This window comes from Mesoplodon bidens (assembly GCF_964165515.1).
Source record: "Mesoplodon bidens genome assembly, chromosome: 1".
In the NCBI taxonomy this organism is placed as follows: domain Eukaryota; kingdom Metazoa; phylum Chordata; class Mammalia; order Artiodactyla; family Ziphiidae; genus Mesoplodon; species Mesoplodon bidens.
This window is the reverse complement of record NC_138176.1, coordinates 35508617-35652795: the sequence shown is the minus strand read 5'-3', so window position 1 is coordinate 35652795 and position 144179 is coordinate 35508617. Positions and strand designations below refer to the sequence as shown.

Below are 144179 nucleotides of genomic sequence, written 5' to 3'. Positions count from 1 at the left end.
AGCCTCCATTTCTCCACTGTGAGAAAATAAATTTCTGTTGCTTAAGCCAAAAAAAACCCCACAAAACTTTGTGCTTCAAAGAACACCATTAAGACAACCTACAGAATAGGAGAAAATACTTGCAGATCATATATCTGATAAGAGACATATCTAGAATATATAAGGAACACTTACAACTCAATAACAAGACAACCCAATTGAAAAAAATAGGCAAAGGATCTGAATAGACATTTCTCCAAAGAAGATATATAATACAAATGGATAATAAGCACATGAAAAAGATACTCAACATCATTAGCCAGCAGGGAAATGCAAATCAAAACTGCCGTGAAATACCATCACATGCAGCAGGACGGCTATAACAAAACACATATATAATAACAAGTGTTAGCAAGGATGTGAAGAAATTGGAACTCTAGTACAGTGTTGGTAAGAATGTAAAGTGGTACAACTGCTTTAAAAAAGTCTGGCAGTCCCTGAAAAGGTTAAACACCGTTTCCATATGACCTAGCATTTCCATTCCTAGGTACACACCAAGAGAAATGAGAACGTATATCTACACAGAACTTGTACCTGAATGTTCATAGCTGTCTTATTCATAATATTTCAAGATTGTAAACAACCCAGATGTCCATCAACTGATTAATGGATAAAATGTGGCATATCCATATAATGGAATATTAATCAGCAATAAAAAGGAATGAAGCACTGACACATGCTACAACATGGATAAACTTTGAAAACATGCTAAGTGAAAGAAGCCAAACACAAAAGACCACATATTGCATGATTCCATTTATATGAAATATTCAGAATAGGCAAATCCTTAGAGACAGAAAGCAAGTTAATTGTTGCCAGGGGCTAGAGGAAGAGGGAAATGAGAAGTCAATGCTAAAGGGTAAGGGATTTCTTTTTGAGTGGATAAAGATGTTTAAAATTGACTGTGGGGCTTCCCTGGTGGCGCAGTGGTTGAGAGTCCGCCTGCCGATGCAGGGGACACGGGTTCGTGCCCCGGTCTGGGAAGATCCCACATGCCGCGCAGCAGCTGGGCCCGTGAGCCATGGCTGTTGAGCCTGTGCGTCCGGAGCCTGTGCTCCGCAACGGGAGAGGCCACAACAGTGAGAGGCCCATGTAACGCAAAAAAAAAAAAAAAAAAAAAAAAAAAAAAAAAAAAAATTGACTGTGGTCATGGCTGCAAAACTCTGTGAATATACTAAAAGCCACTTAATGGTATACTTTAAATGAGTGAATTGTATGGTATCAATAAAGCTATTATAAATATATACAGCATTTATATTATTACAACCCCTAATTTGTCCATTACTCTGATATTTGTGGAAAGATATTTTGTGTTTTGCTGAGTCATGATAACATTAGTACCAGTTTGGCTGGTCGATTTATAAGTTTAAGTACAAACAAAGACCCATTTTACCTTAGGAAAAAAAAAGTCTATTGTTTTAACCATGTATCCAACTGACCAGACAGCCTTGTCTACTCAGCTTCTAGGAATGGTATCTTCCCAGTGTCAGCGTGCACACCTGCCTTATTCAACTGACCTGATCTACCAGAGACCCTAATGTAGTCATCTTGTTTCTCTTGGCCTTCCCCACTCTGTTACATTATACTTATCATCTTCTTGACATTCTGTACACTGTATTTTTCACTTTTCCCCCTCTCTTCTTGTTGGGCATCTCTGGAGATGCCTCACAGATTGGGAGAAGAGACTTGCTACTCCTTTTATGTTTGCCCATCTAGCCCAGGTTGACGGCTCTACCTACTTTCCTAGAAACAAGCTTAATGCTCTTCTACACCCACCCACTCTCACTCCTTCAGCCTTGCCCAGGTTCTAGACTCTAAGGTGAATTCAGAGGCAGCAGAGCTACCTGAGTTAAATTCAACTTCTTAAGAGATGTGGGATTCTTTTATTTCTCTGTCAACTATATTCAGTTGCCATAAGGATCAAATAACATGATGTGACAATTCTTTGTAAACCATAAACAAAGCAGGGGGTAGTCCTGATTACACAATCATTTCTGTAGCTTCAGAGCAATTTATATGTGTATTTTGCTTCTTTTTTACTATTACCAAAAACTATGACTAAAAACTAGTAAGACTTCTAACCACTTCATAGCAAGGCTCATGAATCTACATGCTTACAAGGCCAAAGAGGTAACATAAATGAGCAAATTGTGGTGAGAAGGAATACATGTCCCATATGAAAGGGAAGTAAATCTCAGCCCAGGCCAACTGCTGCCAGAGAGTAATGTGGGCCCAGTATCACACATCATGCCACTTTCCCTAAAGGGACTGAACTCTTGGGATTTTTAAGTGTTTATACACATTTAAAAAATAACAACTGCAGAGACTTCCCTGGTGGCACAGTGGTTAAGAATCCGCCTGTCAATGCAGGGGACACAGGTTCAATCCCTGGTCCAGGCAGATCCCACATGCTGCAGAGCAGCTAAGCCTGTGTGCCACAGCTATTGAGACTGCACTCTAGAGCCCACGAGCAACAACTACTTAGCTCGTGTGCCACAACTACTGAAGCCCAAGTGCCTAGAACCCATGCTCCTCAACAAGAGAAGCCAGTTTAATGAGAAGCCCACGCACCACAAGAGAGACCCAACGCAGTCTAAAATAAATTCAAATAAATAAATAATCAAATAGAAAATAACAACTGCAAAACACATTTGCATGCCCCATCCCAGCCTACTGGTCCACAGCCACATACTTTATAGTTGGCCAGAATAACTCTCTAAGGTAAAAACAACACGAAGTGAGGAGACAGCAACGTTTTAGCACAAGAAAACAAAAGGGACTATACATCAGTAGAAGCCAATGCTGTTCAGAAATCAAAACTTATTGGACTCAGGGATTTTGAAGCTACTTAGTCCAATGCTTAGTAAAAAAAAAAAAAAGGCCCATGCAAAGTAACCCGTTCAAGATAACAAAACCAACCCACGCCAAAGAGGGCTTTAACTCAGGTCCGATTACTAGACAGTGACTTTTCCACTGCATCACACTGGCTCCCAAGGGAAGACACTTATAGAGAGAATAAGACATTTCATCACGGGATGGCAGTTTGGAGTACAAACTCAGAACCAGGAGTCCAGTTCACTGATATCTTCCTGGGACAGACTCTGAGCTCAAGAATATTTTACCCTAAATTAAATGGTGCCCGATACCTAGCCCCTTCAGATAGTGGCTAATGACGTGTACATGGTGACTTGTATTAGCCATCAGCAGAGCACACAAAAACCACCGAGTAGCCCTAGGGAAGAAGGGAAGGTGGGAAAACTTTCACCAACCAAATAAAGAAGGAAAAAAGAAAGCTAATGTTTGTTTTCATTTCTTCTTGTTTGAAAAGCAAAATCTCAAATGCTACTTGCTCCATAAAAACAAATCTTTTAAGTTCAATTAAAAACAAAGGAGGGACTGCCCTGGTGGTCCAGTGGTTAAGACTCCACGCTCCCAAGGCAGGGGCCCCGGGTTCGATCCCTGGTCAGGGAACTAGATCCCGCATGCCACAACTAAGACCCGGCAGAGCCAAATAAATAAATATTTGGGCTTCCCTGGTGGCGCAGTGGTTGAGAGTCCGCCTGCCGATGCAGGGGACGCGGGTTCGTGCCCCGGTCTGGGAGGATCCCACATGCCACGGAGCGGCTAGGCCCATGGGCCATGGCCGCTGAGCCTGTGTGTCCGGAGCCTGTGCTCCGCGGCGGGAGAGGCCACAGCGGTGAGAGGCCCGCGTACCGCAAAAAAACAACAACAAAGGATTTCATTCTGTTTTATGGCTGAGTAATACTACATTTTTTGTGTGTGTGTGTGTGTGTGTGTGTGTGTGTACACTACATCTTTATCCACTTATCTACTAATGGGCACTTAGGTTACTTCCACATCTTGGCTATTGTAAATAATGCTGCAATGATCACAGGACTCCATATATCTTTTTTTTTTTTTTTTTTTTTTTGCGGTATGTGGGCCTCTCACTGATGTGGCCTCTCCCGTTGCGGAGCACAGGCTCCGGATGCACAGGCCCAGCGGCCATGGCTCACGGGCCCAGCCGCTCCGTGGCATGTGGGATCTTCCCAGACCGGGGCACGAACCCGTTTCCCCTGCATCGGCAGGCGGACTCTCAACCACTGCGCCACCAGGGAAGCCCTCCATATATCTTTTTGAATTAATGTTTTCATTTTCTTCAGATACATACCCAGGAGTGGAATTGCTGGATCATATGATAGTTCTATTTTCAATATTTTGAGGAACCTCCATACTGTTTTCCACAGTGGCTGCACCAGTGTACATCCCCACCAACAGTGCACAAGGGTTCTCTTTTCTCCACATCCTCTCTAACACTTCTTCTTTGTCGTCTTTTTGATAATAGCCATCCTGACAGATGTGAGGTGAGATCTCATTGTGGTTTTGATTTATTTCCCTGATGATTAGTGATGACCATCTTTTCATGTGCCTGTTGGCCATCTTTATGTCTTCTTTGGAAAAATATCTATTAGATTCTCTGCCCATTTTTTGTCTTTTAGATTTTTTTTTTTGATGTGGACCATTTTTAAACTCTTTATTGAATTTGTTACAATATTGCTTCTCTTTTATGTTTTGGTTTTTTGGCCCCGAGGCATGTGGGATCTTAGCTCCCCAACCAGGGATCGAACCCACACCCCCTGCACTGGACGGTGAAGTCTTAACCACTGGACTGCCAGGGAAGTCCCTCTCTGCCCATTTTTTGATTGGGTTGTTTATTTTGATGTTGAGTTGTATGAGTTCTTTGTATATTTTGGATATTAACCCCTTATTGGATATATCATTTCATTGTAGCATGATTTACAATAGCGAAGTTATAAAATAATCCAAGTGCACATCAATAGATGAATAAAGATGTGAGAGATACATGTGTGTATGTGTGTGTATGTGTGTGTATATATATATATGTATATATATATATATCTCAAACAATGGAATATTACTCAACCATAAAAAGGAATGGAATCTTGTCATTTGCAACAACATGGATGGACCTAGAGGGTATTATGTTAAGTGAAATAAGTCAGAGAGACAAATACTGTATGATTTCACTTGTATGTGGAATCTAAAAAACAGAACAAATGAACAAACAAACAAATAGAATCACAGATACAGAGAACAAACAGGTGGTTGTCAGATGGGAGGGGGCTAGGGGAGGAGAGAAATAGGTGAGGGAGATTAATAAGTACAAACTCCCAGTTACCAAATAAATGAGTGATGGGTATAAAATGTACATTGTGAGGAATATATTCAATAATTATGTAATATCTTTGTATGATGAGAGATGGTAACTAAACTTATCATGGTGATCATTTTGAAATGTACAGAAATATCAAATTGTTATATTGTGTATCAGGAACTAACATAGTGTTATAGGTCAATTATACTTCCAGAACAAACAGGGACTTCCCTGGTGGTCCAGTGGTTAGGACTCCTCACTCCCAACACAGGGGCCCCAGGTTCAATCCCTGGTTAGGGAACTAGATCCCACATGCCACAACCAAAGATTCCACATACTGCAACTAAAGATCCCGCATGCAGCAACGAAGACCCCGCATGCTGCAACTAAAGACCCAGTGCAGCCAAATAAATAAATAAAATGTTAAAAAAAAAAAAAAGAAAAGAAACTCCTAGAAAAAGAGGTCAGATTTGTGGTTACCAGAGGTGGAGGGATAGGGGAAGGGGGAATTGGATGAAGGCAGTCAAAAGGTACAAACTTCCAGTTATGAGATAAGTAAGTACCGGGAATGTAACGTACAACATGATAAATATAATTAACACTGTTCTATGCTATATATGAAAGCTGTTAAGAGAGTAAATCCAAGAGTTCACATCACGAGGAAAAATATTTTTTTCTATTTCTTTAATTTTTTATCTATATAGATGATGGATGTTCAGTAAACTTACTGTAGTAATCATTTCAGGATGTATGTAAGTCAAATCATTATGAGGTACAGCTAAGACTTACACCATGCTGTATGCCAATTAGATCTCAATAAAACTGCAAGAAAAAAATAAATAAAATGGAAATATGCAAAGAACAATCAAAAGAAAGGGGAGAAAAAGAAAAGTTATATGTCTTTTTTTTGTCAAAGTTCTGCAAAGGGTCTCTTCAAAAGTTTGTTGCTTTAACCATTTGCTAAAATAATCTGTAAAATCATTTAATTCTCAAGTATTTAGAATCCTACAACTCTAGAGCTGGATGGAAGAGTGGAAGCCATTAAGATCATCTTTCTCAATTTTGTAGATTTATTCTACAAATATGTAGATTCATACAAAAATCCAAATCTACACTTTTCTGTTTAGGAAATCATTAGAAGATCTTTAAAAAGTTATCTCCCATGTGCTCTTTCTCAAGAAGTTACTGGAATACATGTTTCAAATATACCACGTATCTTTTGAATGAAGGAGCAAACCAAGATAGAACAAAATATGAGATTCAGGAAATTCATTATAGGAGAGAAAAAAAGGGAAATTCCAGGCAACCACTTTACAGCAGGCCTGGAGCAAAACTAGTTCAGACTGCAGCTCAGGGTAAAGTGTCTGGAGGGAAAGTCTCCAAGGAAAAAATATGGAATCAATAGATCATTTAATAAGTTTGGTCATGTGAGAAATTGTACTAAATGGCTGTGGAAGCAACTGGGAAGAAGCAGAAATAAGTAAACAGAAAATGACAAAAGGCAAAAACAAAAATATGAACAAGAAAAAGAATGTAATCAGATTATACTACTTAGCCTGGCAGTGAATAATATTTGCAAAGGCATAATAATATAAATACTGAAGACTGCTATATCCAAAATCTGTGATATAACTAGTTTGGTAAGATGGAGCAAAAAGGAAGGATAAGGGAAGAGAATTAAATCTTTATCTACCGTAAAAACAAATCAACAGATAATGCCTAAAATTAAGAAATCAAGGAATAACAGTATTAGCATATTATTTGGAAATATTAAAATAAATTTCAAAATAAATAGCTTAAAACGTTGAATGTGGGGACTTCCCTGGCGGTCCAGTGGTTAAGACTCTGCCCTTCCACTGAAGGAGACGCAGGTTCCATCCCCGGTTGGGGAACTAAGATCCCTGCATACAGCGCAGTGCAGCCCCCCCAAAAAAAAGTTGGATGTGGTTGCCTCTGGAAGCAGGGAACTGCTGTTTTTGCTGTAAACCTTTTAGTACTATTTAACTCTTAAAACTCTGCCTGTATTACTTTGGTAAATATAAAAATTAATTTTTAAAATCAGCCATGTATTAAATAGATTCATTTAAGTTTTCCCTTAAAAGGCAGAATGTTTGATTTTTAGCATATATGTAGTAGGTCATGTGTTCTTCAGAAAAAAAATCACCAGTGCAAGTACTGAATTCAGAATCTCATTCCTTAAGAAAGTCAATTACACATTAGGTTTGCCCTACAAGCCATTTTTTTTTTTGTATTTAATAGACAGAAGAAAACAAAAACAAAAACAAATGAGTTGCAGGGCCCATTATGCTAGTCTCTGAATTGTTGGATATTTTTTATCCAGTTACTATTGCAAGTAAACTTGGATCCTTTGTGACAAAAAGCTCCATAATAAGCAGTATTATCTTCCTCATAAACTGATCTTGAGTGAGACTTTGTTGCTATACTACAAAGGCAACTATACAGCTATTTAAAAAATTAAAACTATTAAGAGCACCGATTACAAACACTGATATGTATCAGATGAACTGCCAAAGGAATATTCTTTATTATATATCACTTCATAAAACAATTATACAATCTCTACTGCCAGCAACTCAATTATACTAGCATCATGACTCCAACTGATTATGAGAAACTGCCTATTCTCAGAGCCTAAGTACAGCTAGAGAGCAAGGCAAAAATCCCTTCTGAGGTTCTAACAGAGATTAGAGCTTTTAAAAATATAAGGTCTCAGATTCATGGAGTTGGGAGGAACTTGAAAGATGATCTGGTCCAGCACCCACAACCACACGGCCAAGCTCATGGCAGACCAAGACCAGAATCCAGTTGAACTGAGTCTTTGTACAATATGTAGAGCCCTTTTCCACCACACTGTCCTGTCCCTTATGTCCTATCCCTTTTCAAACCAACGTAGTTCCTACGAATAACTCAGACCTGCAAGAAATCTTGGAAATACACTACCACCTCTAATTTCTTTATAAGAGACACACACACAAATACTAAGTACTGGCTACACTGACAGGAGAATGGAAATGGCAAACTGTAAGCAAAAACTGAATTATGTTTATGATTAGGGCTTCCTACTTCCAGGAGCCCGTGTCCCTGTCAAATTCATCCAACAAATAATGGACTCCTACTATGTGCCAGACACTGTGCTAGGTGCCAGGGATACCATTACATGGACCCTTGCTCCTTCAGAGCTCCTGGCCCCAAAGATAACTCTACACGTCCTAAAATAAAATAGCCTGTAACACTGGGCAAAGGATCATGATGATTTTTTAAAAAATAAATTTATTTATTTTATTTTATTTATTTTTGGCTACGTTGGGTCTTCGAAAGCTGCGCAAGGGCTTTCTCTAGTCATGGCAAGCGGGGGCTACTCTTCGTTTCAGTGCACGGGCTTCTCATTGCGGTGGCTTCTCTTGTTGCAGAGCATGGGCTCTAGGCATGCAGGCTTCAGTAGTTGTGGCACGTGGGCTCAGTACTTGTGGCTTGCAGGCCCTAGAGCGCAGGCTCAGTAGTTGTGGCACACGGGCTTAGCTGCTCTGCGGGATGTGGGATCTTCCCGGACCAGGACTCAAACCCGTGTCCCCTGCATTGGCAGGCGGATTCTTAACCACTGCGCCACCGGGAAGTCCCATCATGATTTTTTAATTGAACTCTTCCCTGAGCTACCAATCCACAAACTGGATCATCATTTTGGTTCTCTTTCTGGATGTTTAAGAACTGCTCAGTCTGGTCCACTGTCCTGAGGGGCCTCGAGTCATCCAACTTCCCAATACAGCCAGCTCTTGAAGTGCCAACCTGACTGCATTGCTGTGCTCTACCACTGCACCTGACCAACCTGTTCTCTTGGTATGCGTTTAGAACACCAGCCACCCACCAGGCAGCACCGACATCTCACCTGCCTGGACTTCTTCCCACTGCCTGCAGCTGAATCTCCCCACAAGAGCCTTCTCTACCCTGGTGGTCCCTCCTAGCTAATTTCAAAGTCACGCAGGCCCAAGTCCTTAGGCCTCTTTGATTCTTCCATCTCCCCCCATACCCAGTCAAAGCTGCTAAATCTTCTTTCACACATATCTTCTGCAGACACTCTCCTTTCCTTGTTATTTGCACTACTACTTTATCCTCTGTCGAAGTCTGACTGCATTTCAACTGTGCTTCCAAAAATAGCCAGATTAATCGTCCACAATCACAGCTTACGTGTCACTACTACTCAAAAGGTATCTGAGGCTCTCTATTTCCTTTACGATAAAATCTCACTGTGCCTTGATTATACTGTGAATTGAACAATATACACATCTAAGCCTTTGCTAATACCATTCCTTCTATCTAAAATATTCTTTCTCTTCCCCTTCTCTGTTGATCCAAATTTTATAGTCCCTTCAAAGGCATTTGCCTACCATATTCTCTGTGAAGCCCTCCCTGATCTCCCTGCTGGAAGAGCATTCTGAGCAGCGGGACAACAGTGCAAATAATCTGAGCAAGAGTGAATCAAGCAAGACCAGTGCAACTGGATGAGGTGAGAGCATTTTGGAAACAAAATCAGAGAAGGTAATGCAAGGCCAGACGCCACAGGGCCTTCTTAACCGTTATAAGGACTTTAAGTCTGAACAAAATGGGGATCAACTGCAAGGTTTTCTATATTCCCTACAAAGATGTATGACTTGGATTTCAAAAAGATCATGCTGCCAGTGGTGACCAGAGCAGGTTATATGTAGAGTGGCAAGTGCAGAAGCGAGGAAACTGGTTAAGAGGCTATTATAGTAATCTGGGTAAAAGGGTGATTAGAACCAGGGTGGTGGCAGTGAGAAGAGTCTGAACCTGGATGTATATGCTGACTGGATGAGGGCTGTGAGAACAATAAAGGAGTTACGGATGATTCCAAGTTGTTAGCCTAAACAAGTGGAAGAGCAGAGGTGTCATTACCTGAGATAAGGGAGAAGACGGTGGCAGGAGCAGGTTTTGAGTTAGAAGATTTGGTGACAGGTTTTGGACATGATCAGTTTAAGATGTATATCAGGGGCTTCCCTGGTGGCGCAGTGGTTCAGAATCCACCTGCCGATGAAGGGAACAGGGGTTCGAACCCTGGTGCAGGAAGATCCCACATGCCGCGGAGCAACTAAGCCCGTGTGCCACACTACTAAAGCCCGTGTGCCACAACTATTGAAGCCTGCACACCTAGAGCCTGTGCTCCGCAACGAAGGGGAGCCTCCACTTGCCGCTAAAGAAAGCTCGTGCCCAGCAACGAAGACCCAAAAAAAGGCACACAAAAAAAGGATGTATATCAGACATACAAAGGAAAATGTTGAGTAGGAAGTTTATTACCTAAATCTGAAATTCAGGGGAGAGGTTCTGGCTAGCGATACACATTTGGGAATTGCCCGAATACAGATCAAGCCAGTTTTATAAAACTTCTGTGATGATGGATATATTCTATATCTGCACTGCCCCATTTGGCAGCCACAAGCCACATATGACTTGAAATGTGGACAGGGTGACTGAGGAACTGAATTGTTAATTTTAGTTAATTTACATTTAAATAAGCACATATGGTAAGTGGCTGCAAACTGGACAAAACACACGTATGTGATTGGATGAGAACCCTGGTGAGTGTAGGTAGAGAAGATTGGGTACTGGGGCAAGCCTACCACATGGATTATTTGTGATAGGAAAAAACAAAACAAAACAAAACAACTCAAGTCTCCATCAACAACAGAATAAAAAAATAATTAGTGACATTTTCACATAAGATTGTCTTTCAACAGTGAACACATACATCTATGTGAATGAATCTCAAAAACACTGCTAATTGAAAAAAAGTAACTCAGAGAAGAAAATTTTCCATAAAGGTCAACAGCAGACAAAACTAAACAATGTACTGTTTAGGAATATATTAAGATTGATAAAGCAATAAAGAAAAATCAAGGGAATTAATATCCAGATTCAGGATAACATCATCTCTCCAGGGGAGGTGAGCACAAAGGGCTTCAAAGTTACCAGGAATTTCCTAAACTAGATGGTGGGTACACAGGTGTTCATTTTGTTATTCTTCTTTGTCCTATACACTCTGGCATGTATAATATTAAATAATTAAAAGAGTAAAAAATTATGAGGCAGTATATGGTTAAATGTAAAATGGGTATTTCAAAATATCTTAAAATCATTAAGTTCAGAAAAAGGAAAGATAACTGTGTGGCCTGTGTAAGGTCTAAAAAGGACAGGTTGAGTCATATAAAGAAAAGAGGAAAGGGCATTCTAGAATGGGAATCAACAGGTCATGTACAAGAATCAGTAAATTAGTGAGTCTGACCAGAGAAGAATGAAGTTAGGTTGAAAAGTTGGGCTAAGACCAGCTTATCAGATGCTTAAATGCTGGGTCAAGAAGTTTGGACTTGATCTTGAAATAGTGCATAACCACTGGTGGTGTCTAAACAAGACAACGGCAATGATAAGCATCAACTAATAGGAAAATAGGAGGCTAGAAAAATCAGTTATAAAACTTGAAGATGTGAGATGTCAGGGAAGATTTATTATGGCCTGAACTAGGATCCTGATGGATAATCAAGCTTACTCCAAGAAACTTTAAGATGAAAGATTGAAGAGAGTTTGGTCTTGGGAACAGGCAGTGAAGGGAAAAGAGAGATTCATAGATTACTCCAATTTTCAAGTTAAATTGAGAAAATGATAACACCAACATATGCAAAACTAGGAAATTCAACAGAGAAAACCAGTGTTGAAGGAAGACCATTAACTTATTCATGGGATAAATATGTCAAGCAGTGTGATATCTTCCCCTCAGGGAACAGCCTGTGAGTCCTACTTTTTTCTTTCTTTCTTTTTTTTTTTTAGTTACATACTTTTAATAGGCAAAGAGAAAGTATACAGTTCTTTGGGAAAAATAAAAGCTTTTATAGTTTTTAACTCTAAGAATTTTATAAGTACCGTTTTATTTATTTATTTTAAAATTTAATTATTTATTTATTTTTGGCTGCGTTGGGTCTTCATTGCTGTGTGTGGGCTTTCTCTAATTGCAGTGAGTGGGGGCTACTCTTTTTTTTTTTTTTTTTTCCGGTACGCAGGCCTCTCACTGTTGTGGCCTCTCCCGTTGCGGAGCACAGGCTCCGGACGCACAGGCTCAGCGGCCATGGCTCACAGGCCCAGCCGCTCCGCGGTATGTGGGATCTTCCCGGACTGGGGCACGAACCCATGTCCCCTGCATCGGCAGGTGGACTCTCAACCACTGCGCCACCAGGGAAGCCCAGGGCTACTCTTCATGGCGGTGTGCAGGCTTCTCACTGTGTTGGCTTCTCTTGTCACGGAGCACGGGCTCTAGGCACGCAGGCTTCATTAGTTGTGGCACGCGGGCTCAGTAGTTGTGGCTCACGGGCTCTAGAGCTCAGGCTCACTAGTTGTGGTGCATGGGCTTAGTTGCTCCGTGGCATGTGGGATCTTCCCGGACCAGGGCTCGAACTCGTGTCCATTGCATTAGCAGGTGGATTCTTAACCACTGCGCCACCAGGGAGGCCCAGTACCATTTTAAAAGAAGAGTACTGTGGGGACTTCCCTGGTGGTCCAGTGGCCAAGACTCCACAGTCCCAATGCAGGGGGCCTGGGTTCCATCCCTGGTCAGGGAACTAGATCCCACAGGCGTACCGCAACTAAAGACCCCGCGTGCCTCAATGAAGACCTGGCACAGCCAAATAAATAAATAAATAAATATTTTTAAAAAAAGAAAACAGGAAAACATGATCTACTAATTTTTAAAAAAAGGGTACTGTGATAATAATACTGAGTTGCTTTTCAAAATAAATTCAAAGAAGGAACAGAACACAAAAATGGAGATGTTCAGTGAAAGGTCAGAGGTGAAGGAATGGACGAGTCACTACATGACTGAACGCTCCTTGAGGACAGAATTTATAACTGACTGTCTTTGCATCCCCCACAGCAATGAGCACAGTGAGTGATCACTACAGAACAGACATTCAAGTAAGGCTGAATGAAGAGACAGAAGAGTGAGGGCAGACTGAAGACAAGCCAGTTAGGAAGACTCTACCCAAGCCTTCAGAACCCACCATACCTTAGAGGATCTAACCCTATGGAAAGAGAGTTTAGCCTTATCACCCTGGCTGAAAGGTAGGCTGAGCCTCTGGTACCTGTTTAGGAGATCTAAAATACCAACAGGAAAACGGAAAGGAAACCCATTCTCAAGGAAACATATACTGAACTTCTGCTCCCCACATTACTCTCTAATGAGACCGTGCCCAACCCTAACCTTTAAGGCAGATAGGCAGAATGTAACTTTTTATGTGTGTGGCTAATGCTAAAGATATTCAAGGGCATCCGGTCCTTTCAAATTGTTAAAAGACATTGTTCTGGTTAAAAGTGGTTTAAAAGCCTGAATCTTAATAGGTAGCCCCACCTGGCAAACCACTGTTTCTTAAGCTTTTAGAACAGAGAAATGCAAAGTAGAGCTACCCGCAAAGTGAGATGACTGATGCTCAGGTGTTTCAAGGGGTTGCCAGGAACTGAGCTATTACCTCCAGGTTCCCCTAGGTTCAGATGATTCTGCGGAGCTCCCGTTTATCCAATATGGCTGAACAGAGAACAATGAGGCTGCTTTTTAAATGAATTGATCTTATACAAATGCTGTAAGACCACTCCTTTCTCAAGAGGTTAGAACAGGAAACGAATGCCCAAACACTGGCAAAGGCAGTATAAAATAACAGTTAAGAGCTCAGGCTCTGGCACCAGACAGACACAGGTTAAATCCCAGCTCTTCCAGTAAATAGCTACGTAACCATCTCAGTTAACGCATTCTTCCTACTATGTAGAGTAGGATTGAGTACCTTCCTTAAGATCGGAGTATATGGTAACTTCCGGTGTTAGTATGTTCCTTCCTAAAACTACACCCTGATCCCTTTGATTGGACCTGCATATTCCTTACTAGCCTCAGCCACTAATTTTTAGTGTAGAGCTTTCTAAATGGTTGATCTAATTTATTACGCTTTGAGTCTCGAATTTCCCTCTCTGAGAACCACCATATTTTGAAGCTCTGGTTTTTCAACCCACGCCCTGGACTTCATCAATGAAAGTGAAGAACAGTGGCAGAAAACGATAGAGAAAAGTGAATTGTAAGTAGAACATATGAAACTTTTAGTTGTATAAAACTTAAAGTTGATGCTTTCTTTAAAATCACAAATTCTGTACACTGGAGATAAGGTGGAGCGAAACACAGCCCATTAGCAACAATTTTAAAAAGTGTTATGACATGAAGGAGGCCCAGGGAGGTACCCCGCCTATGCTCAGCACCTCCACTTCCCTTTCTAAACTCAGGGATCTTTTTGCATGTTGTAGTGGATTCTGGGGTGTAGTAGGAAACAGAAGAGGGAAAAGAAGTTCCACAGATTCTTCATTTGCATTTGGCCTCCTTTAGTACCATTACTACTATCCTAGTTCAGGCAGTAAAGACTAAGGCCCAACCAGTTTCTCTGCCTCAGGCCTCTCCACTCTTACAATCCTGCACACAGCTACCAAACTAATTTCCTAAACAACCAGTTTCATTAGATCACTTCCCACCTCAAAAACTCCTAATGGCTCCCTACCTATTATTCACCAGAAAAAGCCCAACTAAAATCCAAAGGTCAAGCTAGCATTATCCTACTTTTATAACACAGGACTTGTTTCCTCCTAATTCCCCCAAGGAAATTCTCTAAGGCTCCGACTAATCTGCTCACTGTCCACCCAACACAGACAGGCTAACCTGCACACCTAGGTAGGATTACACCCACCTTCTGCCTTTCCTTCAAAGGCCAGCCCAAACCCCCTCCTCTATCTTTGTCCCGCACCATTCTCCTAAAACACACCCTGCCCAGCTTCTGACCCTCTCAGATGGCTATGCTCTCGTGGCATCTCAATCCGCTCCAGCATTTATGAAGGCAGACCATATTACACAGAGGGTCATCACTGTACCCTGCACTTATTAGGTCCCAGATATTTGTTAAACCAGACGAAGAGTTCAAATAATGTACCTAAGTAGGGCAAGACAATACTGCCCATCTTTGCCAATTCCTCTTTATTCACAGTAAAGGGTATTCAGCGTTCGCTACAACGCTGAAAATTTCTAGTACACACAGAACAGCCAAGTGGAGAGAGCACGCCACCGGATGGCAAAAACCTGCGTCCCATTCCTGGTTTCTGCCACAATCTCTCCTGGGCCTCGGTTGTCTCAGGTGTAAAACAAGGGAGCTGCGGTGAAGGATCCCAGGGTATCTTTCGGCTCCCAAATTCCCTCCCACAGTAAAGCCAACATTCGGCTACTCGCTAAGGCGGAGGCAGGCAAACTTTTACACTTCCCGAGGCTGGCATTTCCACAGAGGAGTGGAAACTCAGTCCGCAGAGGAAAAAGCGGAGCTGAGAGGAAGGTGAGAAGCGGTCTCCCTGGACTCGGATCCTTTACCCCATAGCAAGGGACAGTCCGCCTCGGCTTCCCAGTCCCTCACAGGAAGACTCTCCCCAGAGTGGCGCGGCACAGGAAGACTCTCCCCAGAGTGGCGCGGCCCTGCGAGGCTCCCGAGAGCGGGCCGGGGTGACTGTCCGCGCCCGCGCCCCCCGCACTTGCGACACACGCCCGCTGACCCCGGGTCACAGCCTCCGTCCGCCCTCACCGCCCGAGGGACACCCTCCTCTCCGGGCAAGGGCCTAGCTCCCGCCCCGCGAGCAGCCCTTCCGGGCCCCGGGCGGCCTCAGTGCGGCCGTCCGGGCCCCAGGCCGGCGGGACAGGCGGCGTAAGGGGCGGGGGCGGCGGCGGCGGCTTTAAGTGCTGAATCACCACTTTGCAACCCGAGCTCCAAACCACCGTGACCCAAGGGCCCCGAGGGCCCAGGCGCTCCGCTCGGCTTACCCACAGAGGCGCTCCGGAGGGGGCAGGCGGGCGCCGAGGACCGAGCGGAAGGTGCTGGACAGCGCGGGGTGCAGCAGCCACGTTAGCCGGTACCACATACCCCAGCGCAGCCGCCGGGACCACAGCAAACGCTTCCTTCTTGCGCCGGAGCCGGCCTTGCTCACTGCGCATGCTCAGTCCGCCGCGCCGCGCCGCCTCCCGGGAGCCTCCGAGCGGCCGCCTCCCCGGGTTTTGCCTGGAGCCCGACAGGGCGGGGACGGAGGGCGGCCAGGACCGGAGCTAGCGGGCGGGACGGAGTCTGGCCGGGGAGCTGTGGGAACCCAGCCATCAGGCTTCCCGGGGCGGGGAGGGGCCCGGCCGGCTCACGCCAGGCGCACGCGTGAGGGCGGCGATGTGTATCTGGCTCTGTGTTAGCAGGGGTCAGGGGGCTCATGAATACTGTGAGGACACAAGGGACCACGTTTGCGGAGGCGCCCTCATTGGCTGTCGGCCCCGGCAGTGCAGGTGTTGGAACAAGGTCAGCGGATTAGGCGGCCTCGCGCAAAACCAGTCGGCGGGCTCCCTCTAGAGCGCGGTGGGGACGTGGACCGCGGGGTACCTGGGAGGAGTTTCCATCCTGGGAAACCAGCAGCCCTTCAAAGAGCAAGGTGGAGATGGGACAGGCCACAGCAAAACAAGGCTTTCGGGGGTTTACAAATCTAGAATAGAAACTACCGCTCTGTACTACTACTATATTTTTTTAAAAAACATTTATATGTAGTACTACTACTATTGTCAGTGTACTTCAGTCACTATTTGTAAGAGAAGACTTTTTTCCTCCCGATGGCTTTCTGCTGTTTTGCATCCGAAAATAATTTAATAGTTGTTATGAATCTGACTTTCCGTTACGTTATTTTACAGGGGTCTTTAAAGAAAAGCGAAATTAGGGTCAGCAACTCTCTAGCTTAAGTGCTTTTAGGTTCTTGACGTGGCATACCGGAGACTACAGCCGAAGACAGTGCTGTGAATCCTATTATAGCTTCAAATGGGAATTCAGGAGGATTCCTTAATCAAGTGGTTGCTTCATCAAAGAGGTACTCGGGCATCTTTTTTACCAGTTTCTGCTAAAGGCAAACCTTGGATGGATGAAAACAGATAGCACAGAGAAGGAAGCACTCCTAGTGCAGTGTAAGGTAAAATTTCACAATGTTACTTTCTAGTTCCAGCCCATCTGTATTAGTTTCCTGTGGCCGTCATAACAAATTACCACAAATTTAGTGGCTTAAAACAACAGAAATGTATTCTCTCACAGCCTGGATGCCAGAAGTCCAAATCAAGATGTTGGCAGGGCTGCACTCCTTGCAGAAGGTCTTAGGGGAGAATCCGTTCTTTGCCTCTTTCAGCTTCCGTGGCTTGAGGCCATATCACTCCAATGTCTGCCTCCATCTTTACATTGCCTTCTCTTCTGTCTTTCTTCTTTTGTCTCTTATTAGGACATTTGTCATTGGATTTAGGGCACAATCAGGTAATCCAGGATGATCTCATCTCATCCTTAACTTAATTACATCTGCAAAGACACTTTTTCCAAATAATATAACACTTACAGGCTACTGGGTTTAGGACGTAGACATATCTTTTGGGGGGCCGTTACTCACCCCACCTTTCTAGCCTCTACACCTGCCATCCACCAACTCCAATTCACACAGCTGTCACAGCTAATTGATGCTTACAACAATACTAACTTGTCAGTGCTCTTTCAAGCCCTGTTGAAAAGGCATTGCCTTTACAAAACTTTCCTTCAATTCCATTCCTCACATACCCCATTGGAAGTAACACTCTCTGATCTGAGCCGCCACTCTCTAAAGGCATTTATTTGACTCTTAACCTTCCATATGGGTAAGAAGCAGTAGATTAGGAATGATGTCTTTATCATTTTTGTATATCATCTGTCAGCAAACACAATGCTTAGGCAATGCTTGTCAAGTGCACGTTTGCTGAATCTTATTAAGCCTTTAGGTGTAACTACAATTTATAGGAAATACAGGGAACAAATGTGTTAACTTACACCGTAAGGATACAATCAGCAAAGTTTAGAGTGTTTGGAACATTACACAACAAATGACTCTATTACTTTGACAAATAAATTGCAAAATAAAAAAGAGGAGGGAGAAGCCTATGGATTAAAAGGGACTTAGAATTGTCAAGCTATGATAGGCTGTTATAAAATTTGAATGAAAATGCAAAGGGCCAGGAAGACCCAAGCCAATCTTGAAGCAGAATCTGAAACACTTACGCTACCAAATTTTTTTCTTTTTTCTTCTTTCTTTTTTGCCACATCATGAGGCTTGTGGGATCTTAGTTCCCTGACCAGGGACTGAACCCGTGCCCTCGGCAGTGAGAGCACAGAGTCCTAACCACTGGACTGCCAGTAAATTCCCACCACGAAATATTAAAAGTTACTGTTAAGCTATAGTAATTGAGGTAATATGTTAATGGCATGAGGGCAGACAAATAGGCCATGTAAAACTATTTAGTAGTATCTACTAAAGCTGCACACATGCGTATGTTATGACCCAGCAATTCCACCTTTAGCTGTATACTCAGAAATGTGAACACACATCCACAAAAATACATGCACTAGAATGTTCATAGCAGCATAATTATTAATAGTCCCAAACTGGAAACAGTTCAAATGCCATCAAGAGTAAAATGCACAGGAAAAGTAAACTGGGGAATAGTCACACAATGGAATACTATACAGTGATAAAAATGAACATACAAAAATTACACTGGACAATATGAATGAATCTCACAAACGTGATGAAAGAAGCCAGACCCAAAAGAGTATATATTATATGAGTCCATGCTCTTTCAAGCCCTATTGAAACCAGACCAAACTAATCTATAGTATTAGAAGTCAGGTTAATGAGTACTCTGGGGTCTGCAGTGACTGAAAGAGAATTCAGGAGCTTGTTTTACATGGGTGTGTTCAGTTTTTGAAAATTGAGCTTATGATTTATATATTTTTTGCAATACTTCAATAAAATCTTCAAAAACAGATTGTCTTCAAAAATGCAAAGCAAGAAAGGAGACATTAACCAAATGAAATGCTTGATTCTTGTTTAAATCCTGATTTGAACAAACCATTGTGGAAAAGAAATGTTTATGAGACAATTAGAAAAGTAAGAACACTGACTAGAATTTTAATATTAAATAATCAGTTTTGGGGTTATGTTAGTGGCTGTTCACAGCAGCTTTTTTTTTTATAGAGTCCTTTGAAATAATATGATGCCTAGGATTTGGTTCAGAATAATTCCATCTTCAGTGGAAGATGAGGGGAGAGGGGGAATATTGGTCATGAACTGATAATTACTGAAACTGGATAATGGATGTCTGGGGGATTTATAATACTATTCCCTTTGATTTTGTATATGTTTGAAATTTTCCATGATAAAAAGTTTTATAATGTATATTAGTTTTAAGTACAGTACTATGGTAATAAAATACCTAAAAGCAACTTTAATTTTTTAAAATGTTTATAGATAAGTGACTTATTAATTATAAATTTGTTAAAAGTTTACCTAAATGACTCCTACTTGCTAGTCCTTAATGGTAAATTTGAATTACTTTATGGGCAGTTCTTGAAATATTAATGTAAAAATTTATAATTCATATTTTCCACAGTTAAGACTACTCTTGATTTATCCATTCAACAAATATGGGCCCAGGCCTTGCTTTAGATGTTGAGGATACCTCAGAGAAAAGAGCAACCAGGTTTCTATTCTTGTGGGGTTGATACTATAGTGAGAGAGAGTAACAAATAAATTAATACGTTTATAAAGTAATTATATAATATGATTAAAATAATGTTAGAGGGGACTTCCCTGGTGGCACAGTGGTTAAGAATCTGCCTGCCAATGCAGGGGATATGGGTTCGAGCCCTGGTCCAGGAAGATCCCACATGCTGCGGAGCAGCTAAGCCCGTGCACCACAACTACTGAGCCTGCGCTCTAGGGGCCTCGAGCACAACTACTGAAGCCCACATGCTTAGAGCCCGTGCTCCGCAACAAGAGAAGCCGCCGCAGTGAGAAACCCTCACACCGCAACGAAGAGTAACTCCTGCTTGCTGCAGCTAGAGAAAGCCCGCACGCAGCAACAAAGACCCAAAACAGCCATAAATAAATAAATACATACATACATACATACATACATACATACGTAAGTAAGTAAGTAAATAAATAAATAAAATTAGAGTAACCGTGGTGGATTTTCCTGCTGTCAGCATCACCCAAGTAACAGTTCTAGGACTTCCCCTCCATCAACACTACTGCCCCTTTGGGTAGAGGAAGGTGGCAAAGATCTCACCATCTATGCTGAGGGGGCTTATGCATGTCCTGAGCTGTTGACAACAGGAGTGTGCACATGGGACAGTTTAGGTGGATGCACAGCAAAAGTTCAGAGCATAGGGTTCAGGGTTTGGGCTGCATAGGCAGCTGCCAATGGAGAGCCAGCTTCCACGGCCCTTCTCATTTGCTAACTCTCCACCAGTTCCTCTCCTGGGATTTATATGTGTGTGTGTGTGTGTGTGTGTGTGTGTTTTAACAGCCCCTGACCTCCATTAGCTTCTTCCTCCTACATCCCTTTCTCTCCATCTGATGTACCCAGGAGTTTCTCAACTAGAATTTGAAAGTTGTTGAGGGCAGTCATCTGCTTCTCTCTCTGTCACTGCCTTGCTCAGGGTTCTTCTCAGGGCCTTCCCTTAAGAGCCTAGTTTGAAAACTACACACATTGAATATTGTTTTTTCTCTTTGCACTCCTGCTATAAGAACACTAATTCTCCTGGACACCCTCCGTCTCTAGAGAAAAAGTCCTGAGGTACGGCAGATACAGGAAAACAGAGAAGGTAAAATTTCAACATCTTCTTTTGCTATGTGGAGAAAGAAGGAAATGGGGTTTCATGAGAAAGACTGGGGGTCTCCTTTAGACAGAGTAGTTGGGGAAGGACTCTCCGAGGAAGTGACAATTAAGTTGTGACTTGAAAGGTAAGAGGGAACCAATTACAAGAACAGGTGAGGGAAAGACTAGACAGCAGAAACATCAATCACAAAGGTTAAGGACAAGAGAGAGTGGCATGTTCTGGTACTTGACAGAAGTTCAGAGTACTGGAAACCTTATTTCCCTTTCTCTCCCAATGAATCTTTGCTACTGAGATGCTACTATTAGAACACTATAAATAGTAATGAAAATTTGGATTTGGGAAAACTCAATATTTAAGCATTTCAGGATTTTTTTTTTACAGTTATGTACAGTTCATGAACTGTGATTTTTCCTTGGTTTATAAGCACAAGCAGACATGCTTACTATTTTTTCTCTTTGGCATTCATATCCATAGACATACAATAATTAAACCTAACATGATTCTGGCAACTATGGAAAATGATAGCTAAAGTCAATTACTCCTTGACTAGTCACTAAAGAATTGCATAGATGTTGCTCAAGAGCCTTGAAAGGTCATACAGGGGCTTCCCTGGTGGCGCAGTGGTTGAGAGTCCGCCTGCCGATACAGGGGACACGGGTTCGTGCCCCGGTCCGGGAGGATCCCACATGCCGCGGAGCGGCTGGGCCCATGAGCCATGGCCTCTGAGCCTGTGCATCCGGAGCCTGTGTGCCACAACAGGAGAGGCCGCAACAGGAGATGCCACAGCAGTGACAGGCCCGCATACTGCAGAAAAAAAAAAAGGTCATACAAGTAAAAATATTCATGAACACTTTTTTAGTGCTTGGAAGAATGTTTAAGTTATATTAAATAAAAATTCAGGTTCTGAAACTACATATTTAACTATGATTTCAATTATTAAAAATATAGACATTGGAAAGAAATACATCAAAATATTAATAGTAATCACTAGGTAGTGGCAATCTATTTTATATATATATATATAGGAGTTTAAGAAAGAACAGAAAAAAAAAGGAAACCAGTAGAAATATTCAATGGATACTTCAAAATTATTTTCCAGAACTGAAGGAAATGAGTTGCCAGAGTGAAATGATTCACCAAATGTCAGCTCAGTGGGTGAAAATAGATGCACACCAAGTCAGATTATTGCAGAGTTTCAGCATGTTGAAGGGAGAGAGAAGATTATTCAAGGTTCCAGAGAGAGAGAGAGAGAGAAAATAATAAAGAGGCCACAAACAAATGACTGGGAGTCAGAATGGCTATGGACTTCTCAGCAAGAGCAGAACCTAGAAAACACTGTCTTCAAAGTTCTGGGGCAGCAATGCCCTTGTCCTAATGGTGGCACAAAAGCAGCAGAGTTCCCACACTTCAGGGGCTATATGCAGTTGCACAATAGGCATATCAGAAGTAACTCATATAAATCAAAGCCTGGAGGGCTCTTCCCACGTGTTTTTCTCTGTGTGAAACCCCTGGACCTTTGCACATCCCAGAGTGTGAGTTGTGGGGGGGATCTGCAATAGTAATCAAGGTTGAAGTTTCCAGGTGGAAGAGGAACTCAGGGTCACCTTTAATATCATTTAAATAAAATAAAGTAATGTGATTTTTCTTACACCACCCAAGATCATGGTTGCAAAATCATATCTGCTATAATAGTTATTAGGGTAAAATTTAAGGACATAAAAATTATAGTAATAATCATAGGTATAAACTAATTACTATGGAAAATCAAATGTTGGTGAGTTGGTGGTTTATAGAAAACACTAAGTTCTCCAGACTACTAATAACTTCCAACAGGTTTCACATAGAAGGTCCAAGATAGTAGCAAACGCCTGCCATCCTTAAATTATTCTTCGAAAAGACCTAGCTTCCTGCTTGAAAGGAAATACAGTGAGAACAAAACACAGATTTATATTTCAATAAAATATAATTCTGCACTAGGATAGTAGGATGCCTATTTAAAATGATTTCCTTTATTGTGAAGGTAAAAATAAAGATCTGTGAAATGAACAGAAGCACTTTTTTTTTCAAGGTTTTAAAGACTATTTTTTTAAAGACCAGTTTTAGGTTCACAGGAAAAGCGAGAGAAAGTTTCCGAGATAGCCCATACACTCCCCGACCCCGCACTTGCATAGCCTGCCCTACTATCAACATCCTCCACAAGAAAGGTACATTTCCTACAATTGATGAACCCACATTGAAACATCACTACTACCCAAAGTGCATAGTTTACATTAGAGTTCACTCTTGATGTATATTCTACAGGTTTGGAAAAATATATAATGACATGTATCCAGCATTGTAGTATAATACATAGTATTTTCACTGCCCTAAGAATCTTCTGTGCTCTGCCTATTCATCCCTACTTCCCCTCTAACTCCTGGCAACCACTGCTCTTTTTACTGTCTCCATAGTTTTGCCTTTTCCAGAATGTCATATAGTTGGAATTATTCAGTATGTAGCTTTTTTTTTTTTTTTTTTTTTTGCAGTATGTGGGCCTCTCACTGCTGTGGCCTCTCCCATTGTGGAGCACAGGCTCCGGACGCGCAGGCTCACGGGCCCAGCCACTCCGCGGCATGTGGGATCCTCCCAGACCAGGGCACGAACCTGTGTCCCCTGCATCGGCAGGCGGACTCTCAACCACTGCGCCACCAGGGAAGCCCCCAGTATGTAGCTTTTTCAGATTGGCTTCTTTCTTTTAGTAATACACATTTAAGTTTCCTCCATGTGTTTTCATGGCTTGATAGCTCACTGCTTTTCATGGCTGAACAATATTCAATTCTTTGGATATATCACTTACTAAAAGGATATCTTGGCAGCTTTTAAGTTTTGGCAATTATGAATAAAGCTGCTATAAACATCCACAGGCAGGTTTTTGTGCGGACATAAGTTTTCACTCTCTTTGGGTATATGCAGGGGTCCGTCGGTACCCACAGGCATTGGTTCCAGGACTCTTGTGGATACCAAAATCTGCAGATGCTCAAGTCCCTTATATAACTTGGTATAGTGTAGGTGGTCCTCCATATTAGCAGGTTCCACATCCTTGGATTCAACCAACCACAGATCAAAAATCGATCTACAGGGCTTCCCTGGTGGCACAGTGGTGAAGAGTCCGCCTGCCAATGACGGGGACACGGGTTCAAGCCTTGGTCTGGGAAGATCCCACGTGCTGCCGAGCAACTAAGCCGTGCACCTCAACTACTGAGACTGCACTCTAGAGCCCGTGAGCCACAACTACTGAAGCCCGGGCGCCTAGAGCCCGTGCTCCGCAACAAGAGAAGCCACTGCAATGAGAGGCCTGCGCACCACAACGAAGAGTAGCCCCCACTCACTGCAACTAGAGAAAAACCTGCGTGCAGAAACAAAGACCCAACGCAGCCAAACATTAAAAAAAATTTTTTTTAAGATTAAAAATAAAAATTGATCTACAGGGAATTCCCTGGCAGGCCAGTGGTTAAGACTCCCACTTTCACTGCCACAGGCCCAGGTTCGATCCCTGGTTGGGGAACTAGGATTCCATGGGCTGCATGGTGTGGCCAAAAAAACAAAAAATGAAACAAAAACAAACAAACAAAAATCGATCTACATCTGTGATCCACTACGAGTTAATTTTTGTGAAGGGTGTAAGGTCTGTGTCTAGAGTCATGTTTTTTGCCAGAAACACTTTCTGTGTTTAAAAATTAATCACTGCAGAGAGAAGATGCAGAAGTACTTCTATTTCAAATACCAAAAATCAAACTGAAGAATTTTTTTACTGAGATATAATTCACTTACCATAACATTTGCCATTTAAAAGTGTACAATTTAATGGTTTCTAGTATATTAACAAGGTTGTGCAACCATCACCACTAATTTCAGAATATTTTAATCACCCCGAAAAGAAACACAATCACCATCACCCCAATGCCCCCCTCCCCCAGACCCTGGTAACCACTAATCTAATTTCTGTCTTTACGGATTTTCTTATTTTGAACATTTTATTTTTTTAATTAAAATTATTTATTTATTTGGCCATGTCAGGTCTTAGCTGCAGCATGCGGGGTCTAATTCCCTGACCAGGGATTAAACCCAAGCCCCCTGCACTGGGAACGCGGATCCTTAGCCACTAGACCACCAGGGAAGTCCTCTGAACATTTTATACAAATGGAATCATACAGTATGTGGTCTTTTGTGTCTGGCTTCTTTCACTTAGCATAATCTTTTCAAGGTTTATCCACGTTGTAGCATGTATCAATACTTTATTCCTTTTTATTGTAGAATAGTAAGTAGTTCATTGCTTAGATGTACCACATTTTTAAAACATCCATTCATCAGTTGATGGTCATGTGGGTTGTTTCCACTTTTTTTCCTATTATGAATAATGCTGCAATTGAATATTTGTGTACAGTTTTTATGTGGACATTTGTTTTCATTTCTACTGAGTGTATACCTAGAAGTGGATTTCCTGGGTCATGTGGTAACTCTCTGTTTAAACTTTTGAGGAACTGCGAGACTGTTTTGCAAAGTGGCTGCACCATTTTGCATTCCCACCAGCAATGTGTGTGGATTCCAATTTCTCCACATCCTTACACTTGTTATTATCCATTTCTAAAAAAATATAGCCATCCTAGTGTATGTGAGGTGGTATCTCCACACTGAGACTTTAAAAGTATTTGTGGAACAATTACTGATTGTAGACTAAATACTGATTGTAGAACAAATATTGATTATTTTAATCAGTGAGTTTTTCAAAGCCCAAAGTTCAGTTATTTCTGAAGTGATTAATGAGAGTGTAATTAATGAATAGTCACTATCTCCTACTCTAGCCATGTTTTATGACTTCACACAAGTATCTATATCACGTTACACAACCCAGACAATTATACAAATATTGGATGATTGTGTTTGTGATGGATATAAACGGGCTATACAATAAAACCACTGGCAGCTAGAGGGTCCCGTATAACAGCTCACAGAAAGCGAAATCTACTTTTGATAGAGAACACAGTATAGCTACATTAAAATTTTTTTTTTTTTTGGCTGCACGGCACGGCATGCGGGATCTTAGTTCCCTGACCACGGATCAAACCGGTGAAAGTGGAAGTGCAGAGTCTTAACCACTGGACTGCCAGGGTAGTCCCTTGCTATATTTAATCTTTTTTTAATACATTTATTTATTTATGGCTGTGTTGGGTCTTCATTGCTGCTCGCGGGCTTCTCTAGTTGCGGTGAGTGGGGGCTACTCTTCGTTGCAGTGCATGGGTTTCTCATTGTGGTGGCTTCTCTTGTTGCGGAGCACCAGCTCTAGGCACAAGGGCTTCAGTAGTTGCAGCGCGTGGGCTCAGTAGTTGTGGCTTGCAGGCTCTAGAGCGCAGGCTCAGTAGTTGTGGCACACGGGCTTAGTTGCTCCGCAGCATGTGGGATCTTCCCGGACCAGGGCTCAAACCCGTGTCCCCTACACTGGCAGGCAGATTCTTAACCACTGTGCCACCAGGGAAATCTGCTACATTTAATCTTATTTGGGATATTTGTATTGGCTTGTTTAATCAGCTAACCAAAGCTCTTAAAAAAAATCCATTAGAGTATAAATTCAGGTTCCTTATCAGCATTAAGGCATTTAACAGAACAGCATCAAAATAAATAAGGTATTTTTTTTTTTTTTTTAGACATGTTTATTAATTAATTTATTTATTTTTGCTGTGTTGGGTCTTTGTTTCTGTGCGAGTGCTTTCCCTAGTTGCGGCAAGCGGGGGCCACTCCTCATCGCAGTGCACGGGCCTCTCACCTTCGCGGCCTCTCTTGTTGCGGAGCACAGACTCCAGACGCGCAGGCTCAGCAGTTGTGGCTCACGGGCCCAGCCGCTCCACGGCACGTGGGATCCTCCCGGACCAGGGCTCGAACCTGTGTCCCCTGCATTAGCAGGCAGACTCTCAACCACTGTGCCACCAGGGAAGCCCTTTAAATAAGGTATTTTTATGATATCCTTCCTGTGGTAGGCTGAATAACAGTCCCCCCAAAGATATTTATATCCTAATCCTTTTGAATGTTACCTTATGAAACAAAAAAGGACTTTGCAGATGTGATTAAATTAAGGATCTTGAGATGGAGGGAGTATTCTGGATGACCCAGGTAGGCCCTAAATGTAATCACATGTATCCTTATAAGAGAGAAACAGAGGAGATTTGACACAGAAGTGAAAGCATGGAGGTAGACTGGAGTGATGTGCCACAAGCAAAGGAATGCTAGCAGCCACCAGAAGGCTGGAAGGCACATGGAACCGATTCTCCCCTAGAGCCTCCAGAGGGAGCCTGGCCCCTTGATTTTTTTTTTTTAAGGATGTTCTTTTTTAAAAAATTAATTAATTTATTTATTTTTGGCTGTGTTGGGTCTTTGTTGCTGCCCGTGGGCTTTCTCTGGTTGTGGCGAGAGGAGGCTACTCTTCGTTGTGGTGCGCAGGCTTCTCATTGCAGTGGCTTCTCTTGTTGCAGAGCACGGGCTCTAGGCATGCTGGGGCTTCAGTAGTTGTGGCCCACGGGCTCTAGAGGGCAGGTTCAGTCGTTGTGGCACACAGGCTTAGTTGCTCCACATCATGTGGGATCTTCCCAGACCAGGGCTCGAATCTGTGTCCCCTGTATTGGCAGGAGGATTCTTAACCACTGCCCCACCAGGGAGGTCCCTGACACCTTGATTTTGATCCAGTGAAATCGATTTCAGACTTCTAGCCTCCAGAACTGTGAAAGAATAAATTTCTTCTGTTCTAAACCACCAAGTTTGCTGTGATTTGTTACAGCAGTCATAGGAAACTGATACACCTCTCAAAAAAAAATCTGAAGTAAAAATACTCAGAATCTGGACTCTGTGTATAACCTACCTAGCAATCAAGAGTCAGAGTAGAATAAAAACATTTTCAGAGAAGCAAGTTCTCAAGAAATTTATTTCCTCTGCACTGTTTCTCAGGAAGCTACATGAGTAAATAAGGGAGTAAAGCAAGAAAGAGTACACAAATGAGATCCAGAAAACATGATCTCCAACCCAGGAAACTGGCAAAGGGAATTCCAAGATCCTGCATGCCATACAGCATGGCTAATAAATAAATAAATAGGAAAAAACCAAAAACAAGCCAAGGGAAACCCTAGGATGGCAGCTGGTACAGGCCTAGAGAGTAAGCAGTTCAATTACAGACAACTTGAAACTGATAGATGTCTGTTGTGATTGAATTGGTGGAAAGTTTTACTGAGGGGCTGAAGGAAGAATTAGGAAAATAAGGAAAACTAATCAAACAAACCTGGGCAGTTATTAACTTTAGAATAGTCAAAAAGTAAAGGAAACATAATCTCACTAGATTGAAATGCTCAGCTATGAGTAGGCATATAACCTAAACACAGGTCTTTGATTTAACAAAAATTGTAATATTGGGGGTATGGGGAAGGGAAAGCAGAGGGGATAGTAAAGTTTGAGAACTAAATCCTCATCTTCCATAAGAGGAAGTCAATAAATGAAGTCTAAAATTGATTAATCAAAAGGTAACAGTACATACAAATTCTTTACAAAAATGAAAATGTGTAAATGCTAGAAAAGTAGCTAAGTTGAATGTAGTTGTTTCTGGTCTGGAGGGATTGGGGTGAGATAAAGCAGGGAAATAGCTTTTTTTTTTATAAGCCCTTTAGAAACTACTTAACTTTCAAAATGATGTCCACATTTTAATTTAAGAAAAATAAAATTCAATTAAAAATAATTTATACAAGAAATATACATACTCTTGAAAGAGAGAATGCCAGGTCAAACACATGGCCAATGATATCACACTGGTAGAATTTAGGTTAACTATTCCTAGAGTATTAAAAATAATTTCTAAACATGGGTGAACTTTCAAGAGAGAAGTGTTGACTCACTTGAGTAGTTTAAGCTCCACAGAGACAGTGTAAAATAACATATCAATGACAGCCACCTGCCTAGTGGAACAAAACTCTTACAAATTTCCATAAGACCCTGGCCTTCTCCGTTACATTTAGTCTAGTCTTGAGGGCAGGAACGATAATTCAGCCTATTTCTACAATGCCTGGCTTGTAATAAGCAACTCAATAAGGGTATGATGAAAATGGGATGCAGGTGCACTGACCACATGAAAAAATTAGGTGAATTAGGTGAGGGAGATAGCAGTTAACAATCTGGGATTTGGGATCAGAAAGAATTCTGAGTTCCTTCTCTGTTATTTATTAGCTGTACACTACAGACCATATACTTAGTTGGCCTGTTTATTCATAAAAGAGTGAGAAATACTAGTTTCTGTTTCAAAGTGTTGTTCTGAAGATTAAATAAGATGGTGCACACAAAGTCTTTCATAAAGTCTGACACATGGTAGCCCTAGATAAATGGCAGCTATAACTATTAACAAATGGAAACTTGAATTTCTTGCATCAACCCAAATGACAGCTAATGTAAATATTGTTTTTTGTTTTTTTATTTTTTTGTCCGTGCCACGCGTCTTGTGGAACCTTAGTTCCTGGACAGGCATCTAACCTGGGCCTCAGCAGTGAAAGTGCTTAGTCCTAACCACTAGACTGCCAGGGAATTCCCTAAATATAGTTTAGATATTTACTAATGAGAAAGAAAAGGAGAAGAAATTAACATTTCTTGACCTATTATGTGCCAGGTACTTTACACATGTTATTATTTTAATTCTTACAATAATAGTAATAATTATTATCTCCATTTTACAGATAGGGAAACCAAGGTTGAGAAAGGTTAAGTAATTTCCTACAGGTACTCATATATTTTTTTAGTGACTACTTTGTGTAAGGCTCCATTCAAGACACTGGGAGGGACCTCCCTGGTGGTTAAGACTCCGCGATTCCATTGCAGGGGGCACAGGTTCCATCCCTGGTCGGGGAATATTGAGCAAAACAATCACAGTCCCTGAAGAAACTTTCATTCTAGCAAGGTAGATAGACAATACAGTGACAATGTAATTATAGATTATAGTAAGTGTTATGAAGGAAATAATCAGCATCTTGAGACAGAAAATTAAAGGAGGAATATGTTTTAGATAGAATGGTCAAGAACGGCATTTTTTTTTTTTTTTTTTGCGGTATGCGGGCCTCTCATTGTTGTGGCCTCTCCCGTTGCGGAGCACAGGCTCCGGACGCGCAAGCTCAGCGGCCGTGGCTCACGGGCCCAGCCGCTCCGCGGCATGTGGGATCTTCCCGGACTGGGGAATGAACCCGTGTCCCCTGCATCGGCAGCCGGACGCTCAACCACTGCGCCACGAGGGAAGCCCAAGAACAGCATTTTTAAAGAGAAAGTTGAGTTGAGATCTGAAGGATGAGAATGGGTAAGCCATGCAAGGAGCCAAACTAGAGAGTTGTAGGGAGAGAGCAAATACAAAGGTCTGGCTGCAGAAAAGAGCTTAGGAGTTCTGGAGCATGGTAGTAAGCTGTGTGGATAGAGGCTGGAGTTGTTTGTATAGGCCCAGGCCAGATCATGAGGGTGTTGGAGCCCATGATAGGCTGCCCCAAAAATGTACCTCAGTGGCATATTGGTGATTTGGAAATAAAGTTACTTAAGAAAGGGTCACTGCCACAGGGGCACTTTGACCCTTCTGTCTCCCTGCGAGCAGGAAATAAACCTCTTATGTGAAAGGTGCACTCCCTGCATCTAGAGGTAAAAGGACACCCTTATCGCCAGAGACAAGGAATTCAGGCAAGAAGCCTATATAAACAGATCTTGTGACTTCTTTAATTTGCTACCCCAAGCCTAAACTCTGTTTAGATTATTTGCTAATTGAGCACCCCAAACTAAGTTTTCTGTCCTGTCAATTTCTCATAAATTTATTGTTTGTCTAAAAATTACAAGCTGCCTGCTTTGGCCACTTCCTAGGTCCCATTTCTATGAGACCTCCTTGTGCTCCAATTAAAATTAGTTTTTTCTGCCTGTTAATCTGTCTTGTGTCAATTTCATTATTAGTCCAGCAACAAGAATTCAGCATGGGTAAAGGGAGAAATTTTTCCCTTCCTGACAAGGGCCTTACAGAACATGGTAAAGAGTTTGGATTTTATCCTAGGTATACAATGAGAAGCTAATGTAAGGTTATAAAGTACATGAAGGGCATAATCTGTTCGTTTTTAAAAATAGCCTTCCCTTTGCTGAGTGAATGCAGTGGGAATGGAAAAGAGCAGAAGCAGCGAGACCTGTTAAGGAGGTTGTTAAGGACAGTTATTCAGGGAAGAGATAAAAGAGACTTGGAATAGACCAGAGGGCAGAGGTGATAAAAGCAACAGGACTGCACTGGACAGGGAGAAGAAAGGAATCAAAGGTCTGGTTAGCACCACGCGTCTAAATGAGAAAGATTAGGGTGGCGGTAAGGGGGGTAAAGAGTTCTGTTTTGGACAGGTCCATTGTGAGATGCTGGTGAGGCATCTAAGAGGAGGTATCAGTAGACACCTGGCTATGCAGGATGGAGAGGACCATCCATCTAAGCTGTAGATGTAGATGTTTCCTTGGGGGAATGTAGGAGGTTAATAAGCAGAGGAACACTTAAAGGGGCCTGAGAGCTTTCCACCCCACCTGGCTGTCACTTAAGAAACTACAACGTATCTTGGGACTTACCTGGTGGTACAGTAGTTAAGAATCCGCCTGCCAATGCAGGGGACACGGGTTCCAGCCCTGGTCTGGGAAGATCCCACATGCCACAGAGCAACTAAGCCCATGCGCCACAACGACTGAGCCTGCGCTCTAGAGCCCATGAGCCACAACTACTGAGCCCGCACGCCACAACTACTGAAGCCCACGCACCTAGACCCCGTGCTCCGCAACGAGAAGCCACTGCGATGAGAAGCCCGTGCACCACAACGAATAGTAGCCCCCGCTCAACGCAACTAGATGAAACCCGCACGCAGCAACGAAAACCCAACGCAGGCAAAAATAAAATTAATTAAAAAAAAAAGAAACTACGATATCTAGGTTCCCGTGACCTAAGTGTGGCCCAGAAGCGCAGTTCCCAGAGCCGACTTTGGCACAGGCCCATTATTCATTATTTCCTGGGTCCAGAACCCACATCTAAGCTGGTCGAGTCACCCCAAGCACTGCCAAAACGCCCAGAGTACCCTTACGGAAGCCAGCGGTCACTGCGTGCGAGCCGGACCAGGGTGCGCGGGCTGCCGGGATTTGTAGGCTGACTGGGGCGGGCGTTTGCGGAACCTCCTTGAGACCCTGCCCGACGCTGCGCCACGTAGACAGGGGGAAGCGCGCCCTGAGCCTGCAGCAGTTACTGCAGGATGGCTGTCGGAAAGCGCAAAACTGACTTGTTTTCTTTCTTGGAATCATTTGGGGAGGACGATTTCTCATCAGTTAAAGGATAAATTCCTAGTCCTAAAGTAACATTCAGTGTCCTTTTCATCACGATTTCGTACCCGTGGTAGCCTTAACACTTCCTAATTATTCTTCAAGACTAGTCTGGACGTTTCCTCCGAGAAAGGGGCTTGCTTTGGACCTCTCTCTTCTGTGCTTCCACAGCACTCTCTTACAATTCTCTAATAACAATTACAATCACGGCCAGCCTTCCTGAGCGCTTCCATGTTCTAGTCTAAGCTATTTACCCGCACCACCTCATTAACTCTCACACAGCTCTCTGAGACGGTTGCTATTATTCCCATTTTGAAGATGAGAAAATTTTGGTTTAGAGACGCGATGTAATTGACCAAATTGAGCAAGTTGAAGTGTGACATTACTAAGTCCGCCGTCTCTCCCACGAGACTACGAGTTCCAGGAGGGCATGGTCGGATCTGCTATTTACTTTCCCGCGGGCCACGCCCCGGGAGCGGAATCTGGCGATGACACCGCATCCCATGGTGCCTTGCGCGCCTGCGCTGCAATTGGCCCGGAGGCTCGGCTCCTTTTTCAAATTGAGGCGCCGAGTCGTTGCTTGGTTTCCTGGGCTTCGGGCGGATACTGGGTTGGCGATTCGAAGGCTCGGGCGGGTGGAGGACAGAGGCAGGGGCCAGTCACAGTCCCTGGTGGAGAGCGATTTCCCCGGCCACGCCAGTACCCGACAGGGGAGGAGGGCACCCGGGTCCTCGCCGGCCGCCGAGCCGCTCCACGCCCCACGGCGCCCGAGTCCGCGACCAGGCCTTGATTTTTCGGCGGGGACCGTCATGGCGTCTCAGCCGAATTCATCTGCGAAGAAGAAAGATGAGAAGGGGAAGAACATCCAAGTGGTGGTGAGATGCAGGTAGGCCGAGCTTGGCAGGATTCCGAGCCCCGGGCTTTGCTGCAGGGCTCCTTCCTGCGCGGTCCGAGGAGAGGGCTTTTGTTTGCAATTTCTGAAGGGACCAGACCTTCCTGTTTCATAGTTATCTGCGTTCTGTTTGATAAAATGACACCAGGTTGCTGTGAGGAGTAAATTAGTATTTTTTCTTTTTTTTCCAGAAGAAAGGAATTTATATCTGAGTTTATAGTTTAAACTGCTATTGAGAAGGAGAATTTGGTCGCCGTTCTTTAGTGAAATGTGTTCTTTTCTATAAAAACTACTGTCGACAAAGATTTAGGTGTCACTCCTTGCAGTTGGTCCGTTTGGAGATGACTGCACACCTACTTTACAGATGTTTTAACACTTACGTTGGGATTACCATCCTCTCCATCACCTCTAAAAACGTAATCAGTCCCCTCTTCTCTTTATTCTAGATGCAGTATTTCCTTAATCCCTACTAAACAAGTAAACATCACTGTATTTAATTTTTAAAAATTAAGTTGTAGAGTGAGTTTATGTTTTTAAGATCAAGGAGAAAACTTAAGTTCTGCTACATTTCCCAGTGGTTTCCATATCACTTCCCAATTTTAAAATGAGCTAGGAGAGGAAGGACATACTTGAACATACTTGAGGCCCTCCACAGTTTACTGGTATTTGTGTGTTTTGTATGTCTGTTTTTGCTGCTGTTGTTTTAAAAACTACCAACTATCAGAAACTTTTCTGTAAATCCAAACGTATTCTAAAATTAAAAGGTTATTTAAAAAGTGTATTAACAAACTTTCTTAGGTTATTGCCTACACAGCTTTGGTGACTTGAGTTGTAGATATCAAAGGTAATAGCTAACTTTCTAAATAGGCACCAGAGAAGACATTTGGTGGTAACCTTAAGTCTAGCCAATTACATTCTAGTTGCACTCTAGGGCTTCTGCTAATAGTTACTTGTTTTGAAGACTAGAAAAACAGCCTATATTCAAATGCAAATTTTTAGATGATTTTGATCGTTTAGTAAAGTCAAGTGGTATTACCTTTTCGGTGTGGCTTTATTTTCTTTGATTTCATTTTTATTGTTAGTTACAGAATATGTCAGACCTATAAAAAGTTAATAGAGAACAATGAAACAGACATCTGCGTATCCATCACCCAGATTAGAAACAACAATCATTACATCTAGAGTCCCAGCGTATCCCTCCGCATCCCTTTTCTCTACCTCAAGAGTTAAACATTATCCTGAACTTCATGTTTATTATCTCCATACATTTTTTTTTTTTTTTTTTTTTTGCGGTACGCGGGCCTCTCACTGTTGTGGCCTCTCCCATTGCGGAGCACAGTCTCCGGACGCGCAGGCTCAGCGGCCATGGCTCACGGGCCCAGCCGCTCCGCGGCATGCGGGATCCTCCCGGACCGGGGCACGAACCCGTGTCCCCTGCATCGGCAGGCAGACTCTCAACCACTGCGCCAGCAGGGAAGCCCTATTATCTCCATACATTTCAAGGCTTAACTTAAAAGAGATTTCTTTTACTTTATCACTAATGAAAAGTGCTTAGGTTGTGTCTAATGTTTACAATAACTTTAGTATAAAGAGATGTTTTTCTTTTCAAGTTAGCCTTTTCTTTTTCAAATAGCCTTCCTAATGCAAATATGTCCTTAAACTTTACTAAATAAACAACTTATGAGGCCCTCGGAGGTTGTCAAATCTTTTCTGTAAAGGGCCCAGATAGTAAATATTTTAGGCTTTGCAGGCCATATGTGGTTTCTGTCACATACTCTTCTCTGATTTTTTCCCCCGTTTTTTTTTTTTTTTTTTAATTTATTAAATTTATTTATTTTTGGCTGTGTTGGGTCTTCGCTGCTGAGCCCACAGGTTTTCTCTAGTTGCAGTGAGCGGGGGCTACACTTCATTGCGGTGTGCGGGCTTCTCATTGTGGTGGCTTCTCTTGTTGTGGAGCACGGACTGTAGGTGCGCAGGCTTCAGTAGTTGTGGCTCACGGGCTCAGTAGTTGTGGCTCACGGGCTCCAGAGTGCAGGCTCAGTAGTTGTGGTGCACGGGCTTAGTTGCTCCGTGTCATGTGGGATCTTCCTGGACCAGGGTTCGAACCTGTGTCTCTTGCATTGGGAGGCAGATTCTTAACCACTGCGCCACCAGGGAAGCCTTTTTCCCCCAGTTTTAAACTTTTAATTGGCACAGTTTATTGTAGCCTAAGAGATCAGCAAAATTTGAAGAGAGATGACTTCATTACTTGATTACAATGAATACAATCTTTACGATGTTCTTTACTTGTACAACAACTATATGAATATTTATGGGATGAATGAATGGATTTAGCAATTCATTCAAAAAGTCCGCTGGACACGACTTTTTTTTTTTTTAAATCCTCAGTCTTTCTTTACCATTTTGGTTGTTTGAATTTTAATATACTGTATCGAGGCCAACTAAAATTGATGGGTTTGCTAATGTCATCAGCAGAAACCTTGCAATATCTAATTAAAGAAGTCTGGATAGGAAAATAGTTGCTTAGCAACACTCTTTATTGCAGTGCAAACAGTCCCTTAAGCTGCTCTCTGGGAGCTTTGATAACTCTTAGGAATGTGTGATTTGTGTGAACTTCTACTACTCTGCCCTGACAGCTTGAATGGTATTCATTTGGTAACTTAATCACACATCCAGGCAAGAGGTTAGACCAATTGGAAAAGCTTTAACCACATGAGAGGAATTCATTCCACTTGATACTTTTGTCCTACCTCAGTACAAGTTGGTTTTGACTTAATTTTTTTGAAATTTTTTTGAACTTTTAATAATACTGCATACTGTGACTTATGTGCATTGTGTAGGTTTCAGTACACTTGACAAATGACAGCATGACCAGATATTACTTGGAAGTTACTGAGTTAAATTTCCCAGGATCACAAATTTGGTCTTCTGACCAGTCAAACATGCTAGGTGGTGGGGCATGCCAGAGGACACTGAGGTATCCTTCTTAAAGTAAATAGCAACTAGGTTCGTCTAGTAATGAGGGGAAAGATAATTTCCTATTTGGTGTTTCCTGTCACAGTATGTGATAATGAATGGGAAAAATGAACTCAGGTCAAGAGTACACCTTTCCCTTTGGCCCAGATGTGCGTTAAGTATATCAATATCTTATGGATGCTATTCTGTGGACTATGGTTCTTTTTAGCTTTCCCATCATTCCCCTTAGGATGACATTTATTAAGCAGTGTAGTATAACAGATATTTGAGTGCCTACTGTGTGCTAAGCATAGTAGTAGACACTGGGGAAACAATAAATTAAACAGGATTTCTTTCCCTACACTGTGAGGTTGGTACTATTACCAACCTTAATTTTCAAATGAGGAGACAGGCACAAGGGGCTACATTGCCCAAGCAGACTGGATGGAGAGTCCTCACTTTACTGAAATGCCTAAGGAAGCATTTATTATCTTAGATTACTTCACAGGGAGTCTTTCCCGTCACCCATGCCTCTCCCCTATCACACCCTGTCCCAATTAAGGCCACATTAAACTTTTGCTGTATGTTCCTACCTTTTACGTACTCTTTCTAAACATCACCTCTCTTATAATCACTTGTTTTATGTCACTGTTCCCCACTAGACCTCACAGAGCTGTGAGGACAAACAGTTAATACATGTGAAGCACTTGGAACAGTGAGTACCTGGCACCTAGTAAGCACTCAACGTATTAGTCATTATTTTAATCTGTTTTTTATTTTGTGCCATTTATCCACTGGCAGGTTGATATTTTGAACGCAAATCTGTTATGTTATTTCTACTACATCATAACCTAACTTGACTGGATTCTAAGAACATTGGAAATAGAATTCTAAAAAATAAGTTTGGCATTTTTTACAAGTTAATTCTGTTAGCATCTATTCCAAGAAACTGTCAAAATTGTACATGTCTTTCAAAACTTTTTAAAAAACTAATTTTATTTCTGGGAATTGAAACCCTTAAAATTCTGCTGTCTGCCTTAGCAGTGTCATTTACTCCTCATTTAATCTCTATCACCAACAGTGTAGTTAAAACTTCACATTGTTCTTGCCTGAGGTATTAACAAAAATGTCATCAGTAACCAGATAACTAAGAGTTCTTGAATAACCTTGTGTGTTTCTTTTTACAGACCATTTAATTTGGCAGAGCGGAAAGCTAATGCCCATTCTGTAGTAGAATGTGATCACATACGGAAAGAAGTTAGTGTACGAACTGCAGGATTGGCCGACAAAAGCTCAAGGAAAACATATACTTTTGATATGGTACTTACTTCCTAAAATGCTTCTACTTCTTTATTATTCACTAATGTAAAGTTATTAGTACACATATTTTCTGTAGGTTCTAGTGTACAGTTACAAATTTCAGTTAATCCTTTAAGTTGTCAAATGGTTTCTAGTGGGCTGAATAAGTTAATATATTAAAAACAAAATTATTAAAGTAATTCTGAATTTTTTTTTTAAGAAATGCCTTTTTTTTTTTGGATAGGTTTTTGGAGCATCTACTAAACAAATTGACGTTTATCGAAGTGTCGTTTGTCCAATTCTAGATGAAGTTATTATGGGCTATAACTGCACTATTTTTGCGTGAGTGAAACACTATTTTTCAAATTGATGAAAAGGTTTAGATGCGTGTATTCGTTTTTTTGTTTAACACTTTTGTTAATTTTGACAGATATGGCCAAACTGGCACTGGAAAAACCTTTACAATGGAAGGTGAAAGGTCCCCTAATGAAGAATATACTTGGGAGGAGGTATTTATTGTTTATAACAGACTTCTGTCTCTAAAGTGGCTGAATTATAGCCAAATAAAACTTGGTTGAAGGCCTGTCTTGAAATAGAAAAGATCAGAGTACCCATGTCAAACATGAATTTAGGCTAAACTACTACTACAGTAAAATTAAAGTATATGGTATGGCTTTTGTTTAAGAAACATACATTCTTATTGGGAGAGAGAGGAGCAATACATATGGCACAGTTAAGTGATAAGAGAAGGGTCTGTTTCGGAGAGAACAGTTGGAGCAGACTATTGTGGGAAAGTGGAATGTGAGTAGGGCTTGAAGGGGAAAACCTTGCAGTGCGGGAGTTAGTATCATAAAGTTAGCGTATGGGGGAAGCGGTATGGTACTTTATTAATGATGGCTTTGAGTGTTCAAGAAATTAAGATAGCTGTATTATTGGATATTATAGAAAGCACATAGTACATTTCACAAAGATTTCTATCAAATGTGTTTAAATGAGTTTAATGACTAAGTTAATTTTCCATATTATCAACATTTAGGTAGATCCTTTTTTCTAGTGGTTACATACCTGAGGTATTAACTTACTTTATGCATGGATAATAAAGTTATGGAACTGTAATCATAGGAGATATGGAACAGGATTAAAGCACAGTTTCAGAGAGTCATAACAGTTTTATTAAGGATACTTAGACATTTGAGAAACAACTTTGTTTTATGTCAGAATTAGAGAATATACTGTTAGATGAACCACTTCTGATTAAAATGATGGTGTTATGTTCTCATGAGAAAACTTGGAAAGGATTATTGAAATTGGCTTTATAAGTAGCTTGGTTCAATTGGTTTCTGTGTAATGCTCAGGCATAAAGTGGCTGACAGGAATGACAGATTTGTGGAAGGTGTAAGGAAGAATAATTACTATTAAACAGACTGTTGTAAATGGCTTGGCTTCTCCAACAGGTTAGTTTTTGTTTTGTTTTTAAACCTGTTTTGACATACTTATATTTAAATATACTATAAAGGAGGCCCTTGTTATATGTGTTTTAACTATTGCAGTAAATGGCATTCTTTAAAGTCTTTAATGTTACAATTTCAGGATCCTTTGGCTGGTATAATTCCACGTACTCTTCATCAAATTTTTGAGAAACTTACTGATAATGGTACTGAATTTTCAGTCAAAGTGTCACTGTTGGAAATCTATAATGAAGAGCTTTTTGATCTCCTTAATCCATCTTCTGATGTTTCTGAGAGACTACAGATGTTTGATGATCCCCGTAACAAGGTAACTTCAGTCTTTGAGAATGAAATGTCTCCAAATGTTAATGTGTGGTACTTTGGGAAGTCTCTCTCTCTCTCTCTGTGTATGTATACATATATATATATATATATATATATATATATATATATATATATATATATATTTAAACCAATCTAATGGATGCTTTTTTGATATTTTGTCAGAGGGGAGTGATAATCAAAGGTTTAGAAGAAATTACAGTACACAACAAGGATGAAGTCTATCAAATTTTGGAGAAGGGGGCAGCAAAAAGGACAACTGCAGCAACTTTGATGAATGCCTACTCTAGGTGAGAAAGCCATTGTTTCCCCCACCGCTCCATTTCCTTTTTAAGAAGAACTATGAACTTGGGGAATCAAAGTGGGGTGAGTTAAGGTATGTGAGTCACACGTCTAGATTGTATGCTAGATTGTATGCCTTAGTAATTGGCTTGAGATTTATAGGGAGAGCACCAATGTTGGGAGAATGTTGAAAGAAGAACAAAGACAAATTGAACTTGAGCAGAAGTATTAAGTCTTTTAAAGGAGAAGATTTCTTTTCCCAAATGAAATTATACATGGAAGCCCAGATTAAAATGTGGCTGCTGTAGTTGATTTGGCAGTCGGATGCTCAGAGGCTAACCTCCTCAGCCTTAGGAAGTTTTGCCCTGAGCACTTTTCTGGAGCCTCTCAGTATACTGAGAACACAGTTTGAAAACCCCTGATTTGAGTAAGGATTAGAGGAAAATCAAATGACTTTATATTTTTCCAGCTTTATTGAGGTATAAATGACAAAAATTTTATATATTTAGGTTGTGCAACGTGATTTTTTTTTTTTCCAAATGGCTTCATTTTAATGTAGGAAGACAAATGGTCACTAACACTGGCTTTTAAGAGGAGAAAGGGACATATTTGGTAGTACCCCTTATAGGATGCATCCCAAACTCTCCAAATGCAGTTCACCAAGTCAGAGGTGATTTTTTTTCTGCTAGTCTTTGAAGGAAACATCAGAATGTAATTGAAAGAGCTATGGATTAGGAATTAGATATTTGTGTTTAGTTCCAGTTCTGCAGTTAACTAAATATGTTACTTCAGGTAGTTAAACTTATCTGAATATCATTTTCCCTGAGCTACAAAATGACTTTTAGGGCTAACTCTCATTTCTTTGCTCTCTTATAGTTGGACATTTCTATAATATGCTATAACGATTATAATTGCAACTCTGTAAAAATATGTATGCATTTAAAGAAAGAAGAAAAATAGCATAAGATGAAAGTAATTAAGATCATGGAATTATGGGTGCTTTTACAATTTTAATTAAATTTTCCTATAATAGCTTTCCATTTAAAAACTTAAGTTATAAACCAATCATAGAATGAAATTTCCATTTTCATTAAATGATTGGTTTATAACTTTATTTAGAATTTGGAGGAATGAACTTAAGAAAATTTCTTTTCTCTAAATACTTTTCTCTGAAATATAAAATTCCTATTCTATAAATTTGAATAATTAAGGATTCCCTTTTTTGTACATAGACTGGAATAAAGATCTCTTCTTATGAATGTATGTGATAAAGAGAAGGAAAATGTAATTCACTTTTCCAAAATCAGAGTTGACTTTTGTGTTTAATTGCATTAATTCCATAATCTTCAGTTAGGAATGGGTAAATTATGGTAGGAAAACATGAGATGCATATTATAATTCAAATCTATAGTTTATATTTTTCCATGTGCCCTTCCTCTTTTCTGTTATATAAAATAATTCAAATAATTTTGTAAAAATGATACTTACTGTAAAATTTTCCAAGTAACGTGAAAAGTACAAATGAGGAAATTAAAAATTACCATATGCCAACCATCAATGACATTAACAAACATAATGTCATTTATCAAATGTCATTGATGCAGAAAGGAATGATGTCTTTGTTTGTCTATATGATTTTGATATCTCTCAGATAAAAGTTGAATGTCAATATACAGCATAAGACAGACTTTGGAAAACTTTATAGTCTAGCAGTGATTATCTTGTAGTGTTTTTTTTTTTTTTTTTTTTTCTTTTTGTGGTATGCGGGCCTCTCACTGCCGTGGCCTCTCCCGTTGCGGAGCACAGGCTCCGGACGCGCAGGCCCAGCGGCCACGGCTCACGGGCCCAGCCATTCCGCGGCATATGGGATCCTCCCAGACCGGGGCACGAACCCGTATCCCCTGCATCGGCAGGCGGACTCTCAACCACTGGGCCACCAGGGAGGCCCTCTTGTAGTGTTTTGGTAAACACTGCTGTTTACTAATTTCTGCTGTTCAGTGGAAGGAGCTACCCATCTCTGATGACATTCTCAAAGCAGAGCAATGTACTTTTAGAACAATTGACTTTGAAGGGGAGTAATCAGATGGCTTGCCTGGTGCTGTTTGAATTTATGGTAATGACATATTTCAAGTGGTTCTTTTTTTTTAATTTTTTAATTTTTGGCTGCGTTGGGTCTTAATTGCTGTGCGCAGGCTTTTCTCTAGTTGCGAGGGGGGAGCTACTCTTCGTTGAGGTGCGCGGGCTTCTCATTGCAGCAGCTTCTCTTGTTGCGGAGCACGGGCTCTAGGCGCGCGGGCTCAGTAGTTGTGGCTCTAGGGCTCTAGAGCACAGGCTCAGTAGTTGTGGTGCACAGGCTTAGTTGCTCCGCAGCATGTGGGGTTTTCCTGGACCAGGGCTCAAACCCGTATCCCCTGCATTGGCAGGTGGATTCTTAACCACTGCGCCACCATGGAAGCCCCTCAAGTGGTTCTTATAAATAGAAAGATCGATTGCAAGCCTTCCCTTTTGGGATCTCCCCTGTGGGGGGCAGGTACAAGAAAACAAAAACCTAGCATTCTATTCATCCACTGTCTTCCAAAATCTTATTGGTATCTTCTCTGATACTATCTTTTTCTACCCTGGTGGATTTAGATCTTTCTTTTCTGTTTTCAATGTTTTATAGAAAGCAAATAATGTTTTGTATTATAATGACTGGGCAACTTGGTCTTGTTTTCTAGTCGTTCCCACTCAGTTTTCTCTGTTACCATACATATGAAAGAAACTACAATTGATGGAGAGGAGCTTGTTAAAATTGGAAAGTTGAACTTGGTAAGCATCAACCTTAATACCACTGTTTCATTCTTTCTTTTTTTTCTAGTTTTATTGAGGCATAATTGCCAAATAAAATTAAGTATTTAAAATGTACAGCATGGCAGGATATCCTTTCTCATGGCTGAATAATATTCAAGTGTGTATGTGTGTATCACATCACATCTTCTTTATCTGTTCATTCATCAATGGGTACTTAGGCTGTTTCATACCTTGGTTATTGTGAATAATGCAATGAATGTGGGAGTGCAGATATTTCTTTGAGATAGTGATTTCATTTCCTTTGGATACATACCCAGAAGTGGGATTGCTAGGTCAGATGGTAGTTCTATTCCAATGTTTCATTCTTTATCACCTCATAAAGCAGCTTGAAGGTTTGTATTTATAGACAATATTTTTGTAGTCACTGGGTTATTAGGTTTGTAATGGATTGTTAATTATAGAAAAATTACTGGCTATTTAATATATTTATGTACAATACAAGAATGAAAGTCTTCTATTCCAAATCCAATAGACTGAGAACTTACTTTTATTTTTAAAATTTAAGGTTGATCTTGCAGGAAGTGAAAACATTGGACGTTCTGGAGCAGTTGACAAGAGAGCTCGGGAAGCTGGAAATATCAATCAATCCCTGCTGACTTTGGGAAGGGTTATTACTGCTCTTGTAGAAAGAACACCTCATGTTCCTTATCGAGAATCTAAACTAACTAGAATCCTCCAGGACTCTCTTGGGGGACGTACAAGAACATCTATAATTGCAACAATTTCTCCTGCATCTCTCAATCTTGAGGTAAGCTCTTTGAAAGGTATCCGGAAGTACAGTAGCTATAATTCTTATTTAATATCACATATTTTTTAAGTTCATCAATTGGCTTCATTCATTCTATACTACAGTAAGAAGAATCTGGACATTGCGTGTGGACATGTCGAGGAGGACAACACTGGAAAAATTGTCTTTCTCCTTTCTGGCAGTTTTTAATCTTAAAAAACTACTTACTGGGACTTCCTGGGCATGGTGGTTAAGAATCCGCCTGCCAATGCAGGGGACATGGGTTTGAGCCCTGGTCTGGGAAGATCCCACATGTCACGGAGCAACTAAGCCTATGCGCCACAACTACTGAGCCTGTGCTCTACAGCCTGTGAGCCACAACTACTGAGCCTGCGTGCCACAACTAACGAAGCCTGCGCACCTAGAGCCCGTGCCCTGCAACAAGGGAAGCCACCGCAACGAGAAGCTCACACACTGCAACGAAGAGTGACCTCCGCTCGCTGCAACTAGAGAAAGCCCGCATGTGGCAACAAAGACCCAATGCAGCCAAAAATTAAAAATAAATAAGTAAATAAATAGTTACTTAAGGGGGGTGGTGGGATGAATTGGGAGATTGGGATCGGCATATATACACTACTGTGTATAAAATAGATAACTAATGAGAACCTACTGTATAGCACAGGGAACTCCACTCAGTGCTCTCTGGTGACCTAAATGGGAAGGAAATCCAAAAAAGAGGGGATATATGTATACATATAGCTGATTCACTTTGCTATACAGCAGAAACTAATACAACTTTGTAAAGCAGTTATACCCCAATTAAAAAAAAAAAAACTAGTTACTTAATTGCATTTTTCCACACAGTCTTCAAAGAAAATTGCTGTGGTCATTAGCAGTGGATGGTCTAATTGAGGACTTAGAAGTGGGTTAAGTGAATGCTACTGTTTTAGAGGCTGCTTAGAGAGCACTGAAGATGGGGTTGGATGTGTGGGAACAGGTAGGAAAACCAAGAGAAACAACAAAGATGGTAAAATCTTTTATTGGGTTATGTGCTTTAAATGGAATTAGGAAAAGCTTTTATAAGGTCTTTAACTCCCCTTTCATTTAAAAAAATATCTTTATTGGGATATAATTCACATACCATAAAATTCACCCATTAAAAGTATATAATTCAGTGATTTTACTATATTCACAGAGCTGTGCAACTATCACAAAAATTTAAGTCTAAACATTTTTTTTAATTCATTAATTAATTTTATTTATTTAGTTTTGGCTGCGTTGGGTCTTCGTTGCTGCATGCAGGCTTTCTCTAGTTGCGGTGAGCCGGGACTCCTCTTTGTTGTGGTGCGTGGGCTTCTCACTGCGGTGGCTTCTCTTGTTGAAAATTAGTATTTTCAGTAATTGGCCTTTTCTTTTCATCACAGGAAACTCTGAGTACATTGGAATATGCTCACAGAGCAAAGAACATACTCAATAAGCCTGAAGTTAACCAGAAACTCACCAAAAAAGCTCTGATTAAGGTATTTGTGAATTTTTGTGGAGTAATGTAATCTTGTTTGACAAATGTGGAAATGAGGAGCTGAAATAGATAATTGTTAAAAAAAATTTATTAAATTGCCTGTGGTAAGGCTTTTCATCTAATGATTTGAACTAAATACCCTATGTGTTAAAATGTTTTTTCTAATGCTAATATGTTGACTTTACCAGCTCTATCAAGTCAGCAAAATTTAAGTATATAATGGTGCTTCAAGGAAGTTTTAATTAGCAGTTCCCTAATGAATAATGATATTGAGCATCTTTTCACATGTTTATTATCCATCTGTATATCTTTTATGTGAAATGTCTACTAAATACTTTGCCCAATTTTTAATTGGGTTGTCTTTTTATTAAGTTGTAAAGAGTTGTTCATATCTTCTTGGTACAAGCCCTTTACGAGATTATTTGTAAATATTTCCTCGCAGCCTGGCTTGTCTTTTCCTTTTCTTGGTAATGGTTTTCTTTTTTTTTTAATTGAAGATTTTATTGAGGTAACTGTAGATTCACATGCAGTTGAAAGAAATAATACAGAGAGAGCCTTTGTACATTTTATCAAACAATATAGTAAAAAATCACCACAGGGATATTGACATTAATAACAACTCACTGATCTTATTCCCCAATTTTCCTTGTATTCACGTGTGTGTGTTTAGTTAATGCTATACAGTTTTGTCACATGTGTAGGTTCATGGAGCCACCACCAGTCAAGATACTGAACAGTTCCATCACAATAAGGATTCTTCATTGCCCTTTTATAATCTTTTCCTTCCCACTTTCACTTCCCCTCCCTAATCTCTGCTATCTACTATCTGTACTCTATTTCTAAACCTTTGCCATTTCAAAAGTGTTATTGAATGGAATCATATAGTATGCAAACTTTTGGGATTGCCTTTTTTTCACTCAGCATAATTCCCTGGAGGTTCACCTGACTTGTGCATATCAATAGATTTTCCTTTTTAGTGCTGAGGAATATTCCATGGTATGTGTATACCATACATACGGTTTGTTGTCAGATTCACCTGTTGAAAGACATATGGGCTGATTTCAATTTTTCACAATTATAAATAAAACTGCGTTGATCATTTGTTTACAGTAATTTGTGTGCACATAAATTTTCATTTTTCTGGGATGATTGCCCAAGGGTATAATTGTTGTGTTCTATGGTAATTGAATAATAAGTTTTTAAGGAACTGCCAAGCTGTTTTTCCAGAGCGGCTATACCATTTTACATTCCCACTAGCAATGTATGAGTCATCTAGTTTCTCCACATCCTTACCAGCATTTGGTGTTGTAACTATTTTTTATTTTAATCATTCTGATGAGTATGATAGGTAATAAATAATATCTCACTGTGGTTTTAACTTATATTTCTGTACTGGCTAATGATGTTGAACGTCTTTTCATGTCCTTATTTGCTGTTTGTTACCCTCTTTGGTGAAATGTCTGTTCATGTTTTTAGGCCCATTTTCTAATTGGATTATTTGTTGTTGTGGTGGTGGTTTGAAAGTTTTTAATGTATTCTACATACTAGTCCTTTGTCACAAACATGGTTTGCAATTATTATCCCCCAGGCTGTATTTGTCTTCTCATCCTCTTCTTATGGGCTTTTGCAGAGCAAGTGTTTATAATTTCGATGTGGTCTAATTTGTCAATTTTTTTCTTTTATGCATTGTGTTTTTGGTGTCATTTGCAAGAACTCTTTGCCTACCTCTAGATCCTGAAGATTTTTTCCTTTTTCTTTTTTTTAAATGAAGGTTTTGTATTTCTACATCTCACACTTAATTTCATGATCCATTTTGAGTTGATTTTTGTATAAGGCGTAAGACTTAGATCAAGGTACATTTTTTTCACCTATGGGGTGTCTGGATGGCTTTAGCATTCTTTGTTGAAAAAGCTATGTTTTCTCCATTAAACTGATTTTGCACCATTGTGAAAAATCAGTTGGGTATATTTGTGTGGACATATGTCTGGGCTTTCTCTTCTGTTCCATTGATTTATGTCTGTCCCTCCACTAATATACAGTTTTAATTACTGTAGCTTTTAAAAAAAAATTTTTATTGGAGTATAGTTGATTTACAATGTTGTGTTAATTTCAGTTGTACAGCAGTGTAATACCTCTTGGAATCAGGTAGACAGTTTAAAGGAAGTTTATTTGAGAAAACCTCTTTTTTCATAAAGAGCCTCAAAATTGTCAGGACCTGAGAAAAACTACAGGGATTTTATATTCATTGTTTTAAAAATGCCAGGCTCTTTTATAAGCATTAATTTTATTTAGACACTTGAATTTTTGAACCCTAATGTTATTATTAAATCTAGAATATTTAACAGTAATTCTTTAAGACAATAAAATATTTGGTCATTTTAAAAATTTCAATTGTTTCAGTGTATATTTTTAATAGTTTGTTTTAGGATCCAATTAAGGTTTACCCTTTGCAACTTTCGGATCTATCTTTAGGTTTCAATACATTGGTTCTTCTTCCATCTACTTTCCCTCATATAATGTATTTGTGGAAGTATCTGTATTATTGTCCTGTAGAAGTTTCCTGTACTATCTTGACATGTTCTAATCTTCATATTTTCTATAAATTGGTAGTTGGATTTTGAGGCTTGATAGATTCAGGTTTTATTTATTTATATATTTTTGGCCACACTAGTTCATAGGTGGTGGTATGTTCTCCCACTAGGAAGCACAGAATGTGGTTCTTTCTCTTTTTGAGGGGAATTGATTATATTCAAGTGACTTGATCCCTTAGTTCTTTAACGATCGCAAAATGATAATTTTCTAATTCAATTATTCTTTCTTAGTTGATTGCTGGACTACCTCTATAAAGAGGAACTTTTCCTCAGCTACCCAAGGGTATAATTCTTATAGGAAAGGCAGGACAAATGCTTGATTCATTTCCTTTGACAGTTTTGAGAGTAACGAGTTGGTTTCCCAGCTTTCTCAATATCATTATAAACTCATGGACTTAAAATATTTGTGCTTACCAATTGTAGTTAATATCCTCACTGATGTTCAAACTGTCCCGTCTTTGGTCAGTGGGTACCTCTTAAGTGGGTTCTTGAGTCCTTTTCACTAGCCTAGGCTTCTTTGGCTTTCTTCCTATTTTGTTTGACAAGATGTTGTAGGTTCATCCTGAATGTTTTTTGCCCCAGTCCTAGAGTCAGACACTTCTCTAAGAAATCCTGGTTCCTTTTAATGTGAGATGCTATTTAGAGACCAACCTGGGTACTGGAGGTTGTGTTTTTTCTTCAGGAGCCTGTATTTTTATAATGAGTGCATTTAAAGGAGTTTTGGAAGCTGTTGAAACACTTTATTCTAAACAGATTAATATTGAATGAAAAGTATGGTTATGACTTTTTATCATACATGTTTATGCTTTAAAAAACATAGGAGGGCTAACTTTGTTTTATTTATTGCATATCCTCCCCAAACTGAAGTGCTAAATTGACATGACATTCTTCTTACATAGGAGTATACAGAAGAGATAGAGCGTCTGAAACGAGATCTTGCTGCAGCCCGTGAAAAAAATGGAGTGTACATTTCTGAAGAAAATTTCAGGTAAGCCCTTGGCTATGGGAATTAATTTCTAAGAGTAAGCACTTTCTGGTAATAGGCTGTTTGAAGTGCCTCCTATAGATGCTGCTTTTCATTTTGACATTAACAAGTAGTTATGAAACAGTTTAAAACTCTTTTTATGTAACTTTATTTGTAGATAATGATAGATTCATATGAAGTTGTAAGAAGAGTACAGAGGTCCCATGTATTTTTCACCCAGTTTCCCACATCTTAAGTAACTGTACAGTATCAAAACTGGGAAATTGACACTAGTACAATGTGTGTGTATAATTCTACCTCATTTTATCACATTTGTAGATTTGCTATAGTTCTACAGTTAAGATGCAGATTTATCCTATCATTACAAACATCTTGCTCTTGCTACCCCTCTATAGTCATATTCATTAACCCTTCTTCCCCAATGATTCCTAACCCCTGGCAACCACTGATCTGTTCACTTTTTTTTTTTTTTAATTAATTATTTATTTATTTGGCTGCGTCGGGTCTTCGTTGCGGCACGCAGGATCTTAGTTGCAGCACATGGGCTTCTCTCTAGTTGTGGCATGCAGGCTTAGTAGTTGTGGCATGCAGGCTTAGTTGCCCTGCAGCATGTGGGATCTTAGTTCCCCAACCAGGGCTCGAACCCGTGTCCCCTGCATTGGAAGGCAGATTCTTAACCACTGGACCTCTGTTCACTTTTTAACCCTGGAGTAGTTTGTTTCAAGGAAAGCTTCTACTGAAGCTTTATGTAGAAACAACAATAATAACAGAGGCAGAAGACAAGTGGGATGCTAAGGATTATAACTTGAAAATTCCTGAATGCGTTTATCCTTGAAGATACTAAGGAGGGTGACTTTCACAGGGCATTTTTGATAGTAACCAAAAGCATTTTAATATAACCTTTTACTCTTTTATAGATGTTACATTACATGATCATTCTAATGGTATATAAATCATTTAATAAACTAATTTTTTCCATTTATTTTCAATTACCATAATGTGCTATATCCTCCTGATTGTTGTTCATATGTTAGTTTTAGAAATGCTCAAATTTATATTGTGTATTGTAGGGTATTAAACAATAATTCTCCCTTTATTCTTCCTATGTGACTTTAGTTTTGTTTGTTCCTTTCATGGCCCATACTCAGTTGGCAAAAACATTTTTACAAAAATCTTTTGTAAGTTTGCACTTAATTCTTAAACTTGATATTTTAAAATGTTTTCTTTTTTCTGTTTCTCTGGTTTTCAGATATACTCCTCTACCATACACACTAGTGCTGCATTATTTTTTTTCAAGTGTTCACTTTACAGGTGCCCCTATTTCTATCATTTTAATATTTTTTATATGTTATATCTTATTCAATAAAAACATTTTATATTTTAAGTTTGGTATCAGAATGCTAGAAAACCCAACTTAAACTGACTTAAAACGGCAAGGATATTTAGTCCAGTAACTCAAGGATCCTGTTTCCTGTCCTGAGTGGTAACTTTCTTCTAGGGCTAGCTGTTTTCAGGGAAGATGGTCAGCAGCAGAACAGCTACCTTCTGTCGTTCATGTCTCATGTGGATGAGAGGCTGCCAGTCCTTTAACCATCAAAACTGGCCAGGGGAACATCACTTGTTGATTAGTTTAGTCCTCAGTTATGTCCTTGTATGAACCAATACAAAGGCAAAGGAGTTGAATTTCCCTGATTGTCTTGAGCCAGTCAGGCTTATTCCCTGGATTTAGGGATGGATTTAGCGCCCCCCCACCCCCACCCCGCCATACAGGTTGGCTGCTGTACAGTCAGGGAAGAGTAATTTCCCAGAGGAAATCTGGGTGCTGGAAATAGGTGCTTAGTAGGCAACCATTGGATATCTACAAGTGCTTTTGTCTCTTGATTTGCTAATATGGTATCTTCTGCTGTTAATAGTTAAACATTGGACACTGCAGACTAATTTTCTTATCTTCTGTTCATCTCTTTGATGTAGTTTAGATTAAGAAATAACTTTAGTTTGTTCATCACATTATTTTAAGGACAGTGTTTACTCATAATAGGCATGAGGCATGATCTGAAATAAAGTTAATTCTGAAAAAGCTCTTAGAATTATTATACCTTAAGTCAGAGAAGGATCACAAAAGCTGCAGCCAACGTTTAAACATTTATCCCAAGTTTAATAGACCTTTTAAAACTATATCAAAATTATATCATTCCCTCCAGCCTCTGCCTACTCCAGCTGGCCTGCCATAGCCAGCCAGCACATGCTGTCTGCACAGGGGATGTGTCTATACAAGGCCATCCATGCCTTTAAGCCTGGGAGAGGTAGTATACTAATTTGAAAAGATATATGTTCCCATATGTTCATTGCAGCACCATTTATAATAGTTAAGATGTGGAACCAACCTAAGTGTCCATTGGCAGATGAATAAAGAAGATGTGATACATAAATAATGAAATACTACACAGCCATGAAAAAGAATGAAATCTTGCCATTAATGACACCATGGATAGATCTAGAGGGTATTATGCTAAGTGAAATGAGTCAGATAAAAACAAATTTATGATTTCACTTATATGTCGAATCTAAAAAACCAAACAAATGAACAAACATAATAAAACAGAAACAGACTCATAGATACAGAGGACAAATTGGTGGTTCCCAGTGAGGAGGGTGGTGAGGGAGTGGGCAAAAGAGGCGAAGGGGATTAAGGGGTACAAAATTCCAGTTATATAAGTCAGTCACAGGGATGTAATGTAAAGCATAGGGAATATAGTCAACAATATTGTAATAACTTTATATGATGACAGATGGTAACTAGACTTATTGTGGTGACCATTTTGTGATGTATAAAAATATCAAATCACTATGTTGTACACCTGAAACTAATATAATATTGTAAGTCAATTATACTTCAATTAAAAATTATTTATCAAAACTATATCATTCATTAAATAACAATGTTGCATCCCTCTTGTATATTCAGTATAGGAAAAGCATTTCAAATATCCCATTCTACTTTAAAGAGCTATTTCCAATAAAGAACTAATATAGTTATCAAAAGACTGTTAGAATGAACTCTCTTCTTATATTTCAGTTCTGTCTTTTCCTTTAATTAACAATATCTCTAGCTAATAATTTGAGGAAATCTACATTCTTAAAATTCTTTGCCATTTAAGCACAGTGTGGAATAGAAAACGATTGGTAGTTATGAGGGAACTAGAAGAAGGCAAAAGACAGCACTGACTTCTGAAACTTGCTAATGCTCAAAAAATCAGAGAGCCCCATTAAAGCAGACCAGATCTGGTCCAAAATGTCAGTAGTGCTAAGGCTGAGGAACTGTGCTTTAGAGAATAATCGTTTATCTCATGAGGACTTTTGCGGTGGTGTGACAGTGATATGTGTGTGGGGGTGTGTATTGGGGTACGGGTGCTGGGGGCAGGGGAGTGTAATTGCTCTATATACATACTTTAGTTTCCCAGGTTTTCGCCCCTTATCTCACCCCTTCCTCCTGTGACACCTGATGCCTTCACATCACAAACCTCTCCTGGATTCTCTGTGTCTTGTTTATACTTCATATTCCTGATTCCTGATAGACACCTAGCTGTATGTCCCACCTCTACTGTTTTTATGTGGGTTATAATCTTCTGTCATCCTTGTAGCTTCTCAAATTATATGTACACACATGATTTTTCCCCCTCATAGGTAGGGATTCTCAGTTTCAAAATGGAGAAAACAAGAAAAAGCCTATTTATAAACCAAGGACAAAGAATACATTTGTTTTCTGCACTTAGTATCTATCGCTTGACACTTAGGCATCATTGTCATGATAGTGATAAATGGTAGAGATTATATGTAGCTGCCTCAATTGTGTTAGAAGAAATTTTATAAGAATTAGGAAAAAATATTAACTGTCAAACTCCTTTTAAATTTTATTTTAGAGCCATGAGTGGAAAACTAACTGTTCAAGAAGAACAAATTGTAGAATTGCTTGAAAAAATTGCTGCTGTTGAGGAAGAACTAAGTAGGGTAAGCATTCAAAACTGTATTGAATGTCATGCAAAAAGCAAGTATTAAAAGACAATTTCAGAAGGTGAGGGACCTGATATTTTTTCTTTAAGATTTTTGTTTCTTGCTGACCTTTAAACTAAAAGTAAGTTGTATCACAATTTTTTTACTATCATCAATGATAATGAAGAAGCTGACTATTTTGACACTTATATTAATGCAACATTTTAAGAAATTAACTGAATTGTACAATTTAATGTTAAAGCTAAATAGTGAATGCTGAGACATTTTCATCAACATGTTTATCACCTGAGGAAATGCAGATGTTGGGAGAAACCAGATGTTAAATAACTAAGGTAGAAAGACCTGACCCTTCAGTGCCACCCTCACACTGGCAGTGTTTGGAAGGAATCTGAAGAATTAACACCACTCCATTATACCTATTACGTGTTTTTTGTCTGTTTGTTTGTTGCATGGCTTGTGCGATCTTAGTTCCCTAACCAGGGATCAAACCTGTGCCCCCTGCACTGGAAGCGCAGAGTCCTAACCCTGGACTGCCAGGGAACTACCCTGTTACTTGTTTTTAATGAATTTATAGGAAGAAACCAGATGCGATATAAAATGTTCTAACCTACCTGGTAACTTGTTACAACTTTTACATGGAAATAATTTGTTTGGTTCTTCTAATATTATATTGTGAACTAGCCAGGTATCTCAAAAACCAGTTCAGCATTTTTTAATTCTTAAAAAAAAATGTTTAATGTGTTATATATAGGTTACAGAATTGTTTATGGATAACAAAAATGAACTTGACCAGTATAAATGTGACCTGCAAAATAAGACACAGGAACTTGAAACCACTCAAAGACATTTACAAGAAACTAAATTACAGCTTGTTGAAGAAGAATATTTCACGTCAGCTTTGGAAAATACTGAGGAGAAACTTCATGATACTGCCAGCAGGGTTTGTCCTTTGTTTTAATTTGTACTTGCATTAAAGAAAGTAAAGAATGGGTAGAAGTAACTCTTAGCTGAAACGTTAATTGTGAAATTCTATTTATTCACCCCAAATGATATTCCATCCATTTAAGAAACATTATTTTACTCTTTCGTCTAAATTTTCTTCACTAGAGATGTTAATTTAAGAAAAAACTATTCCTAAAGTTTTGAAAATAGAACATGACTTTAATATACTTTTTGGATGTTTAGAATAATGGTGTTGTAATGCTTTACCTGTGGTCATGGTTGAGATTAATCAGTCTTCAAGAATTTAGTATCTTCTAATGAGTATTCAATTTTTTATTAGGTGTACTTTTCTAGGAATTAGTAACACATAATGGGGAAAAAAAATTTGTAAGGGAGCATAATTACTAAAATAAATTGGCAAAATCAGTTTTCCTTGTCTAGATGGCTAGGGGAGGGGAAATAAACATTCCTGGATAAATTAGCATAATTTAAAATTTTCTTCTGATACAATATATAAAATTTACTAGTTCTTATCAGGAGAAATCCTTATGAAGCACAGATATTTTCATTAGACTGCTTTTGTCATATCCATCTTATCAACACTTATTTTTAAAAATCATATATAGTTGCTTAACACAGTTGAAGAAGCTACAAAAGATGTATCTGGTCTCCATTCTAAACTGGATCGTAAGAAGGCAGTTGATCAGCACAATGCAGAAGCTCAGGATATTTTTGGCAAAAACCTGAATAGTCTGTTTAATAGTATGGAAGAATTAATTAAGGATGGCAGCACAAAACAAAAGGCCATGCTAGAAGTTCATAAAACCTTGTTTGGTAAGTTCAGGCATTTCTAATTCTAATCTTTGTGTGTTTAGTGTGAGACTAATTTCAAAACTGATAATTAAATAACATAAAGACTCAGGTGACAGTGTCGGTAGTCCCCTCCAATGCACACACTATCTATTCAGACTAGGGATTAATGCCTTTGAATTAAAACAAATGTTAGTTGAGTTTTTTCTATAAAACTCATATTACATACCTTGTTACAGATCTTGGGTTTCCTTATTGAAATTTTCTGCGCATAAACATTCTCTAACTTTTTTTTCTTTTGAGAATGTGTATTTTGAACGTTTGCTATATTGTCAGAATATGTGGGTATTATTTTTAACCATAACCATTGTTGTTATCTTCATTTAGGAAAGTAAGTATCCATTCGTTTATTATTATTATTATTTTAAATTTATGTATGTATGTATGTATGTATATATGGCTGTGTTGGGTCTTCATTGCTGCGTGCGGGCTTTCTCTAGTTGTGGCGAGCCGGGGCTACTCTTCATTGCCATGTGCGGGCTTCTCGTTGCGGTGGCTTTTCTTATTGCGGAGCGTGGGCTCTAGGCTCCTGGGCTTCAGTAGTTGTGGCACACGGGCTCAGTAGTTGTGGCTCACGGGCTCTAGAGCACAGGCTTAGTAGTTGTGGTGCACAGGCTGAGTTGCTCCCTGGCATGTGGGATCTTCCTGGACAAGGGCTCGAACCTGTGTCCCCTGCGTTGGCAGGCGGATTCTTAACCACTGCGCCACCAGGGAAGTCCCCCATTTGTTTATTATTAAAGTATTGTCTTCACTATAGAAAAGTTGGAAGATGCAGAAATGTAAAAAATTGTAAAAATCACCTAGAGTCTAGTCACTCTAAGCTAACCACTAAAAATTTTGTTTATTGATTTCTAGTTTCTCTTCTTTAACCTCTTTTATCTACAGTAATACTGTGTATTACCTTCAGTTAGAGATTAGTTTTTAGAATATTCTAACTCTTGATTTACACTGAGTTACAGTTTTGGGTCTGATACATCTACAGATGTGCCAAGTGCTTACTGAGTACTGCAGGGACATATTTAATTTATATTTACAATAATTCCATGCTTATGTAGTGATCCAATTATTTTAAGCTTATTTGTTATTACAAATTTCCACAACAAGGATAGAATTTTGCCAACCTCTTTGAAGGTTGTATTTGTATTTAAATATATTTATTGCCAAGTTTAAATCTTCTTTTTCTTTTTCTTTTTGGTATAGGTAACCTGCTGTCTTCCAGTGTCTCTGCATTAGACACGATTACTACAACAGCACTTGGATCTCTCACATCTATTCCAGAAAATGTGTCTACACTTGTTTCTCAGACTTCTAATGTGATATTAAAAGAACAATCATTAGCAGCAGAAAGTAAAACTGTACTTCAGAAATTGATTGTTAGTAAATCTCTTATTTTTAAAGGGTTACACTTGATAAGTCTTCAAAAACAATGTTAACTGCTATTCTTTCATCTTAAGCTTTATTAGACACAATGGTAAACATATCACTTTTAGAAAGTAGGTTTATATTTTTAAAGGCAAATCTCTTCACTGTTCTTTCTCCCAGAAAGATTAATTTCCAAACACATATATACAACTTTTGAAACTTTTTTCACTTACATCCTATAACATAAAGAGTAGGAGTTAGTAAGCCTTTTAATAACTAGAAAGAGTAGGTTTAGCTCCACATGAATTCAAGGGACCCATGTCTTGTTAGCTGGCTCAGAAATTGGTCATTCTTCTTTTCCTCAAGGGTCCTGGAATAGTCATGCTAATGTTACACTGACCCAACCAGGAGATATTAGGTAGTTAATTTTAAAACTACAGAAATACAGAAAAATTTGCAAGAAAAATGACTTACAGAATTTGGAGAACGTATATAATAATTTGTGGGGTCAGATATGTGTGATAAAGCCCTTCTGGCCTTTAACTGTGAGGCTGTTTTTCATAATTCTATAGAAGCCAGCCATCTAATTACACACTGTTGTTTACCTTTTCCATACTTGATTTGTATATACCCTTTATTTTGTAATTGTATCATTTGTCTAGGAAGTTCTTGGTCATCTCACTTTTTTTTCTTTGTACAGGATCTCTGCCTCCCTTTTTGAGTTTAACAATATTTGTTGAACATTTTCCAAGTGAATACTGCAAATGTTCACTGACACTGCCTAAATTCAGTGCTGTATGACATTATTTGGTAGATTTCTTCAGTCACCCAAATTTAACAAAGTTAAAAGATACTCTGTTGGTACTAACTTTTTGGAAATTGATTCATTTGCTAAATGGTAGTCTGTATTTATTGATGTCTTCCTATCAAGCTATAAGGCAAGCTTGAGTCTGAAGAGATGATTGCTGCTCCCTCAGAATGAGTTGAAATTAGTATGCTCACTCTTCTTTCAAAAGAAAACCAGTACCCTTTTAAGTATTTACTAATTATTTCTGTTATAGTTCCTCATTCTTGCCCTAGTAAAAGGAGCTTGGTTCAGAATTTTTTCTTCTTTTTATAAAAATTCCCAATCTACAGTACTTTCTCAACTTTTCTATGTAACTTGACAAGAACAAGAACCTTGACAAGTTCTTCTGATACAATAGGATATAAGTCGCCAGGTCTTCAAATTTAAATACCTCCAGCCCAAAGCCTACTTTTGAAGACTATTTGGTTTCAGCCTTTTTGACTTAGTAATCTAAACTTGTTTGAAATTTATTTCATTAAAATATAGTTGTAGGTGTTTTTTTTCTTCCTTTGTTTGCAATGCTGAAATCTTATCAAATGACTGTCATTTTCCCCTCATCTGAATTCTTCTGACTTCTGTTGCAGTAGACTGTTTAAAAATCTATTGTACATCAAGCGACCATTTTCATAATTACTGTATGCAGGATTAAGTGATTTATGATGAATATAAACTCTAGTAATAAATAGGCTCTGTAGGGTATACAGAATAGAGAATGGATACTTAGGATTTTAATATGCATGTGTTTAGTTAACACAGTATTTAAGATATTATCATTTAACCAGCCAGATTTATGGAAGTGAAAATATTCTTTTTAAAGAGTTGTTTGTTTATTTTCAAAACCAGAATGTACTTAAGAGTGACCTCCTCAGTTCACTGGAAACAGTTTTATCCCCCACTGTGGTATCTATACTGGAAATCAATAGTCAACTAAAGCATATTTTCAAGACTTCATTGATACTGGCTAATAAGGTAACAAATATTCTTATTATCTCAAATTGTTGTTTAAGAAAGAAACTCTATCTGTGGCCACATCTAGAGAGATGTCTACATGTAAAACCCATGGGTTGTGAGAAGGAATCTGGAAGAGGGAGGAGATAGGATGCTCTGCCATTGATGTGGTCAGCAGAATCATGGTGAAGAAAAATGAGAGGGAATGATCTTCAAGATAAATATTTAACTTCACATAGTAACATATATAGCGGACTATCATATGGTGGGTGAGGAAGAAATACATATGAACGTATACCCATATATTTTTTGTTCTAGTTCTGTGAAAAATGCCAGTGGTAGTTTAATAGGGATTGCATTGAATCTGTAGATTGCTTTCGGTAGTAGAGTCATTTTCTCAATGTTGATCTTCCAATCCAAGAACATGGTATATCTCTCCATCTATTTGTATCATCTTTAATTTCTTTCATCAGTGTCTTATAGTTTTCTGAGTACATGTCTTTTGTCTCCTTAGGGTTTATTCCTAGGTATTTTATTCTTTTTGCTGCAGTGGTAAATGGGAGTGTTTCCTTAATTTCTCTTTCAGATTTTTCATCATTAGTGTATAGGAATGCAAGAGATTTCTGTGCATTAATTTTGTATCCTGCAACTTTACCAGGTTCATTGATTAGCTCTAGTAGTTTTCTGGTAGCATCTTTAGGATTCTTTATAGTGTCATGTCTCTGCAAACAGTGACAGCTTTGCTTCTTCTCTTCCGATTTGTATTCCTTTTATTTCTTTTTCTTCTCTGATTGTTGTGGCTAAAACTTCCAAAACTAGGTTGAATAAGAGTGGTGAGAGTGGACAGCCTTGTCATGTTCCTGATCTTAGAGGAAGTGGTTTCAGTTTTTCAGCACTGAGAACGATGTTGGCTGTGGGTTTGTCATATATAGCCTTTAGTATGTTGAGGTAATTCCCTCTAGGCCTACCTTCTGGAGGGTTTTTATCATAAATGGGTGTTGAATTTTGTCAAAAGCTTTTTCTACATCTATTGAGATTATCATATGGTCTTTCTCCTTCAATTTGTTCATATGGTTTATCACATTGATTGATTTGCGTATACTGAAGAATCCCTGCATTACTGGGATAAACCCCACTTGATCATGGTGTATGATCCTTTTAATGTGCTGCTGGAATCTGTTTGCTAGTATTTTGCTAAGGATTTTTGTATCTATGTTCATCAGTGATATTGGCCTGTGGTTTTCTTTCTTTGTGACATCTTTGTCTGGTTTTGGTATCAGGGTGATGGTGGCCTCATAGAATGAGTTTGGGAGTGTTCCTCCCTCTGCTGTATTTTGGAAGAGTTTGAGAAGGATAGATGTTAGCTCTTCTCTAAATGTTTGATAGAATTCACCTGTGAAGCCATCTTGCCCTGGGCTTTCTTTGTTGGAAGATTTTTTTTTTTAATATCTTTATTGGCGTGTTGGAAGATTTTTAATCACAGTTTCAATTTCATTACTTATGGTTTGTCTGTTCATATTTTCTATTTCTTCCTGGTTCAGTCTTGGAAGCTTATACCTTTCTAAGAATTTGTCCATTTCTTCCAGGTTGTCCATTTTATTGGCATAGAGTTGCTTGTAGTAATCTCTCATGATCTTTTATATTTCCGCAGTGTCAGTTGTTACTTCTCCTTTCTCATTTCTAATTCTATTGATTTGAGTCTTCTCCCTTTTTTTCTTGATGAGTCTGGCTAATGGTTTATCAATTTTGTTTATCTTCTCAAAGAACCAGCTTTTAGTTTTATTGATCTTTGTTACTGTTTCCTTTATTTCATTTATTTCTGATCTGATCTTTATGATTTCTTTCCTTTTGCTAACTTTGGGGTTTTTTGGTTCTTCTTTCTTTAATTGCTTTAGGTGTAAGGTTAGGTTGTTTATTTGAGATGTTTCTTGTTTCTTGAGGTAGGCTTGTATTGCTATAAACTTCCCTCTTAGAACTGGTTTTGCTGCATCCCATTGGTTTTGGTCATCGTGTTTTCATTGTCATTTGTTTCTAGGTATTTTTTGATTTCCTCTTTGATTTCTTCAGTGATCTCTTGGTTATTTAGTAGTGTATTGTTTAGCCTCCACATGTTTGTATTTTTTACAGATTTTTTTCCTGTAATTGATATCTAGTCTCATAGTGTTGTGGTCAGAAAAGATACGTGATACGATTTCGATTTTCTTAAAGTTACCAAGGCTTGATTTGTGACCCGAGATATGATCTATCCTGGAGAATGTTCCATGAGCACTTGAGAAGGAAGTGTATTCTGTTGTTTTGGATGGAATGTCCTATAAATATCAATTAAGTCCATCTTGTTTAATGTATCATTTAAAGCTTGTGTTTCCTTATTTATTTTCATTTTGGATGATCTGTCCATTGGTGAAAGTGGGGTGTTAAAGTCCCCTACTAGATCGTGTCACTGTCGATTGCCGTTTTATGGCTGTTAGTATTTGCCTTATGTATTGAGGTGCTCCTATGCTGGGTGCCTAACTATTTACAATTGTTATATCTTCTTCTTGGATTGATCCCTTGATCATTATGTAGTGTCCTTCTATGTCTCTTGTAATAGTCTTTATTTTAAAGTCTATTTTGTCTGATATGAGAATTGCTACTCTAGCTTTCATTTGATTTTCATTTGCATGGTATATCGTTTTTCCATCCCCTCACTTTCAGTCTGTATGTGTCCCTAGGTCTGAAATGGGTCTCTTGTAGACAGCATATATACAGGTCTTGTTTCTGTATCCATTCAGCCAGTCTGTGCCTTTTGGTTGGAGCATTTAATCCATTTATATTTAAGGTAGTTATGGATATGTATGTTCCTATTATCATTTTCTTAATTGTCCTGGGTTTGTTATTGTAGGTCTTTTCCTTCTTTTGTGTTTCCTGCCTAGGGAAGTTCCTTTAGCATTTGTTGTAAAGCTGGTTTGGTGGTGCTGAATTCTCTTAGCTTTTGCTTGTCTGAAAAAGTTTTAATTTTTCCGTTGAATCTGAATGAGATCCTTGCTGGGTAGAGTATTCTTGGTTGTAGGTTTTTCCCTTCATCACTTTAAATATGTCCTGCCACTCCCTTCTGGCTTGCAGAGTTTCTGCTGAAAGATCAGCTGTTAACTTTATGGAGATTCCCTTGTATGTTATTTGTCGTTTTTCCCTTGCTGCTTTTAATATTTTTTCTTTGCATTTAAGTTTTGATCATTTGATTAATATGTGTCTTGGCATGTTTCTCCTTGGATTTATTCTGTATGGGACCCTCTGTGCTTCCTGGACTTGATTGACTATTTCCTTCCCATATTAGGGACGTTTTCAACTATAATCTCTTCAAATATTTTCTCCGTCCCTTTCTTTTTCTCTTCTTTTTCTGGGACCCCTGTGATTCAAATGTTGGTGTGTTTAGTGTTGTCCCAGATGTCTCTGAGACTGTCTTCGATTCTTTTCATCCTTTTTTCTTTATTCTGCTCCGTAGTAGTTATTTCCACTGTTTTATCTTCCAGGTCCCTTATCTGTTCTTCTGCCTCAGTTATTCTGCTACTGATTCCTTCTAGAGAATTTTAAATTTCATTAATTGTGAAATTTCATTTATTGTGTTGTTCATCATTGTTTGTTTGCTTTTTAGTTCTTCTAGGTCCTTGTTAAACGTTTCTTGTATTTTCTCCATTCTATTTCCAAGATTTTGGATCTTCTTTACTATCATTACTCTGAATTCTTTTTCAGGTATACTGGCTACTTCCTCTTCATTTGTTTGGTCTGGTGGGTTTTTACCTTGCTCCTTCATCTGCTGTGTGTTTCTCATTTTGCTTAACTTACTGTGTTTGGGGTCTGCTTTACACAGGCTGCAAGTTCGTAGTTCCCGTTGTTTTTGGTGTCTGCCCCCAGTGGCTAAGATTGGTTCAGTGGGTTGTGTAGGCTTCCTCGTGGAGGGGACTGGTGCCTGTGTTCTGGTGGATGAGGCTGGATCTTGTCTTCCTGGTGGCTAGGACCACGTCTGGTGGTGTGTTTTGGGGTGTCTGTGAGCTTATTATGATTTTAGGCAGCCTCTCTGCTAATGGGTGGGGTTGTGTTCCTGTCTTGCTAGTTGTTTGGCATAGGGAATCCAGCACTGTAGCTTGCTGGTCATTGAGTGGACCTGGGTCTTAGCTTCGAGTTGGAGATCTCTGGGAGAGCTTTCGCTGTTTGGTATTACGTGGAGCCGGGAGGTCTCTGGTGGTCCAGTGTCCTGAACTCGGCTCTCCCACCTCAGAGGCACAGGCCTGACACCTGGCCGGAGCACCAAGACCCTGTCAGCCACACGGCTTTTGGGAAGTCTGAGGTCTTGTGCCAGCGTTCAGTAGGTGTTCTGTAGGAGTTGTTCCACATGTAGATGTATTTCTGATGTATTTGTTGGGAGGAAGGTGATCTCCATATCTTACTCCTCTGCCATCTGGAAGGTCTCCTCGAAATTAATTTTTTTTTTCTTCAAAGATAGAAGATCAGAAGAAGGAAATGGATGGCTTTCTCAGTACACTGCGTAACAATCTACACGAACTAAAAGAAGATACAATTTCTTCCTTGGCTGAAACACAGAAGCTATGTGAAAACTTAACTGAAGACCTGAAGACAATAAAGAAAATCCATTCACAGGTATCTTGTTTAGGTGATTTAAGGAGTGTAAAAAGAAAGTATTATGATCTTTAACTTGATAATCCCTGTTACAGACTGAAAGCTATATAACTAAATTAGAATCCTGAAAATACCGTAGCCACTTTTGCTTATAACAGTAATTAATGTGAAATAATTGAGAGTACTTCTCTTGATTAGTTAATATTTGATGATTTGCTACATGTAGAGCCCTATTCTAAAGCACAATAAGACATACAATTCTTTTTTTTTTTTTTTTTTTTTTTTTTTTGCTGTACGCGGGCCTCTCACTGCCGTGGCCTCTCCCGTTGCGGAGCACAGGCTCCGGACACACAGGCTCCGCGGCCATGGCTCGCGGGCCCAGCCGCTCCGCGGCATGTGGGATCTTCCGGGATAGGGGCACGAACCCGTGTCCCCTGCATCGGCAGGCGGACTCTCAACCACTGCGCCACCAGGGAAGCCCAAGACATACAATTCTTTCCTCACATTGAGAAGAAAGATGAACTACAGAAATATACCATCAGGAGTACAATTAGAAGAAAATGGTCATAGCATTTAAAATGAACATGTATCTACATTTTAACTTGATAATTTTTGTTGTTTTTGTGTTTAATGTAACATGGATAGTTACTCTCTTTCACAAACTATTCCCTGCTTTCTTTTAATATTTTTGTCTCATCAGTATCAGGCATTTAAATTGTAGTACAATGATACAATTCTTAATTTTTATTGATAAATGTAATTTATGACTTGCTTCATGTAAACTCTTCCTCAGTATATGACGCTTTAAATCAAAACGAAACCTTCAAGCCAGGCAAGTCATAATCTATAAATATCAGATATATGGAAAATAATTTCTGGTATTCTTAAGCCTTTAGTAATGAATTCTGAAGTTCTGTTAAATGAGGCTATTACTACATGACGGAACTCTTTGGTCAGTGAAACTGTTGACATGGTTTAGTAAAGAATTTAGTAAAGACCAGTAAAGAATTCTTTGTTTTGGAAAGTGAGGGAAAGGGAATTCATATCCATGTCACCTGAAATGAGAAGGGAAACACATCTAAGGTTTTTAGATAAGAATTAAAGCAACTTTAGCTTTCTGCCCATGGACGCCACTGAGCAAGCATTGTTAAAGTCTCCCCCCTCCAGGGCCTTCATGTCTAAGTCAGAGTCACCCGAAGAGCCCGAACAGCTGCGGAAGCTCTTCATCGGAGGTTTGAGCTTTGAAACAACCGATGAGAGCCTGAGGAGCCATTGTGAGCAGTCAGGAGCGCGCACAGACTGTGTGGTAACAAGGGATCCAAGCACCAGGCACTCAGAGGCTTCTGGGTTGTCACGTATGCCACTGTGGAGGAGGTGGATGCAGCCATGAAGGCAAGGCCACACGAGGTGGATGGAAGAGTTGGGGAACCAAAGAGGGCCGTCTCAAGAGAAGATTCTCAAACACCTGGTGCCCACTTAACTGTGAAAAAGATTTTTGTTAGTGGCATTAAAGAAGACATTGAAGAACATCACCTAAGAGATTATTTTGAACAGTATGGAAGTGATTGAAATCACGACTGACCAAGGCAGTGGCAAAAAGAGAGGCTTTGCTTTCGTAACCTTTGATGACCATGACTCCGTAGACAGGATTGTCATTCAGAAATACCACACTGTGAATGGCCACAACTGTGAAGTAAGGAAAGCCCTATCTCAGCAAGAGATGGCTAGTGCCTCATCCAGCCAAAGAGGTCGAAGTGGTTCTGGAAGCTTTGGTGGTGGTCGTGGAGGGGGTTTTGGTGGGAATGACAGCTTTGGTCGTGAAGGAAACTTCAGTGGTCGAGCTGGCTTTGGTGACATTCATGGTGGTGATGGCTATGGTGGCATTGGGGATGGCTCTAATGGCTTTGGTAATGATGGGAGCACTTTTGGAGGTGGTGAAGGCTACAATGATTTTGGCATTTACAACAATCAATCTTCAAATTTTGAACCCATAAAAGGAGGAAACTTTGGAGGCAGAAGTGCTGGCCCCTATTGTGGTGGAAGTCAGTACTTTGCCAAACCATGAAACCAAGGTGGCTATGGCTGTTCCAGCAGCAGCAGGAGCTATGGCAGTGGCAGGAGGTTGTAATTACTGCCAGGAAAAAAAGCTTAGCAGGAGAGGAGAGCCAGGGAAGTGACAGGGAAGCTACAGGGTCAACAGATTTGTGAACTCAGCAAAGCACAGTGGTGGCAGGGCCTAACTGCTACAAAGAAGACATGTTTTAGACAATACTCGTATATGGGCAAAAAAACCTCAAGGACTGCATTTGTGACTAATTGTATAACAGGCTCTTTTAGTTTCTGTTCTGTGGAAAGTGTAAAGCATTCCAACAGAGTGTTGTTTTTTTTTTTTTTGATTAAAGTTTTTATTTATTTATTTATTTATTTATTTTTAAATTTTTTGCTTTATAACAAATTTAATCAGTTATACATATACATATGTTTCCATATCCCTTCCCTTTTGCGTCTCCCTCCCACCCTCCCTATCCCACCCCTCCAGGCGGTCACAAAGCACCGAGCTGATCTCCCTGTGCTATGCGGCTGCTTCCCACTAGCTATCTACCTTACGTTTGGTAGTGTATATATGTCCATGCCGCTCTTTCACTTTGTCACAGCTTACCCTTCCCCCTCCCCATATCCTCAAGTCCATTCTCTAGTAGGTCTGTGTCTTTATTCCTGTCTTACCCCTATGTTCTTCATGACATTTTTTTTCCTTAAATTCCATATATATGTGTCAGCATACAGTATTTGTCTTTCTCTTTCTGACTTACTTCACTCTGTATGACAGACTCTAGGTCTATCCACCTCATTACAAATAGCTCAATTTCATTTCTTTTTATGGCTGAGTAATATTCCATTGTATATATGTGCCACATCTTCTTTATCCATTCATCCGATGATGGACACTTAGGTTGTTTCCATCTCCGGGCTATTGTAAATAGGGCTGCTATGAACATTTTGCTACATGTCTCTTTTTGAATTATGGTTTTCTCAGGGTATATGCCCAGTAGTGGGATTGCTGGGTCATATGGTAGTTCTATTTGTAGTTTTTTAAGGAACCTCCATACCGTTCTCCATAGCGGCTGTACCAATTCACATTCCCACCAGCAGTGCAAGAGGGTTCCCTTTTTTCCACACCCTCTCCAGCATTTATTGTTTCTAGATTTTTTGATGATGGCCATTCTGACTGGTGTGAGATGATATCTCATTGTAGTTTTGATTTGCATTTCTCTAATGAGTAAAGATGTTGAGCATCCTTTCATGTGTTTGTTGGCAGTCTGTATATCTTCTGTGGAGAAATGTCTATTTAGGTCTTCTGCCCATTTTTGGATTGGGTTGTTTGTTTTTTTGTTATTGAGCTGCATGAGCTGCTTATAAATTTTGGAGATTAATCCTTTGTCAGTTGCTTCATTTGCAAATATTTTCTCCCATTCTGAGGGTTGTCTTTTGGTCTTGTTTATGGTTTCCTTTGCTGTGCAAAAGCTTTTAAGTCTCATTAGGTCCCATGTCTTTATTTTTGTCTTTATTTCCATTTCTCTAGGAGGTGGGTCAAAAAGGATCTTGCTGTGATTTATGTCATATAGAGTGTTCTGCCTATGTTTTCCTCTAAGAGTTTGATAGTGTCTGGCCTTACATTTAGGTCTTTAATCCATTTTGAGCTTATTTTTGTGTATGGTGTTAGGGAGTGATCTAATCTCATACTTTTACATGTCCCTATCCAGTTTTCCCAGCACCACTTATTGAAGAGACTGTCCTTTCTCCACTGTACATTCCTGCCTCCTTTATCAAAGATAAGGTGACCATATGTCCGTGGGTTTAACTCTGGGCTTTCTATCCTGTTCCATTGATCTATCTTTCTGTTTTTGTGCCAGTACCATACTGTCTTGATTACTGTAGCTTTGTAGTATAGTCTGAAGTCAGGGAGCCTGATTCCTCCAGCTCCGTTTTTCGTTCTCAAGATTGCTTTGGCTATTCGTGGTCTTTTGTGTTTCCATACAAATTGTGAAATTTTTTGTTCTAGTTCTGTGAAAAATGCCAGTGGTAGTTTGATAGGGATTGCATTGAATCTGTAGATTGCTTTGGGTAGTAGAGTCATTTTCACAATGTTGATTCTTCCAATCCAAGAACATGGTACATCTCTCCATCTATTTGTATCATCTTTAATTTCTTTCATCAGTGTCTTATAATTTTCTGCATACAGGTCTTTTGTCTCCTTAGGGAGGTTTATTCCTAGATATTTTATTCTTTTTGTTGCAATGGTAAATGGGAGTGTTTCCTTGATTTCACTTTCAGATTTTTCATCATTAGTATATAGGAATGCCAGAGATTTCTGTGCATTAATTTTGTATCCTGCAACTTTACCAAATTCATTGATTAGCTCTAGTAGTTTTCTGGTAGCATCTTTAGGATTCTCTATGTATAGTATCATGTCATCTGCAAACAGTGACAGCTTTACTTCTTCTTTTCCGATTTGGATTCCTTTTATTTCCTTTTCTTCTCTGATTGCTGTGGCTAAAACTTCCAAAACTAGGTTGAATAAGAGTGGTGAGAGTGGGCAACCTTGTCTTGTTCCTGATCTTAGTGGAAATGGTTTCAGTTTTTCACCATTGAGGATGATGCTGGCTGTGGGTTTGTCATATATGGCCTTTATTATGTTGAGGAAAGTTCCCTCTATGCCTACTTTCTGCAGGGTTTTTATCATAAATGGGTGTTGAATTTTGTCGAAAACTTTCTCTGCATCTATTGAGATGATCATATGGTTTTTCTCCTTCAGTTTGTTAATATGGTGTATCACGTTGATTGATTTGCGTATATTGAAGAATCCTTGCATTCCTGGAATAAACCCCACTTGATCATGGTGTATGATCCTTTTAATGTGCTGTTGGATTCTGTTTGCTAGTATTTTGTTGAGGATTTTTGCATCTATGTTCATCAGTGATATTGGCCTGTAGTTTTCTTTCTTTGTGACATCCTTGCCTGGTTTTGGTATCAAGGTGATGGTGGCCTCGTAGAATGAGTTTGGGAGTGTTCCTCCCTCTGCTATATTTTGGAAGAGTTTCAGAAGGATAGGTGTTAGCTCTTCTCTAAATGCTTGATAGAATTCGCCTGTGAAGCCATCTGGTCCTGGGCTTTTGTTTGTTGGAAGATTTTTTATCACAGTTTCAATTTCAGTGCTTGTGATTGGTCTGTTCATATTTTCTATTTCTTCCTGATTCAGTCTTGGCAGGTTGTGCATTTCTAAGAATTTGTCCATTTCTTCCAGGTTGTCCATTTTATTGGCATAGAGTTGCTTATAGTAATCTCTCATGATCTTTTGTATTTCTGCAGTGTCAGTTGTTACTTCTCCTTTTTCATTTCTAATTCTATTGATTTGAGTCTTCTCCCTTTTTTTCTTGATGAGTCTGGCTAATGGTTTATCAATTTTGTTTATCTTCTCAAAGAACCAGCTTTTAGTTTTATTGATCTTTGCTATCGTTTCCTTCATTTCTTTTTCATTTATTTCTGATCTGATTTTTATGATTTCTTTCCTTCTGCTAACTTTGGGATGTTTTTGTTCTTCTTTCTCTAATTGCTTTAGGTGCAAGGTTAAGTTGTTTATTCGAGATGTTTCCTGTTTCTTAAGGTGGGATTGTATTGCTATAAACTTCCCTCTTAGAACTGCTTTTGCTGCATCCCATAGGTTTTGGGTCGTCGTGTCTCCATTGTCATTTGTTTCTAGGTATTTTTTAATTTCCTCTTTGATTTCTTCAGTGATCACTTCGTTATTAAGTAGTGTATTGTTTAGCCTCCATGTGTTTGTATTTTTTACAGCTCTTTTCCTGTAATTGATATCTAGTCTCATAGCATTGTGGTCGGAAAAGATACTTGATACAATTTCAATTTTCTTAAATTTACCAAGGCTTGATTTGTGACCCAAGATATGATCTATCCTGGAGAATGTTCCATGAGCACTTGAGAAAAATGTGTATTCTGTTGTTTTTGGATGGAATGTCCTATGAATATCAATTAAGTCCATCTTGTTTAATGTATCATTTAAAGCTTGTGTTTCCTTATTTATTTTTATTTTGGATGATCTGTCCATTGGTGAAAGTGGGGTGTTAAAGTCCCCTACTATGATTGTGTTACTGTCGATTTCTCCTTTTATGGCTGTTAGTATTTGCCTTATGTATTGAGGTGCTCCTATGTTTGGTGCATAAATATTTATAATTGTTATATCTTCTTCTTGGATCGATCCCTTGATCATTAGGTAGTGTCCTTCTTTGTCTCTTCTAGTAGTCTTTATTTTAAAGTCTATTTTGTCTGATATGAGAATTGCTACTCCAGCTTTCTTTTGGTTTCCATTTGCATGGAATATCTTTTTCCATCCCCTTACTTTCAGTCTGTATGTGTCTCTAGGTCTGACGTGGGTCTCTTGTAGACAGCATATATATGGGTCTTGTTTTTGTATCCATTCAGCCAATCTGTATCTTTTGGTGGGAGCATTTAGTCCATTTACATTTAAGGTAATTATCGATGTGTATGTTCCTGTTCCCATTTTCTTAATTGTTTTGTGTTCGTTATTGTAGGTCTTTTACTTCTGTTGTGTTTCTTGCCTAGAGAAGTTCCTTTAGCATTTGTTGTAAAGCTGGTTTGGTGGTGCTGAACTCTCTCAGCTTTTGCTTGTCTGTAAACGTTTTAATTTCTCCATCAAATCTGAATGAGATCCTTGCTGGGTAGAGTAATCTTGGTTGCAGGTTTTTCTCCTTCATCACTTTAATTATGTCCTGCCACTCCCTTCTGGCTTGTAGAGTTTCTGCTGAGAGATCAGCTGTTATCCTGATGGGGATTCCCTTGTGTGTTATTTGTTGTTTTTGCCTTGCTGCTTTTAATATGATTTCTTTGTGTTTAATTTTTGACAGTTTGATTAATATGTGTCTTGGCGTATTTCTCCTTGGATTTATTCTGTATGGGACTCTCTGTGCCTCCTGGACTTGATTAACTATTTCCTTTCCCATATTAGGGAAGTTTTCAACTATAATCTCTTCAAATATTTTCTCAGTCCCTTTCTTTTTCTCTTCTTCTTCTGGAACCCCTATAATTCGAATGTTGGTGCGTTTAATGTTGTCCCAGAGGTCTCTGAGACTGTCCTCTGTTCTTTTCATTCTTTTTTCTTTATTTTGCTCTGCAGCAGTTATTTCCACTATTTTATCTTCCACCTCACTTATCCGTTCTTCTGCCTCAGTTATTCTGCTATTGATCCCATCTAGAGTATTTTTTATTTCATGTATTGTGTTTTTAATCGATGCTTGATTCATCTTTAGTTCTTCTAGGTCCTTGTTAACTGTTTCTTGCATTTTGTCTATTCTATTTCCAAGATTTTGGATCTGGGAAATAGAATCTTGGATCATCTTTACCATCATTATTCTGAATTCTTTTTCAGGTAGACTGCCTATTACCTCTTCATTTGTTAGGTCTGGTGGGTTTTTATCTTGCTCCTTCTCCTGCTGTGTGTTTTTCTGTCTTCTCATTTTGCTTATGTTACTGTGTTTGGGGTCTCCTTTTTGCAGGCTGCAGGTTCGTAGTTCCCGTTGTTTTTGGTGTCTGTCCCCAGTGGCTAAGGTTGGTTTAGTGGGTTGTGTAAGCTTCCTGGTGGAGGGGACTAGTGCCTGTGTTCTGGTGGATGAGGCTGGATCTTGTCTTTCTGGTGGGCAGGTTCACGTCTGGTGGTGTGTTTTGGGGTGTCTGCAGACTTTTTATGATTTTAGGCCACCTCTCTGCTAATGGGTGGCGTTGTGTTCCTGTCTTGCTAGTTGTTTGGCTTAGGGTGTCCAGCACTGTAGCTTGCTGGTCGTTGAGTGAAGCTGGGTGCTGGTGTTGAGATGGAGATCTCTGGAAGATTTTCGCCGTTTGATATTATGTGGAGCTGGGAGGTCTCTTGTGGACCAGTGTCCTGAAGTTGGCTCTCCCACCTCAGAGGCACAGCACTGACTCGGGGCTCCTCAATTTGGGATGATGTGTTGTCTATTCATGTATTCCACAGATGCAGGGTACATCAAGTTGATTGTGGAGCTTTAATCCGCTGCTTCTGAGGCTGCTGGGAGAGGTTTCCCTTTCTCTTCTTTGTTCTCACAGCTCCTGGGTCTCAGCTTTGGATTTGGCCCCGCCTCTGCGTGTAGGTCGCCGGAGGGCGTCTGTTCTTCGCTCAGACAGGACAGGGTTAAAGGAGCAGCCTCTTCGGGGACTCTGGCTCACTTAGGCCGGGCGGGAGGAAGGGGCACGGAGTGCGGGGCGAGCCTGCAGCGGCAGAGGTCGGCGTGACGTTGCACCAGCCCGAGGCGCACCGTGCGTTCTCCCAGGGAAGCCGCCCCTGGATCCCGGGACCCCGGCAGTGGTGGGCTGCACAGGCTCCCGGAATGGCGGTGTGGGCAGTGACCTGCGCTCGCACACAGGCTTCTTGGCGGCGGCAGCAGCAGCCCCAGCGTCCCACGCCCGTCACTGGGCTCCGCGCTTTCAGTCGCGACTCGCGCCCGTCTGTGGAGCCCCTTTAAGCAGCGCTCTTAATCCCCTCTCCTCGCGCACCAGGAAACCAAGAGGGAAGAAAAAGTCTCTTGCCTCTTCGGCAGCTCCAGAGTTTTCCCGGACTCCCTCCCGGCTAGCTGTGGCACATTAGCCCCCTTCAGGCTGAGTTCTCGCCGCCAGCCCCAGTCCTCTCCCTGCACTCTGACCGAAGCCCGAGCCTCAGCTTCCAGTGCTGCGCGCCCCGGCAGGCGAGCAGACAAGCCTCTCGGGCTGGTGAGTGCCGCTCGGCACCGATCCTCTGTGTGGGGATCTCTCCGCTTTGCACTACCCAGGTATGTGGGGGGTTTCTTGCCTTTTGGGAGGTCTGGGGTCTTCTGCCAGCGTTCAGTAGGTGTTCTGTAGGAGTTGTTCCACGTGTAGCTGTATTTCTGGTGTATCCGTGGGGAGGAAGGTGATCTCCGCGTCTTACTCTTGCACCATCTTACCCGGAAGTCTCCCAACAGAGTGTTTTAATGTAGGTTTTTTTTTTTTTGCACCTGTGCTGTTGGTTGCTAAATGTAATAGTCTGATCATGACACTGAATATACATGTCTTTTTTAAAATGTGCTGTGTGAAGTTAGTCTACTCTGAAGCCATCTTGGTAAACTACACCAACAGTGTGAAGTTAGAATTTCTTCATGGTGATGGCAGGTTCCAAATTTATTTACAACCTGCTTGGGTGGAGAAGACATTGTCTTCAGAAACCTTAGTGTAGTCGAACTGACAGTTACTGTGTTGTGACCTGGAGTTCACAGTTAAAAGGGTCACCCAGGGCTTCCCTGGTGGTGCAGTGGTTGAGAGTCTGCCTGCCTATGCAGGGGACACGGATTCGTGCCCCAGTCCGGGAAGATCCGACATGTCGCAGAGCTGCTAGGCCCGTGAGCCATGGCTGCTGAGCCTGCGCTCCGCAATGGGAGAGGCCACAACAGTGAGAGGCCCGCGTACGGAAAAAAAAAAAAAAAGGGTCACCCAAGCAAAGTAATGGAGTTTTTTGGTTATTAATATGATTGTTGGCACGTCCTATGCAATATATCTAAATTGACTTATGGTACCAGATGAAGTTCTAGATGGGAATGAAGCTTGTATATCATCCATTATCATGTGTAATCAATAAATGATTTAATACCCTCTTGAGGGAATTCCCTGGCATTCCAGTGGTTAGGACTTGGTGCTTTCACTGCCATGGCCCAGTTCCATCCCTGGTGGGGAAACTAAGGTTCTGCAAGCTGCACAGCACGGCTGAAAAAACAACAAAACAAAACCCTCTTGAATGGAATGAGAAAGAAAAAAAAGAAAGCAACTTTAAGATTATTTGTTTCCCTAATTGATAAGCATGAACCTTTTCAGACAAAAGGTTAATATTGGAAATCAGTACAAATGATAGTTAACATTTATTGAGCAACTCCTATGTGTTTATTCCTCCCACCCACCAATACAGATACAGGTTCTATTACTAGCCTAGTTTTCTAATGAGGGAACTGAGGCCTCAAGGGCATCTTACAATAGTTAGATCCCCTTATAGCCGTAGTGGTGATTATACTGCCTGAAAGGCATCCATTTTTGAGGGGCTCTTCTATATGTTTCTAGCACATATTCTTGCTGTTTGAAATTGCAACAAGTTTACCTTAAACCTGCCTAGATCTTTTTAGGTATGTAGATCAGCTTTTTATTAATTAGCTGTTTTGAAATGTTTAAAATTGGCAAGCAACTGTTTAAAAACAAACAAAACAGGACTTCCCTGGTGGTCCAGTGGTAAAGAATCCACCTTACAATGCGGGGGACGTGGATTCAATCCCTGGTCAGGGACCTGGGATCCTGCATGCTGTGGGGCAACTAAGCCCGTGCGCCACAACTACTGAGCCCATGCACCTTAACTAGGGAGCCTGCGTGCCACAAACTACAGAGACCACATGGTCTGGAACTGTCGCACCACAACTAGAGAGAAGCCTGCATGCTGCAAGGAAGAGTCCACACGCCGCAATGAAAGATCCTGCATACCTCAATGAAGATTCTACATGCCGCAACTAAGACCTGACACAGCCAAAAAAAAAAAAAAAAGCTCTTAAAAACATCCTAATATTTAAAAAAAAAATCCACCTGTGCCGTGAAAAGTATTTTAGCATGAGTGGTTTGACTTCCCTGGCTTAAAGAAAGCAAGTTTACTAACTGAGCTATTTCTGAGATATTCTAGAACTTGAGGTTAGTGCTAACAAACCAGTGATGTAAACTCTGAACACCTGGTTACATGTAGATAAATCTGAAAATACCTGCATTTCCCTCTACTTTGAGATTAGTAAAAATACTGACACTCTATTCATAATCAAAATGTTAGATGTATATTGTCAGCTGATGTGTTATTCAGAAATGTGTTTAAAGATCCCAAGTATGAGAAAAGGTTAAGCTCTATTTATTTATTTATTTGGCCACACCTCGAGGCTTGCGGGATCTTAGTTCCCCAACCAGGGATTGAACCCGCACCCTTGGCAGTGAAAGCACAGTGTCCCAACCACTGAACTGTCAGGGAATTCCCTCTATTTACATCTTATTAATATGATCCAACTAAGTTCTGTAAAATGTTTCAGCTCTATTAACTGATAATATTTTTGGACTTCTTGACCCATTAGATTTTCAGCATTACTTTGTCTTCTAGTAGTGTTATCAGTTAAGAAGCAACTATGTATATCTGTCAAAATGGTTCTCAAACACAATGTGACATTTTGGTGTATTTGGTTAGTTTTGAGGTACTCGGAAAGTAACTTGTTACTTATAGTTAAAAGAAGAATGTTTGCTAATTATTTACTTTTTTAGAAATGCCTGTAATATTATTATCCATTTAATATCACTTCTAGAAATCTCCTGTATGTGAGAGAGATGGTGTTAAAGATCTGTTGTCAGGAATTTTTATAATTCTCACCTATGGGAAAATACTTTATATCAGTATAGAAAAAAAGTTGAACTGTTATAATTTCAGTCTTTTCCTTCCCCACACCTTTCTTACAGGAACTTTGCCAGTTAATCAATCTTTGGAAGGAGAGATTCTGTGCTTTGGAGGAAAAGTGTGAAAACATGTGGAAACCACTTAGCAGTGTTCAAGAAAATACAGAGCAGTAAGATGTTTTAAAATTCTTTTTAATATATCTTTTCTGAATAAGTTACAGTCTTTATAATCTCCACTTTCCCCCAAATACTTCAGTGTGTATCCTAAAAATATAAGCTACTATCTTATATAATAATTATTTTCTTTAAAAAAATTTAAAAAAAATTTTTTTGGAGTATAGTTGATTTACAATGTTGTGTTAGCTTCAGGTGTACAGCAAAGTGAATCACTTATACATATGCATGTATCTGTTCTTTTTTAGATTCTTTTCCCATGCAGGTTATTACAGAATATTGAGTAGAGTTCCCTGTACTATATAGTAGGTCTTTATTAATTATCTATTATAATAGTTATTTTAAATTAGAAAATTAATATTGAGAACTACTATTATCTAATATACAGACCTATTTCAAATTTTGCCAATTCTCTCACTAATGTTCTTTATAAGAAAAGAAAAAGATTTTCCTCCTGGTCCAGGATTTAATTCAGGATCACACATTGCATTTAATTGTCATATCTCTTTTTTGTTTGTTTGTTTTGTTTTTTGTTTTGCGGTACACGGGCCTCTCACTGTTGTGGCCTCTCCCATTGCGGAGCACAGGCTCCGGACGCGCAGGCTCAGCAGCCAAGGCTCACGGGCCTAGCTGCTCTGCGGCATGTGGGATCTTCCCAGACCGGGGCACGAACCCGTGTCCCCTGCATCGGCAGGCGGACTCTCAACCACTGCGCCACCAGGGAAGCCCTAATTGTCATGTCTCTTGAGTCTTCTTTAATATGGAGCAGTTCCTTAGTTTTTGTCTTTTATAGCTTTTTTTCAAAGAGCATAGAATATTTATTTAGTACAATGTCCCTCAGTTGGGGTTGGCTTTCATGATTAGTTGCAGTTATCAAGAAGACCACAAAGGTGGTATGTTCTTAGTGCATCTCAGATATCAAGAGGTTTAACTTTGATAATTTGGTTGTAATGTTGTCCTCTAGATTTCCTTTGCAATTAATAAAGAACATAAGGGGAGATACTTTGAAACTATATAAGTATCCTGTTCCTCTTAGAATCTATTGATATGTATTTCTTTTTTGGGGGGGTGGTACGTGGGCCTCTCACTGCTGCGGCCTCTCCCGTTGTGGAGCACAGGCTCTGGACGCGCAGGCCCAGCGGCCATGGCTCACGGGCCCAGCCGCTCCGTGGCATGTGGAATCCTCCTGGACCGGGGCACGAACCCGTGTCCCCTGCATCGGCAGGCGGACTCCTAACCACTGCGCCACCAGGGGAGCCCTTGATATGTATTTCTGATCCCATCATTCCTTCAACATTTGTTAGTTGGCATTCTACTGAGAGGAAGAATTTTCCCTTTGTCCTGCCATTTCTTCTTTTTTTTTTTAAATTTATTTATTTTTAACTGTGTTGGGTCTTTGTTGCTGCATGCAGGCTTTCTCTAGTTGCAGCAAGCGGGGGCTACTCTTCCTTGCAGTGCATGGGCTTTTCATTGCAGTGGCTTCTCTTGTTGCGGAGCACAGGCTCTAGGTGCGCTCACTTCAGAAGTTGTGGCACACGGGCTCAGTAGCTACAGCTCACGGGCTCTAGAGCGCAGGCTCAGTAGCTGTGGCGCACGGGCTTAGTTGCTCCACGGCATGTGGGATCCTCCCAGACCAGGGCTCAAACCTGTGTTCCCTGCATTGGCAGGTGGATTCTCAACCACTGCACCACCAGGGGAGCCCCTTGCCATTTATTCTTATTCATTTATTTATGTTAGCAAGTACTCATGCATTCTTTTATCCTCTGGGTATAGTCCACTATTATTTATTCTGATTTTCAAATTATCCCAGTTTTGGCTAGTGAGAGCCTCTTCAACTTATCTCCTGTGTCCTTTTGATATGACCTGTCCTTTTTGAGCATTTTCTTACTTTCTGATATAGCAAGATATTCCAGGTATCTTGTACTTTCTCAGCCCCAGCTCTAAAATCATATTAATATAAACCAAGATCTGGGCACTAGGTGTTCTTATTGCTACTGTGGTGTCATTTCTTCTAAGGCTCCCTAGGTGGACATAGCTAGAAATACATGTGTGAATGTGTATATATACGTGCACTTAAATATCTTTCTTTTCTGTATTTGTGCTCCCTTTTCAGACAGAAACCTGGCTCTCATCCACAATATATCTACCTATTTGCTCAATTTTAGAATACACATTAAGTAATTTCACAATTTCTAACCCATATCCATGATGAAATATATACTTACTAATTAGAGTAGGGTTTGGCAAACTATGGCTGCTGGGCCGGATGCCTGCTACTTCAAGTAATTTTATTGGACACGGTCATGTTGGTTTACTCAATCTGCCTGTTTGTTTATGTGTTGCCTTTAGCTATCTTTGACTGCCTTTGCACTGCAAAGGTTACATCAAAGACTATATACCTGTAAACCTAAAATATTTGCTATCTGGATTTCTAAGAAAAAGTTTTTAAGAAAAGCTGATTCCTGCACTAGTGTTTAGTGTTGCTTTATAGCCTCATTGCTTGCCAGTCTCACATCCTTATCATATATTCTGATCAGCCTTATGATTTCTTTTAGAAGAAAGATTTAAAGACATGATCTATTTTTAATTTTTTGTATGAGGTATGGAGTTTCTCAAGATTCATCTATAGATTCATCTATAGAATATCTATAGATATTCTAAACTCATGAGGATAAGGGTATTCTGATATTTACCCCTATTTTTGCCCATTAAATTGTTCCTTTCTGAAGTTCCAAACAGGTCTGCTGGTCACAAATGCTATTTTCCTTTGTCTGAGAATATCTTGACTTTCCTTTCATTCCTGAAAAATAATTTCACTGGCTATAGAATTCTGGGTTGACAGGTCTTTTCTTTCAGCACCTGGAATATGTTGTTTCATTTCCTTTTGGTCTCCATGAGATGAGAAATCCAATCATTTGAATCCATGTCATTCAAATGATTGTTCACCTATAGGTAGTTTCTCTGTAGCTGGTTTCAACATTTTTTGTTTGTCCTTAGTTTTTAGAAGTTTGATTATATTGTGTCTTCTTTTTGGCGGTACACAGGCCACTGTTGTGGCCTCTCCCATTGCGGACCACAGGCTCCAGACGTGAAGGCTCAGTGGCCATGGTTCATGGGCCCAGCCGCTCCGCGGCATGTGGGATCTTCCCAGACTGGGGCAGGAACCCATGTCCCCTGCATCGGCAGGCGGACTGTCAACCACTGCGCCACCAGGGAAGCCCCTATATTGTGTCTCCTTATGTATTTCTTTGAGTTAATCCAATTTGGGTTTGCTCAGCTTCTTGAATCTGTAGACTTATGCCTTTCACCAAACTTGTAAATTTTCATCCATTCTTTCTTTTCATTTTTTTTTTTTAAACCAAGAATTGTCTGTCTGTTTGTTTGTTTTTTGGTGACACTGCTTGGCTTGTGGGATCTTAGTTCCCTAACCGGGGATTTAACCTGGGCCACAGCAGTGAAAGCACTGAGTCCTAACCACTGGACCACCAGGGAACTCCCTTCATTATTTCTTTGAACATTTTATCAGCCCTATATTTTTCTCCTCTGCTTCTAGAACTATGATGACACAAATGTTAGATCTTTTATTATGGTCCCATAGGTCTCTGAGGCTATAGATACTAGTCTATTTTCTCTTCGTTGATTGATTGAGTATATCCTGTAATCTGTCTTTGTCTTTATGTCCACTGACCCTTCCTTTGTCATCTCTAACCTAATATTGAACGCATTCAGTAAGGTGTTTTATTTCAGTTACCGCTTTTTTCAGTTTATAATTTTCATTTGCTTCTTTTTTCTTAAATCTCTTCTATTTCTTGTTAAGATTCTCTCTTTTTTTTTTTTTACATGTGTTTTCTTTTTTTTTTTTTTGGCCGCACCTCGCAGCCTGTGGGATCTTAGTTCCCCAACCATGGATTGAACCCAGGCCCTTGGCAGTGAGAGCATGGAGTCTTAACCACTGGACCTCCAGGGAATTTCCTTTAGATGTGGGGTGTTTTTTTTGGATTTTTATTTTATTTATTTTTTCATAGAGCAGGTTCTTATTAGTCATCAATTTTATACACATCAGTGTATACATATCAATGCCAATCGCCCAATTCATCACACCACCATCCCCATCCCCCCACGGCTTTCCCTCCTTGGTGTCCATACATTTGTTCTCTACATCTGTGTCTCAACTTCTGCCCAGCAAACCGGTTCATCTGTACCATTTTTCTAGGTTCCACATACATGTGTTAATATACGATATTTGTTTTTCTCTTTCTGACTTACTTCACTCTGTATGACAGTCTCTAGATCCATCCATGTCTCAATAAATGACCCAATTTCGTTCCTTTCAATGGCTGAGTAATATTCCATTGTATATATGTACCACATCTTCTTTATCCATTCATCTGTCGATGGGCATTTAGGTTGCTTCCATGACCTGGCTATTGTACGTAGTGCTGCAATGAACATTGGGGTGCATACGTCTTTTTGAATTATGGTTTTCTCTGGATATGTTCCCAGTAGCGGGATTGCTGGGTCATATGGTAATACTATTTTTAGTTTTTTAAGGAACCTCCATACTGTTCTCCATAGTGGCTGTATCAATTTATATTACCACCAACAGTGCAAGAAGCTTCCCTTTTCTCCACACCCTCTCCAGCATTTGTTGTTTGTAGATTTTCTGATGATGCCCATTCTAACTGGGGTGAGGTGATACCTCATTGTAGTTTTGATTTGCATTTCTCTAATAATTAGTGATGTGGAGCAGCTTTTCATTTGCTTCTTTGCCATCTGTATGTCTTCTTTGGAGAAATGTCTATTTAGGTCTTCTGCCCATATTTGGATTGGGTTGTTTGTTTCTTTAATATTGAGCTGCATGAGCTGTTTATATATTTTGCAGATTAATCCTTTGTCCATTGATTCGTTTGCAAATATTTTCTCCCATTCTGAGTGTTATCTTTTCGTCTTGTTTATGGTTTCCTCTGCTGTGCAAAAGCTTTTAAGTTTCATTAGGTCCCATTTGTTTATTTTTGTTCTTATTTCCATTACTCTAGGAGGTGGGTCAAAAAACATCTTGCTGTGATTTATGTCAAAGGGGGCTCTTCCTATGTTTTCCTCTAAGAGTTTTATAGCATCTGGTCTTACATTTAGGTCTCGAGTCCATTTTGAGTTTATTTTTGTGTATGGTGTTAGGGAGTGTTCTAATTTCATTCCTTTACATGTAGCTGTCCAGTTTTCCCAGCACCACTTACTGAAGAGACTGCCTTTTCTCCATTGTATATCCTTGCCTCCTTTGTCATAGAATAATTGACCATAGGTGCGTGGGTTTATCTCTGGGCTTTCTATGTTGTTCCATTGATCTTTGTTTCTGTTTTGTGCCAGTACTGTATTGTCTTGATTACTGTAGCTTTGTAGTATAGTCTGAAGTCAGGGAGTCTGATGCCTCCTGGCTCATTTTTTTCCCTCAAGACTGCTTTGGCTATTCAGGGTCTTTTGTGTCTTCATACAAATTTTAAGACTTTTTGTTCTGGTTCCGTAAAAAATGCCATTGGTAATTTGTTTGGGATTGCATTGAATCTGTAGATTGCTTTGGGTAGTATAGTCATTTCCACAATATTGATTCTTCCAATCCAAGAACATGATATATCTCTCCATCTGTTGGTATCATCTTTAATTTCTTTCATCAGTGTCTTATAGTTTTCTGCATACAGGTGTTTTGTCTCCCCAGGTAGTTTTATTCCTAGGTATTTTATTCTTTTTGTTGCAATGGTAAATGGGAGTGTTATCTTAATTTCTCTTTCAGATTTTTCATCATTAGTGTATAGGAATGCCAGAGATTTCTGTGCATTAATTTTGTATCCTGCTACTTTACCAAATTCATTGATTAGCTCTAGTAGTTTTCTGGTGGCATTTTTAGGATTCTCTATGTATAGTATCATGTCATGTGCAAACAGTGACAATGTTACTTCTTCTTTTACAATTTGTATTCCTTTTCTTCTCTGATTGCCATGGCTAGGATTTGCAAAACTATGTTGAATAATAGTGGTGAGAGTGGACTTCCTTGTCTTGTTCCTGATCTTAGAGGAAATGCTTTCAGTTTTTCGCCATTGAGAATGGTGTTTGCTGTGGTATTGTCATATATGGCCTTTATTATGTTGAGGTAGATTCTCTCTATGCCCACTTTCTGGAGAGTTTTTATCATAAATGGGTGTTGAATTTTGTCAAAAACTTTTTCTGCATCTATTGCGATGACCATATGGTTTTTATTCTTCAGTTTGTTAATATTGTGTATCACATTGATTGGTTTGTGTATATTGAAGAATCTTTGCATCCGTGGGATAAACCCCACTTGATCATGGTGTATGATCCTTTTAATGTGTTGTTGGATTCTGTTTGCTAGTATTTTGTTGAGGATTTTTGCATCTATATTCATCAGTGATATTGGTCTGTAATTTTCTTTTTTTGTAGTATCTTTGTCTGGTTTTGGTATCAGGGTGATGCTGGCCTCCTAGAATAAGTTTGGGAATGTTTCTTCTTCTGCAATTTTTTGAAGAGTTTGAGAAGGATGGGTGTTAGCTCTTCTCTAAATGTTTGATAGAATTCACCTCTGAAGCCATCTGGTCTTGGACTTTTGTTTGTTGGAAGATTTTTAATCACAGTTTCAATTTCATTACTTATGGTTTGTCTGTTCATATTTTCTATTTCTTCCTGGTTCAGTCTTGGAAGCTTATACCTTTCTAAGAATTTGTCCATTTCTTCCAGGTTGTCCATTTTATTGGCATAGAGTTGCTTGTAGTAATCTCTCATGATCTTTTATATTTCCGCAGTGTCAGTTGTTACTTCTCCTTTCTCATTTCTAATTCTATTGATTTGAGTCTTCTCCCTTTTTTTCTTGATGAGTCTGGCTAATGGTTTATCAATTTTGTTTATCTTCTCAAAGAACCAGCTTTTAGTTTTATTGATCTTTGCTATCGTTTCCTTCATTTCTTTTTCATTTATTTCTGCTCTGATCTTTATGATTTCTTTCCTTCTGCTAACTTTGGGTATTGTTTGTTCTTCTTTCTCTAGTTCCTTTACGTGTAAGGTAGATTGTCTATTTGAGAATTTTCTTGTTTCTTGAGGTAGGCTTCTATACCTATAAACTTCCCTCTTAGAACTGCTTTTGCTGCATCCTATAGGTTTTGGGTCATTGTGTTTTCATTGTCATTTGTCTCTAGGTATTTTTTGATTTCCTCTTTGATTTCTTCAGTGATCTCTTGGTTATTTAGTAACATATTGTTTAGCCTCCATGTGTTTGTGTTTTTTACTTTTTTTTTCCCCTGTAATTCATTTGTAATTTCATAGTGTTGCAGTCAGAAAGGATGCTTGATATCATTTCAATTTTCTTAAATTTACTGAGGCTTGATTTGTGACCCAAGATGTGATCTATCCTGGAGAATGTCATGCACACTTGAGAAGAAAGTGTAATCTGCTGTTTTTGGATGGAATGTCCTATAAATATCAATTAAATCTATCTGGTCTATTGTGTCATTTAAAGCTTGTTTCCTTATTTATTTTCATTTTGGATGATCTGTTCATTGGTGTAAGTGAGGTGTTAAAGTCCCCCACTATTATTGTGTTACTGTCGGTTTCCTCTTTTATAGCTGTTAGCAGTTGCCTTATTTATTGAGGTGCTCCTATGTTGGGTACCTATATAATTATAATTGTTATATCTTCTTCTTGGATTGATACCTTCATCATTATGTAGTGTCCTTCCTTGTCTCCTGTAACTTTCTTTTTCTTTCTTTCTTCCTTTCTTCCTTTCTTCCTTTCTTTCTTTCCTTTTCTTTTCATTCTTTTCTTTCTTTCTTAATTTTTGCGGTACACGGGCCTCTCACTGTTGTGGCCTCTCCCATTGCAGAGCACAGGCTCCGGACACGCAGGCCCAGCAGCCATGGCTCACGGGCCCAGCTGCTCGGCGGCATGTGGGATCCTCCCGGACTGGGGTATGAACCCGTGTCCCCTGCATCGGCAGGCAGACTCTCAACCACTGGGCCACCAGGGAAGCCCAACATTCTTTATTTTAAATGATATGATTATTTTATCTGATATGAGTATTGCTACTCCAGCTTTCTTTTGGTTTCCATTTGCATGGAATATCTTTTTCCATCCCCTCACTTTCAGTCTGTATGTGTCCCTAGGTCTGAAGTGGGTCTCTTGTAGACAGTATATATATGGGTCTTGTTTTTGTATCCATTCAGCCAATCTGTGTCTTTTGGTGGGAGCATTTACTCCATTTACATTTAGGGTAATTATTGATATGTATGTTCCTATTGCCATTTTCTTAATTGTTTTGGGGTTTTTTTTGTAGGTCCTTTTCTTCTCTTGTGTTTCCCACTTAGAGAAGTTCCTTTAGCATTTGTTGTAGAGCTGGTTTGGTGGTGCTGAATTCTCTTAGCTTTTGCTTGTCTGTAAAGCTTTTGATTTCTCCATTGAATCTGAATGAGATCCTTGCCGGGTAGAGTAATGTTGGTTGTAGTTTCTTCCCTTTCATCACTTTAAGTATATCATGCCACTCCCTTCTGGCTTGTAGAGTTTCTGCTGAGAAATCAGCTGTTAACCTTATAGGAGTTCCCTTGTATGTTATTTGTCGTTTTTCCCTTGCTGCTTTCAATAATTTTTCTTTGTCTTTAATTTTTGCCAATTTGATTACCATGTGTCTCGGCGTGTTTCTCCTTGTGTTTATCTTTCCTGGGACTCTCTGCACTTCCTGGACTTGGATGGTTATTTCCTTTCCCAAAATATTTTCTCGGGTCCTTTCTCTCTCTCTTCTTCTGGGACCCTTATAATGCGAATGTTGTTGCATTTAATGTTGTCCCAGAGGTCTCTTAGGCTGTCTTCATTTCTTTTCATTCGTTTTTCTTTATTCTGTTCTGCAGCAGCGAATTCCACCATTCTGTCTTCCAGGTCACTTATCTGTTCTTCTGCCTCAGTTATTGTGCTATTGATTCTTTCTAGTGTATTTTTCATTTCATTTATTATATTGTTCATCTCTGTTTGTTTGTTCTTTAATTCTTCTAGGTTTTTGTTAAACATTTCTTGCATCTTCTCGATCTTTGCCTCCATTCTTTTTCCGAGGTCCTGGATCATCTTCATTGTCATTATTCTGAATTCTTTTTCTGGAAGGTTGCCTATCTCCATTTCATTTAGTTGTTTTTCTGGGGTTTTATCTTGTTCCTTCATCTGGTACATAGCCCTCTGCCTTTTCTTCTTGTCTATGTTTCTGTGAGTGCGGTTTTTGTTCCACAGGCTGCAGGATTGTAGTTCTTCTTGCTTCTGCTGTCTGCCCTCTGGTGGATGAGGCTATCTAAGAGGCTTGTGCAAGTTTCCTGATGGGAGGGACTGGTGGTGGGTAGAGCTGACTGTTGCTCTGGTGGGCAGAGCTCAGTAAAACTTTAATCTGCTTGTTTGCTGATGGGTGGGACTGGGTTCCCTCCCTGTTGGTTGTTTCACCTGAGGCAACCCAACACTGGAGCCTACCTGGGCTCTTTGGTGGGGCTAATGACAGACTCTGGGAGGGCTCACGCCAAGGAATGCTTCCCAGAACTTGTACTGCTAGTGTCCTTGTCCCCACGGTGAGCCAAAGCCACCCCCGCCTCTGCAGGAGACCCTCCAACACTAGCAGGTAGGTCTGGTTCAGTCTCCGCTGGAGTCACTGCTCCTTCCCCTGGGTCCCGATGTGAACACTACTTTGTGTGTGCCCTCCAAGAGTGGAGTCTCTGTTTCCCCCAGTCCTGTCGAAGTCCTGCAGTCAAATCCCACTAGCCTTCAAAGTCTGATTCTCTAGGAATTCCTCCTCCCGTTGCTGGATTCCCCAGGTTGGGAAGCCTGATGTGGGGCTCACAACCTTCATTCCAGTGGGTGGACTTCTGTGGTATAAGTGTTCTCCAGTCTGTGAGTCACCCACCCAGCATTTATGGGATTTTATTTTACTGTGATTGCACCCCTCCTACCATCTCATTTTGGCTTCTTCTTTGTGTTTGGATGTGGGGTATCTTTTTTGGTGAGTTCCAGTGTCTTCCTGTTGATGATTGTCCAGCAGCTAACTGTGATTCTGGTGTTCTCACAAGAGGGAGTGAGAGCACATCCTTCTACTCTGCCATCTTGGTTCCTCCCCTTTAGATGTGTTTTAGTTGCTCATTGAAACATTTTTATGATGGCTACTTAAAATCCTTGCCAAATTGTTCCAACATTTGAATTATCTCAGTGTTGGTACCTGTTATCTTTATTCATTTAAGTTGTGATTTTCCAGAATGTTTTTTAATTGTATCTTGAACATTTTGACTATTATGTTAGGAGGTTCAGAATCCTGTTTAAGTCTTGTTTTTTAAGTAGGCAGGTCCTGGGCCACTTTTTTGGGCTGTGGTTCCAATAACAATTTAATTTCCAGAACATTAGCAGTTTTATTCTGGCATGCTTCGTTCCTATGCTACGCATATGTGAAAAATATGTATTCTGCTTTTGTTGGATGAAGTGTTCTAAACACATGAGTTAGGTCAAGTTAATTGGTAGTGCTGTTCAGGTCACCTATATCCTTACTGAGTTTCTGTTTACTTATTCTATCAGTTACTTATAGAGGGGTGTTGAGATCTCCCGCTATAATTGTAGATTTCTCTATTTCTCTTCTGAATTCTGTCCATTTTTGCCTCATAAGTGATGCTCTGTTGTTAGATGTATACACATGAGGGTCGATACATCTCTGATAATTGACCCTTTTATCATTATGTAATGTCCCTTTTTATCCTTGATAATTTTCCTTATTCCGAAGTCTACTTTGTCTGAAATTAATACAAAAACTTCAGTTTTCCCTTGATTGCTATTTGCATAATATAGCTTTCTCCATTCCTTTACTTTTGGCATAAGTCTTTTTTAAAATTTTTGGCTGTGTTGCATCTTTGTTGCTGCACACAGGCTTTCTCTAGTTGTGGTGAGCAGGGGCTTCTCATTGCAGTGGCTTCTCTTGTTGCAGAGCAGGGGCTCTAGGTGCAAGGGCTTCGGTAGTTTTGGCTCGTGGGCTCTAGAGCACAGGCTCAGTAGTTGTGGTGCATGGGCTTAGTTGCTCTGCGGCATGTGGGATCTTCCCAGACCAGGGCTCAAACCCATTTCTCCTGCATTGGCAGGTGGATTCTTAACCACTGTGCCACCAGGGAAGTCCCTTGGCGTAAGTCTTTATATTTAAAGTGGATTTGTGTTGATAGCCTCCAAGCTTACCACTTAATTTTCTTTTCCTTTTTCAATTATTTTCACTTAATTTGTAGTTGATTTTTTCAGCATATTTGCTTCCTCATATGATTTGCTCACATGGTGGACCATCTAGTGGTAGTAGAGGGTAACCTTCATTCCCCAAATGCTGCTGTGAGATGACTTTGAATGCTATTACAGGGAACTTTACTGAGAGAAGGAAGCCATCAATGATTTTTTTTTTTTTTTTGCGGTACACGTGCCTCTCTCTGTTGTGGCCTCTCCCATTGTGGAGCACAGGCTCCAGATGCACAGGTTCAGCGGCCATGGCTCACGGGCCCAGCCGCTCCGCGGCATGTGGGATCCTCTCGGACTGGGGCACGAACCCATATCCCCTGCATCGGCAGGCGGACTCTCAACCACTCTGCCACCAGGGAAGCCCCATCAGTGAATTTTAAATGTATATTTTGATATTAGTTTTGTATCAGGGTTATGTTACATTGTACTATGTGTGCTATATGTAGTTTGTCTCACCCCAATATAATTTTCTTTTAATTATTAGATAGCTTTATAGTTGACTTTGTTTTATAATATTTATAATATTTATGATTTATTTTGTATCATAGGCAAGGCAAAACTGCGTAAGAACAGAATAACTAACTGATTATGGACAGTTTAGGGACTAGTTAAACTAGAGGCTAGAGGCTGTAGGAGGTGTCCTTAAGTAACATAATCTAGTAGGAGGAGTAAAACACATGGGCAGAGTTCATTTTAATAACCATATAGTTACTATTCTAAGAGGTACAAAGTAAAGTGTCATATCTGGAAAAGGTTTTATAAGAAAAGAGATATTTTCAAAGGTCATTTAGTTGTAGATGTGATGTCAGTCTGCTGTGAAATGACAATGAAGGGCTTGGGCTCTGGAATTAGACTGCTTAGGTTTGAATGCCATTTTTGAGCTGTGTGATCTTGGGCAAGTTATATATCCTTTGAATCTTAGTTTTTCAAGTTAACAGTGTTATTCTCTTTTCCTATAGGAAATCTAAAGATATAATCAGCAAAACAACTTCTCACAGTGAAAAATTTGGTGCTGATTTTGATGACTTGTCAGCGGAACTCAGACATTTTAACCAGGAAGGTACAAAACTGGTTGAAGAGTCTGAGAAACACTGTGATAAACTCAGTAGCAACCTTGAAATAATATCTCAAGAGACTGAACAGAGATGTGAGGCTCTGAACACAAGCACACTTTATTTTTCTGAACAGTGGGTATCTTGCTTAAATAAAAGGGAAGAGGAACTTCAGAATTTATTGAAGGTAATAACTTTATAACTGGAATATAATGCTATATATAATAGAATAGAATATAGAATAGAATATAACACTATATTCTCTCCTTTGGGGAGAATAGTGATAATCAGAATATTAAATATTCTTGGCTAAGAATTGGTTTCAAAACACATGATATTTTAAAGTATAAGTTTTTTTTTTTTTTTTTGGCTGCATTGAGTCTTCAATGCTGCGTGCAGGCTTTCTCTAGTTGCGGCAAGTGGGGGCTACTCTTTGTTGCGGTGCGCAGGCTTCTCATTGTGGTGGCGTCTCTTGTTGCAGAGCGCGGGCTTCAGTAGTTGTGGCTCGCGGGCTCTAGAGTGCAGGCTCAGTAGTTGTGGCGCAAGGGCTTAGTTGCTCCACGACATGTGGGATCTTCCTGGCCCAGGGCTCAAACCCGTGTCCCCTGCATTGGCAGGCGGATTCTTAACCACTGCGCCACCAGGGAAGCCCTTAAAATATAATTAATGACTTAAAATTTTAAGTGTAACAGTTGGTATGCTTATATGTGATCTTGTTTAACATATGTTTCCTAGATCTTCAAATTATTTAACATTTATCTGATCTGTCCTATATCTATCTGTGGTTTTTGACTCGTTAGTTCTTTCAGTTAAGAGCACCCCATCTTTTGATATATAATACTTTTTACTTATGTATGCTTTTTACTTTTCTCCGGGTACATTCAAACCTGTTATTGCTTTAATTATTTAGGATATTGTTCTGGTTACTCAGAAGATATCTGATAGATTTGTGGGTTTGCTTGAACTTAACATTTGCATGAGCCCTTTGTGGCTTGGTTTTTCTTCTATGCAATAAAAGGATTTTACTAATATTCTCAGGAATTAGGAAAAAGAACTTAAGTATTTTAAGCTATATAAGCTATTTTCACTAAAAGGAACCATGACTAGTGGAGAAATAGGTAGTTTCAGGTTTGGAGCAGGAAGTGTACCAGATGAGCCTACAGATCTTGTCATATCAGAAAGTAAGGAAGCTGTTAAAGAGTAGTGGGGCTGTGTCAAAAAGACTTAGGAGCCAACTTGATGACACTCCCCTGTTTAAAGGTGGTACAATTTGAGCATCAAAAAGAGTAATTGCTACAATAGATTAAGATACGTCAAATATGTTAAAATTGATGAATTCATAAAAATTTCATTAGTCTACTTTGGATCATGCTAGGGAAGCAAGAAATGATTCTGAGAAGTGGTAAATAAAGGGAAACAATTGAGCATCCATCTGTCTTTCCTGAAAGAACTCTATCTTGGTTCAGCAGGGTAATGGATGAAGAAAACTGTTTCAAAGAAGAATCCCAGCTAATAAAATGCAGAAGAAATGACAGAATTGGGATATCACAGTTTTGCAACCCTTAGTGAAATAATCCCTGTGGACATTAATGACTGCTTACACCATTTGATCAAAAGCTGAAGGAGATGTTTATAATTAAGAGGGTGACCACACTCTAACACATGGATTAGTCTTCTTTTTTGGCTGTGCCACGTGGCTTGTGGGATTTTAGTTCCCCGACCCAGGGCCTCGGTAGTGAAAGCGTGGAGTCCTATAACCACTGGACCACCAGGGAGTTCCCCACACTGATTAATCCTAATGTGAGAGACACGACCAGGCATTATGTGCTTTGAGTACTACCTATGAAATATTCTTGCCCAAAAGTTAAAACCTTATTTAGATCAAGCCTTTAGATCTAAATAATTTGTAGAAAATACAGAGGACAGATGAACATGTGAAAATAACAGCTTAGAGGTGCAATCGACAAAATCCAGAAATTGAGATATTCAGTAGAGCACAAAGACCTGGTTTCTTCAATGAAAATTTTTTTCAAGGAGAAAAGTATGAGGAAGGATAACGTTTATCAAGAGAGAGTTAAGACTAGAGGGCCTTAAGCCTCGGTTTTCCTGGGATAGTCCTTGTTTATATCTATTGCACTGGGGTTATTACTATTAATGGCCCTTTTTACTCTGAGAATATCTCAGTTTGGATGATAAATTATATAGTCAATTAAGACATATCAACCAAATATAATGATGAATTCTGATTCAAACAAAACAAGTCTGAAAAACAGACAATTGGTAAAATTTGAACACTGACTAGACATTTGATATAAAGAAATCAATGTTAAATTTTGTAGAAGTGAGAGTGGTCTTAAGAAGCTCTTAACTCTTAGAGAAGTATGCTGAAGTAAATGGATGAAATGATGTAGGATTTGCTTCAAAATAATCCTGGTGGAGAGCAGGAGTAAGTGGCCAATCTTGTTTGATCTATATATCCCATGTAGTAATAAATGTTGAGGCTGGGGAGTGAATATAAGGGGGTTATTATTATTATTTCTACTTTTGCAATTTCTAAAACTTTTATCATGGAAAATTTCAAGGTAAGGAGAAGTTAAATATTGCATAAAGCACTGACAACTTTGATTTTAATAATGAAGTCTTATTTGCATCATTTACAGGTTGTACAACAAGGTTGTGAGGCTTCAAGTTCAGAGATTACTGAAAAATTAATTGGACATAAAGCAGCTAATGAGAACCAGCATAACATTCTTCTTGGTCAGATAACTATTGATGAAGAAGAATTAATGACACAAAGTCAAGAACTTAATAAAACCGTAAAAATTGGTTTGACTAAGCTTAATTGCTTTCTGCAACAGGATCTGAAACTGGATATCCCAACAGGTACTTTAAAAGGGAAATGGAATTGTTAAATTTTTTGAAGTTGAATTCAACTGTATACAGTGCTAGATGTTCAGAAAAGCTAGGTCCTGCCATTGCCTGATAGGAATTTGCCATCTCACTCTGATCAACTCAAATGTGGAAAAATTAGAACCCCAAAGTAGCTTTGATCAAGCATTAAATGATGCACATGACATATACTCCCAGACACTTGGGCATCATAATTCAGTAAAAGTTTACAAACATTCAGGGAACTGGCTTTGGTTAAGAGAGCACATTTTAAAAGCAAATAAAAAGAAAACCAACCATCTATCTAGCACTGTTTATAAAAGGACATTTTAATACCAAAAATAGTGGAGGAATGTAATTAAATAAATCTAGTTTAATGCAGAGCTTACCACATTGTGCATTTTCTTATGTGTACCTCTCATTTTGTCATGACTGTTAGATTGGCATTTAGGAATTACCGTTTTGGGAGGTCAAAGATGGCAAGGATCAGTGTAGGTGTAATGATTCAGGGATGCCTTCATGAAAGAAGGTGTAACAAACTGTTTCACACAGGATGAGTAATTGAGTTATTCATTAGATTGTGGTAGGGGTTGCACACCCTGTAAGTTTAGTAAAAATCACTGAGTGGATTTTGTGGTGTGTAAATTACACTTTAAAGCTTTTTTTTTTTTTTAGCAATTATAAAAGAGGATGGCACTAAAGGATGTCAATTTATTTTTTCCCCAAGACTCTTGATATTTATTGTCCACTTTTCAATGAAATTAGGAATATAAACATTAAGTGAAAAGGCAAGTGCCTGTGTAAATTATGAGAGCATGAGTTATTATAAAGAAATTAACTGGTTAATATTTAGCTACCACCAAATTTAGTGAAATGATTATCCCTGTCAAACTGATCATGCTGCCATTCCTCAGAACACTCTGAATCCTTTTAGAGCCTACAATACCTCTTCTATACATGCTCAGAGATGGAAAATTTCATGTTTTGGTGTAGGTGGAATCTTGAAAATGGTTGAGTCTATTTAAGATCAGCTGTCAAGTTAGGAAATATTTTAAGCAACATATGCCTGACAGATAGCAAGACTGATTCTCATATGTGGCAGTGGTTCTATTTTTGGAAGACAAAGACTTATTGGGAGGTATAAGTTCTAGCATTAAAAAAAGTACCTTACTCATATCCCACACTTCAATTTTTACCACTTATATTATGTCCACTAAAGGTATGACACCACAGAGGAAAAATTATTTATACCCATCAACACTGGTGAGAACTCAGCCACGTGAACAGCTCCTTGATCAGTTGAAAAGGAAACAGCCTGAGCTGTTAATGATGCTAAACTGTTCAGAAAACAACAAAGAAGAGACCAGTCAGGTAAAATTTATTTTAGGCATCATAATTTTAGAACTCTCCCATGAACTCTTTAAAAAATATATATATATTTATTTAGGTTGTGCCAGGTCTTAGCTGTGGCAGGCAGCCTCCTCAGTTGCGGCTCATGGGCTCCTTAGATGCAGCATGCATGTGGGATCTAGTTCCCTGACCAGGGGTCGAACCCTGGCCCCCTGCATTGGGAGCATGGAGTCTTATCCACTGCACCACCAGGGAAGTCCCTCCCATAAACTCTTGATGTCATCTTCTTCACGAGAAGAATTTTATTCTTTGCCCTTCAGTCCTACCCTGTCTCATTAAGGATAGTTGACTGCTAAGCCTGCTTCTTTTATTTGGGCCATTTTTTATGATTAGACTTATAGATAATTATAATAGACAATGTTTATGTTATGCTGATTATGTGCCCGACACTGTTCTAAACACTTTACATATATATTTACTCAGTTAATTGTCTCAATAACTCTATAAGGTGAATGCTAGTACTATCCCCATTTTAACAGGTGAGGAAACTAAGAATTACCTTGTCCTAAGTCACAAGGATGGAGCTGGAATTAGAACCTAGCTCCACAATTTGTGCCCTTAACTATAGTAATTATAGAAAAGTTGGGAAATTGGAAAGTAACAAAGAAGATAAAAAATAAACTGTAATCTCTTTCTTCTGAGATTACCATATTTAACATTTTATTATAGGTACTTCTCTATATGAAAACATAATAGGAATTATTTTCATTACTTTGTAGACTTCCTACTGATTTTGTTGAGGTTTAACTTTTATGTAATGGACATTGTGTTATTTTCAAAGAAGAAAACTGCCTTTACCTGTGTGAAGGTTTTTAAGCCCTGGGACTTAATCACTCATCAGCTTCTTATTTTAGGACTTGGATGAAGAAAAGGCGGTTCTGGTGCATACTGTTGAAGAACCTCTAAGTCAAGAGCCATCTGTAGACACTAGTTTGGATTGTTCATCAAGTGGTGGGGTTCCATTTTTCCAGGTACCTGATTATATCCTATCAGATAACCCTTCCACATCTGATGTAAGTCAGTCATTTGCTATTCAATATAAAGACATTACTCTTGGTGGGTGGAATAGAAAAAATATTTTAGTCATTCCTTTGGGATGGCTTGTTAACTTTTCTGATTTAAATTATTTACACAAGTATGATAATCGATTAGGGGTTTTTGGTAGGATAAATAAAGGCAAAATATGACTTAATCCCATCCTTAGCTGGTAATATTCTGCTGTTATATTTATCCCTTTTCTGCCTCCTACATACTCAGAATGATACTAAAAACAGTCATTTCTCTCTTCCCTCCAACTTTGACATGGAAATCCTGGAGCCTGTCTCTGTCTATGATCAGACTTTGAAGGCTAAGAAGTTTAAAAGATTGAGAGACCGAATGCCTCTCTGTTAAATGACTGATTCTCCAACTTGAGGCTTTTCTCCTATTCACTATTCCCCCATGTAGTCTCCTGTCTTGATCTTGTGTGTTTAAATCCCATGCCCTCTCCTATCACCTTTTCATCACTGTTGGGAGTATGGCACTGTAAACTATCTACATCTTTCCCTCTAATTTGAAGTCATGAGCCTAGACAGTCTGTGAGGTAAGGATTTCCTTACTTACATAGGACATTGATGTCTACATTTTATAGTTGAAGTACTGCTTCTGATATGTATATGCTTGTACCTGTCTTTAATAGACCTGCAGGTCTTTCCACCAAGATCTAAAGATTCTCCATCCCTGATTTAAGCTGTTAAAACTTCTAGCTCAGATTTTATTAAATTCCTCTCTATCTGCATCAAGGCAGTTTTATCTCCAAAGTCTTCCTACCTTTTGCTTCATTCTTTACTATTAGAAAACTCTAGATATATTTCTTTCTATTTATCGACCCTCTCTTCTATCTTATAAAGTTAAGAAAAGGGGGAAAGTTAAAGAGAAGAGAACCTTAGTGACTACTTAATCCCTGTTTGGAAATCCTTTCATTATTAAAGTTTATGATGTTTGAAGACCAGGCTTAGTGGTTCAGCTATGGCAAAGAAGTTCCTATAGTACCAGAAAAGACTTGGGATTGGATTTTAGACCTTTAGCTGAAGTCCAGGAATTATTTTTACTCTGATAGCAGTCTGATATGGGGAAATTTTCTGGGTTAAAAATTTTAAAGTTGGTTTATGATTTGTCTAAGAATTGATGAGTGGGTCTACAATGAAAGTCGTCAGGCAAGTACAAGGATTCCAATGAAATATTTCCAAATGAGAAATATGAAATAAGTTTTTTAAAAGATAAGATACAACTTAAATAAAAAGTGCCTTGAGGTAGCCTGTATATCAGATTCTGTGCTCAAAATAGAATTGCCTTTTTTTTTTTTTTCACTTGCACTGCACCTCTTGTAGGATCTTAGTTCCCTGACCAGGGATTGAACCCAGGCCCTCAACAGTGAAAGCATGGACTCCTAACCACTGGACCACCAGAGAATTCCCAGAATTGCCAATTTTGTACAATAACAAATCTTTGTTTCCCTAGAGCAAGATTTCTAGCAGCCACACTATTGACATTTTGAGCTGGATAATTCTTTGTTGTGGTGACCTGTCCTATGTATTATGTTTAGCAGCTTCCCTGGCTTTTGTCCACTAGAAGCCAGTAGCAATCCCCTAGTTTTAACAACCAAAAATGTCTCCAGACAGTACCAAATGTCCCCTGGGGTGCAAAATCTCCCTACTGAGAACCATTGCCCTACAGTAAAATATGTAATTATTCCTTGGAAAATCATACAGAAAATTAATACTTCTTTCACCCCCTCTTGGTGATAAAATGAAGAAGGCATTCATTTCTACTTGCCAAATTGTTGGCTCAAATTTGTGCTGAGTGTTTTCTAAAGTTTTCCACACCTAATTTCTTGCCTATAAACCAGAGAACTTTGAAAATAGAATATGATTAATATGTATCAGATGTTACTTTATATTGACTTAATTTTCCCCCTTAAATCCACAGCATAAAAAATCACACGGAAAAGATAAAGAAAACAGAGGCATTAATCCGCTGGAGAGGTCTAAAGTAGAAGAAACTACAGAGCAATCTGTTATGAAGAGCAGATTACCTCTACGAGCCCAGAACAATTTTTAGTTAACTTGAGGACAGGTAATTTTACTTTCTAAGAAAAATGAAAAATAAAACCTGTAACCCCAGAAGTTGAGCCTTGTGTATAGATTAAAAACGAGTAGAAAATATCAAGGCAGTACTGTAAATTTAGTTGAATTCATTATCTACCCATTTTTTCTGTCATTGCTATAGTTTACTGTATATTAAGTTGGGTTTCATTTGGGATTTGCATTGAGTAAATATGTATTTCTAGCTTTTGATATAAAATAGCTCTTTCATAACAAATGAAAAATATTTTTCTAGTATATTACTAAATAGCAGATATATAGAAGCTGCAGTGTTCTTTTAGGCTTGAACTTATATAGGTAAATATCACCAGCGCATGGTTTTAGGAAGGACCTTATCCTTTCTTTTCTTGGTATGATTGAATTATGTTTATATTTGCTTACCTCCTTCCCTAGACTGTTTCATTCTGCCTTCTCAGCAAACTTTCTCCCTTTTTTTGGTCACCAAACCATTTGTAGAGCTACAAAATGGTATCCATTATTATTATGAGATAGCCAGAATTTTACCTAGATATCTTTTACACTTTTCTGTGGTTATCTCTAAAATTGCTGTCAACAATAAACACAACCCTAGAAGTATCCCTTCCTTCAATATTTTAATTTGTTTCCTCCTAGATATGAAAGCATTTCATTCCTTTATGAGGCCTAACACATTAGTCCCCACAGAGTTCATAAAAAGCCATCTTCTCCAGAATATAGATTGCTATTATGAGAGAACTACCTGGAGTTCTGATTAACGGCTATGTGACCCTATTTTGAAGCCTGTATCTTGTGCAAAAGGTCAAAGTGTTTAAGCGCTTTTTGAAGCTATTAATTATGACTATCATTTATATTCTTTTGTTTACCTGGTGAAACTTTTTGTTGTTCTTTGTATATAATAAAATATGTGTGTATATATTTTTCGCTATTGAAATCTTAACCCTTATTAGAAGGGCCCTGACAATTTTGATCTGGCAGCCAAATTTCTGGAAGTTGGGATGTTTCAGCATGAAGAACCAGAGAGCACTTAGAAGGAATATATGTGAAGAATAAATTTTGTGCACACATCAAGTTTAAATGTATAAATTCAGATTTGATTCTGATAGCTAAGTAAAACCAAGCCCTGTTGGAGAATTAGAAAATGTGCTACTTCAAGGAAATAAGTTTGCCTTGCAGAGTACTAATTATCTTAATAAAAATGATCATATAATTTCTCTGCAAAATCAGATGTCAACATAAGCTATGGATAATATCTAAAAAAATAAGCTACCCTCAGTAAATCCATGATTAATAAATGTGGTTTCTACATTAACTTATTTGGCTCATTACTTCTTATTTGGCAATGGGTATGTTTACAGAGTTAAGCCAGTTGTATTAAAATTCCTAAAATAAACTTCTACAGAAGTACCAGCAAGGAAGAAGGGCCTTGGTAAACATCCCGGCTTTCAGTTGCACTCAAAGGGGCTATGATTTAGTGTAAGATTAATGAGAAACAGATTGGGCCTCACAGGGCCTGAAGTCCAGCTTTAAGTCATCTCATTCCCTAAGTTTTAAAGTTATCTAGGAATGCTAATGCAACTGGTTGAACCGCCTGACAGAAGCAAAAATAAATCTGGAGAATTTTAACATCCAGAGCCTTAAATTAGCTCTGTAAATTTTAATATACAATGTCAAGGACTCAAAAAATAACCCTCAGCAAAAACAGAGTAGGTAGCTTCAAGGACCCGTTCCTCCTCAGAGGCAAAAACATTCAGAAACAATTTTGTCAGAACTTGGAAGCAAATGTTGAATCAAGAACAAAATAACTTAAAAACTAGGAAAGCTTTTTGGTGTTTTACTTGCCCTTGTTCCATTCCCCTTCCCAGCTCTGTGGTGGTCTTGAAGACATGCAGAAGCCCATCGTTCTCAGAGTGAGACCCTGTTCCCTGGTCTTGAAGGAGCAGAGGAGATCTTAATCTCAGAAAGTTGTTTGTTGAAACCTGTCTAAGCCAACCTGAAGGACTGAAGCAAGGCACTTTCCTTTGTTTCATCTAACTCAGAACTCAGGGTGGAAAAATGGCAGGTATTTCTCAAAAATACTGTAAGGCAGATGAACAACCTGCTGCCACCTTTGGCAAAGGATTACAGTGGAGGTAAATAAAGGAGTGCCTAAAGCCTGAGAGGAAAAAATGGGAGAGAATTTCCTAGGGAAATTAGGCTACTCGAAAACAACAGTGTATACTAGGGAACTGAGAAAGTCATCAGTTAGGCCAAGTTGCATGCTTAGAAAAGACCTGAGAAGACCTAAGTGTTCACTGCTGGCTGAACTCTAGGCTCAGCACAAGCAGGAAGTGAAGGCTAAGCAGATTTAAAATGACCTAGCTAAGCACTTAAAGGAGTGCTCCAACACAGCCAACCTACAAAGACTGGGAGGATTTTTTTTTTCCTTTTTATTCTTTTAATTCTTGTTTTATGTATTTATTTTTTGGCTACTAGCATTCAAGGAAATCTGTCAACACACTAGCTGAACACAAGCAAAAAAATAGTCTTTAGAGACTACGTAAGTCAAAGAATTGAGACTTTACCAAAAAATAGTCTAGAAAAGTCACTAAATAAATTGCTACAGCCCACAGCAAGGAAGAAAAACAAACCCGGAAGCATGAAGAATCTGATTTCCAAAGTTACTCTATTATAATATTCAGATGTTCAGTTTTCAACAAAAACTAGGAATTATGCAAAGAAAGTATGGCTCATTCACAGAAGAAATGAACATAAACCATCCCTGAGGGAGCACAAATTTTGGACTTTAAATCAACTGTCTCATATATGCTCAAAGAGCTAAAGGAATCCATTAGGAAAATGTCTCAACGAATAGAGGATATCCATGAAGAAACCATAAAAAGGAACCATACAAATTTAGAGCTGGAAAGTAAGATAACTGAAATGAAAAAAATCACTAGAGGCTTCCAATAGTAGATATGATCAGGCAATAGAAAGCCAGTGAACTTGAAGCTAGGTCAATTGAAATTGTCCAATTGAAGAAGCAAAAAGGGAAAAGAATGAAGGAAAAAGTAGAACTTAAGAGACATGTGGAGCACAATGAAGCACACCAGTATTTACAAAAAGAGAGTACCAAAAGAATAGGAGAGAAAGAAAGAGGCAGACAATACTTGAAGAAATAATGGCTGAAAACTTCTCAGATTTGTTAAAACACTCAAATCTACACATCCAAGATGCTCAATAAATCCAAACAGGATAAACTCAGAGATCACAAGACAATCAAACTGTTAAAACTGAAGACAGAATCTTGAAAGCAGCAAGAGTGTAGTTTTCAGGAAAATGCAAATCAAAACCACAATGAGATATCACTTTACATCCACAAGGATAGCTATAGTAAAAACAGAAAATAACAAGTCATGGTGAAGATGTTCAATGGGAACCCTCATATATTGCTTGTGGGAATGTAAAGTGGTTCAGCCACTGTTTAAAAAGTTTGGTGGTTCATAAACAAGTTAAATGTACAATTACCATTTCACCCAGCAACTCTACTCCTAGGTATCTACCCAAGAGAAAAGAAAAAATTTATCCACACAAATTTGTACACAAATGTTCATGTTAGCACTATGAGCTAAATGGTATAAACAATCCAAGTGTCCATCAACATATGAATGGATAAATATGTGTTATATACATATAATGGATTATTACTCAGCCATAAAAAAGAATGAAGCACTGATACATGCTACTGTGTGGATAAATCTTGAAAATATAATGCTATGTGAAAAAAATCAGATGTATAAATTCATATATTGTATGTTTACATTTGTATGAAATATCCAGAATAGGTAAATTCATAGAAACAAATTGGTGGTTGCCAAGGCTATTTTGAGTTGAGGGAAAGGGCATTACTGCTTAATGAATATCGAGTTCTCTTTTGGGATGTTGGAAATGTTTTGGCACTAGATAGATGTGGTGGTTGTACAACGTTGTGAATATACCAAGTGCCACAGAATTATGTACTTTAAAATGATTTATTTTAGGGACTTCCCTGGTGGCACAGTGGTTAAGAATTCTGCCAATGCAGGGGACACGCGTTCGATCCCTGCTCTGGGAAGATTCCACATGCTGCGGAGCAACTAAGCCTGCGTGCCACAACTACTGAAGCCCAAGTGCCTAAAGCCCGTGCTCTGCAACAAGAGAAGCCACCACAATGAGAAGCCCACGCACTGCAACGAAGAGTAGCTCCCACTCACTGCAACTAGAGAAAATGCGCGCAGCAATGAAGACCAAATGCAGCCATTAATTAATTAATTAATTAATTTTAAAAAATAACCTAGTATAACAAGAGACAGACCAAAAACCCACAGAAAAGACAACAGAAACAAATTATAGAATTTACAGCTAATTGAGTTGCCAAACAAAATCTTTTATTTATTTATTTTTGACCACACCATGCAGCTTGCAGGATCTTAGTTCCCCGACCAGGGATTGAACCCAGGCTACGGCAGTGAAAGCGCCGAGTCTTAACCACTGGACTGCCAGGGAATTACCGAAATTCTTTAAATGTTTAATTTTATGTAATTCCCAAACAAAATGTGGAATTCCCAAACAGGATCTTTTAAAATTAAAAAAAAAGAATCAGATGGAAATTCTAGAACTGAAATATACAATAAATTATGAATACAGGGGATGGGTTTAGTTGCTGAATAGATAGTTAAAAAGAGTTTCAAAAAGTGGATGATAGGTTAGATGAAAATTGTTACACTGAAGCATAGCAAGACAAAAGGATGAGAAATATGAAAGAAACAGGATCTGGTGAAGAGATCTAACATCCATATAATTAGTGCCTCATAAGGAAAAAGATAGAATGGGACTGAAGCCCTATAATTCCTGAGCAGGATAAATGCAAAATCACACCTAGGTACACCATAGGCAAACTGCTAAAAGGTTAAATGAAATAAGAAAGTAAAAACAATAGAGATAATTAAACTGCTGAAACAAAATAACTGATTGCCATCACAGAACTCTATACCTAATGAAAATATTTTTCAGGAATGATGGTTCATTAAAATCATCTTATGTGTCTAAGAAATGAAAATTGATTTTTGTCATCACCAAACTGGCACTAAAGGAAACACTAAAGAGTGTTCTTTAAGCGAAAAGAAAATGATACCAAATGGCATCTCAGAGATGCAGGAAAGAATAAAGAACAACGGAAAATATAAATGCATCAGAAAGGTAAATAATCACTATAAAACAATAACAATGTTTTATAGGGTCTAAAATATATATGGAGTTAAAACCCTCAAGAATAGCACATAACATGGAAGAAGGATGGGATTTCCCTAGTGGTCCAGTGGGTAAGACTCCATACTCCCAATGCAGGGGGCTGGGGTTTGATCCCTGGCTGGGGAACTATATCCTGCATGCTGCAACTAAGAGTTCACATGCCTCAACTAAGAAGCCTGCATGCCACCACTAAGAAATCTGTATGCCACAACGAAGATCCTGTGTGCCTGAACTAAGACCCAGAGCAGCCAAAATAAATAAATAAATATTAAAAAAAAAAAAAAGATGGAAGAAGGTTAAGAGGAGCTAAAGGATTCAAAGATTCTTTGATTATCTGGGAGGTAGTAAAGGTTCTAATTAATATTAGACTTTGATAAGTAAAGTCTAAGTAAAATGTTAAACTTGAATCTATTTTATCATTGGATGGACTTTTCTGTAAATGTCAGACCAAGTTCATTGATAAGGTGGTCAGGTCTTCTGTAACCTTACTGATTTTTCTGTGTAGTTGTTCTATTAATTAAAATGTTGAAGTCTTGAGAATTCCATGGCAGTCCACTGGTTAAGACTCCATACTTCCATTGCCGAGGGCCTGCGTTTGATCCCTGGTTGGGGAACTAAGATCCCACAAGACGTGCAGTGTGGCAAAAGAAAAAAAAAAAATTGAAGTCTTTAACTACAACTGTGAATTTTTAAATTTCTCCTTTCAGTTCTTTCCATTTCTAGCACCTGTGTTGTGACGTACATCCTTAGAATTGTTATACTTCTTGATGAATCGACCCCTTTATCAGTATTGTCCCTTTTTTATCCGTTGTGGCATTCCTTATTCTAATGTTAACTGTTATATTAACGTAGATACCACAGCTTTCTCTTTTCTTAATTTCCTTTTTTAAAAATTAATTTTAAAATTGAGGTATAGTTGATTTACAACTCCAGCTTTCTCTTTCTTAGTGTTTGCATGATACAGGCATACCTTGGAAAGCCTGAGGAATCAGTTCCAGGCCACCACAACAAAGTGAATATAATAAAGCAAGTCACACAAATATTTTGGTTTCCCAGTGCATATAAAAGTTATGTTTACACTATAGACTGTAGTGAGTTAAATGTGTAATAGCATATGTCTAAAAAAAAAGGGATTTCCCTGGTGGCGCAGTGGTTAAGAATCCGCCTGCCAGTGCAGGGGACATGGGTTCGATCCCTGATCCAGGAAGATCCCACATGCCGTGGAGCAGCTAAGCCCGTGTGCCACAACTACTGAAGCCCACATGTCCTAGAGCCTGCATTCTGCAACTACTGAGCCCGTGTCCTGCAACTACTGAAGCCCATGCGCCTAGAGCTCATGCTTCGCAACAAGAGAAGCCACCGCAAATGAGAAGGTCCCGCACCGCAGTGAAGAGCAGCCCCTGCTCGCCGCAACTAGAGATAGCCTGCGTGCAGCAACGAAGACTCAATGCAGCCAAAAATAAATAAATATAATAATAATAATAATGTACAACCTTAATTTTAAAATACTTTATTGCTAAAAAATGCTAATCATTATCTGGGCCTTCAGAGAGTCATAATCATTTTGCTGGTGGAGGGTATCACCTCGATGTTGGTGGATGCTGACTGTTCAGGGTGGTCTTTGCTGAAGGCTGCGGTGGCTGTCGCAATTTCTTAAAATAAGACAACAGTGAAGTTTGCCACATCTATTGACTCTTTCAGGAACTAGTTCTCTGTAGCATGCAATGCTGTTTGATAGCATTTTACCCACAGAAGTACTTCTTTCAAAATTGAAGTCAATTTTCTCAAACCTCTCAAACAGTAGGCTTAAAATATTTAGTAAATCATGTTGTAAAATGACACGCTGTCATCCAGCCTTTGTTGTTTCATTTGTAGAGCACAGGCAGAATAGATTTAGCATAATTCTTAAAAGCCCTAGGGATTTTGGAATAGTAAATGAGCATTGGCTTCATGTCTTCACCAGCTGCATTAGCCCTAAACAAGAGAATCAGCCCGTCTTTTGAAGCTTTGAAGCCAAGCATTGACTTCTCCTCTCTAGCTATGAAAGTTCTAGCTGGCATCTTCTTCCAACAGAAGGCTGTTTCATCTACATTGCATCTGTTTAGTGTTGCCACCTTCATTCATTATCTTAGCTCGATCTTCTGGGTAACTTGCAGCAGCTTCTGCATCAGCACTTGCTGTTTCACCTTGCATGTTTATGTTGTAGAGACAGCTTCTTTTCTTAAACCTCATGAACCAAACTCTGCTAGCTTCAAGCTTTTTGTCTGCAGCTTCCTCACCTCTCTCAGCCTTCATAGAATTGAAAAGAATTAGGCCCTTGCTCTGAATTAAGTTTGGCTGAAGTGACTGTTGTGGCTGGTTTGATCTTCTATCCAGATCACTAAAACTTTCTCCATATCAGCAATAAGGCTGTTTCTCTTTCTTATCATTTGTGTGTTCACTGGAGTAGCACTTTCAATTTCCTTCAAGAACTTTTACTTTGCATCCACAACTTGGCTATTTGGCCGTTTGGTGCAAGAGGCCTAGCTTTTGGCCTCTCTCAGCTTTCGACATGCCTTCCTCACTAGGCTTAATCATTTCTAGCTTTTGATTTAAAGTGAGAGATGTGCAACTCTTTTATTCACTTGAACACTTAGAGGTCATTGTAGGATTATTAGTCAGTCTAACAATTTCAATATTGTTGTGTCTCAGGGAACAGGGGAGCCCAAGGAGAGGGAGAGAGATGGGGGAATGGCTGGTGGGTGGAGCAGTCAACACACGCAACATTTATCAATTAATTTTGCCATCTTACATGGGCATGTTTTGTGGCACTCCAAAACAATTACAATAGCAACTTCAAAGATCACTGATCACAGATCACCATAACAAATACAACAATAATAATGAAAAAGCTTAAAATACTGAGAGAATTACCGAAATGTGACAGAGACATGAAGTGAGCAAATGCTGTTGGAAAAAGGATGCGAATAGATTTGCTCGATGTGGGGTTTACCATGAACTTTCAATTTGGAAAAAATGCAATATCTGTGAAGTGTAATAAAATGAGGTATGCCTATATATCTTTTTCCATTCTTTTTCTTTTAATTGTCTATCTTTTCTATTTGAAGTGAGCTTTTTATAGATAATAATTGCTCTTTATACAGTCTGACAATGTTTTCATTTATTTGGACTACTTATATTTAATGTGATTATTGGGTTTAAATATATAATCTTGCTAGTTTTCTATTTGTTCCCTCTGTTCTTTGTTCCTTTTTGTTTTTTTAGCAGTAAAAATTAATTTTTTTATTTCTTATCTTTTTTTATGGTTTCTTTTTTTAAAAAATTGAAGTATAGTTGACTTACAATGTTGTGTTAGTTTCAAGTGTACAGCAAAGTGATTCAGTTATACAAACATATATATTTTTCGGATTCATTTTCCTTTCAGCTTATTACCAAATATTGAGTATAGTTCCCTGAGTTATACAGTAGGTCCTTGTTCGTTATCTATTTTATATATAGTAGTGTGTATATGTTAATCCCAAACTCCTAATTTATTCCTCCCCACTTTCCCCTTTGGTAACCATAAGTTTGTTTTCTATGTCTGTGGGTCTGTTTCTGTTTTGTATATAAGTTCATTTTTATTTTTATTTTTTTTTAGATTCCACATATAAGCAATATCATATATTTGTCTTTCTCTGTCTGGCTTACTTCACTTAGTATGATAATCTCTAGGTCCATCCATGTTCTGCAAATGGCATTTTATCATTCTTTTTTAGGGCTGAGTAATATTCCACTGTATAAATATACCACATCTTCTTTATTCATTCATCTGTTGATAAACATTTAGGTTGCTTCCATGTTCTGGCTATTGTAAATAGTGCTGCAGTGAACACTGGGGTGCATGTATCTTTTCAAATTATGGTTTTCTCTGGATATATGCCCAAGAGTGGGATTGCAGGATCATATGGTAGCTCTATATTTAGTCTTTAAAGGAACCTCCAGGGCTTCCCTGGTGGCGCAGTGGTTGAGAGTCCGCCTGCCGATGCAGGGGACATGGGTTCGTGCCCCGGTCCGGGAAGATCCCACATGCCGCGGAGCGGCTGGGCCCGTGAGCCATGTCCGCTGAGCCTGCGTGTCCGGAGCCTGTGCTCTGCAACGGGAGAGGCCACAACAGTGAGAGGCCCGCGTACTGCAAAAAAAAAAAAAAAAAAAAAAAAAAAAAAAAAGGAACCTCCATACTGTTCTCCATAATGACTCTACCAATTTACATTCCCACCAACAGTGTAGGAAGGTTCCTTTTTCTCCACATCCTCTCCAGCATTTATTATTTGTAGACTTTTTATGATGCCATTCTGACCACTCTGAGGTGATACCTCATTGTAGTTTTGATTTGCATTTCTTTTGTTCTTTTCTTTTTTTCTCTTTTTCTTCCTCCTTTAGAATTAATTGAATGTTTTTATGAATCCATTTTATCTCCATTAAATATTTTGTTTAGGGACTTCTCTGGTGGTCCAGCAGTTAAGACTCCATGCTCCCAATGCAGGGGGCCCAGGTTCAATCCCTGGTCAGGGAATTAGATCCCACATGCTGCAACCAAAGATCCCACATGCTGCAGCTAAAGACCCAGTGCAGCCAAATAAAAAAAAGTTTTTTGTTTAGTTTTTGTCCAAAGGCTTACAATATATATATATATATATATATATATATATATATATATATATATATATATTGAATTAATCACAGTCTGCCTTCAAAAAAAATTATACTGAGTCATATATAGCTTTAGAACCTAACAACAGCACACTTCTAATTATTCTCTCTCATCTTCTCTGTGGTTTTCATTTTACTTTCATATTTGCAATAAAACCACAATACACCAGTACTATATTTCTTTTTGAAAGACAATGATCTTTTGGAGAGATTAAAAATAAGAGAAAGAATGTCTTTCTATTTATTTTTATTTTAACCATTTCCAGAGATCTTCATTTAGTTTTGTAGATCTATTTCTTTGTGTATGATACCAGATTCTCTGATATACTCCTCTTGCTTGTAGAGCTTCCTTTAATATTTCTTATAGTACAGGCCTGCTGGTAATGAATTGTCATTTTTGTTTCCTAAAAATTTCTTCATTTTTGAAAGATATTTCATTGGGTGTAGAATCCTGGGTTGACAGGTATTTTCTCTCAGTACTTTAAAAATGTTGCTCCATTGTCCTCTGGTTTGCACAGTGTCTAATAAGCCTGGTGTGTAATTCTTATCTTTGTTCTTCTGCATTTAATGTCTTCTTTCTCTGGCTGCCTTCAAATTTTTCTCTTTAACTTTGGTTTTCAGTAGTTGGATTAGGGTAGGAGCTAGGTTGCTAGAGGGCTTTTTCAGTGTTCCTACTCCATCCTCAGCTTTCAGCCTTCCCTGTGTGCCTGAACTGGGGAAGGGTCTCTGAGCACACTTTTGCCCTTACGCCATGGGAAGGCTGCTGTTCCCTTCCCTCGTTCTTGGGTCTTCCTGTCCTGGAGTGGGGGATTGGGGAGGGTTTTCTGCTGCCCAGGTCCAGCTTTAGTCCTAGCAGGCCCTGTGTCCTGGGTCTCAGGGGATTTAGGCTTTCTCAGTGATCCTGTCCCTCCCTGGGGTAGCAAAACTCTGCCAGTAATTTTGGCAGGTTCTTTGCAGGAGAGAGTTTCCTGCTCCTCCCCTAGAAGTAGAGGGGTTTTGTTTGTTTTTTTACCTTGATCTCAGTCACAGTGGTTTTCACCTGTTCCCTGGGAGCCACAAGTTTTTCTACTCTTCTCCCTATGGCTTTGGTCTATAAGGAAGAAGGGTCTGGGCAGAGCTTCATGCCTTTTTTTGTAGTGGTGGCTGCTCTCTTTTCCAAGCATGCATCAAAAATGGCAGCTTTCTCTGGTCTCCTGCCTGGGCTTCTGTTTTTCTTGAGCACCTGGTAAAGTCTGTGAAGAGCCTGTTAGTGTGTGCCAATTCCCATTGTGTCTGCAGCTCCCAGGGGTTCTATACTTTCGTGCTAGCTCACATTAAACCTTTGGCAATTTGTTAAATATTTTAGCTGAATTCTTCTTACCTGCTTGCACGGTATCTGGTGTCTCCTCCTCCCAGGTCAGCTACTGCTCATCCCTGTCTCTCACTGGGAACTCCTCTCTTTCCTCAGATTGCTTGGCTGTCCTAAGACAGCTCTCTGATTGGTTCAGAAAAGCTATGATTGTGTGGTTTGTCTAGTTTTTTCTTGTTAGAATGGCAACGATGGTCTTTTCAGCTTTCTACATCCTAGGTGGCAGCAGAATCAGTGTACTTTCCTGTTAACAACTTCTAACTTGTTAGATAAATAGTGGAACTGATTTCAAGAGAGGTTTCCTTTTCAAATGTGTGCCTGTTTTGTTCCCATTTCACTCTTTTTAAACAAAATTGTTATATGTTTACTTATTATTTCTTCCAGCCCCTTACCAGCTGAGTCTTTCTCAGTTTTTATGGTCACCACCCGTGCCTTCAAAGATACTTCCCCAATGTGTACTTGAAAAGTCCTGAGCATATAAGAATTTGATCTGGGACTTCCCTGGTTAAGAATTTGCCTGCCAATGCAGGGGACACGGGTTTGATCCCTGGTCCAGGAAGTTCCCAAATGCCACGGAGCAACTAAGCCTGTGAGCCATAACTACTTAGCCTGTGCTCTAGAGCCCTCAAGCCACAACTACTGAGCCTGCGTACTACAACTACTGAAGGCTGCGTGCCTAGAGCTCATGCTCTGCAACAAGAGAAGCCACCGCAATGAGAAGTCTGCACGCTGCAACGAAGAGTAGCACCCCCTCACCGCAACTAGAGAAAGCCCATGTGCAGAAACGAAGACCCAATGCAGCCAAAAAAAGAAAAAAAAAAAAAAGAATTTGATCTGATATCCTGTTAGGTTTAACCTAATCTCCGTACTGAAAAGCTTTTGTTTTGAAGGAAATTGAAAACCTTGCTACTGTACATGGCGTGGCAAATTATATGCTGGAGCAAGTGGCTTTGGTTCAATAGAAGCATCAGTGGCAGATCTCACTTGGTACTTTTTCCCCCAAAGAGGAAGAGAAAGAAGAGAAACTGGTAAAAACCATTTCGTAGATATTTTATTAAAAATATTATTTTAAATGGCTGTTGTTACTTTCTCACTGAATTATAAATCACTTGGTTGGATAACTCAGAATTAGAAGAGCAAAAACAAAATCAGGCTACACTTTTAGAATCACTCTGATTTTTCTTTTTATCAATGGAAATAGACCATGAATTCATGAACCTAATAATACTTGCTTGAAGTTTCTATAAAGATAAATAATGGGCTTATTTTCTATCCTTTGTATGAAAAAGTGTCTTTGACTTATTTAAAATACCATATTGGATGATTAAAATGTAATCAAAACAGTTTTAATTTATGGAGTTTGAAATAACCTAGTGCAAATTCGGAGAAGTTCCTGGGCAGCTGCAACACCAGAAACAGATATTCTCGCCCTGGCTACAGTCTCCAGCGCGAGATCCAGCTCCCACTCCGGCTGCAGCTCCAGCTCCAGCTCCTGCTCAGCCCAAAGAGCCTCCACCAGCCTGTGCTTTAGGAAATTCAGCCCCTCCTTACGCTTCAGCCTGCAAGGCCCTGAACCAATATGGCGGAGTAGAAGGATGTGCTCTCACTCCCTCTTGTGAGAAAAACAGAATCACAACTAGCTGCTGGACAATCATTGACAGGAAGACACTGGAACTCACCAAAAAAGATACCCCGCATCCAAAGACAAAGGAGAAGCCACAATGAGACAGTAGGAGGGGTGCAATCACAGTAAAATAAAATCCCATAACTGCTGGGTGGGTGACTCACAGACTGGAGAACACTTATACCACAGAAGTCCACCCACTGGAGTGAAGGTTCTGAGCCCCACGTCAGGCTTCCCAACCTGGGGATCCAGCAACAGGAGAAGGAATTCCTAGAGAATCAGACTTTCAAGGCTAGTGGGATTTGATTGCAGGACTTTGACAGGACTGGGGGAAACAGAGACTCCACAATTGGAGAGCACACACAAAGTAGTGTGCACATCGGGACCCACGGAAAGCAGCAGTGACCCCAGAGGAGACTGAACCAGACCTACCTGCTAGTGTTGGAGGGTCTCCTGCAGAGGCGAGGTGTGGCTGTGGCTCACCGTGGGGACAAGGACACTGGCAGCAGAAGTTCTGGGAAGCACTCCTTGGCGTGAGCTCCCAAACTCATTCTATGAGGCCACCATCACCCTGATGCCAAAACCAGAAAAAGATACTGACTGAAAGTGAAGGGATGGAAAAAGATATTCCATGCAAATGGAAATCAAAAGAAAGCTGGAGTAGCAATACTCATATCAGATAAAATAGACTTTAAAATAAAGAATGTTACAGGAGACAAGGAAGGACACTACATAATGATCAAGGTATCAATCCAAGAATTAGATATAACAATTATAATTATATCTGCACCCCACATAGGAGCACCTCAATACATAAGGCAACTGCTAACAGCTATAAAAGAGGAAATTGACAGTAACACAATAATAGTGGGGGACATTAACACCTCACTTACATCAATGGACGGATCATCCAAAATGAAAATAAATAAGGAAACAGAAGCTTTTAATGACACAATAGACCAGATAGATTTAATTGATACTTATAGGACATTCCATCCAAAAACAGATTACACTTCTCAGGTGCGCATGGAACGTTTCCAGGATAGGTCACATCTTGGGTCACAAATCAAGCCTCAGTAAATTTAAGAAAATTGAAATCAAGCATCTTTTCTGACCACAATGCTATGAGATTAGAAATGAATTACAGGGAAAAAAACGTAAAAAACACAAACACAGGGAGGCTAAACAATACGTTACTAAATAACCAAGAGATCACTGAAGAAATCAAAGAGGAAATCAAAAAATACCTAGAGACAAATGACAATGAAAACACAATGATCCAAACCCTATGGGATGCAGCAAAAGCAGTTCTAAGAGGGAAGTTTATAGGTATACATGCCTACCTCAAGAAACAAGTAAAATCTCAAATAAACAATCTAACCTTACACCTAAAGGCCCTAGAAAAAGAACAACAAACAAAACCCAAAGTTAGCAGAAGGAAAGAAATCATAAAGATCAGAGCAGAAATAAATGCAATAGAAACAAAACAATAGCAAAGATCAATAAAACTAAAAGCTGGTTCTTTGAGAAGGTAAACAAAATTGATAAAACACTAGCCAGACTCATCAAGAAAAAGAGGGAGAAGACTCAAATCAATAAAATTAGAAATGAAAAAGGAGAAGTTACAACAGACACCGCAGAAATACAAAGCATCCTAAGAGACTACTACAAGCAACTCTGTGCCAATAAAATGGACAACTTGGAAGAAATGGACAAATTCTTAGGAAGGTATAGCCTTCCAAGACTGAACCAGGAAGAAATAGAAAATATGAACAGACAAACCACAAGTAATGAAATTGAAACTGTGATTAAAAATCTTCCAACAAGCAAAAGTCCAGGACCAGATGGCATCACAGGTGAATGCTATCAAACATTTAGAGAAAAGCTAACACCCATCCTTCTCAAACTCTTCCAAAAAATTGCAGAGGGAGGAACATTCCCAAACTTATTCTATGAGGCCATTACCCTAATATCAAAACCAGACAAAGATACTACAAAAAAAGAAAATTACAGACCAATATCACTGATGAATATAGATGCAAAAATCCTCAACAAAATACTAGCAAACAGAATCCAACAACACATTAAAAGGATCATACACCATGATCAAGTGGGGTTTATCCCAGGGATGCAAGGATTCTTCATTCTTCAAGGGATGCAAACCAATCAATGTGATACACCATATTAACAAATTGAAGAATAAAAACCATATGGTCATCTCAATAGATGCAGAAAAAGCTTTTGACAAAATTCAACACCTATTTATGATAAAAACTCTCCAGAAAGTGGTCATAGAGGGAACCTACCTCCACATAATAGAGGCCATATACGACAAACCCACCACAAACATCATTCTCAATGGTGAAAAACTGAAAGCATTTCCTCTAAGATCAGGAACAAGGCAAGGAAGTCCACTCTCACCACTATTATTCATCATAGTTTTGGAAGCCCTAGCCATGGCAATCAGAGAAGAAAAAGAAATAAAAGGAATACAAATTGGAAAGAAGTAAAACTGCCACTGTTTGCAGATGACATGGTACTATACATAGAGAATCCTAAAGATGCCACCAGAAAACTACTAGAGCTAATCAATGAATTTGGTAAAGTAGCAGGATACAAAATTAATGCACAGAAATCTCTTGCATTCCTATACACTAATGATGAAAAATCTGAAAGAGAAATTAAGGAAACACTCCCATTTACCATTGCAACAAAAAGAATAAAATACCTAGGAATAAACCTACCTAGGGAGACAAAAGACCTGTATGCAGAAAACTATAAGACACTGATGAAAGAAATTAAAGATGACACAAACAAGGTGGAGAGATATACCATGTTCTTGGACTGGAAAAATCAATACTGTGAAAATGACTATACTACCCAAAGCAATTTACAGATGTAATGCAATTCCAATCAAATTACCAATGGCATTTTTTACAGAACTAGAACAAAAAATCTTAAAATTTGTATGGAGACACAACAGACCCCAAATAGCAAAAGCAGTCTTGAGGGAAAAAGAAGGAGCTGGAGGAATCAGACTCCCTGACTTCAGACTACACTACAAAGCTACAGGAATCAAGACAATATGGTACTGGCACAAAAACAGAAATATAGATCAATGGAACGGGATAGAAAGCCCAGAGATAAACCCACGCACCTATGTTCAACTAATCTACAACAAAGGAGGCAAGGATATACAACGGAGAAAAGACAGTCTCTTCAATAAGTGGTGCTGGGAAAACTGGACAGCTACATGTAAAAGAATGAAATTAGAACACTCCCTAACACCATACACAAAAATAAACTCAAAATGGATTTGAGACCTAAATGTAAGACCGGACACTATAAAACTTGTAGAGGAAAGCATAGGAAGAATACTCTGACATAAATCACAGCAAGATCTTTTTTGATCCACCTCCTAGAGTAATGGAAATAAAAACAAAAATAAAGAAATGGGACCTCATGAAACTTCAAAGCTTTTGCACAGCAAAGGAAACCATAAACAAGAGGAAAAGACAACCCTCAGAATGGGAGAAAATATTTGCAAATGAATCAACGAAGGATTAATCTGCAAAATATATAAACAGCTCATGCAGCTCAATATTAAAGAAACAAACAACCCAATCCAAAAATGGGCAGAAGACCTAAATAGACATTTCTCCAAAGAAGACATACAGATGGCCAAGAAGCACATGAAAAGCTGCTCAACATCACTAATTATTAGAGAAATGCAAATCAAAACTACAATGAGGTATCACCTCACACCAGTTAGAATGGGCATCATCAGAAAATCTACAAACAACAAATGCTGGAGAGGGTGTGGAGAAAAGGGAACCCTCTTGCACTGTTGGTGGTAATATAAATTGATACAGCCACTATGGAGAACAGTATGGAAGTTCCTTAAATAACTAAAAATAGAATTACCATATGATCCAGCAATTCCACTACTGGGCATATACACAGAGAAACCCATAATTCAAAAAGACACATGCACCCCAATGTTCATTGCAGCACTATTTACAATAGCCAGGTCATGGAAGCAACCTAAATGCTCATCGACAGACGAATGGATAAAGAAGATGTGGTACATATCTACAAGGGAATATTACTCAGCCATAAAAAGGAATGAAATTGGGTCATTTGTGGTGACGTTGATGGATCTAGAGACTGTCATACAGAGTGAAATAAGTCAGAAAGAGAAAAACAAATATCGTATATTAACGCATATATGTGGAACCTAGAAAAATGGTACAGATGAACTGGTTTGCAGGGCAGAATTGAGACACAGATGTAGAGAACAAACGTATGGACACCAAGGGGGGAAAGCTGCTGGGGGGCGGGGATGGTGGTGTGCTGAATTGGGCTATTGGGACTGACATGTATACACTGATGTGTATAAAATTGATGACTAATGAAACCTGTTGTATAAAAAAATAAATAAAATTAAAAAATTAAAAAAAAATAACCTAGTACAATTATTATAATTTTAAAAATAAAAGGTGGTAGAAATCTAATTTATTTTGAGCATGGTGCTGATTAATAATTTTGTATACACTGCATCTATATATGTATGTACTTATGTACCTGATCATAATAGACAATATATGCTTGCTTATACATTTAGATTAATAAAGAGACTTCCCTGGCAGTCCAGGGGCTAAGACCCCACACTTCCACTGCAGAGGGCACGGGTTCGATCCCTGGTCGCGGAACAAAGATCCTGCATGCTACACTGCATGCCAAAAAGACCAAAATAAAACCTTTGCTCTCCATTTTTTTTCTTTCGTGGAGACTTCCTGTTTTTCACTTTAATGTCCCAGAATACACAGGAATGGGTGCATACGCAAGGAATAAAGTGATAGGTATGGCCTTCTTGCTTATAAACAGTACTTGCACCTCTTAGAATTGCTTAACCAATAGCACGGCTTTATGGCGCCACAGAAAGATCTTGTTCAAGAATCATGTCCAAGATTAAACCCTTGCTTTGCTATTTATTTGCTCTGTGCCTTTGGACAAGTTGTTTAACTTCTCTGGGCCTGTTTCCTCATTTATAACATGGAGTTGTCACCTATCTGCTGGATTACAAAAAGGGAGCAAAAGTTTCTGGGGTTTCCAGCCTTAGAGGGTTAATAAGGTGGAAAGTAATGAGTCTACATTCATTGTGTGGCTAGTTTTCCATCAGCTCGAAGGCTGGAACTCCATGTGTAACATCCTCCTGCTCTGCTTCCACAGTCATCGCTCCTGATGATCACGAAAGAGGAGGGCCTCACACACTGTGGCTCAGCGCCATGAGCCACCCGGTTTAGGAGCTGCTGTCACCACAGCAACTGCCCCTGTGACTGCTGCTCTTGTCCATATTCCTTGTCCTCATTCCCTCTGAGACTTCTTAAATATTCTGCTCCATCCAGATGTTCACCTTCTCATTTAGAAAAACAGAATGGCTCGTTCTCCCTAGAAACCCAGCAAGCCCCTTTTGTACTCAGGGTTGGTCTTTCAACCTATATAATCCTGCTCTTTCTCCTAGAAGTACTGGGGTGACACTCAGTGACCCACATTTGATGATGCCAGCTTGATGTCAGGGACAGTGCTGGGTGCTGGTGGAGGACAGGGGTGACTAAGACACAGCTCCTGCTCTTCAGGAACCATTAGGCTTCTCCAGTCTTGGGGACTATATGCTATTAAGTTCAGTCCCTCAAATCAACCTGGGCAGTCATCTTCTCTTTTCCTCTTTTCCACTACTCCCACTTCAACTATTCAATCTCCCTTCTCTCTGCTTCCCTCTTCCCCATCTTAAACACGGCTGTTCTCTTTTTAGCTTCAGTGGCTGAGCGGCTGGAGGGACTAATAATCAAGGTCATGAACTCAGAAGGAGAAAGAAATCAGAACCATCTTCCCTAAACTAGCAAAGATTTAGGAAATGTACAGCGCCACTCCTTTTATCAATTTTGTTTTCCTTCAACATAAGCCATGCAAATAGTATTTTGTATAATTTAGGAGGTTAAAAAGTCAAACAACCAAAAATTGTTTGCCTTTCAACTTGGGAGAAGGAAAGACAGGCTAAACTAATTTCTTTATAGCTTATTGCTTGCCACCAAGCAAAACTTATTCTACTCCTTTCAAATAGAAGGAAGTTAAGAACTTACCGGGTCAGGTACATTGCTAAAAATTTTAAAGGCAGTGGTACATTTAATCCTCACAACTGTATAATATAGGTGTGATTATTAGCTTTTTTTTTTTTAGGCTAAAATAAAAAACATAGGCCGAGAAAAAGTAAATGCTTTGCCAAGGTCATAGAGTTAGGAAATGTCAGAGAAAGGTCCATGCTTTTAACCAGTGGGTAATACTACCTTTCATATCTATGCATATATAAAAACAGTATACAAAAAGCCCAGATGCTAAGCAAAGAAGAGGGAAGAAGATCAGAATGTCATCCATGTGATACCTGGTTCATTGCTACACTAAGAACTGTTATAACTGCAGAATCTTGAGTATTAGCTTCATTGAACTTTCCAGCTCTTGGATCTTCATGTGGTGTGTTCATTTTAATTAATTCACTACAACAACAATAGCAATCAAATAGTCTAGAGTTTGTTTTTATGAGATTCATTCACCCATAATATTACAACAAAGCTCCTTGAGGGCAGGGACCTTTTCTTATTAATCTTTATATCCTCTACAGTATAATAGACCTCAAGTACATTTCTAATTGAAAAACCTCCCTGTAATAAAAGATTCCCAAATCCAGATGATGCACATTTATTTCAAGCAATATTTACTAGAGCAATGCTCTATTTTCATAAAAGAATTAGTAGATCCTTCTGGTCTGCTTCTCTTCCACTGTCATTGCTGTAGTTGTCATCATCATCATCATCATCAACATTGTGATCATCATCACAGCAACTACTGTTTATCGACTGGTTAGTGTATGCCAGTGATTTACGTGCAATAACTCATTTAATCCTCATAACAGTATTATGAGAGAGACATTATCACAATCCCTATACTACTTTTGAGGAAACTGGAGCTCCAGATGGTTAAGAAACTAATCAAAGCTTGCAATAAAAATGGTGGAGCTAGCATTAGAAATCACATTTTTTAATTGAAGTAGAGCTGATTTACAACGTTGTGCCAATCTCTGCTCTACGGCAAAAAATCACATTTGTTTGACTCCATTCACCCTTTCAAAAATATCTATTGAGCACCTACTACAGGCCAGACACTGTTTCAGGAACAGTGTTCAAAATTCAAAAAGTACAAAAGGGAATACAGCATAAAGCCACTTCCCATCTCATGCACACTCCCCTCCCCTCCATCTGTGCCACCATGCAGTTTCCTTCTAAGCAACTGATGTTATCAGTTTCTTGGGACCTATAACTTCAGGTAGGAATTTACCTTTTAGGTCAAACATTGGCATGATCAATATCCCCACCTCTCCTGATAGTCTCAGACATCTTTGGTGAGTTATCTGAAACAATTCCGTATTTCAGGCCCATTTCACAGCTGGGGGAAAAATGTGTCCTCGGGAAGCCAGATTATGTTTTATCTGAGGTCATTGCCAAGCAAGAGAGTGGGTTCCTGTAGGCAGCTCACAGTGTCTTTACCATGAAGCACTTTACTCAGTTTTCTAGGAGGTGATCATCTCCAGCTCTTATTGATTCCCAAAGTTAGGATTTCCAGAATGTTTCCCCTCTACCTCTCTGAACTGAAGATTTCTTTATGACCCCCACAGTCCTGCTGAATAAGACCTGCGACTTCTTTGTGGTTGGGGCATCATGACATTTGTTGCCTTTTCCTTTTCTCAGAATCGAATCTTTTTTTTTGCCAGCTAAACTATTTTTTAAACATTTTTATTAGAGTAGAGTTGCTTTAAAATGTTGTTAGTTTCTGCTGTATTGTAAAGTGAATCAATTATACATATACATATATCCACTTTTTTTAGATTCTTTTCCCATATAGGTCATTACAGAGTATTGAGTAGAGTTCCCTGTGCTATAGAGTAGGTTCTTGTTAGTTATCTATTTTATATATAGTAGTGTGTGTATGTCAATCCCAGTTCATTCCCCCCGCCCCTTTCCCCCTTCGTAACCATGTTTTTAGAATAGAATCTTTAGAGTGCTCCTTAGAGTTAAGGACAGGGGAATTTTATGCCCATAAGATCTCAAATGATTTCATGAAAATTAAAAAATCAGGACCAGAATCTAAACTGGCTTTAAATTTTTCTTCGGACATTCAGTTCCTTGGTAATAAACTTCTTCTTCCTCCCCTTTCTAGGGGGTGATTAGAAAGAAGGACACCTGCCTGGTGAAAAAATGCAAATGAAGGAACACAGGATCCAGGGAAGTAGGTTGGTGTGCTGAATAGAAAGGGCCCATGGTCCAGACAGCAAGAGTCCTGGTTCATCATTTCTGGTTCTTTCTCAAGGATTGTTGCCTGGGAGCTCAGATGAATATCCACAGATTTGGATTACATGTCAAAATATCACTTCTGACATTGTAGCCTTTGTTAAAATTATTATTCATGTGACGTCCTTTCATCATTAAAAAAATAACATAACAGCTCTACTTAGATATAATTCACACCATATAATTCACCCATTAAACATTTTTCTTTTCTGGATACTCTCAAAGTTGTGTAACCATCACTACAATAACTTCTAGAACATTTTCATTACCTCAAAAAGAAACTCTGTACCCATTAGCAGCCCACCCTTCATTTATCCCCAACTTCCTTAGCCCTAGGCAACCACTAATCTACTTTCTATCTCTATAGATTTGCCTTTTTTGGACATTTCATATAAATGGAATCATCTAATATGTGGCCTTTTGTGTCTGGCTTCTCTCACTTAGCAAAATGTTTAAGTTCACCTATGTTGTAGCACGTGTCAGTACTTCATACCTTTTTATTACCGAATAATATTCCATTGCTTGGATGTACATTTTATTTATTCATTTATCAGTGAATGGACATTCGAACTGTTTCCACTTTTTGGCTATCATGAATAATTCTACTATGAACATTTGTGTACAAGTTTTTGTATGGATAAATGTTTTCATTTCTTGGGTATACACCTAGGAGTGGAATTACTGGGTCATATGGTAACTCTATGTTTAACCTTTTTAGGAACTGCCAGAGTTTTCCAAAGCAGCTGCTTCATTTTACATTGCCACCAGCAATGTACAAGGGTTCTAAATCTACACATTCTTACCAACATTCATTATTTTGTTTTTTTATTTATTGTTGGCTGTGGAGTCCTCACCACTGGACCACCAGGGAATTCCCGTTTAGAGTCATTCTTTTCTTTTTTTGTTTTCTTTTTGGCCACACTGCACAAAATGTGGGATCTTAGTTTACCGACCAGGGATCGAACCTGTCCCCCCTGCAGTGGAAGTGCAGAGACCCAACAACTGAGCCGCCATGGAAGTCCCTATTTTGTTTTTTTAAAAAGAAATTATTATAGCTATCCTAGGAGGTATAAAGTGGTATCTACTTACGGTTTTGATTTTTGTTTCCCTGATGTCTAATGGTATTGAACATTTTTTCACATGCTTATTGACCATTTGTGTATCTTCTCTGGAGAAATGTCTATTCAGATCTTTTGCTCATTTAAAAAATAGGGTTCTCTGTCTTTTTTTATTGAGTTCTTCATCACTTTTTTAAATTGAGCAAATAAATATCATAAGCTCCACCCAAAGCTCAGTGGTTGCTAAAATTTACCCACATTACAGTGTTATGTAAAGTACATTACAGTATGTAAAATGTGAACACCACTGAAGCAACATCATGATGACTACTGCCTGTGTTTTCCAGAGCTCTGATCCCATTCATGACATGGACAAGATATTTCTTTTGATCACAGTAGCATCTTGTAAGTTAGTAAAACCCTAAAACACTAATTAATTAGATTTTGTCAAATTTTAAATAAAATACAATACAGTGAAATAGAATTAAATGTTATAATAAAATCAATTCATGCTCTCAAGCTATAGTTCATTTGAAGTTTTACTTCTATGTACACTTAATTACTGAAAATAAGTTGCAAAAAATTTACCTAAACTCCTACTAGATAAACTAGAGGTGAGAGCCACATTCTCTTCTTACAAAGTTTGGTATCTTGCACAATAGTAGTGACTAAAATAAATGGTGCCAAATTTTTAAAGAGTCTTCTTCAATTCAGAATATAATTAAAATCTCATGTAGCTTTATTGGTTTTAGTACCCCGCAGAGAAAAAATATTGAAACTCCAAGAGATTCTGAATTAAATAGCTACAACAGTTTTGTTTTATTAGTTCTGACTGGGTGAAAAAAAATTTTAAGGACAACTTTGGGAAAATCTAGTTCTTTTAGAGCCCCAGATGACTTTGAAAACAATAAAACAAACTATAAAACCTACACAAGTGACATTAAAAATTATGTAGTTCAATGAATGCGACATTCACAAATGTGGTTGTAATTTTTTTTAACTACAGCGAAATGAACATGGATCTGACGATTGGATTTAGAAGAGGTGGTGTTATATAGCTTAACAGAATTAAGTGCTTCAATTTGCTGGTTAGGATTATGTAGCTGAGTTGGAATGCTATACCAATGCCTTATAAGATCCCCATCACCTCACAGGGTTTGTGAGGTGATGGGCCTAAATCAAAGAAAGGAATGATGCTTCCTTTTCCTATATTGATTATTTCTCTAGTATTTTAATATATACTTTTGGAATGTTTGTAGAGTTAGATCTTTTTGGCTGGTGGCCGAGTCATGCATAGAATAGACTATAAACTCATACTATTTATGAAGATGGAGAATGAAGGCTGGCCACTGATTTACCGTAAGGGCATTAAATGAGTTGGAGTAATCATCTCAATTACTTGCTAGGTAGAAGGGGCAGGAAAAAGGAGAAGAAGATGAGGGAGAAACATTTTGTGAGAAAATAATAATCACAGTTACCTGCTTAGTTTAAAACAGACATAACTTCTGAAGTCCTTTAACATAACAACTGTCCTTTCTTTGTCCCCAAATCCCGTCTCTGTCCTTGATACACAGAAGAATACCCTTCACTTGCAGTCTCCCAGCACCTTCCTGAATTCTCCATCAGGCCATGTGAGGAGAATTATGGCTGGTGGATGGGGCACGACATCAGACCAGACCCCAGAGAGACCAATGATTCGCAAATGGCCCTCCACAGATGGTTTCCAGGAGGAATGCACTACCTGAACTTGTATGCAGACTTAACAAATAATTCAAATAATTTTTAGCTTTTAAAAAAACCGAAAGTGTTTTTATTTTTTAACATATAGATTCATACTTATTTTTAAAGTTTTTATATTAAAAAATTTCAAACCTACAGAGAAGCTGAAACTAGTACAATGAACATCTGTATACTCTTCACTTAAATTCACAAATAAATATTCTAATTTTGTTTATCTCCCTCTTTGTGTACATACATATACATATATGTATATATTTGTGTATGTGTATCAATTTGAAAGTAAGTTGCAGATTTCATGACCCTTCACACCCAAATACCTTAGCTTGTACCTCCCAGAATAAGAACATTTTACCCACAATACCAATACCACACCTAAAACAATGAACATTAATATAATAATGTCATCTAACATACAATCCCTATTCAATTTTTCCCTATTATCCCCCTAAATATCTTTTAGAGCTTAAAAAAAATCCAGGATCCAATCAATTGGGGTGATACTATGAGACCCTGTGAAATCCTCATCCTCAACAATGTTTCACTTGATGGTTTTGGATGATTCTTGAATGAATTAATACATTTTCTGATTTTATCAATTTTTCTACATTTGTTAGCTAGCATTCTTCCAGCCTTACCATCTACCATCCCTTTCTCTCTCTGAGTATCACTATGAACAGTAATACTATGAACTCTTATAGTCCATAGTTTTGATGCTTAAATTACCCCAAATTTGGCCAATGGAAAACCCTTCAAGCCGGTTCCTGTTTTCTGTCTGTGGTTTCTGGCACAAGATACCTGGAGCTCACCTTGTACATGTCCTGCCCCAGACCTAGAATCAGCCACGGCTTCAAGGACCTACTTACACGATGAATAGGTCACACATCCACACAGTTCAATTCTCCAAAGAGTCACAAAGTGTACAGTACATTCTCCCGCCATCTCCACCTCTCCCTTCACAGACAGCCAATGTTATTAGGTTTTTGTGTATCTTTCCAGAGATAGTTTGTATAATAAAGGCACAAATATTCTTACCTTCTCCCAACGTTTTAACTGAAACGTCGTCAGATTTTGAAAGACGCCTATGACCCCAACCCCAAAAGATCAGAAACCTTTAGGTTAAGCCCTAATTGTTTCAGATGAGAAAAGCTCAGGGAGGGTGACTTGAAAAGTTGTATTGAGGACACTCACATGTTATTCCCTGGACTTGAAATGTTAGTTCCTCTCTAGGCTTCTAGACACCTACTCATTTTTCAAACATCACTTCCTTGGGGAACACTTTCTCTTCCTTAACACATCTCCCTCACCCAACTAGGTGGTGTCCGCTTGTTACAAGGTTTCAGGTTATCACGTACTTCTCCTTCCTAGCACATATATAAGTCACTGTATTAAAATTTGTTTCCTGCCACTGCGAGGACAGGAACTACATCTGTTCTGTTCACTGCTGGCACACAGTAGTTGCTCAACAAAAAAAGTGCGGACTGAAACTTGAACTCAGGCCATCCGGCTTCCAGCCCACTCTTCCTACTGCCTTCCCACTGCAGTCGGAGAAATAATCCCAAGATATAAATAAAAATTCTCAATAGAAAAAGCCGGGACGTTTTTTCATTTCCACGATTAATGGAGGACCTTGGCAGAAACCGCTCACCGCGAGGTGTGACGGCCGCAGGAGGGCGTCAATCAAGAAAATGCCCCCTTGCCCCGTAGGCGAGTGGAGCCGCACAGAGTTGAGGCCACACCGGGTAGCGCGTCACAGCTTCAATAGCAAACACGTGCAAAAAGGGAAAGCGGGGCTGCGCGCAGCTGCGATCCCCCAGGACCCGGGGATAGGGGACAGGGAGCAGCCCCCACTGGGTCAGAGAAGACTGCACAGCTTCTGCCTGGCGCCGTAGGATCCTGGCCTTTCCCTTGATGCCTGCCCGAAGGGACTTCTGCCAGCGTCCCCGGGGAAGTGGCTGAATCCCGGAGCCCACAGATGAAACGGGCTAGAGAGCAAGAGTCCGCATCACCTTAAGTCTAATCGTCCTTACCACGCTGGGACGCAGGCAAGGGCCGTGGATCTCTCTCCTTGGAGTTGCCCCAGGAACCCAGGGCACTCTCTCCCGCTACGAGCACTCCCGAGACGCCCGGGGCAACAGCCAATGCTACCGTTACTCCAGGGAGCGCGCTGACCACGGAGGGTGCTCTCAGGCCTGCGAAGGCGCGACCCGACCAGGGGCATCTACGCCTGCGGGGCCCGAGTCCAGTCGCCCCTTGCCTGGGCCGGCTACCGCCTCCCCGGTCCCGGGCCTGGACCAGTGCCCCCGAGTTTCGGCGGAGATGCCTCGCCGCCGGGGCTAAGGCCGCTTGAGGCCGCCTTCCAGGCAGCTGCTTGCCTCGCGCCTCGCCTGACGGACGCGGCCCTGGGCTTCCTTCGAGGGCGTCCCAGGGCAGGGTGCCTGGAGCCCCGAGCGTCGGCGGCGAGGGTACAGGCGGGCTCAGGGTCCTAACAGCCTGGGAGCAAGCGCGTCCCGGGGGCGGGGACCTCGGCCGGCGGGGGCGGGCCAAGGGTGGGGGCGGGGGACGGCTCCGGGGGCTCCGCGCCATTGGCCGCAGGGCCCAGAGGCAGGAAGGGGCCAGAGAGCGCGGCCCCACCCCGCGGTCGGCAGAGCCTATAGCCGGGAGCGCGGAGCGCGGATAAATGTAGCGCCGCGGCGCGGGCGGTAGCTCTCCGAGGGCCCGGAGCGCGGCGGAGCCATGCAGTACCCGCACCCCGGACCGGCGGCAGCGGGCGCCTTGGGGGTGCCGCTGTACGCGCCCACGCCGCTGCTGCAGCCAGCGCACCCGACGCCCTTCTACATCGAGGACATCCTGGGTCGCGGACCCGCCGCGCCCACCCCCACGCCCACGCTGCCGTCCCCCAACTCCTCCTTCACCAGCCTCGTGTCCTCCTACCGGACCCCGGTATACGAGCCCACGCCGATCCACCCCGCCTTCTCGCACCACTCCGCCGCCGCGCTGGCCGCCGCCTACGGACCCGGCGGCTTCGGGGGCCCTCTGTACCCCTTCCCGCGGTCGGTGAACGACTACACGCACGCCCTGCTCCGCCACGACCCCCTGGGTAAGGCGGCCGGGGTCATGGCGGGGCCGAGCCCGGGCGGCGGCGAGAAAGGCGCCACCCGGCAGGTGGCAGCGCCCAGGAGGCGGCGGGGGCGGAGGGGAGGCAACAGAAAGTTGTGGCAAAAGCGATTGAAAAGCGGCTGTCGGGTGCGCGCGGGGGACGGCAGGCGCGGGCCCCGGCGGCGGGCAGCCCAGTCTGCCCGCACCATGACTCAGATTGGTTTTCCTGCACCTTGCAGGCGTCGGGGCGCGCGGGCCCGGGCTGGACCTCGGGCGCTGCCGCTGGGGCCGGCGGCTGGAGAAGTCTTGGGGTCGCGTGTCCCGGGTGGGGCTCCCTTAGCTGGAGGGACTGGGAAGGGAGAGCCAAAGCACCCCGGGCCGCCCCTGCGGGGCAGGGATAGCTGCCGGGCCGGGGTGGTTACGGGGCTGGACCTGGTTCAACAAGCTTGTGCAGTGAAAGAGCCTGACCCTTTCCGTTCATACAGGAAATCTTGAGTTCTCGATAGGAGTAAATCTGGTTTCAGAAGCTGTTAAGTGTTTTCCTGGCTGCATGAAGCAGACCCTTCCCCCGGAGTAGTGCACGCTGCTGATTATTTTATCGACATCCTCAATACAGACAAATTCAGGAAACACTCGACTTCTGATAGCCGGGATCCGTTTTTCTGATATTGTTCATTTCCTCTGTGTGGGATGTGACTTTATGGCAGCTAAAATAACCAGTTGCTTCCCTTTTTTTTTTTTTTTTTGAGGCTGTTTTGCCCCAGTCTGAATCCTGACGTAAGCAAAATCTCGAAAAAACAACATTGCCAACTTTCAAAGCATTTAGCGCAGGCCTGCAGACCCATAGACAGACGGACGGACTGAACCACACGTCTTTGGAATAGGAAGGGCAGTGCGGACACGTTGGCCGTATAGAGTTTGCGGGACTTGTCCCCTCAGTGCGTGGCCTAAGAAATAAGCCACCCGTGATCTGCGCTCCGGGTGGCCCTTGGTGCTCCCGGGTAAATAAAACGGGGCTCCTTGCCTTGGGCCACCAGGGTTTTAAATCTACTCTGTTATTGGCAGCTTCTGCAGGCACCCTGGAGACAACTAACATATTAATTAATTGACATTTTAATGTCATCAATATTATGGTGTGGCCCCTCACTCAGTTCTCCACCTTCCTTTTTCATCGCTAGAGAGATTTGGGGGGGATTATATTTTAGTTCTTTTTTTTTTAAGTTATTGTGTTGTGTTTTTGATTCCATTCTTGAGGGTTTGATGGTGCAGGCCCGGTGCGGCTCTGTTTGCCTTCTGGGCCCCGAGGGGGACCCTTAGCCAGGCCGGGCCTGGGGGCAAACGTTTTCACAGAGCGCGCCCTGGGTTTCCTTGGGTTACTGCTGGGACTGTGCAGGAGGAAGCAAAGGGTTTTTCGAGATAGACCAACAGGAAACACATTGACGGAAATGTTGCCATAGCCCACGGGGTGGCTCTAACTGGCCGCCCCCACCGGCCGGGTGTGAAATCAGAGGAGGCCCGGCGCCCTCCAGCCAGGATGGGAAGCTCCACGCGCCCTGAAGCTTGCTCTTGGGCCGGAGGGCTTCCGTTGTAGCCAGGCCGCTGGACCCTGGCAGCAACGCCTTGGCTAACGTGACAGACCCACTCTTCCCCAACCTAACGGGTATTTGGAAAGTGCAGTTCACCAAGGGAGAGGACTTCTCTGCAGGTCCTCTGGACTAAAAAAGTTGTGTATAAATTTTGAGAGCGACTGATTAAAGCGGATCATGGTATTTTAAGCTCAGCCTACAGTCGGTGTTCTTTTGGGGATCAAAATGATTGTATCTAGCCATGGGTGTGATGGTGGTGTGTGTCTGTGAGCATACATGTGTGATCTTTGTGCACATGCCATGTAGGTGTGTGACTTTGGATGTTCCTGTGTCTGTGGGTATGATGTGTATTGGTGGGAGGGTGTTGGGTCTACATCTCAGGGGGCATACGTGAATGTGTCTGCTTGAGTGTCCCGTAGCCTCCCCTCCCATTCTTTGTCATCCCCAGGGCAGGCAGGTCCGGGGTGGGCCACGCCGCTTCAGGGCCCTCACTAACCGTCGCTTTTGCCCGCAGGCAAACCCCTGCTCTGGAGCCCTTTCCTGCAGAGGCCTCTGCATAAAAGGAAAGGCGGCCAGGTTAGGTTCTCCAACGACCAGACCATCGAGCTGGAGAAGAAGTTTGAGACCCAGAAATACCTCTCCCCGCCGGAGAGGAAGCGTCTGGCCAAGATGCTGCAGCTTAGCGAGAGGCAGGTGAGCTCGCTCGCGGGGCGCAGGCAGGCTCCTGGGGCGGGGGTCGCGGGGCAGAAGGGAGACAGTGGAGCCACCGGGAGCTCTGGCGTGCCTGGATCGCTGGTTGGCTCAGCAGCTCCTGAACGGCTTCTCCCCTCCTCCCCAGGTCCCTCGGGATTCTGGGCTCCTGGCAAGTTTTCTTTCTGTCTTTCCTGTAGGTCAAAACCTGGTTTCAGAATCGACGCGCTAAATGGAGAAGACTAAAACAGGTATTGACATGGCTCTGTTTCTATGGAAATATTTTTATCATGTTATCTCAATGCGAGGCCTGTTACAGGTTGTATGCAAAAGTCATTTGAGGGACTATTTAACCTCTTCACCTTGATTAAAAAGGCAAATAGTCCTGCTGAAATTCAGGATGAGTTGTTCAGGCGGCAGTAATGCTAAAAGCACCTAATGCGGTTCCTATATCAATTATGCTTGGGTTTTCACACACTGGCTAGTAAAACTCCCAGCTAATTGTTTTATAAACCCCATATGTTGTTTATCTAATTAACGCAGGAAAGATAAAGTAATTGACAGTAAATGACTTAAGCAGTTATCTTTGGGAGAAAATTGTTTCTTTTATTTACACAGCCACAATAAAACTAGGCAGAGCTCAAGGGTAAATATAAGGAAATAAACACTTTTAAGTCTTGTTTGCACTGTTTTTTTAGAAGAATTAAATATCAAAGTGTCAAAAAATTATTTTCCCTCTAATTCTAGCTCTTAAAATGAATATAAGAACAGTAAGAGAATATCCAAGCCTGTTTGAAAGGCAGCTTAAACTTTCTAACAGTCTTTCTTCCAATGACCTTGTTATGCAATATGTGATAAAAAGTAAAGGCTAATTCAGTTTTTAAAGAAGCTCTGTTGACTTAAAGCTAAAGATTTGTTTTTGATGTCCTAATCTGGATGTCTTCTCCAAAGTTATCTGACAAATGCTGAAATTTTCATTTGCCAGTCTATATACGGTTTATAATAAATGAAATATTTTTGAAACAATAATGAGTGGGGAAATTGAAAGCAGTATGCATTTTAAAATTTAGCGATAAATTTCAGATTCCCTCTCAATATCTGACCTTGTGACTTGTTACATAGCTGTAAGCTTGGTAAATCTATTATTCTATAATCTTGCTTTAGAAAAAAAAAAAACCTTAGCAGTGTATCATAATATTTCCTCATAGTGTCTATGTGCATTTTAGACAAAAACAGGATTAAAAATTTACTAACTTATTTGGTTCTTGGTCAAAGGTAGTTTACCGGGGACTTTAAAAACAGTGGTTCCTATGTAATATGGGAATATTTTCCAGAAATTTCCTCCAGATTTTAAGTAAATTATATTTGTCTCCCTTTCCAGTTAGCAACATTCTTCAGTTCTGCATTTTTTTCTTTGCCATGATTGTGTAACTTGCTACACATATTTATGTGTGTATATATTTGTGAACTTACTCCAGAAAATGCATTAAAAAAAGGATTCAATGTAATAATTTTGAAACTTTATCCTTAATTCACTATTTAGCATTCATATTTTTTAAATGTCTGAAGACTTTGTTAATTGGCAAGGCTTAAATGTTTGAAGAATAAAGATAGTGTGTATCTGTAGTGATCGAATTTCTTTTTCTTCCTAAACTTTTAAGAACCTTGAGACCATGGGTCTGGGCTGGAGTTAAGCCTTCATTTGACATAACACATATACATTTATATTTGTGATTGGTTGTTCTTATCTGGCAAGAGTATAATCTTTCTCTGAATATGACAGGAACTTTATTTCTTCCAAAGTGAGAAAGAAGCACAAGTATGTGTTTTCTGAATAAAAATATTGAACCTGAGAGCAGTTGATAAACTAAAAATTAAAAAGATGGTAGAAGATGAAAAGACATTTGATTTATGTCTCTCACTTCTTCATATCTCATGATCCCACCAATATCCATTTTCCTCCTCTTCATTCAGGAGAACCCTCAAAACAATAAAAAAGAAGAACTGGAAAGTTTGGACAATTCCTGCGACCAGAGGCAAGAGAGTGAACAGAATAAAGGTGCTTTGGATAGCTCTCAATGTTCGCCCTCCCCTGTCTCCCAGGAAGACCTTGAATCAGAGATTTCAGAGGATTCTGATCAGGAAGTGGACATCGAGGGTGATAAAGGCTATTTTAATGCTGGATGATGACCACTGACATTGGCATGTTCAGAAAACTGGGCTTTGGAATAACATTTGCTACAGAAAATCTCCATAGATGAACTGGAAAACTATATGAGAAAGGGAATCAATTTTGGGTATTCTGGAAACCTAAAATGTGTGGTGCACTGGCTAAATAACAAACACATTGGAACCTTAATTTTGACTTAAATAGTTTATGAACTGATTTTAGATTGTATGATAAAGGGACTCTTCACTGATTAAATTCGCCCCCTTTTTTAAAAGTAACTTGTTTTTTCTATTTATAAAAAGTAATTTTGAACTTTTTTGTTAAATTTTTAAGTTATAACTTTAAAGATTTTAATAGGAATTTCTTGTAACCTGTTTCTACATCCCACTTAATGGAAAAGTAAAGGGACATCCCAAATCCAGAGGTATGCCTTGGAAAGGGGGCCCACAATTCAGGCAGCCTTGTAATATTTTAAAGGAAACATTCCTTACTTTTTTGTTACATTCTTACACTGCTGCCTTAAATCCAAAACCATCTCAGAGCTCTTGTCTCGGGGATGTATGTGTTCTTTTCATCAGAGAGATATATAATCAATATAAGTTGATAATCTTAAATGCTTGTTTTGCACTGTCACTTAGAACCTGTTTGACCAAGGTGTTAAGGGGATAGTACAGTCCAGTTCAAGCAGAGAAACTGACTCATCAGTGACTAAAATTAATCACAGATGAACTAGAAGTAGATTAATTAAATGTAAGTAGACTGTAGATATTGTGTTTTATATTAAACAATGTTTATAATGTGTGTATATATAATTGTTCACTGTAAAAAAGACATGGCCAAAATGGTTTGTTTGTTTTTTTTAAATGAGTAACTTGTATATAAAATAAATCCGTCGGTGGGATGACTGACCTCTTTGGACCTCTCATTCTTCGATTAAAACAAACCCACACCTTTTCTTCCAGCGCCTGGGGTGACTGGCGCGGGGCCGGGCGCTGGGGCCGGGGCTGGGGCGTGGGGTCTGGCGCAGGAGCGTCTGGCGGTGCGTCTCGACGGCGCTCCTGCGGCTCGTGGCTCCTGGCGTCCTGGGGGCGCGGTTCTGGGGCTGGCACCTGAAAGGTAGATGTGAGCCTTTCCCCGGGAGTTTGCTGGGGGTTGGCGGGGGGCGGGGAGTGGTGTGTGTGTGTCTGGAGCAGCGGAGGAGGCTCCTGCCAGCAGACCCCGAGCCCCGGGCGCGCCAGGCGGCGGGAAGGGAAGAGCAGCTGCGCCACGGCGGAGCGCGGGGGCCGCCGAACGCCATCGATTCACCTTGGCTGGCCGGGCAGCCCGGGCCGCCGTCCTTGACCCGCGCGAGTCAACACTGCGTCATCCTTTGGCTGCCGAGCCCGGGTTGGGGGTCCGCTTAGGGGGAGGGGAGTACTTTGTGCCAGGACAGCGGTTCTCCCTCTTCAGCGAGCTTCAGAATCACCGGCACAGCTTGTTGGAACTCATTGCCCACCCCATCCCCCGAGTTTCTGATTTGGGTAGGTCTGGGGTGGGCCAGGGAATTTACACTTCTAACAAGTGCCCAGGTGTTGCCCAAGCTGCTGGTCTGGGGCTCTAAGGTGCTCCTTGTGTGGAAAAAGCAGGTGGGGGGCTTCCCTGGTGGCGCAGTGGTTAAGAGTCCGCCTGCCAATGCAGGGGACACGGGTTCGTGCCCCGGTCCGGGAAGATCCCACATGCCGCGGAGCGGCTGGGCCCGTGAGCCATGGCCGCTGGGCCTGCGCGACCGGAGCCTGTGCTCCGCAACGGGAGAGGCCACAACAGTGAGAGGCCCGCGTACCGCAAAAAAAAAAAAAAGCAGGTGGGACCCGCGTTCACCCCTCACTCCCTCACCTGCTCCCCTCCTGCCGACAATTCCTGCCAGTGTGGGAACAGGAGGCTGGCAGCGTTGAGAAGGAGGACGAGGGGAGGTGGGCGCAGGGTTCCTGGCCGAGGGAAGGGAGGGAGCAGGGTTGAGGAAGAGGTATTGTGAGCTGGGGAGGAATGAAGTGCTGAGCTGGGGGTGGGTGTGGAGCTGAGAGGAAGGGTGGGCTGAGGTTTCTGACCGGCCGGGTATTGCCAGCCCAGCTGCTTGCCTACTTGGGCCGTCAGGTTCCTGGAAAACGATGAGCGAGATCTGTGAGCGAGATCTGTGAGGGGGGAGTCCAGAAATCTCTTCCTCAGATTGGGATTGACATATACACGCTACTATATATAAAATAGGTAACTAATAAGGACCTCCTGTGTAGTACAGGGAACTCTACTCAATACTCTGTAATGGCCTATATGGGAAAGAATCTAAACAAGAATGGATATATGTATATGTATAACTGATTCACTTTGCTGTACACCTGAAACTAACACAGCATCGTAAATCACCTACACTCCAATAAAAATGAAAAAAAAAAAAAAAGAAAGAAATCCCTTCCTCTAGCCTGGGCCTCCATGGAGGCATCTAGTTATTGTGGAGCTGGGTGCCTCTGGGCTGAGGTCCTGTGAAGGAATGCCTCTGCCCCAGGCCTGGCTTGACTAGGGCTGTGGCTTCCCAGACATGAGCACTCAGATGAAGAGAGTGAAAAAGTCGTTGCACTTAGGGGGTTGTCACACCCTGACTCCTTAGATTCCAAGAAGGCCCCTGGAATTACCTGTGAATTTTATTTATTTATTATTTATTTATTTTAATAATTTTTTCCATCAAACTTGCTATATTGCTACTTTCAGATAATTCTTTTTTTTTTTTTTTTTTTTTTTTTTTTTTGCGGTACGCGGGCCTCTCACTGCTGTGGCCTCTCCCGTTGCGGAGCACAGGCTCCGGACACACAGGCTCCACGGCCATGGCTCGCGGGCCCAGCCGCTGCGCGGCATGTGGGATCTTCCGGGATAGGGGCACGAACCCGTGTCCCCTGCATCGGCAGGCGGACTCTCAACCACTGCGCCACCAGGGAAGCCCTCTTTTTTTTTAATAATGAACAGGGGACTCCTTTTTAAGAAACATTTATTTATTATTTATTTTATTTATTTATTTTGGCTGCACTGGGTCTTAGTTGCGGCACACGGGATCTTCCTTGCGGCATGCAGGATCTTTCTTTAGCTGTGGCAAGTGGGCTTCTTAGTTGTGGCATGCATGTGGGATCTAGTTTCCCAACCAGGGATCGAACCCAGGCCGCCTGCATTGGGAGCACAGAGTCTTACCCACTGGACCACCAGGGAAGTCCTTACCTGTGAATTTTAATTTCTGAGAAAATTTGTACTGGGTCCTAAAGCAGAGAGGTGTGCATTGGCCTGGAAGTTTAAAGATTTGGGTTGGAGTTTTAGTTCTTTGCCTCAGTTCTTTCATCTATTGAATGAAGATGGTCTAGTTGATCTACATGACCCTTACCAGCACCCCAATTCCCAACTCAGTTCTCCTCAGTGTCGGGGCCCAAAGTAGACATCCAGTGGGAGGGTCTCCTTTCCCCTCAACTGTAGGCTCCAGGCTCCCCGTCCCTGCCTGACAGGTTTCATCAAGGTTTCAAAGGTCATAGTCAGTCTCATTTGAAAAGAGGACTGTCTGTATCAGAGTTTGGGGAGAACAGGAGGCTTATGGGCCTAATATTGAATTAAAGCAATCCTGAAATCAGTGTGTGTGTGTGTGTGTGTGTGTGTGTTTCGCTCCTGGAGATAACCTCTGGTTAATGTTTATTCTTGAGAATAACTGTATCATGACTATCAAGCAGAGGAATACAGGTTTATGTATTGATTGGCACTAGAAAAAGTGAGGAGTGAAATCTTGTTTTAAAGTAGACAATCCCTGAAACCAGGCCGTTTTCCAATTTAAAGCTATTCCCAGTTCTCTTCAAGTTGATCATGTTCTGAATCTAAACATGTCCTTAAGAATCCACAGCATGTTACCTGGAGGAAGTACAGTATTTTCAGGACACGGGTTGGCATTAACTGTTTTCTAAAGTGCCCCATTGCAGATTGCCAATGAGTATTTACAAATTCTTCCTACAATCCAGGCATTTTTCATTTGTTTGTCTTTTGGCTATTTCATGTTGAAGCAGCATGTATGACCTTTACAGCACAACTCCTGTCTTGTTTTTAACTCTTTTTATCAGGAGATTCAACTTGAAAACGGTTATCATTTAGCAGAAAGACAAACAGAAAAGCACATTTTTGTAAGCAAAACGTTAATGATTGGAAGAATTGCCCTAATTTCACCATGACAGTGTGTGATTAATCCCCTGGGTCATGTACTTATACTTTAAGTTATTCAGTTCGTCAGTCTTTGATATTCAGAACCCTTTCTAACTTAATAGGATATTGATTTTGTTGGATGATGTACTTTGACTCTTTAAACAACATCACTTTTAGGAATGACTAGGCTGCTGTGTAGTATTTTATTTAGATAACTGTTGCATAAGGTTTCTTTTTCTTACTTTTTATGGTTTTCTCAGGGTGAAGGCTGATAAGACATCTTGTGGGAAAAGAGGAAACCATCTCTGATAGTGAAAGTATCTATTCTCTTTCAACATTTCTGACAACCTTTTTTCTGTGTGTGGTTTCATTGTTGCGAATATTCATTTTAGTTAATGGGGGCAGGGCAGGGATTTAAGAAAATGTATCTAGACTTGGGGGAAATGCATTTAGCTGGGGACAGAACACACTTACCAAAATTCCCCATTCCAGTTATACTGCCTTGAGGAAGACGACGGGAGCTCAAAATCTCACCCTTTTGATTCTTCTTTAAAATCTAACGATTTTAAAATCTAATGCTCCTCTAAATCTGTGATTGGAGGTGATATTTATGTGAATACTGACAGCATGGGACAAATGTGGAAAACTAAACAATCACTCACGATGCTTCTAATTAGAAGTTTGGTATCTCGTAGTAAAAATAATCAGATGTTGTACTAACATTGACTTTTCATCCTTTTGGGTTTCATGAAATTCCAGTTGGAATCTCTATCTAATCTGATTTTATCCCTTGATACTTTTTTTGTTGTTGTATTTTTGTTGAATCCGAATGAGAAGCACTTTGGAGATTCCTCCCACCCACCAGTATACCTGAGGTCCAAGGTCTACAGAACATTAGCTACCCCTTCAGATATGGCTGTGGGGAACCCTACTCAGGAATCTTACCGTTGTGGATAAGAGCAGGGCTGGAAGTAAGGCAGACGAGTCCCCTCCACCTCCCTTGCTGGTTGGGGGCCTTGGGCTCAATTCTCAGGCTCAATTCCTCGAGAGGTGGGCGGCTCACCTGAGAGGAGGCATCAATACCTGGCACACAGTGGGCGCCAAGTGTCAGCCAGAAAAGCTAGAAAGCCCCCACTGAGTCCCTTCTTTTGAAGCAGCTCTTTGATTCGCAGTTGCAGGCGGGAAACCTCTTCAGTCGGATGTACACAAATCTCTCCAGACAATAGAGAGGGCCGCGGGGAGGAGACCTTGGGGCTGGAAAAGGCATTTCCTGTCTGCGGAGGATCTTGACTTTGGAGCATCCGGCGGTAGCCGCGAGGTTTTCGAGGCGGCCGAAAACTTTCTCGTGCGGCTGCTTAAAAAAGTCACTGCCAGTTTCAGTCACTGCGATTTTTCTCGATGAAAGCTAAGGAGATAACTTCTCACTTAAAAAATTTTTTTAAGCATTGGAATTTTTTTTCTAATTTGGAAGGGGTGTTTGGTATTATTCAAAATCTTAAAAATTCAAAAATCTCATCACCCATCTCATCACTCCATAACACTACGACAAGAAAGGGTTAACGGTAACCTCATCCCTGCCCGACCCCCAATTCATAGATACTGGCAGGAAGAGAAATAACTATTCAGTTCGTCTCCATTAAACTTGTTTATATTTTTCTTTTGTAGTTTATGTCCTTTATCCCGCCTCACCTCTCCACTTTTAAAAAATTTATTCCCTTTTACAACCTTCCCCCCTTTCCTCCATCTCAAGATTCCTCTTCCTCATTCAGTTTATTTCCCCATTAAGAATAGAAAATGACTAGTTTCAATTCTTTAGAGGTCACAATTAGGGCTAAGATTTTCTTCAAATATATAGAAAATTTCAGTTTACAGGTGAAAATCCTAAGTTTGAGGGCGATGTTGCTGGAGTCCTAATACACTGCCCCCATCCCTCCAAGGACAGTTCTTTTAGTTTAGCTTTTTATTTATTTATTTATTTTCTTTTTGAGCCAGGATAAGCAATAATAGTGATAATAATAATCAGAAAGTAGTAATACTTGTGTCCCCAGGGGTCAAGCGTTTGTGCACTGGTGGGTAGTGTAGGTGCCCAAGAGATGGTGCAAGGGGTAGGCTCAGGATGCCCTGGCAGAGCTTTCCAGAGGTCCTAACGCAGAGGAAAGTAATGGAGTGCTGTTCTAGGGAGAGAGATAATCAAGTTCACAGACCTGGAAGGGAAGGAGGGCAGGGAATAAGTATGACTAGAATCTTCAGAGGTGTTTGGGTTCCAGCATTTTGGAAGAAGGGATTATGGACTGCATTCTCCCTTTCCAGTCACACAGATCTCTTTGCTTTTACTTCTGCACTTTCCTCCATCTGGAACTCTCCTTCCCCAGACATTCTCCTGGCTGGCTCCCTTGCCTCCCTCAGGCTTGGCCTTCCCTAGCCATCCTGTTTAAAATCACAACTCCCTCTTCCCTATTCCCCTCCCACAATTTAATGTTCTCTATTTCCCTTATTACAATTGGATATCATATTTCAACTTATTTATTTATTACTTATTTGTCTCTCAATGAAATGTTATTGCCGCAGCATAGGAATTTCTGTTTTGTCTGCTGCTATGTTATCTCCAGCCTGACACATAATAGGTGCTCCACAGTATGTGTTCAATGAATGAATGAATGAACATATATTGAGCACTTACGATGCATTAAATATTATATGAGTCCTTCACATAGTTTATATCATTTAATTCTCACAAAAATCTTCTGAGGTGGCTACTGTTATCACCCTGTTTTTCTGATAAGGAAACTGTCACTGAGAAGTTAAGCCCAAGACCTCAATTACTGTACCAGTCAATGTTGTAATGTGAAGTTCCTCATTTAATCTTTTGTACCCTTGAGAAGGTATCAAGCCAAGTCTAATTCTAGATGTAAGAAGAGAGTTGAGGGTTTTTGTTCATTTTATGTAATCTTTTTGTTTTAATTCAAGTCCAGCATTAAATCTGGAAGAGATTACCACACAGTATAGGGGTTGTGCAGCTTCTGCGTGTATAGCACATTATTCTGTTACACAAGAAACTAATAAGCTGACTGGAGCACCATTTCTAGTGCTCCAGTGGGGAAATGAGCGTTATAAAATACACTTTAGGAATTCCCTGGCAGTCCAGTGGTTAGGACCACGTCCACTGCAGGGTGCCCGAGTTTGATCCCTGATCGGGGAACTAAGATCCCGCAAGCTGTGAGGTGTGACCCCCCGCCCCAAAAAAAACCACTTTATATCTGTTAAAGTGTTTAAAAAAATATCTGTCCCTGGCTTATGTTATTTGGTGTTCCCATTATATAAACTGTCTAGTATCATTACATTTCTTCTTCATTTGATCCACTGATGCATGTTCCACAAAGGCCTCTGAACATAGAGCAGCTCAGTGGCTTACTATGGGGTCCCCAGCATCTAGCACTGGGTTTGGCACGCAGTAAGATGTTTTTTTGTTTTGTTTTGTTTTTTTGATGTGGACCATTTTTTAAGTCTTTATTGAATTTGTTACAATATTGCTTCTGTTGTTTATGTGTTTTGGTTTTTTGGCCAGGAGGCATGTGAGATCTTAGCTCCCTGACCAGGGATTGAACCTGCAGCCCCTGCATTGGAAGACGAAGTCTTAACCACTGCACCACCAGGGAAGTCCCATGCAGTAAGCTTTTAATAAATATTGTACTGCAGAATGAAAATGAAAACCACGTGCCCTCCCCAATGGAAAGGAGAGACATTTCCCCTCCTCCCCAAGCCTTGCACTCTCATTATATTTCCTATTCCTTACCATCAGAAGTATAGCTTCTCTGGATGGCTCCCACAGCACAGTAGAAAGCATAGTCAGGGCTGCAAGTACAGGAGAGTCTATGCCAGGCTTGGTCATGGGTGGGAGGAGGACAGGTTTAGGTCTGTTTAGTGCTTTAAACAAGCGCTAAAAGATGTTCTCCCCCCTCTTTTTAGGGACATGATTTTTTTAAATTTATTTTTATTTTTTTAATTTTTTAACATCTTTATTAGAGTATAATTGCTTTACAATGGTGTGTCAGCTTCTGCTCTATAACAAAGTGAATCAGCCATACATACACACATGTCCCCACATCTCCTCCCCCCTGCATCTCCCTCCCTCCCACCCTCCCTATCCCACCCCTCTAGGTGGTCACAAAGCACCGAGCTGATCTCCTTGTGCTATGCGGCTTCTTCCCACTAGCTATCTATTTTAGGTTTGGTAGTGTATATATGTCCATGCCACTTTCTCACTTTGATGGACATGAATTTTAAGAGGAAGTGCTTCTGTGGGTTTATATTGGCCATCTTTCCCTTAGATTTGGCAATTTCATTCAATTTCCAATTCACACTTCTCAATTTCAATCAAGAGTTTCATTTAACATATACCTGGTTGGGCTTCCCTGGTGGCGCAGTGGTTGAGGGTCCGCCTGCAGATGCAGAGGACATGGGTTCGTGCCGTGGTCCGGGAGGATCCCACGTGCCGCGGAGCGTCTGGGCCCGTGAGCCATGGCCACTGAGCCTGCGCGTCCGGAGCCTGTGCTCCGCAACGGGAGAGGCCGCAACAGTGAAAGGCCCGCGTACCGCAAAAAAAAAATAAATAAATAAAATATACCTGGTTTACTGAAAAATGACACCATTTGGGGTAGCCTGTTATTACTACTATTTTTATCAGCATGATCCATTTAGCAAATGGAAGCAGGAAATCCAAATGTTTTTAAATGATTTCTTAAAGTACATGAATTGCAAAGAAACAAATGTAGAAGGAACATAAAATGTGTTTGCTTCACACCCTGGTTCAATGTTTTAGCTTTCCTCAGCAGCTTATGGAGTCTGTATTACTACAGACTTTCCATTAATTTTAAATTAGGCAGACTAATTCAATAAATGTTTAAAAAATGGCCCCTGAGCGCAGGTTCAGATGTCCAGAGGAAGTGGTTTCTTAGACACCTGCCTTCCATGTATTGAGTTGATGGTATGTAGGTGGAAGGGAGTGAGATAGTTATGATGATGTATGGTGCTGTTGATTAGTTAATTGAAGGTAACATTTTTAGCTTTACCAAGCAATTACCTGATCTCATTAAGGTCTTTAAAATCACCCAAATATGATTTTGCCTGAAGCAGCTGCCCCTTGTTTAGATGTTATTTCAGGCTTTAAGAAAAACACAATACTAATGGTAACCAGGGAATTTAAGCCTGCAATTTCTGGAATATGTTGTTCTGAATCTTAGCCATTATTAAGTACTATCTGAACATGGGACGCTAAACTATATTTACATTTGTATGGTGTTTTATTTTTCAAAAACTTTTTAAAGTATATGTTTATAAAATATATATTTTTAAACAAATGAAACTTTTATGTTTATTTTATTTTAATTTTTAAGGAAATGTCTTAGTAAAGTATAATTTACATACAAAAAAGTTCACAAATCATAGGTGTATGGCTCACAAAATGTAGACACCAGGTAACTGGAATCCTTATGATGACATAAAACTACCAGATACCTACAAGCTCCTTTTATACCAACTCTGGGTCCTTGTGCCCACTTCTGCCCCAAAGGAAGCCACTATCCTGAGTCTAAACAGTGTAGACTCATTTGTTGATTTTTGAACTTTATATAAATAGTATCATACAGTCCTCTTTTGTCTCTGGCTTCTTTTTTTTTTTTTTTTTAAGTTTATTTATTTATTTTTTTAATTAGTTTCTGCTTTATAACAAAGTGAATCAGTCATACATATACATCTGTTCCCACATCCCTTCCCTCATGCATCTCCCTCCCTCCCACCCTCCCCATCCCACCCCTCCAGGCGGTCACAAAGCACCGAGCTGATCTCCCTGTGCTCTGCGGCTGCTTCCCACTATCTATCTACCTTACGTTTGGTAGTGTATACACGTCCATGCCTCTCTTTCGCCTTGTCACAGCCCACCCTTCCCCCTCCCCATATCCTCAAGTCCATTCTCAAGTAGGTCTGCGTCTTCATTCCCGTTTTGCCCCTAGGTTCTTCATGACATTTTTGTCTCTGGCTTCTTTAGTTCACTTTTTTATTTGTAAAATTCACCCACATTATTGTGTGATGTTGTTTGTTCATTCCAAATGCTGTGTAGTAGTTCATTGTATGAATTTTCATGCTACTTTAAATAATGCATCTGAAATTAAAAACTGTACCACAGGGCTTCCCTGGTGGCGCAGTGGTTGAGAGTCCGCCTGCCGATACAGGGGACACGGGTTTGTGCCCCGGTCCGGGAAGATCCCACATGCTGCAGAGCGGCTAGGCCCGTGAGCCATGGCCACTGAGCCTGTGCGTCCGGAGCCTGTGCTCCGCAACGGGAGAGGCCACAACAGTGAGAGGCCCACGTACCGCAAAAACAACAACAACAACAACAACAAAAAACTGTACCACAAAGTTTACAAATATTTAAAAACAATAACACTCCACATATTATAACTAGACACTTATTTTTCAAATGACATGATCCATTTGTAATTCTAAGACTCCTAGGTGCTTGGAAGGAAAGAAAGCAGGAAGACCACAGGCATCATCAAGAAGCAAATGACAGGGCTTCCCTGGTGGCGCAGTGCTTAAGAATCCACCCTCCAATGCAGGGGACACGGGTTCAAGCCCTTGTCCGGGAAGATCCCACATGCCATGGAGAAACTAAGCCTGTGTGCCACAACTACTGAGCCTGTGCTCTAGAGCCCGTGAGCCACAACTACTGAAGCCTGCGCGCCTAGAGCTCGTGCTCTGCAACAAGAGAAGCCACCGCAATGAGAAGCCTGAGCACAACAATGATGAGTAGCCACCGCTTGCTGCAACTAGAGAAAGCCCACTCATGGCTACGAAGACCCAATGCAGCCAAAAATAATAAAATAAAATAAATAAATAAATTTATTTTTTGAAAAAAGAAACAAATGACAGCAACCCTTTGCATACCAGGAGGGTTGGGAATATTAGTAACTAAGCTACTGCCTATTTTTTTCCACTCAGGAAAGTTAAATTAAAAAAATTTTTTTTCTAAAAACAACTTTCCAAGGTTAATTTATGTTACACATGGTTGTTCATGGTAAGAAAGCTAAGTAATAACAAGTCAAATGAGCAAAGAAGAGCCTCAAATTTATTTTAATTCTGGAATAGGGTCTCCCAATAGTTACAGTATTTTTGTGCAGTAATTTTAGGAATTTTGTTTGCATCCTACTCTACTTTTATGTTCCTTTTACTTTGCAGTTAATGATTATGAAGGTGCCATGAAAAGGTGGCCTGGCTTTGACTCCTGGATTTGCTGTTAAGTAGTGATGTGACTTTGGGCATATCCCTTACCCTCTCTGAGTCTGTTTCTTCATAATAAAATGAGGGTCTTGGACTGGGTCTTTTTTTTTTTTAAGAAAAATTTAAAATTTTATTACTTTTGTTGTTGGTTGTGTTGCACAGCTTGTGGGATCTCAGTTCCCCGACCAGGGATTGAACCTGGACCATAGCAGTGAAAGCCCGGAATCCCAACCACTAGGCCACCAGAGAACTCCCTGGGTCATTTTTAATGTTGCATTTAACACTAAGATGCTAGGTTTTTCTATTCTGTATCTTTCTAAAGAACACGTTAATCTGTATTTCACTGGTTATACATTTGAGGTGTTGAGGGGTAGAGGAATCTCTCATTTTACTGGCTCTCTGGTGTTAAGTTCCTGTGCTGGGCTGCTGCTTTTACTTGCACTCAGTAAGGTTGAATCAAGGTTCAGTCTCTTTCAAGGCCTATGACAGCTCACCACAGGGAAGTGTTCTAAGGGAAAATCTTTCTAGTAATTCCCAGACTGGCCATAAAATAATAGAGTATTTAAGTATGCTAATGTTGATTACAATTCTTCCATCAAATTAGTAAATTAATTCAGCCATTCATTCAGCAAGCATTTATTGAGCACCTACTATGTGCCAGTGGCTATGAGAAGCACTGGGGATCTAAACCTGAATAAGACAAAGTAGTGTGACTTTGAAGACCAGAGAAAACATCCTTTGAATTTCCGATAAAGACAAATATATTTCTATTCCAAGCATAATAATGATTTGCTTGCTATATAACAATTCCATACCATTTCAGTTCTTGAGTTTGCCATTACAAAAGCTCTTAACCAAACAATCCATAGCAAAACATTTAATGACACATGGGCAGTCCAGAGTTCTAAATAACCAGCTGAGGCAGTCCTGTTTATAGAATTGCCCCACCAATGTCCTCTTTTCTCCTCATTTTCATCCTGTGCCTCATGTGCCCACTTCTTCCCCCAACATAGTGTGATCAAACGACAATCAAAGCATCCCTAACAAATGACATCATCTGGCATCCCACACCCAGAACTGTAGTCCCTTTGTCACCATTTCCTTTCCATCTTCCCTGGCTTCATCCAGGTGACTCCAACTCGGGCAGGTCCACGGTTGGCCAGCTCTCTTTCTTCCTCCTCCGTCCCCTCTGATCCTGCCCTTGCTTCCTTTTCTCACCCTTCTCTTTCTTTTGCTTTACTTGGAACCAAAAAGTCCTTCAAGTAAAGTTGAGGAGAATTGATGTACAATTATGTTGTTTGAAGCCTTTTGCTATTACATGCAATGCTACAATAAATATCTTGCATACGTGTCATTTCTGCTGTAGAATACCTAGGACAAATTCCCAGAATTGGATTTGCTGGGTCAAGTGATAAGTGCATTTTTAATCTGGATAGATACTGCCAATTCACTCCCTACGTTTTACCATAATTGAGATTATACTGAATGTGCAATTTTATTTCCTGTGTTTATACTATTTTATGTAAATATGAATATTTTCTTTTATAGATGTCATTTTAATGATTGCATAATACAGTATATGTTTATGTAGCAATGCCATATTTCTTAATTCCTAATTGTTGGGTTGTGTAGCATTGTTGCTATAACATTTTCTAAATTGAGCTCAATTTACCTCCATTTCAGTTTAATTCATTCTAGAGCACATTCATAGAGAGTGAGTCAGAGGGATGAATATTTGATAAATATTGTGAAATTATTTCCTGGGAAAGTTCTATTAATTTACATCAGTGGAGAATAAGGCTCATTTCACCACACCTTCACCAGTGGGGAGTGCTATTTTTCTAATCTTTCTTAATCATACAGGAGGAGAATGCTATATTAATTTTATGTTTATTTATTATTATTAAAATGAATTATTATTATTATTATTTTATTAGTTTCTGCTTTATAACAAAGTGAATCAGTCATACATATACATCTGTTCCCACATCCCTTCCCTCTTGCGTCTCCCTCCCTCCCACCCCTCCAGGCGGTCACAAAGCACCGAGCTGATCTCCCTGTGCTATGCGGCTGCTTCCCACTAGCTATCTACCTTACGTTTGGTACTCTATATATGTCCATGCCTCTCTTTCGCTTTATCACAGCTTACCCTTCCCCCTCCCCATATCCTCAAGTCCATTCTCAAGTAGGTCTGTGTCTTTATTCCTGTTTTACCCCTAGGTTCTTCATGACATTTTTTTTTCTTAAATTCCATAAAATGAATTATTATTATTATTATTATTTTTAAATCTAACCTAGCTAACCTAGCTATATCTGAATTTTAGTGATTTCTTTTTAAGTTTTATTTATTTATTTATTTTTGGCTATGTTGGGTCTTTGTTTCTGTGCGTGGGCTTTCTTTAGTTGCAGCGAGCGGGGACCACTCTTCATCGCGGTGCGCGGGCCTCTCACTGTCGCGGCCTCTCCTGTTACGGAGCACAGGCTCCAGACACGCAGGCTCAGTAGTTGTGGCTCACGGGCCTAGTTGCTCCGTGGCATGTGGGATCTTCCCAGACCAGGGCTCGAACCTGTGTCCCCTGCATTGGCAGGCAGACTCTCAACCACTGCACCACCAGGGAAGCCCAAAATGAATTATTTTATATGCTCTTTATTTCTTTTTCTTCTTTAGCATATTGTCTTTTGTGGCTTAGTCCTTTCCTTATGGATTTACTTGAACTCTTTATGTTGGAGAATGTGACTTTTTGTCTCATTTATTATAGAAATATTTCTCAGTCTCTAAAATACATGCTTGTAATTTTGACATGAAAAATTCTGTGTAGTCAAATGTAGCAGTATATTCTTTATGATTTCTTTTATTTCACTTAAGTTTAGAAAGTCTTTCCTCATTTAGAGAGCCAGTAAGCATCCATGTACATTAAAAAAAATTCCCCCTAAGGCTCTCCCTTCCATTCTCCCCCCCAGCCCCTTCCCTTTATTTCTACATTTAATTCTTAGTCTATCTGGAATTTATTTTGCCCTACAGTATGAGGTGAGGAACAAAATGAAAATTTTCCCTCAAATATCTAACCAATATTCAATAGTCATTCATTCAATAATCCTTGCCTTTTGGCCCTTTTCCTATATTAAGTATCTAAAAACATGTTGGTTTCTGGACTAATTACAATGTTCTTACAATTTGGTTTCTGTACTTCCTATACTTGTGGCTGGGCTTAAGGATAGACAATTTGGTTTCTGTACTTCCTATATTTGTGGCTGGGCTTAAGGACTAGAACTTGTGTTTTGCAGCAGAAGGAAGAGATCTCCTACTCATCCTTAGATATAACCAGCTTTCTCCTTCTTGCAAGGTGTGGGCCAGCTTTTTGAATAGACAACATCTAGCAGCCAGTTCTACCATATCTAGGTCTTCCTGCTCATTATTCTTACACCATTTTTCAGCTGAAGGGACTGTCAGACGTACAAAGCACCAGACTAAAGAAGCCCAGAACTTAGGAAGCTTTATATGTGTCACTGTCTGAATCATCTGACATGGAGGAGCAGATGCCCTGCCCTCCAGTCCACTCATATTTTAAATTATACTATTTCAGTGTTATATTAGGCAAAACCTTAGATTAAAAAAAATAGCTAACACTTACTGGAGGGTTATATTTTTTCCCATTTCTTCAAATCTTCATTAATGTTCTCAGTAAAGTTAAATATTTTCTAGATATAACTCATACTCAAAATTTGAATTTATTGAGGCAAAATACACATGACATGAAGTTAACCTTTGTAAAGTGAACATTCACTTAGTACATTCACAATGTTATGCAACCACCATCTTTATTCTGTTCCAAAACATTTCCATTACTGCAAAATAAAACCCTGTACCCATTAAGCAAGCACTTGTCATTCTTCCTTGCCCCCAGCCCCTGGTACCCACTAATCTGCTTTCTGTCTCTATGGGTTTACCAATTGTAGATATTTCATATAAATAGAATAATACAATACGTAGTCTTTTTGTCTAGCTTCTAAAACATCAGCATAATGTTTTTGAGGTTCATCCATGTAGTATGTATCAATACTTCATTCCTTTTTGTGGCTAAATAATATTCCATTGTATGTATTTACTACAATTTGTTTATCTATTTGTCAGTTAGTAGATATTTGGGTTGTTTCCACCTGTTGTCTATTGTGAATAGTGCTACTATGAACGTGTGTGTTCACATATTTATTTGAGTACCTGCTTTTAATTCTTTTGGGTATATACCTAGGAGTGGAATTTCTAGGCCATATGGTAATTCTATAACTATTTGAGGAACTGCCAAAATGTTTACTGTAGTGGCTGTACCATTTTACATTCCCACCAGCAATGTATGAGGAGTCCAGTTTCTCCATCTTCACTGATACTTGTTATTTTCCTTTTTTTTTTTTGATTATAGCCATCATTGTGGTGTGAAGTGGTATCTTGTGGTTTTGATTTGCATTTCTCTAATGACTGATGATGTTGAGCATCTTTTCATATGCTCATTTGCAATTTATATATTTTCTTCGGAGAAAATGTCTATTCAAGTAATTTTCCCATAAATTGGGTTGCTTGTCTTTTTGTTGTTGAGTTGTAAGAGTTCTTTACATATTCTGGATAAACTAATTATACAATTTACTACAGCCTTATCATATATATAATTTGCAGATATTTCCTCCCATCCTCTAGGTTGTCTTTTCATTTTCTTGATAATGTCCTTGGATACACAAAAGTTTTAAATTTTGATGAAATCAAATCTATCCATTTTTTTCTTTTGTTGCTTATGCTTTTGATGTCATATCTAAAAAATCCATTGCCAAATCCAAGGTTATAAAGATTTACCTCTATGTTTTCTTCTAAGAGTTTTATGTTTTTGCTTTAATATCTCAGTCACTGGTACATTTTGAGTTAATTTTTATATATTGTGTGAGGTAGGGGTTCAACTTCATTCTTTTACAGGCAGATATCCAGTTTTCCTGGCACCACTTGTTGAACAGATCATTCTTTCCCCATTGAATGATCTTGGCACCCTTATGGAAGAGGAATTGGCCATAAATGTATGGATATATTTCTGGGCTCTCAATTCTATTCCATTGGTCTGTATGTCTAACCTTGTGCTAGTACCACACTGTGTTGGTTACTGTAGCTTTGTGGTAAGTTTTGAAATTGGGAAATGTGACCTTTCCAACTTTTTTTTTCAAGACTGTTTTGGCTGAGAGTTTATTATATGCCAGATACTACTATAAACCTTAGCACACATTATGTCATATAATTTGTGTGACAACTTTGTAATGTAACTATTAATATCCACATTTTTCAGGTTAAGTGGTTTGGCCAAGGTTACAGATTTGGTAGTAGATATAGGATTAAAACTAAGATTATCCAACTCCAGAGACTGCTTTCTTAAGAATTACACATACTGTCTCTGTCAAAGATGAAAGATCACTGGAGCTTAGTAACATTGTTTTCTTTAGGTAAAAGGCTAGAAATCTGTTTGTAATAGTGAACATTTCTTACTTGGTAAGAAATGACCTGGTTACACTGAATAGATACACTGAAACGCACTTTTTTTTTGCATTTAATACTTAATTTTTAAGGTTTGTGACTGCTCAGACAGTTTTGCATCTTCCTTCCTCTTTTTTGTGATCTTATTTTTTTCAGATGGATGTTATTTTCTATTTTGAGAAAATTACACAAATCTGATTTATTATCACAACAGTTCAAAGTGGTTCCTGTTGAAACCCTCCACATTGTCAATATTGTATGCTTCTGTCATTCTCCTTCACAGGACAGGAAACTACTGAGTATGGGTGATGCTTACTAACGTGTTTTGAACTAAATTGCTGTTGAAAGAAATCTTAACCTCCTTAGATGTGTCAAAGCAAATATACAAATGAAGATTTTGCCATCATTTTTGTGTATGACATTGAAAGCAAATACACAGTGCTTATTATATTGGCAAGCTGTTTCTACAGCTTTGATGTAGTATTTATTTATTTATTATTTACATTCAGTAAAATTCACTCTTTACTGTATACTTCTGTGAGTTTTGACAATGCACCATTGTATAACCACTACCACATTCATGATAGAGAATGGTTCCATCACCCCAGTAAATTTCCTCCTCATCCTGCCCCTCTTCTCACTCCCAATCCCTGGTATCCACTAATTTTCTCTCTGTCCCTGTAGCGTTTCCTTTTCTAGAATGTCATACAAATGGAATCATACAGTGTGTTACCTTTTTTTTTTTTTGCGGTACGCGGGCCTCTCACTGTTGTGGCCTCTCCCGTTGCGGAGCACAGGCTCCGGACATGCAGGCTCAGTGGCCATGGCTCATGGGCCCAGCCGCTCCGCGGCATGTGGGATCTTCCCGGACCGGGACACGAACCCGTGTCCCCTGCATCGGCAGGCGGACTTTCAACCACTGCGCCACCAGGGAAGACCTCATCTATGTTCTTACTTTTAGCAATAGTTAATTCTCTTACTGCTGAGTAGTATTCCATGGTATGGATGTGCCATAGTTTGTTTATCCATTCACCACCTGAAGGACATTTGGATTGTTTCCAGTTTTTGGAGATTACAAATAAAGCTTCATAAACAGTTCATGTAAGGGTTTTTGTGTGAATTTCTCTTGGATAGATACCTGAAAATGGGATTCCTGAGTTACATGATAAATGCAGGTTTAACTTAATGAGAAACTGCCAAACTGTTTTTCACTTTCTTAGAGCTGCTGTAACAAATTACCACAAACTTGATGGCTTAAAACAACAGAAGTCTATTCTTTCACAGTTCTGGGGCCTAGAAGTCTGAAATCAAGGGGTTGGCAGGGCCATACTCCATTTGAAGGCTCTAGGGGAGAATCCTTCTTTGCCTCTTCCTAGCTTTGACGGCTCCTGGCAATCCTGGGAATTCCCTGGCTTTCAGCTGTGTCACTTCAATCTCTGTCTCAGCCTTCACATGATCTTCTTCTCTCATGTGTCTTTCTGTGTCCTCTCCTCTTTTTTCAAGGACACCAGTCGTAGAATTTAGGGCCCACCCTAATCAATTCTGACCTCATCTTAGCTAATTATACCTGCAAAGACCCTACTCCAATAAGATAATACTCTGAGGTTCAGAGTGGACATGAATTTTGGGGGGGACCCTTATTCAACCTGCCACAGTGGAGTCCCACCTGCAGTATATGAGCATTCCAGTTGCTCCCAATCCTTACCAGCAGTTAGTACTGTCAAAAAAATTTTAAGAGCCATTCTCATAGGTCTTATAGTGTTGTCTCATTGAGGTTTGAATATGCATTTCTGTAGTGACTAATAACGTTGAGCATCTTTTCATGTACTTATTTTCCATTGTATGTCTTCTTTGGTGAAGTGTCTGTTCAAATCTTTTCCCCATTTAAAATAATTTGTTTTTTCTTTATTGAGTTTTGAAAGTTCTTTATATATTCTGGATATAAATACTTCATCAGATATGTGATTTGCAAATATTTTCTCCCAGTCTGTGGCTTGTCTTTTCATTCTCTTAACAGTGTTTTTCATAGAACAGAATTTTAAAATTTTGTTGAAGTCCAATTTATCAATTTTTTCTTTTATGGCTCATGCTTTGGATGTTGTGTCTAAGAACTCTTTGTAATTTGGGGTCACAAAGCTTTTCTCTTGATGTGTTTTTGAAACAATGAAGATTTTTTTTTTTTTTTTTTTTTTTTTTTTGCGGTACGCGGACCTCTCACTGTTGTGGCCTCTCCCGTTGAGG

At 39.9% G+C, this 144179-nt stretch overlaps 3 protein-coding genes and 1 pseudogene across 5 annotated transcripts in view; 3 read left to right on the top strand and 1 right to left on the bottom strand.

Annotated features, from left to right (window-relative positions):
* The window catches only part of IDE (insulin degrading enzyme), a 125899-nt gene extending 109458 nt beyond the window's left edge, over positions 1–16441 (bottom strand). Inside the window, exon 1 of one of the 2 annotated variants that reach the window (XM_081250007.1) lies at positions 16119–16441. In XM_081250007.1, the coding sequence (XP_081106133.1) occupies positions 16119–16216 (98 nt within the window). In that variant the 5' untranslated portion in view covers positions 16217–16441. The remainder of the gene's footprint in view (positions 1–16118) is intronic. The other variant, XM_081250006.1, reaches the window with a different exon arrangement.
* Positions 16442–32932: 16491 nt separating this feature from the next.
* Positions 32933–94604, top strand: KIF11 (kinesin family member 11). Its single transcript, XM_081243090.1, has 22 exons — positions 32933–33256; positions 37405–37537; positions 37761–37858; positions 37947–38025; positions 39107–39292; positions 39472–39596; positions 42306–42396; positions 42944–43186; positions 44590–44685; positions 48175–48263; positions 52181–52268; positions 53023–53211; positions 53840–54047; positions 55284–55456; positions 57136–57261; positions 61717–61875; positions 73432–73538; positions 85782–86061; positions 88535–88757; positions 89983–90134; positions 91028–91144; positions 93141–94604. Exons 1-22 carry the CDS (start codon positions 33180–33182, stop codon positions 93270–93272), a joined length of 3171 nt encoding a protein of 1056 aa, XP_081099216.1. The 5' UTR covers positions 32933–33179; the 3' UTR covers positions 93273–94604.
* LOC308620010 (heterogeneous nuclear ribonucleoprotein A1-like) lies at positions 62978–63919 on the top strand (annotated as a pseudogene). The gene has a single exon. The product of its transcript is annotated as a heterogeneous nuclear ribonucleoprotein A1-like (transcript).
* A 25514-nt stretch (positions 94605–120118) lies between the features above and the next one.
* HHEX (hematopoietically expressed homeobox) lies at positions 120119–125872 on the top strand. Its single transcript, XM_081243181.1, has 4 exons — positions 120119–120518; positions 122618–122796; positions 122994–123044; positions 124768–125872. The coding sequence occupies exons 1-4, from the start codon at positions 120155–120157 to the stop codon at positions 124978–124980; spliced, it is 807 nt and encodes a 268-aa protein (XP_081099307.1). The 5' UTR covers positions 120119–120154; the 3' UTR covers positions 124981–125872.
* Positions 125873–144179: the final 18307 nt, after the last annotated feature.

Bases quoted from the DNA above. Each gene is read 5' to 3' on its own strand.
- KIF11 (XM_081243090.1), top strand. From the start codon at position 33,180: ATGGCGTCTCAGCCGAATTCATCTGCGAAGAAGAAAGATGAGAAGGGG. The intron at 57,262-61,716 runs GTAACAAATATT...TTTTCTTCAAAG, and splicing joins CATTGATACTGGCTAATAAG to ATAGAAGATCAGAAGAAGGA. The intron at 91,145-93,140 runs GTACCTGATTAT...TTAAATCCACAG, and splicing joins GTGGGGTTCCATTTTTCCAG to CATAAAAAATCACACGGAAA.
- HHEX (XM_081243181.1), top strand. From the start codon at position 120,155: ATGCAGTACCCGCACCCCGGACCGGCGGCAGCGGGCGCCTTGGGGGTG. The intron at 120,519-122,617 runs GTAAGGCGGCCG...TTTTGCCCGCAG, and splicing joins GCTCCGCCACGACCCCCTGG to GCAAACCCCTGCTCTGGAGC. The intron at 122,797-122,993 runs GTGAGCTCGCTC...TCTTTCCTGTAG, and splicing joins TGCAGCTTAGCGAGAGGCAG to GTCAAAACCTGGTTTCAGAA.